The 118908-nt window shown below is 40.6% G+C and overlaps 1 protein-coding gene across 2 annotated transcripts; it reads left to right on the forward strand.

The window, feature by feature from the left end:
• Positions 1–20506: 20506 nt before the first annotated feature.
• Positions 20507–99820, forward strand: PRDM10 (PR/SET domain 10). 2 transcript variants are annotated; one of them, XM_069468696.1, is made up of 22 exons: positions 20507–20549; positions 40051–40237; positions 43218–43382; positions 45103–45162; positions 54347–54569; positions 56321–56562; positions 57984–58187; positions 63334–63406; positions 65420–65537; positions 68022–68151; positions 68667–68909; positions 70469–70480; positions 74269–74616; positions 76562–76717; positions 80193–80372; positions 81330–81440; positions 82410–82610; positions 83294–83608; positions 85225–85365; positions 86511–86685; positions 96765–96868; positions 99393–99820. In XM_069468696.1, the coding sequence occupies exons 2-22, from the start codon at positions 40169–40171 to the stop codon at positions 99594–99596; spliced, it is 3474 nt and encodes a 1157-aa protein (XP_069324797.1). In that variant the 5' UTR covers positions 20507–20549; positions 40051–40168; the 3' UTR covers positions 99597–99820. The 2 variants fall into 2 exon arrangements, with proteins under 2 accessions (XP_069324797.1, XP_069324798.1); XM_069468697.1 differs by lacking the exons at positions 20507–20549; positions 40051–40237; positions 43218–43382; ... (1 more) ...; positions 70469–70480; positions 85225–85365 and having other exon boundaries at positions 54327–54569.
• Positions 99821–118908: the final 19088 nt, after the last annotated feature.

The following is a 118908-nucleotide window of genomic DNA, read 5'->3' on the forward strand; positions in this document are numbered from 1 at the left end:
TCCCTGAAGGTACAAAGGTCCAAGGCCTCTTTGACATCTGGCTGCTATTAATATTGCCAGTGGATAGTTGGAGCTGAGAGCCTTCAAAACTTGAGCTCATTTCTATGCACTTGGCTGTCCTTTGAGAAGGTTAATTTTAAGGAAGAGTAAGATGTGGAAGCCTGCAGTTAAGAAATGAGTGAGGTAACTCACTGGTCAACCGGTGTTGAATAATACTTCTTAATGTTTGAAATGTGTATCATTTCCTTTATCAGAACGGTAAAAGGGAAACAAGGGACGCAGTGAAGGTGCTCTCTGGTTTGGCGAGGACTGGTCATAGACATGGTCCAATGGGTCAGAACGGTGGATGGGAGGCGCACCGGCCCGCGGGGCGCACCCTGGAACACTGGAGACTGAGGCCCGGGTAAGCCCGTCCAGCCGCGCCGAGCCCTGGGGCGCTGTGCCGGGCGGGCCTGCTTTTCGCCGGGGCTCCGCAGCCAGGCCGCTTCGGATGCAAACCGGTGCCCGGCAGGAAGCCGACGGCCGGACGCACGTCCCACCACGCCCCAGGCACGCTTCCCGGAACACTGGACCCCGCGGGCGCGGAGGGACGCGAGCTCGTAAGCCCGGGCGCAGGGCGGCCCCTCTCCGTGGACACCCAGGCAGAGCTGGGCATTTTCCCTCCTCGACCGCGTGCGGGGCTCAGAGCGGGTTCGACCCTGAATGCGGAGAGTCGGCCTTTCTGATTGGCTTAGAGTACAAACGCAGGCGAGCGCCGCCTGAGACCCGCTCTTCGATTGGATTTTATATGAACAGCAGAGCACGAAATAAAGAGGCCTTCAGTCATTGGGCCATTGTGTGAATCTCCTTTTGGCTTCTCTGCTGACTGAATAAGCGTCTCAGGATCTTCGTCATGACTCTTAAATCTGGGCCTGACAGTTCGCCCCTGCGTTTCTCGTCTCTAGGCACGGCATGGGGTTTACGGAGTCTAGCCAATCATATAACGTCAAGATCAGGTTGCCAGGCAGATTATGCTAATAAGGCCCCGCCTTTTGTGCTGCTCCCACTCTGCGGCGGGAAGAACCACCTGGAGGTGGCGGGGGGGGTTTGATTTCTATCACCCCTAGGGAGAGAGGATCGGGGACCCGCTGATCTTCCAGCTCCCCTCACCCAACGTCGTGTAAGTACCGAAAGGATTAAGGGAACCGGATAAGCCAGGGTCCAGAGTACCCCATAGACTGGGAGGGTGTTTCGTCTTTGCTTAGTCCCACCCAAAATGGCGTCCAGCTCTTTCCGCGTCTCAGAGCCCGGCCGGGGCCAACCGACCGCGGACCCGGGTGGGGGGGGGAATTGATGGTGGTGGGGGGGAGAAATCCCGGCGGCACCGCCCGATGGTACAGTCCAGCCGAGGCTGGGACAAGGCACCTCGCTCGGGGTGGGGGGTCAAACCATCTGCACCTTCCAAGGGGAAAGGGGCAAACCTTCCTCCAGGAGGCCCTCCTGGCGCCGCGTTCAGCGATGGCTTCGTCGCCTGCTCGCCCCTGCCTTTCCTTCGCGCAGCCTCCCCTCTGCGACCCCCGAGTGGCTCGCACGCTCGGCCGGCCGCGCGCGCCTCTCCTCCCCTGCCCGCGTTGGTTGGGCCGGGACGGCAGTTGGCGGCCTGCGTGCCGCGGCGGCGGTTGGGCGGCGCTCGGGTGCTCGCGTGCTGGTCTCTGTCGGCTGGGTGCCCTGGGCCGGCACGGGGGGCGGCGGCGCGGCTCGGGCCTCGGCGCTGGTCGGCCACGGGCGGGCAGCGGGTGCGCACGGCGGAGAGTTCTGCCGAGGGGCTCCCAGCTTTGTCTGGTGAGGCCGCGCCGCCCACCTGCTATTGATTGCTGGTTCTGGGCCTGTATTCACAAGTTGGCGTTGCCGGGACGGGGTGGGGGGCGCCGGCAGGGGTGTGGGCATGGCCCGTGTGGGTCCGTCCAGCAAACACCGTGTAGGGGTGGGCCGGGCGGAGGCCTTGCCCCTGTCAACCTGCGCCCGGTGTGCAACCGCAGAGGCGTGACCAGGCCAGGGCGTTTGGACCAGGGTTTTTGGGGTATAGTTGCCCAGCCCATCGTCAACTTTTATTAGGCGTTTTTAAGTCTATAGCTGGATATTAGGAATTCTGAGTAAAATGCAACGGTCACCGTTTGCCCTCCAGGTACACGAACGCAGCACTGTAGAATTTGTGTGCGCCTTTAACCTTGCTGGGTGGATTAGTTGGATTCCAGTCCAGTTTCAATGTATGTGTACACTTTAGCACAAGGAGGGGTAGCTTTGTGCTGTCATCAAGGATTAAACGTGTAATGAGACTCATTTGCCTGTTCAAATCGTGCCCGGCTCATCAGCTCCAAAGTTCTCTTCTTTAAACTCAAATAGTACCTACCTTCATTAAAAACAACAAAATCACTCATGACTCTATTGTGGCCTTTCTTTTTGAACTGTTCCCTGTGTTTTTTTTTAATCACTCCACCATTGCTGTAAGCTGTTTGAAGGCAGGCAGATAAATTATTACAGTGTATCTTTTCGTACTTTCCTACCCACTCCACCACCAGCACCACAGCAACTTCTACTTTGATGAACAATACTTGTTTCTCTAGAATTGAGAAAACAAGATTAAAAAAAAAAAATTTAGGGGCCGGGCGTGGTGGCTCATGCCTGTAATCCTAGCACTCTGGGAGGCCGAGGCGGGAGGATCGCTTGAGGTCAGGAGTTCGAGACCAGCCTGAGCAAGAACAAGACCCCCATCTCTACTAAAAATAGAAAAAATTAGCCAGGTAACTAAAAATAGAAACAAAAATTAGCCAGGCGTGTTGGCAAGCACCTGTAGTCCCAGCTACTCTGGAGGCTGAGGCAGGAGGATCGCTTGAGCGCAGGAGTTTGAGGTTGCTGTGAGCTAGCCTGATGCCACAGCACTCTAGCCCGGGCAACAAAGTGAGACACTGTCTCAAAAAATAAATAAATAAATAAATAAATAAAAATAGGATTGGGTGAGGGCAAAACTGTGTATTCAAAATGATGTATTTAGGAAGTTTACTAGTTTTTTTTTTTTTTTAATAATAAATTGAGGTGAAATCAACATAAATGAACCATTTTAAAGTGAACAACTCAGTGGCACTTTAGTGGAAGGTTTACATTTTTTATTTTGGACCAAGACAATAAATGTGCCTCCTCTTAACTCCATGAGCACCTACTCTTTGCTTTTCCCTATTACTTGCTTTGCAAGGGTGCTAAAGTGCTCTGCTTTTTCAAAGAAGCCATTTTTAGTTTTACTAATGTTTTATAACATCCTCCAGCACATTTTTCCTTTTCTTTTTTTTTTTTTCTTTAAGAGTCAGAGTCTCACTCTGTCCCTGAGGCTGGTGTGCAGTGTTGTGATCACAGTTCATTGCAGCCTAGAACTCCTGGGCTCAAGGAATCCTCTTGCCACAGCCTCCCAAATAGCTGGGACTACAGGCAGGCATCAGCACAGCCAGCTAATTTTTAATTTTTCTGTAGAGATGGCATCTTGCTATGTTGCCCAGGCAGGTCTTAAACTCCTGGGCTGAAGCTGTCCTCCTGCCCCAGCCTCCCAAAGTGCTGGGATTACAGGCGTGAGCCACGGTGCCTGGCCTCCACCACATACTCTGAATGTAATTGAGTATGTATTATAGAAAAGGCAAGGTCCCCGTCTTCGAGGGCCCTGAATGCTTTTTCTTAGAAATTACAGTGATATAAAGGATAGCATGTCAATTCAATATAATCCCAAATTGATTGCCATTGCCTCAATTTCCAATTGCCTAAATTTGTGTTTTCCTTCTAGTTTTAACAATAATGCACCATCATTGTAGAAAACATAGAAAATTTAGAAACAGCATAAAAAGTAAAAAAAAAAAAAAAAAAAAAAACCTAAAGTATGATTACCAGAGATAATCCTTGCTGATATTTTGAAATTTTTTTGTGTGTGTAAGATTTTACAAACTTGGCATCATATTAATAATATTCAATTTAGTATCTAGTGTTTTTAACACATTGACTGCCACACTAGAAAAAAAATTTTTTTTCCCTGGGGCTATGGTGTTTTATTATGAAAATATAATGAAAACTTTGAAAACAAAATGATCGTTTCTAATTTAATGAAAAAAAATTTTTTATTGCTTTCTGTGCATGAGTTATGTGCAACTCACGCTGCGCTAGAATCAATTTTTATACTGCACACCAATTGAGTTGCATGTGACTCACGACATATTTATTGAATTTGTTTTGGAGAATGGAGTCTTCATATGCTTCTCGAGGCCCCAGGGTCAAAGCTAGCATGAGTTAAATACAACTCACATGGCAGTTAATGTGTTAAAAAGTGTAGATGGGGTAAGTGCCCACTAATTCATGAGTGGATAAAGAAAATGTGACACCCCCCCCCCCCCCCCCCCCCCGCCTATGGAGTACTATTCAGCCATAAAAAGGAACAAAATAATGTTTTTTTGCAGCAACTTGGATGGAACTGGAGATCATAATCCTAAGTGAAGTATCTCAGGAATGGAAAAACACACCACCTGTTCTACTAATAAGTGGGAGCTAAACGATGGGTACACAAAGATATGTAAAGGACATTGGAAACCAAGAAGGGGGGAGGGATAAGAACTTACCTATTGGGTACAATGAATGCTATTCTGCTGATTGTTACACTAAAAGCCTTGACTTCAGCATTATACAATGTATCCAGGTAACAAAAACTTTTGTACCCCTTAATAGTTTGGGGAAAAAAAAAAGTGTGGATAGGTGGTAGGTCACAGTGACTCACGCCTGTAATCCCAGCACTCTGGGAGGCTAGGCAGCAGGATCTCTTGAGCCCAGGAGTTCAGGGTTGTGGTGAACTATAATGGCACCACTGCACTCCAACCTGGGTGACAGGGCAAAGACCCTGTCTCTAGGGGAAAAAAAAAGAAAAGTAAATAGTTGCCTAAAGACTTTCCTGGTGATTTGCCACTTTCATTCATTAATTTCTCCCATTATTTGAAGAGGGCATCATGCTGTCCCCTGAACTAAAAGCATTTTACTTTTTAGAAGAACCTAATTGATGGGGATAGGTTTCCGGGTAACAAGCATAATTGATCAAAGAACTGAAAACTACTGAACTATAATTTTGGTTTCCTCAATAATTTTTCATTGTAAGCACCGGTAAACACATGGTGACTACATAATTTCATTTGGTAAAAAGAAGCTATTAAACATCCGTTCGTTGCAGTGTTTGAATTGTTCCGTTTGTTTTAAACTTGAATAGTGATGTACTTTGACCTGTTGCCACTAAAACACATAGTCTTCTCCTCTGCAACCCCACCCCTGGATGCAGGACACCAAGTCCAGGAATTTATTTGTTTTTCACAAGCAGAATTTATTATTATTTTAATTTATCATAAGTATTTTAAAAGATTAACAAAGGAGAATTTGGTCTGGTGTCTAAAAAGAGCCGGTGAGTTAAGAAAAAGGAAATATTTGCAACAACCAAATCTGTGTAGGAATTTGCTCAAATTCTTCTGGGGAGTGGGGTGGGGGAGTAGGGTCAGAGGGGAGCTTTGCTTGCCTATTCTTTTGGTCCACACTGGTGATGATTTTCTCTTCTCTGCTCTGGCGTGAAACTGTTTACATGGTTTAGTTGAATCACTGCTTAAGTGTGTCTGGCCTCTCTCCTTTTTTATTCTTAATTTTTTAATACTAGTTCCAGACTTGTGTGGAACATTCTGAACTGGTATGTCTCCAGTTTATTTCCTACAACTCCTGTGACATTGATACTTCACTATTCTAAAATATTATTTCAGTTCCCCTTCCAAAATCCTTTGGTGCCTTCCCATTGCCCATACCTGTGTAGATTTTAAATTTGTTTGGTTTTAGGAAGCACCTGGTTCTTTTTGGATAATATTGAAATAGTTTAGGGAATAGGGGGTGGTGGTGAGGAAATGGAGAGGGAGGAGGGAGTTTATGGCTAACCCCAGATTATAGTTACAGCAAGATTGCTTAAAATGTGGCAAAAGCAATCTACATAAAATCAATAGTTTAAGAACCCTTCATAAAATCAATACTTTAAGAACACTAAACGTACAGATTGCTAAAAGGTTACTGTCTGCTAAAACAGTCTACTGTTCATTATTCATTTTTTAGCTAAACTCTCATTTATTTCAAACATTAGAATATTGGAGGTAAATGCTGTTCCCCCCCTTTTTTTTTTTTTTTACCTATGTCCTTCATTTTCACTGTCTGACTCTGATGTTGCAATCTACAGCCTCTTTCCTGCTGTGACTGACCTTTGGAAGAGATCAGGTCCCTTAGATCTGTGCTGTGCAGTACTGTAGCCAGTAGCCACATGTGGCTATTGAGCACTTGAAATATGGCTAGTGCTATAAGTGTGAAATATATACACCAGATCTTGAGAGTTAGTGTTAAAAAATATAAAACATCTCAATTTCTAAAATACTGTTTACATGTTGAAATGAGAATATGTTAGGCTGGGTCAAATAAAATGTATTATTATAATTGATTTCACCTGCTTCTACTTTTAAAAAATATATCTATTAGAACAGCAGTCCCCAACCTTTTTGGCACTAGGGACGGGGTTTCATGGAAGACAATTTTTCCACAGATGGGGGTGGGTGGGCACGGTGGAGGAGAGGCGGAGCTCAGGTGGTGATGGGTGGCCCTGTTTCCTAACAGGCCATGGACTGGTACTGGGCCGCTGCCTGGGGGTTGGGGACTACGGTATTAGAACATTTAAAATTGTGTATGAAGCTTGCATCTGTGGCTCCAGTATGTCTATTGAACAGGGTAGCCTTAGTCTGATGGGGTACGGGGTGTTCCCAGGTAGCAATAAGATGTAATGTATTATCTTTCAGTTTCTATACTTTCAATTAATAGATACTGCTAATATATGTGTCTGATTTTTTTTTTAGTGCTAATGATAGCTCTCACAAAAGCATAATTATTCTTTTGAAGAATACCTCAATCTCAAAACCACCTCTAGATAATTGAGTTAACTGTTATTGAATTAATATATTCAGTTAATCATTTGAGCTTAATAAAATGACATCTGTGAGCGCATAAGCCATTAAAAAGAAGTTGAGCTAAGCATAATCAGCTGAATTTTCCCAAACTTGGTCTGCCATTTATACATTGATTTTTATAACTTACCATTTTTCAAAGATTTAAGCAATATTTCTTGGAGAAACTTGAAATTGAGACCATCAGGCTCACATTTTTTTCTCCTGTCATTTAGAAAAAGGCTACAACAGTTTGATTCTAAGGGTAGAACACTTTGGACCAACTCATGGGACAACTGTCCTTTTAAACACAGTTGGAGAATCATAACCTACAGATAAAATCCATATTGTTTTTACCCTGTATTTGAAAACGTTGATAATTTTTCCCTAACCTACTTTTGTTGATACATTTCCTTTTACTACCCTATGTGAAGGTTTAATATGGAGTAATATTTAACAGCATGGGCTCTGGGGGCAGAGGAACCTAGATTCATTGCTCTGCTCAGCTTACTGGCAAGTTACTTAACTTCTCTGTAAGCCTTAGTTTTCTTATTGAATCATTCAACTAGTTTCTTAATTATTTTTTATTTTTATTTTTTTCAGAGGCAGGATTTCAGTCTGTCTCCCAGGCAGTGGTGCTATCATAGCTCACTGTAACCTCGAACTCCTGGGCTGAAGTGATCCTCCCACCTCAGTCTCCTGAGTAGCTGGGACTACGGGCGTGCATCACCATGCCTGGCTAATTTTTTTATTTTTTTTGTAGAGATAGGGTCTTGCTATGTTGCCCAGGCTGGTCTTGATTCTTGGCCTCAAGCGATCCTCATAAGTTGTCCTCCCAAAGTGCTGGGATTACAGTTGTCAGCCACTGCACTGGGCCAGTTTCTTAATTATTAATAGAGATAATAATAGTACCAACCTCATAGATTCCTTATGTGGATGCTTGTTAATAACTAACCACAATAGTATAAATGGCTCAATAACAATGCACACAGTGCTCAACGGCTCAAAAAATTATTTACCTAATTTGGACTCTGTTTTAGTTAAACTGGTGTTACCACTGTTCCTTAAATATTCTAGGTTTTCCCTTCGTTTTTCATTCCTTCATTTCTCAAGTGGAATGTTTGTTCCTCGTTGTTCTCCTCTACCTCCTTTCCTAGTCCTGCCCACCAAAATCCCTTCCATCCTTTCAGAGCAGTGGTTGGAAGACTTTTTCTATGTAAAGGACCAGATAGTAATTATTTTTGGCTTTGTGGGCCATATGGTCTCTGTTGAAACTACTCCTCCCCTCTGCCCTGTAGTGTGAAAGCATGCCTGTGTTCTAAGAAAACTATTTTGGACCCTGAAATTTGAATTACTATAACTTTCATGTGTGACAAAATATTATTTTGAGTCTTTTCGAACTTTTAAAAATGTATAATAAAAACCATTCTTAAAAAAACAGGTGCCAGGCCGCCCATGGGCTATAGTTTGTCAACCCCTGTAGTAGAGCAAGCTGAAACCACACATCCCTTATTGAAGCCTTGTTAACTGTCTTACTCGAAATGGATCTTGTTTGTCCCGCTTTGTAATAATAGTAACATTTACTGAGTGCATACTTCGTATTGCATTGCATTTGTGCTTCTTTCTTGCTTCCTAGACAGATTGTTTTTAGTCCCCCTCATGTAGAATGCAGTACAAGAGTGCCTTTTACTTACTGGATTCTAAAATTTTTTTTTTTTTTTTTTTTTTTTGAGACAGAGTCTCACTTTGTTGCCCAGGCTAGAGTGAGTGCCGTGGCTTCAGCCTAGCTCACAGCAACCTCAAACTCCTGGCCTCAAGCGATCCTCCTGCCTCAGCCTCCCGAGTAGCTGGGACTACAGGCATGCACCACCATGCCCGGCTAATTTTTCTATATATATATTTTTTAGTTGTCCATATAATTTCTTTCTATTTTTAGTAGAGACGGGGTCTCGCTGTTGCTCAGGCTGGTCTCGAACTCCTGACCTTGAGCAATCCACCCGCCTCGGCCTCCCAGAGTGCTAGGATTACAGGCGTGAGCCACCGCGCCCGGCCTCTAAAATGTTTTGAGGAATAACAGACTAAATATAATTATCTTAAGACATTCAGAGTGATTTATAAAGTTTTCCTCCCTCCTCCTCTTTTTCTTTTCTCGAGATTCTCATTGTTATATGCAAATCCTACCATTTTCTTAGCACTGCTAAGAGTCCAATTTATTGGGTGTTATTTTCACTGTTGCCACAAACCATTATTATAAGCAATCGTAATAAAATGTCCTGATAGGGAATAGCTGTAACTGCTTCAACTAATTATTGCTGTGTTTGACTTTGTAAGCATCCTTTTCAAAGCACCTGATTACATTTAATCTTTAACATGTAACATTGACAGAACAGTGTTCAATTTTACAAATGAGAAAAAGGAGACCAAGGTTTTGTGAAGCCTAAGACAGAAGTTTTGTGAATGCAAGAGTTGGGAGAGTGGGTAGGAGCGGGGGCAGGAGGGGCGGGATTGGCGCATGCGCAGTCCCAGGCAGGGGTGCTGATGTTAATGAGGGTTCCTTCCCGTCTCTTCATCATAAATATTCATCTCCTTTATTTTTTTCTCTTGAAATTGATGAATTGAAAATAATTCTGGATTTTAAGTACTTCATCATTTGATAAATGTACGGATCTATGAACAGTAATGTTTCAAACACTTGTTTATGTGACATGCACGTTCTCTCAAGTACCTTAAACCTGTTGAAGTGAGATATTACATAACTACAAAACAGTAATTCTAGAATTAAAAACGAATTATGTAGTAGCAATAGCAATTGCATTTTGGTGAACTTTGCTTCATTTAAAAATTTTAAGAAAGTTTATATTCATATTTACATATATTTATATCACGCTGTAAGTATCTCACCCCAAACAGCTTTTCATACATCATTTTTTTTTTTTTTTTTGAGACAGAGTCTCACTCTGTTGCCCAGGTTAGAGTGCTGTGGCGTCAGCCTAGCTCACAGCAACCTCAAACTCCTGGGCTCAAGCAATCCTCCTGCCTCAGCCTCCCGAGTAGCTGGGACTACAGGCATGCGCCACCATGCCCGGCTAATTTTTTCTCTATGTATTTTTAGTTGTCCAGCTAATTTCTTTGTATTTTTAGTAGAGACGGGGTCTTCCTCTTGCTCAGGCTGATCTCGAACTCCTGAGCTCAAAGGATCCACCTGCCTCAGCCTCCCAGAGTGCTAGGATTACAGGCGTGAGCCACCACGCCCGAATAAAATGTCTTTTAATTGAAAATAAGACCTTTCTGGATACCTTCATGATCGAAAACTTAGCCTATAGTAGTCATAATTTAAATAGTTATTAATATTTGCAGTATACTTTATACCGTCATACTATACTGTGACAGACATTATCCCACTTTATGTTAGCAGTGAGCCTGTGAGTTAGGTAAGATAGGTGGCTTCATTCAAATTATCAAGATAAATTTCCCTTGCCCTCAAAAATCCTTTTTCTATTACTTTGTACTTAGAAAGAACTTTAAGAAATGTTCTGGATAGTAGAAGACAACTCAGAGTGCTAGCCTAGTGATTGCTGGCCTACTCCAGTAGTTTTATTAAGATGGAGTAGTGGAAGACTAGATGTGGGCCTCTAGTACCAGGCACTTGGGAGTAGGATATGAAGGGAATTATTATACTTCAAACCAGTACAGTATCAATTTGCTTCTGAGTCCTGGGTCAGAGTCATGGTTCACACTGTATTTTAACAAAAGACTGTTTTTCAGGAATTGAGGTAGAGTGAACAAGTCATTACACTGTTTTATATTATATAAATAGTGTTAAATTATGAAAATTGTGCTCTAGAATGATTTTCCTCTAAGCAATTTTAATAAGTTAATTTTTTTTTTTACTCAGTTAAAACATTTTAAAGCATAAGGATTTATTGAGGAAATAGCTTACTGCTTAAGATTGTGCCTCTTTATATGTTAACCAGGAGTTTATCCTAACAACTTGGATTTGTGATTTGGTGAGTCACAGTTATTACCTAGAACCATCTGTAAGGAAGGCTTTCTAGCTCCAGAAGACCCAGCTGAAGGTCTGCTTAGTTACTGCAACTGCTAATTCAACAAGAGAGCTTGAGATATGTGGGCCAGATCGCATTGAGTGCAGGGGCAAGGACACACCAGAGCCACCGGTTGCATCTGTACACCTGCCAGCTGTCTTGTGAATGAATGCTACTGTTCAGGAGGGAGCTGGAGGGAGTGTGCTTGGAGCTTTGTGAATCCATCCTCTAGTCAAAAACGTGGATGCTCAATATTACTTGATGAGTCATTTGCAGCAGTCTTTCAGTTTTCAAATGAACCTTATAGATCTATATTTACATTCAAAGCTCATTTGAAATATCCTGGTAGGTGTATGGTACAGATCTGCTAGTTACCATGTGGGGAAGGAAAGCTGGAAAATAAATTCCCTTGCGAGCAGCCTGATAGGCAAGGAAGACCACCCCAGCCTTTTCAAAATTCTAAGACAGACAACCCTCAAGTATATTAGGGAGGCTGGTGAGTTGCATATTTTGAAGAAAGGTATAAGGATGAAGTTTTTGTTTAGCAATGAAAAAGTCTGTTTTTTTAAGGTGGTGGCTTTGGGCATTGAAAGCTTGTATAAGAATATTTAATAGTATTGCTAAGGTGGAGTAAGAATTCAGAACTCTAATTATTGCCATGTGCTTACCAAAGGCAGGTCTTAATTTCATTGTAATCTGTCCCTCATATTGCTTCTAGAATGACTTTTCCAAAAGTGTCACTGCCACGATAAGATTATTTTTCTTTCCATGTTGTGCAAGAGTTAGACATATGTGGCTGGCACCAGGGTCGCCTGGAGCAGTTTATAAACAGATTCCTGCATTTCCCTGCCTCCCTGCATATCCCACAATTGATGGCATCAGAATCTTCAGAGTGAGACCCTAAAGTTTGTTTGTATCTCACTTCTGACTCTGATAAAACCAGTTTATGAATTTTGGGAACTGTAGACTGTACAATAAAGTTTAAATTCTTCCATTTCCACTATGGTCTCTCATAGGCCCATCCTAACTACTTTATGAGGCCTTTCTCTCTCACAGTTATGAATCTCTGAGCATGCCTTCGATTTCTCCTGCCTCTGGAGCTTTTTAGAAGGTTTGCATTGATTTAAGCTCTCATCTTTTTTCTTTTTAAAAATAGCTTTACTGAGATATGATATATATATACCACACAATTCACTCATTTGAAGTATACAATTAAATGAATTCACGTAATTGTGCAACTATCACCATCACCACAATAAATTTTGGAACATTTTTATAACCTCCAGAAGTAACCCTGAACCCCTTAGCTCTATTAATTCTCCCACCTCCTCCCAAGCCCTAGGCAGCCTCTAGTTGATTTTCCGTCTCTATTAATTGGCCTATTCTGCATATTTCATATAAATAGAATCATTCAATGTGTGATCTTTCTGACCAACTTCTTTCACTTAGCATAATGAGTTCAAAGTTCATCCATGTGGTAGCATGTACAGTACTTCGTTCCTTTTTCTGGCCATATAGTATGCCATATATGGATGTACCACATTTTACTTATCCATTCATCAACTGATGAATATTTGGATTGTTTCCATTTTTTAGCTATTATTAATAATACTGCTACGAACATTCATATGCAAGATTTTTAGGGACATATGTTTTTATTTCTCTTGGGTTTATTATGTCTTGGTGGGCAATTGCTGAGTCCTTTGGTAACTATGTTTAGCCTTTTCTGGAATTGACAGACTGTTTTCCAAAGTGCCTGAAGCATTTTACATTCTCACTGGTAGTGTCTGAGTGTTCCCGTTTCTTCACATCCTCCTCAACACTTGTTATTATCTGTTGCTATATCAGAATTTTGAATGAAATTGAAAAGATGAAAATACCGTACAAAAATGAGCATAACAGAAACCAGAATGTCATTTTTTTTTTTTTTTTTTTGGAGACAGAGTGTCACTTTGTTGCCCTGGCTAGAGTGAGTGCCGTGGCGTCAGCCTAGCTCACAGCAACCTCAAACTCCTGGGCTTAAGCGATCCTACTGCCTCAGCCTCCCGAGTAGCTGGGACTACAGGCATGCGCCACTATGCCCGGCTAATTTTTTCTATATATATTTTAGTTGGCCATAATTTCTTTCTATTTTTAGTAGAGACGGGGTCTCGCTCTTGCTCAGGCTGGTCTCGAACTCCTGACCTTGAGCGATCCACCCGCCTCGGCCTCCCAGAGTGCTAGGATTACAGGCGTGAGCCACCGCGCCCGGCCAGAATGTCATTAATAAAGGCAATTTTGTGTAGTTTGTTGACCTGGCATAAAAGCTGTTGCCTATTGTTAGGCTTGGAGCTTTCTAAACAATAAAAGATATAGATTAGGCTGGGTGCGATGGCTCACACCTGTAATCCCAGCACTTTGGGAGGCTGACGTGGGAGGATTGCTTGAGGCCAGGAGTTCGAGACCAACCTGAGCAACATAACGAGACCCCATCTCTACAAAAAAACTAAAAAATTATCTGGGCTTGGTGGCCCAGCTCCTCACTTTAGTCCAGAAGTTTGCGGTTGCAGTGAGCTATGATGACACCACTGCACTCTAGCCTGAGTAACAGAGTGAGACCTTGTGTCAAAAAAAAAAAAAAAGAAATATATATATATATATATATATATAAAAATTGATATTTTGCTGACAATGAGGCCACAAACCTTATGTTCAACTATTAAATATTATTCTGAAGCTGCAATATGCTGCAATTTTGTTAACTGGACAAACCTTTACTATTAGTGGAGACTTTACAATCTGTATAATTTGAATTTCAGGTTTATTCTGCCTACACAATAGCAGACATGAATCTGAGATGTCTATTTTCATTTGGCTATAGTCATTCCTTTTAGACCTGGAAATGAACATGAATTGTTAGGGTGAATTAGTAATTATATTATTAACCACAACAATGAACATTTTTGAATGTTGCCGATGTGCCAGGTATGGGGTTAAGTACTTTCCATAGTTTTTCATTTGTATAGTTTATTTCAGTTATTTCCTAGTTTCACCTTATTATTTCATAGTTCTACCTTAGGGATTGATATTGTTACCATTATATCGATGAGGTAATTACAGCTTGGGAAGTACAGTCACTGGCCCCAGCCATGGAGTGTGTAGCTGATGGCTGAGGAGTTGTATCCAGACCCCTGGCCTCGGTGCTCTGCTGCCTCCCCCAGAGTCAGGCAGCAGTGTTAGAGACGAGGAGGAGGAAGTTTGGTCATCAGGAGGTTACTGGGGGATCATGTTAAGGCACCAGCTATGACATCAGGACCAACTTCGGCCTGCTTCACAAGGGAGCACTGTGTATGTGTGATTTCCAGCTGTCCTCATTGCTATCCTGATCCTCTGCCCCTCCCGTTAACCAAGCAGGAGGCCCTGGGTGGGGAGGGGAAGATCCATATTCTAGTCCCAGAACCGCCCCACCATGCTGCCTTGAGCCTGCTGTTAACCACCATGAGTCCAGCGCCTCTGTGTACACTAGGGGTGGTGATATTAGGAAACTAATCTTGTGGTGATGTTATGGGAATGTCACAAGCTTGCGGATATGAAAATGTTCCGAAACCATATAGTCAAACATCAAGATATACACTTTGGGCTGGGCACAGTGACTCACACCTGTAATCCCAGCACTTTGAGAGGCTGAGGGGGGAGGATCGCTTGAGGCTAGGAGTTTGAGACCAACCTGGGCAACATAATGAGACCCCCTGTCTCTACAAAAATAAAAAAAATTAAAAGAAAAATAGAAAAAAAAGATGTACACCTTCGGATATAAGAATTAGACTTCTCAGAGAATTCCTTTTAATACTATATTTGCCTTACAGTGTATTGTTTGCATTTACAAGAACTGGTTCTAATTTTGTGTAACTTGGGAGCAGCTGAGCTCCATGTACCTTTGTAATTATGTAGTACTAGATGATGTTATCTGTTATTTGCTTTTCCCTCCATAGTGTTTTATTTCTTTCCAGCTCATTAAAGTTTATTATAAATGCTGATATCATATATGTTTGTGTGTGTGTTTGTATATATATGTATATATGCTTAGTTTCTTAACTGTAAAAACAGTTGTATACCATCTTTTTGGTTTTTTTTGGAGATAGGGTCTTGCTCTGTCACCTAAACTGGAGTGCAGTGGTATGATCATAGCTCACTGCAACCTTGGACATCTAGGTTCAGGTGATCCTCCTGCCTCACCCTCCAGAGTAGCTGGGACTATACGCACACTCTATTGGGCCTGACCATATACCATCATTTTGAATGGCAATACATTTTTTTTTTTTTTTTTTTTGAGACAGAGTCTCACGCTGTTGCCTGGGCTCGAGTGCCGTGGTGCCTGCCTAGCTCACAGCAACCTCAAACTCCTGGGCTCAAGTGATCCTTCTGCCTCAGCCTCCCAAGTGGCCTACAGGCATACACCACCATGCCTGGCTAAATTTTTCTGTATATTTTTAGTTGTCCAGCTAATTTCTTTATATTTTTAGTAGAGACGGGGTCTTGCTCTTGCTCAGGCTGGTCTCGAACTCCTGAGCTCAAACGATCCTCCTGCCTTTGGCCTCCCAGAGTGCTAGGATTACAGGCATGAGCCACCACACCCGGCCGCAGTACACTTTTTTATTTGTAAGAATTCATCCTGAGAGAGTTTTGGTGAGTAACAAATTAGCCACATAAGGGAAGAGAAGACTGCACTGCATTCATTTGAGAAGCACTTACAGACAGCCTCCTGAGCCAGGCAGGGTTCTAGGTGCTGAGAACAACTCCCTCATCAAGTTGGGTGAGGTGGACCTGGTGTAGCTGCCTTCCAGTGGGGGGACAGACAGTGCACACAGATTGTGCTCACATAATTGAAGATAAATGCTTTGCAGAGTATGAAAGCAGAGTCATATGAGAGAGGATGATCAGAATGGCCTACGCAGGAAGTAGCATTGACCCTGAGATCTGAATAGTGAGAAGGAGGTAGGCATTTGACAACGTGGTGAAAAAGCGTCGAGGCAGAGCAGACAGCTGTTGCCACAGGCCTGAGGGCTAGGCGAGCCTAGGGAGAGTATAAAGCCCCCAAAGGAAAGGGAGGGCCAGAGAGAGCCGGGGCAGTGTGACTTCTGGAGGTCAAGCGAGCAGAGGAGGTTATGAAGATGTTGCCAGAGAGAAGGGAGGAAAACCAGGGCAGTTTAGTGTTAGGGGATCAAAGAAAGGTTTGACGGAGGGTGTGAATGCCATGGAGAGGTCAAGGAGATGAGAACGTGGAGCGAGCCTTGGTTTTGGCAGTAGACATTTAAAAGGTGTGGTCTTGGAGTGGTGGGGAATCGAACCCCAAGTGAGGGACCAAGAAGGGAAAGTGAGGGGAGGCTGGGAGGTGGCCTGTAGGCAGCTCATCCATGTTTTCAGTGTGTGTGAGAAAGAGCAGACACTGGGGTAGGAGGGGGGAAAGTGGGTTCAAGGGAAGGTTTTGTGTAATGTAAACATTTTATTGAAATAATAATATATGTCTAGAAAAGTACCCGCTTTTTTATTTTAATAAAGATGGGAGATTCTAACGCACGTTTTCTGGTGTGAGTGTTCCTGTAGGGGAGAAGCTGATGCTGCAGAAGGGCCAGGGGTGAGGCCTTGGGGGCCCAGGACGCATGGCCCCAGCACCACTTAAGCGGGGAGGCCAGTCTGTGTTGGACTGGACACTTGCACCCACTGTCAGGGGGCAATGAGTGTGGGTAGGAACAGGCTGTGGGGGGCATGGGGGGGTGGAGTGGGTATCTGCCCAAGGGGTCTGTTTTCTCAATGTGGTGTGAGGCAGCATCCTCAGCTGGGAGTCAGCACCGTGGAGGGAAGTCTGAGAACAGAGGACAGCAATAGCCCTTTTGGAGGGGAGAACCCAAACATAATCAGAGGTAGAGTAGGCTTGGTAGCCAGTATTGAGTGCTCATTTGAGATTGGTGGCCCTGAATTTGAAGTGAGACCAGTCAGTACCCATATAGGATTTTCTCCAGTATAAGTATGGCCCAGAGTTGATGGGAGGCAGCAGGGAGGTAAGAGAGTTCTTAAGAGGGTCATATGATGATAGACTTAGGAATCGAATTCAATACAAATGTTTCTATTGCTTTAATCTTTTGGCTGCCTTGAGGAGTGTGTTCTTACAGTTAAGTATAGCCATACTGAATAAATGGGAATGAGGTTTCTTCAGTTTTGCCCCTTTCAATTTGTATGTTCCATCCTAAACCTTCTCTTATATACACTAACTCTTGAAAGATTAGCTCAGTAGGGGTAAACAATTACAATTTAATATTTTATCAGTATAAAATAGCTTTTTTGATTATAAGTATAGATTAATACTGTTGAGAACTATTCACAAAACATCAAAACTATAAAGATTTGTAAAGTTACTCAAATTCAACTTTCCAGAGATAACCACGGCTAACATTTTGGTGAGTATTCACCAAGGATTTTGGATCAAAATCCCTAAAGACACAACCCCAAAAGCCATAATCCCGAACGCTGAAATCCTGAAAGATCAAAATCTCTAAAATCTAACTCCCAAAGATCAAAATCTCTAACCTCTAAAATCCTGAAAATCACGATCCTGAAAGATTAAAACTCTGAATGTTGAAATCCTGAAAGACAAATTCTGGGGAAGGGATTAGTTTTTTTGTGTGTGTTTTAGATTGTATGCAGGACAGTTATATAATGTTAATTGCATCATATTAGGTGGAACCTTGCTATTTATTAGCATTTGGTGGAAAATTCAGATGAGTGGATTGGCCACGAAATACAGCAGCAATGAAAACTTCAGTTTAAAAATGTGTCATTTGCCTGCGTTGCCTGTTGCTTCCAGATGATGACTCTCCAGGAGCTTTTGATAAATTAAAACTGCATTTGCCTGAGAAGCCAACGAAGTTACTGGCTGGTTCAAAAATAATTATGTGCATGGTAGGATAAGAAGACATTTATGCAACGTTAGTGTTCAGTCACCAGTATTGTTTCCATCAAATCTGTGGTCTGTATATGAGTGCCTGCAGAATGGATTTCTGTGTACCCATGACAACTTAGAAACATGGCACAGAAGATGGGAAAATTTGATAGGTAATGCTCATGTCGGTGTATCTTGAATCATACCAGAATTTCAAAAAGAGCAGCGCCATGTAGAAAATGAATGTGAATGTATTCTCCAAAGAGAGCCATGTCTTAAAAGAAAAAAACAGCTATTCATCGTGCAAGACTTCACAATATAGTTAATGATTGTAAAAGTTGGCCAGCTCTAATGGACTATCTTCGTGCAATTGCCCATGATCCATCTCTGTAATACATTTTTCCATATGTAAAATTTTCTTTTGAGTTTTTTTTCACTATTTTAAATTATCAGCATTATTTTTTTATAATTTGCTATGTTATGTATTTCATCTTCACATCATTTCCAATACTGGAGGTATAAATTGTGTAGAGACTTTTTGAGAGTTCTAATTTGTTTTATGTATTTTTTGCAAATTTTACTCCAGGAAAGTGTGTTATCACAATGTTGGCTTTGTGTGTGAGCATTGGTTCATCTGCTTATAATTGTTAATACTCATGTGACTGTCATTAGTATACCTGAGTGTTTATGCTTGCAAAAAATATGTTGTTATTGCTTATTTTATTGTGTAAAGTGGCTTATGAAGTGTTTTGTTGTGTTTTTATATGTTTCTCAAATAAATCTCCTTTTAAAACTAAATATCTTTTTTTTTTTTGAGACAGAGTCTCATTCTGTTGCCTGGGCTAGAGTGCTGTGGTGTCAGCCTAGCTCACAGCAACCTCAGACTCCTGGGCTCAAGCAATCCTACTGCCTCAGGCTCCTGAGTAGCTGGGACTACGGGCATGTGCCACCATGCCGGGCTAATTTTTTCTATATATATTTTTAGTTGTCCAGCTAATTTCTTTCTATTTTTATTTTTAGTAGAGATGGGGTCTTGCTGTTGCTCAGGCTGGTCTCGAACTCCTGAGCTCAAACGATCCACCTGCCTCGGCCTCCCAGAGTGCTAGGATTACAGGCATGAGCCACTGCACCCGGCCTTTTTTTTTTTTTTTTTTTTTTTTTTTTTTTTGAGACAAGGTCTTGCTCTTTTGCCTGGGCTACAGTGCAGTGACATCATCATAGGTCACTGTAACCTCCAACTCCTGGGCTCAAGTGATCTTCCTGCCTCAGCCTCCCAAGTATCTGGGACTGCAGGCACATGATGCCATGCCCGTCTAATTTTTCTTTTCTTGTAGAGATGGGGTCTCATTATGTTGCTCAGGCTGGTCTCCAACTCCTGGCCTCAAGCAATCCTCCCATCTTGGCCTCCCAAAGTACTGGGATTATAGGTATGAGCCACAGCGTCTGGCCTGTAACTAAATATCTCTTAAAGAATTTCAAAAATGATTTTTTCCGGAATTATATTTTTGGGATTTCAGATGTTAGGGATTTTGATCTTTTGGGATTTCAACATTCAGAATTCTGGCATTCAAGATTATGTCCTTTGGGATTTTGATCAGCTCTCTTCCCTAAGACATTTCTTTATGTATAAATAAATCAATAAGCAAATATACTTATTTAAGATATTTTTTATAAGGGTGAAAAAGAAAATTTTCATCAGTGGGAGAATATTTAAAGCAATGATTGGAACATCTATCATTTTGAAAGCAATATGATTATTCCAAATACTTTCAGCATCTAAAAAGATGTCTATAGATTATTAAGTTAAAGTATGGTTCCATTTCTGCATAAGCATGTGTGTATATAAAGACATTTAGTTTATGTGTGTTTAGTTTGTATATGATAGAACAGTGGAAGGACAAACACTATAATGTCAACAGTGGCTACATCTGGAAAATGGAGTGGGGTGGGAGAGGGTAGCTTTTACTTTTGATTTCAAATAGTTCTGTACTGTCAGAATTTTTTTCCCCCAAATCAGTGGTTTTGTATTTTCACAGATATGTTTGTGCAACCTTCACCATGAGCAATTTTAGAACATTTTCATTAACTCAGAAAGAAACCTTGTACCCTTTAGTTATCTCACCATCTTCCCCCACCTCCCCTGGGCCTAATCAACCACTAATCTACTTTCTGTCTCTGTAGATTTCCCTTTTCCATACTTAAAAATATAACAGGTAGTCCTTTGTAACTGGCGTCTTTCACTTAAGCATAATGTTTTCAAGGTTCAATCACTTTATAGCATGTATCAGTACTTCATTCCTTTTTTATGGTTGAATAGTAAGTATTCTATTGTATGGATATACCACATTTTGTTCATATATTTGTCCATTAATGGACACTTTGGTTGTTTCCACCCTTTGGCTTTTACGAATAATGCTGCTATAAACCTTTGTGTCAAAGGGTTTATATGGATACATGTTTTTAGTTCTCTAGGGCTGTGGTCCCCAACCCCCGGGCCTGGTGTGCATTACTGCCTGAGATCCACCAAATTTTCTTCTGTGAAACTTAGGAACCAGCTGCACAGCAGGAGGTGAGTGGCAGGTGAGTGATTATAGCCGCTACAGCCACTCCCCATCACTTGCTGCTCACATCACCGCCTGAGCTCCAGTACCTGCTCCCTCCATGGAAAAATTGTTTTCCATGAAACCAGTCCCTGGTGTCAAAAAGGTTGGGGACTGCTGCTCTAGCGTATATACACCTAGGAGTGGAATTGCTTGGTCATATGGTAACTCAATGTTTAATCATGTGAGGAACTGCTGGATTATTTTCCAAAGTGGTTATACCACTTTACATTCACATCAGCAGTATAGAAGGGTTCTGATTTTTCCATATCTTTGCCACACTTGTTATTATCTGACTTTCTGATTCATTTGATTCGAGCCATCTTGATGGTTGTGAAGTGGTATCTCACTGTGGCTTTAATTTACATTTCCTTGATGATGATGTTGAACATTTTTTCATGTGCTGTGTGCCATTGATATCTTCCTTGAAAAAATGTTCAGATCCCTTGTTATTTTGTCTTTATGAGTTATTTCTATATTCTAGATATAAATCCCTTATCAGATATATGATTTACAAATATTTTCACTTGGGTTGCCTTTTCACTGTCTTGATGGTATCCTTTGAATAACAAAAGTTTTTAATAATGATGAAGTACAGTTTATCTAATTTTTCTTTTATTGCTCATGCTGTTGGTTTCATATTTAAGAATCCTTTGCCAATTCCGAAGTTATGAAGATTTGCCCCTATGTTTTCTTGTAAGGCTTTTATAGTTTTTCCTCTTATATTTAGGTCTGCGATTCATTTTGAGTTAAATTTTGTATACAGTGTGAGGTGAGGGTCCAACTTAATTCTTTTTAAAAAATTTATTTATTTACTTATTTTTAGAGATGGGGTCTCGCTATGTTGCCTAAGCTAGAGTGCAGTGGCTATTCACAGGCACAATCATAGTGCACTGCAGTCTTGAACTCCTGGCTCAAGTGATCCTCATGCCTCAATCTCCTGAGTAGCTGGAACTACAGACAGGTGTGTGCCATTCACCTGGCTAACTTTATTCTTTTGCTTTTGGAAATTCAGTAGTCCTAGCACCATTTATTGAAAAGACTTTTTATCTTTAATGAATGATCTTGGCACCATTGCCAAAAATCAATTGAGCATAGATATCATGGGTTTATTTCTTGATTCTCAGTTCTATTCCATGGATCTATACGTCTGCCTTTGTGCTAGTACCATACTGTCTTGATTACCATTGCTTTGTAGGAAGTTTTGAAATTGGGAAGTGTGAGTCTTACTTTGTTCTTATTTTTCAGGATTGGGTTTAACTATTCTGGGTCCTTTGCAATTCCATAGAAATTTTAGAATCAGGTCGTCAGTTTCTACAAAGAAATCAGCTAGAATTATCATAGGGATTATACTGAATCTGTGGATCAGTTTGGCTTTGCCATTTTAAAAGGTTAAGTCTTCTGATTCATGGACATGGGATGTTTTATATCATTTATTTATATCTTCTTTAATTTTTTTCAACAATGTTTTGTAGAGTATAAGTTTTATACTTTTTTTTTTTTTTTTTTTTTTTTTTTGAGACAGAGTCTCACTCTGTTGCCCTGGCTAGAGTGAGTGCCGTGGCGTCAGTCTAGCTCACAGCAACCTCAAACTCCTGGGCTTAAGCGATCCTACTGCCTCAGCCTCCCGAGTAGCTGGGACTACAGGCATGTGCCACCATGCCCGGCTAATTTTTTGTATATATATATATATATATTTTAGTTGTCCATATAATTTCTTTCTAATTTTAGTAGAGACGGGGTCTCACTCTTGGTCAGGCTGGTCTCGAACTCCTGACCTCGAGCGATCCACCCGCCTCGGCCTCCCAGAGTGCTAGGATTACAGGCGTGAGCCACCGCGCACGGCCTAGCTTTGGGTTTTTGTAGATGCCCTTTATTAGGTTGAGGAATGTCCCTTCTCCTAGTTTGATGAATGTTTTTTGTCATGACAGGGTGTTCGATTTTGTCAGATGTTTTTTCTGTGAGTAGTGAGATAATCATGTGATTTTTGTTTTTTATTCTATTGAGATGATGTATTACATTAACTGATTTTTAGACATTGAATCAACCTTGCAGTCCTACTGTCAGAATTTTGAAAGTCTATTTGAGAAGTAATCCATGCTCACTGTAAAAAAAAAAAAATCTTATAAAGACTGTAGCCAAAAAGATTATGAGAAAAAGCCCAATTCCTCTTGTTTCTGGAATACTAAATAGCTCAGTCATGTGCAAACTGGGATTGATAATAATTTTATAATAATTATATGAATGGATTTCATCTATGTCCTGCCAACAGTTTTAAGAGAGTATAAATAAAATGATGCATGTATAAGGAATATTTAATTTAATACATTTAATTTCAAAGTTAGTAGAATTGCATTTTATTTTATTTTTGTTATTATTTTTGTTTTGTTTTTAGAGACAGGGTATTGCTCTGTCACCCAGGCTGGAGTGCAGTGGTGTGATTGTAGCTCACTGTAGCCTTGGACTCCTGGGCTCAAGTGATCCTCCTGCCTCAGCCTCCTGAGTAGCTGGGACTACAGATGCACACCACCATGCCCAACTAATTTTTCTTATTATTTCTTTTGTAGAGCTGGGGGTCTCACTGTCTTGCCCAGGATGGTCTTGAACTCCTGGCCCCAAGTGATCCTCCTGCCTCAGCCTCCCAAAATGCTAGGATTATAGGTGTGAGCCACTGCACCCAGCTGAATTACATTTTAATAATACAATATTATTTGATACTGCTTACACTATAAAGCTTTCTCATTGCTTTTGTGTTCCTTGATAAAGAAATGACATATGCAATGGTGCCGGTTGTATCTTGATTAGAAGAGTACTTTGTCATGTCAGATATGCCATATGACAGCAGTGTTTTTCTTACTAGTCTACCCATTGCTGGTGTCTACAAGTTTTCAAATTTTTGATAAACACAGTCATAAAATAGAAGAGAAAATGTTTTTCACAGTCTCATACCTTTGGCATTGCCCTCAGTTTCCTACCAAGGCAGTCAGGTCTTGAGGGGTCAGATCCTGGAGAGAGGGTATGCTTGTTGAAATAAGCTCAGTTTCCTGCATCTGCTTTTCCTTGTGGGGCATTTTCTGATCGTTGGAGTGGGACAAGAGGCTTGAGAAGCTGGTTAGGAGAGGCTGCTGAGAGGCAGAGAAGCCTGCAGAGGTTTAGGTAATCTCATGGGGCTGAAGAGATTAAAAAAAAAAATTAGAGTAGAAAGGTTGCTAAGGCAGTCAGAACATCAGGGACCAGCATCCCAGAGACAAAGAAGTGAGCCTGAAGTCCAGCACTGGTTTCCCCTTGAGGTATTTGCTGACCAAGCTGCATTGGTTAAAAGGCTAAGAAGTCACACAAAACACAGCTGAATAGAAGAGTGGAGGTTTTGGGTAGTTAGTTCTGTTGCTTGGGAGAGAGAAACTGTAGTACAGGGTCTACCCAGGGGGAGGGGCTCTAGGATACACCTCAAAAATCTCCCTTGCAATCTTGGAAGCGCAAACCCTGGAGAAGACCCCGTCTTACAGTCTTAGAGACTGCAGAGGAGCCCAGTGGATTGCAGTGCTCTGCCCTCTGCAGTCTGCCAGAGGCCGGGTGGGATGTGGAGGAAGATAGTGGTTACTCTTGGGAGAGGGCGCCAGGAGGCTTCTGGGTGCTGCTGGTGTTCTGTTCCTTGATCCAGAAGCACTTACTTTGTGGACATCTCTCAAGTCAGACACGTATGATCTGCGCACTGTTTTATAGGCACATGATATATACACTCTGCTGCTTTGAGGTTTCCATGTAGTATCTTGTGAGGGTAGTATAGAGGGCCCCGGACAGATTTCTCTTTGAAATGGCCTTCACATTTTACCAGACAACCAGCCATTCTTTATAAAAAGAAAAGGCAGACATCAAGGTTTATCATCCTTTAGAACTCAGTCATACTGAGTGTTGGCTCCTTTTGAACTCTCACGGATTTTCATGTAGGATTGTCAGGCTGAGACCTCCATCAAGTCTCCTAGCCTGGGTGTTTCTTCTCCTTTAGTGAATGGTAGGAGCTCTTTTGAAGGACTCGATAGGGCCCTGAAGCATCACTAACAAACTATGGAATGGGGTGGGAGGATCAGTCTTTGTTTTTGGTACATGAAAAGTTCTTATCTGAGTTGGGAAAAAAAAGCCCACATTTCTTGGGCTCAGATGGAGAAAGATTTGCTTGCATGCCTCCCTTGAGGCATGAAGAAAGGAGTGCCTCAGCTCTGACTGGAAACCTTGGTCCATAGTCCAAAGCCCTTTGTGCATGAGGAAAGTAGGAGGCATTATTGCCTGGGGTGAGGATTTCTACCTGGGAAGTGGAAGGGCAAAGGTTGTGTAAAGGAAGCGGGAAAGGCAGGCCAAGCTTACGGGTCTGCTGGACAGGCTTAGCTCTTGGGCTTGCTTTTGTCATCTGATGTTTTCTAATCTGGTTTTTTGTTTGTTTGTTTTTAAACCTTAGGTCAATTCTCTTCTGGTTACACAGTATCTTTCTTGATAATGGCTAGAAACCAATCAGGAAAATTGCTTTGGGACACATTACACACTAGTTTTTAAATTGTAATAGATAACCTCAGAGTCACAGTATCAAAAATGCTACTGACTCTGAAATTTATCTGTCATTGTCTGCTCACTCAGTTTCTGGAGGCTTTTTTGGAGTTTTCCCCCAGTGGAATAAAATGATACTGTCTGGAGGAGTCCTCTGCGCTCTGGAGCATTGATTGTTTGCCTTATTGTTCAGTTTGTAACGACTGTCAGATGTGAGTGGCCACAGTGGAAATGCCTGAGCCCCCACCATTGTCATTTCCTCCTCCTTCACCTTTACCTTCGGACTTCTCTGTCTATAGAGAAACGTCCCAAATCCATAATGGTTTAACTAAGAAATAAAACAGTATTATTTGGAACCTAGTCAAAGGCTTATTGGCTTATTCTTTTAAAAAATTTTTGTAGAAATTCCTTATGGAAGCCTGGTATCTCTGCTTGTCTATTAGACTTTCTCAGAAGGCTTCAGTTCCTTAGGCATGTTTCGCCTAACTAAAATGATGGTTTTTTAACTTCCAAGTAGAACGTAAAAGAATATTTTTGCCATATCACTCCACCCTGACTTCTAGGTTTCCAGTAGCTCCTTAGCTGGGGTCAGAGTGGTACAGTAGGAGAGGGCACCGTGCTCTGTCTGGCGCAGGGACCCCAGGCTGGCCCAGGGCAGTGGACAGCTTGCACCACCTCCCTCCCAAGTCACTGCCTCCTCTGTGCGACGCAGAGAACGAGACTGCAGATGAACAGTGGGGTAAAAAGCAAATGAAACAGTGTTTGTGAAGGCACTTGGAAAAAACCTTGCTAGGCAAGGGTAAGGGATTGCTGTTTTTTATAATTACTCATGTCCATTTTTTCTCAGCAGTGCTAATGATTTGTTGTAAATCCTTTTAAAACTGAGAATCATGTGATGGATTATTTGGGCTTCCCCTTCTCAGCAAGAATGGGGAATTTGTGCTGAAATTTGTGTTATTTTGGTATTTGCTCCTTGCTACTTCCTCTGCCAGTTCCTGTTCACCATTTAGAACTAAGTCTGGTATTTTTTTTTTTTCTTCTGAATTCTAAAACTATTTGTTCCAGAAATCAGTTAAATGTAAAATCTCTACTTTTCATTCCAAATGAATGAACATAATAGAAGCTCTTTGTTTTTATTCTCCTTGGTCTAATTTTGTAGCTCTCAGATTTAATGTGACACCTCTCAGTCATGTGGCTGTCAGCAGCTGCTCGGAGTAGAGCATTAGTTTACCGTTCTTCACTGTTATGTGTTTTCTGAATTACATGTTTTCTGAGCATAAGTTTTAAACAACTTCATTGGGTTGTTGTGGGCATTAATTAACTGAATTGGCAAATGTCAACTGCTTAGACCACCGTCTGGTACATGGCAAGCACTCAGCATCTGTGTCAGCTGTCCTCATATCCTGTCCCTATGATTAGCCCTGTACCCACCGTCTTCCACATGGCTGTGCCCAGGGACACAGTGCTAGACCAAAGGCCTGTGTTTGATAGTAGGTTCTAGCGTGGCCAGTGGCATAGGGAGTTTCACAAATCTTGTATAAATACTATGGAGTGAAACCCAAGGTGAATCAGGTCAGGAGTCAGAGATCCAAGAAATAAACCTAGAACTCAGAGTTTATGAGTTAGGAAACCAGGAGGTGGGGAAAGTGAGAAGCAGTTGAAATAGGTCCACAGGGCTGGCTGTGCTGCCTGGGCCTTTAACAGGAAAGGACCCCTCATGGGGGGCCTTTTTTGTAACCCTCTAGTCTCTCTCCTTCCCTTTCTTCCCAAAATCTTAGAGGTACCTTATGTTGAGGTATTATATAAGACCAAATATCATTGCCTTTTCCCCATGACTGTACCTCTAGTACAACTAAATATGACAACTTAGGAAGGGGGACAAGTGTGACTGAGGTTTGATAGAACATTGACAATAATGGCAATCACTGCTATTTATTGTTCACCTACTATGTGCCAGGCATCTTGGAAGGTGCTTGATGTTGTAGCCACCATGCTGTAAGAGAAGCTGATTGGCTTTCAGGATTTCCAGAAGGGGGTGTGTTGGAAACTAGCTCCTTTGACCTGAGCTGGGAAAGATTGCAGTGGTTGTAGGAAGAGAGCAATGTCAATTTCCCTGGGCAGAGGAAGAGGTGGTGGGAGGCAGGGCTTAGCTTGAACATGAGGAGTACCTGCGCCTGGTTGGCTGTTGGTTTATTCATGGTCATGATGGGAAAGGGACCAGTGAAGTCTCATTTCCACCAGAGTAGAGTGGGTTGGCAATTACTACTGGGGCCATCGCCAGCATTTTAAAATTTTAATTGTTTTTTTGTAGTAAAATATACATAAAATTTACCATTTAACCATCTTTAAGTGTACAATTCCGTGGCATAAAGTACATTCACATTGTTGTACTACCATCCATTTCAGAAGTCTTTCATCATCCCGAACAGAAGCTCTGTCCTCATTAAACAATAACTTCTCATTCTCCCATCCCAACCCCTGCTAACCTCTAATCTTTCTGTCTCTGGACTTGCCTATTCCAGTACCTTGTATAAGTGGAGCCATACGATATTTTCCTTTTGTGACTGGATTATCGCACTCAGCATTGTGTCCTCGAGGTTCATCCATGTGGTAGCATGTGCCAAAATTCCCTTCCTTTTTATGGCTGAATAATATTCCAGCATATTTATATACAGCATTTTGTTGATCCATTCATCTGCTAATGGACACTTTTGGCACTTTTAAGAGCAGCACTTTGGAAACTTTATCTGGGTCCCGTTTGTGTCCTCAGGCAGTGAGAGAGTGGGGGGAAGCCTCACAGGTGTACCCCCTACCTGGATTTCATCTCAGGAAATCTTTCTCATGGAAATAATCTTTTAGATTGTTCTACTTTCATTTCTAAATCTTACCCAGGTTGCTCAGAGAAATCTGATTCATTTTTTTCTCTTTCCTTTAGTTCTTCTCTTTTTCTCTCCTTTCTCTCCCCTCACTCTTCTGTCCATTCTGCTTGTCTACATCTTTCTTAGACTTTCCCCCATTCCCTCTCCATTCATTCCTCTTTTCCTCTCCTCTCATTTCCTCCCAATCTTGTTGTTCTCTTCTGGAAATCTCTGTCTCTTTCTCTTCTGTTTCTCCATTACTTTCCTCTCTTCTTTTCCCTTTCATGTGCCCTTCTCTGTCTCTCCTCATTAGTTTCTTCTTGGACTACCATTTTAAATTTGTGTCTCAGAAATGACCCTGATAATTATTTCTTTCGGTTGACACATATCTGTGCTTCCCATATTCTAGATTCTGTTCTAAGCGCTTTGCAAACGTTGTCATTTAATCCTGCTTCCAGCTCTATGAAGCAGATACTATTCTTGTCTCCCTATTGCAGATGGTAGAGTGGAGTCACAGGGAGGTTAGGCAGTTCACACCAGGTCAGCTGTTGGTGAGGTGGAGCCGGGATTGGAACCCAGCTGGCGCTTGAGCCTTGCACGGGGCTTAAGGGCAGAGGGATGTTGTAGTTCAAGGTCAAGTTAAATATAATGAGTCCTTGTCCCACCAGGCTCCAAAATGTTTAGAAGTGCTGTATCCAGAAGTCTCATCTTCACAGGAGTCTTCATCTACATTTTATCTTACACTGTCTAAACATGTGTTTCTTTAAGTACCATGATTTTAAAAAATCATTTAATTGTATCTTAATTATAGAGCTGAAAAGTACTCTGATGAACTTATTTTATAAAGAGTTAACTGATTTGTCTAAATACACTTAGTGTTGTTTTCTAGCTTTGTTTAATCTCTGACATTGTAACAGATGGTTGCTTAGATTTTTATTTCAGCTTAATTAATTTGTTTAACTAAGTTATGAGTAAATATGCTTTTTATTATTCTGGGATTCAAAACAGTGTGTGTAACATAATTTTAAAGGAAATGTACATCCAAAATGTCATGAAATAATTTAAAATCAGCATTTGGAATTTAATCCGTTATCTAAGTTGTCTTTTGTTTTGTCCCCATCCTTGCTGGGAAGGTTCTAGCTTGGTGCCCCTGACCTTGTGGGCTTCCTTGGTTCAGCTATACAGGTCTTCATTCATTGCCAAGTAGCTTAATTTACCATTTTTGGTTCACAGAACTTGAACATTTGCATAGCACTGTTAATATACATTGCTTGATCTTTGCCACTTTTTACCTCGGCAGGCTGCCTAATTTGTTTCTTCCTGTGACACTGATTTTCTCCTTCATTACTCTGCATCAAACTTTTCTTTGATGTATAGTTGTTATTCTGAGGTTTTATTCTTTAATAGGATTAGCTCTAAAATTTTCAAAGTGGGTATTTTGTAATGAGCTAATTTGTATCTAGAGCTTTTATCTTAGACCAAAAGAAAGAAAGAAAGAAAAAAAATAAAGGAAGAGTGAGAGAGAAAGGCCCTAAAAAAATGAAAAACATTTCCTTACCAGGGAAGGCTTGCCTCTTGCTGAGTGACCACCCGTCAGGGGCCTTGTGCCAGTTTTACATCTAGCTCACTGCCCTCTCTGGTTACTGACTTTGCTAGACTATTGTGATGGCTGGTAAAGAACTTTTCTTTGACTTAGGCTACAAAGTGCAACACTGTTTCTGTAACTGAGAAGTCAAGGACAATAAGCGTAAAGAAATAAAAACAAACAAAGCTAAGATAAACAGCTTTATGCGATACCACGAATCTCTTGTTAAAGACTCCTAAATTCTTTACCATGATCAATCCAACGGCCAGAGTGTGGTGTAAGGGTACGAGTACTGGAGGTCTCAGGCTCTGATTCTGATATTGCCTTGTACTTGCTGTGTGACTTGAAGTGATTCATATACTCTCTCTGGTCTTGGCTTTGTCATCTATAAAACAGAAGTTGCTCTAGGTGATCTGTCCTCAAACTATCCTCCCAAAACACTAGTGTTCTGGAGCTAGACCAAGGTATTCTTTCATTTTAATAAAAATAAAGGATAAGTGTTTAAGTTTTCAATCCTACAAAATTTTGTTAACCCTTTGTTGCTATTGCTGCCAATCATTTTAGCCAGCACTAGGATGTGACAAATGAACAAATAGCAAAAAAGCTGGTAGATAACTTGGGAATACCTAATTTTCCTTAACTTAGCAGTTTTAAAAAAAAATAGTAAGGTGAGTTTGGATGTGATTTTTATACAGCTCATTAATGGAGTCATTTTTACTGGAATCATAACACAGTTCAAGTGTTCTTAGTTTATGGGATGAGAAGCAGTGTAGAACAGCAGCTAAGCACGTGGGCTTGGCAGCCAGATGCCCAGGGTCGCATTGCAGCTCCGCTGCTTCCTAGCTCTGTGACCCTGGGCAAGTCCCTTCACCTCTCTCTGTCTTAGTCCATCACCTGTAAGGTGGAGATATCAAGTACCTACTTCATAGGTTACTGTGAGCATTAAGTGAATCAATACATGTGAAGTACTTAGAACATGCCTGGTATATAACAAGGACTACACAAATATGTTAGCTATTGTTATTTTGTGCTGTAAACACATATATTAATATTTCATGGTGCTGTGATGTCAGGGGCCCTGTCATCTGAACATATTTGAGAACCATGTGCCTGGAATTTCTCTTCTAGTTCTGAAATTAGGTTTATTATTCTATGCTATAGAATTGGATTTCCCATAATCTTTCTTTCCCCCCTTTTATGACTCAGGGCCTTAATGAAGATGTGTTTTCTCTCTACATAGACTAAAATTGCTTTTTCTGTGTTACCAAGTGGAATCTAATGTTAAATATGAGTTTAGAAGAGTGCCCTTGCTATTGCTTGACATAAAGGTGTTTTGTGTTAAGTACATTAGTTACAGCTGTTATTTGTTAAATACCTAATATTTTTAGGTTCTTTATTCTTATAGATGAAGAAACTGGAGCTCAGAGAGATTAAACAAATTGCCAGAAGCTGTAAGTGGCAGATCCAAGATTTTAAGCTAGGCTGTCTGACTCCAAAGCCTGCTCTGATGTAAGTATGTGCCACTCCACGTTCTTAGTCCAGTGGCTGTCGTATTTATGGTAACTCATTTAAAGCAAGCCCAAGCATCACTCCTTTAAGAGGAGACTAATTTCTATGTAAGTGTTCCTTAAGAATGCTCTATTTATGCATGGGTCAGCAAAAGTCACCATATAGCTGGTACATACTCATTGAAAGAAAGGTAAAAGATTAAATTTTAAAAAATAAGTAATTACTTGCACATCAGGCCAGAGAGTCTTGGGACCCAGCCACTCCCTGTTTGCCCTAACCCTGTGGGAGGAGTTGTGTGGTAGGAGAGAATGCCCAGCAGCTGGCCAGTCCCCTGGCACTTGGTATCTAAGCCTACCCAGCCTTTCGTGATACCTGAGGTTTTGCACTGCTGGGCAGCGCAGGGCTGGCTGCTGTGTTTCCGTATTGCAGTGTTGTTGGGTGCAGGTGTGTGCAGCAAGACCTCAAGGTAATGTCAGGAAGAGAACAACAAAAAAGTCCGGCCTCCACCTCCCCTTCTGTGGCGCCCATCCCCTTCTGTCTGGGCCGCTTCCTGGGCCCATCCACAGCTCCCTCCACAGCCAGACTGGGACTCAGCCCCCTTCATTTTCTTTCTCACAGTTTTTATGTTCATTTTGCAGGTCTGTCAGTCTCCCTAAAACTTCTTTCGATGGCGTGGCTAGTGTTGGATTTCAGGGAGGAAGCCAGCAGTTTATGCTAGTTAGTTCATAATAAGCCAGAAAAGTTTATCTGTAAGTGCACTGTCTGGAATGTGGTACATTTCTTTCCATATCAGTAACGATGTGTCTGACATAGAATGCCAGGCCAGGGCAGAAACCTCTGTTGATTCTTAATGTTTCTGAGGTTAATAGTGTACCAATAGTCCTATGGCACTTAACCACTATGTATCACAACATTTTAAAATGAAATTGTATTTATAGTTCAACCCGGAATCCCAGGTACTCTTCTACCTTTGAAGACAGATCTGGGCCTCTTCTTCCACCTCTGCCTGCAGGTGATGAAGACAGGCGCTTCCAAGTTCTAAGTCCTGGGGGTGCTCTGGAGTAGTCTGGAGTAGCAGCCTTAGCTGAGAAGGGCCCAGAGACCTTGGGAACGAGGCTGGTGGATGGTGAGAGGGTAGGGCTGTGGGGTGAGCAGCAAGATTGGAACTCAGGCCTCCTGGGAGCGCAGGCAGCGGTGGAGGCTGGCACACGAGGCTGCTGCGTCATCTGCCCAGCCTCAGCGCTGAACTAGCCTGAATAGTAGGGGTTTTTCCTTCCTTCTTACTTCCCCTTACTCTTCATCACTGTCAGTCTTACCATGCAGGTGTCCCCTGGGGTGAACTGGGAGGTGCGCTGTCGTCTCTCCCACTACGTTGTGAATTCCAGAGGATCAGGGTTTTTGCTCACCTTTTATCCCCAGTGCTTGCCATGGACTAAAAAATGTGCTTGATGTTCACCAAGCACTAACAAAATTGCTGCCATTTTTTGAATGTTCGTTATGCCATGTGATGACAAAAGTTGCCATGTTTTATTGAATCTAAGATGTTAATGGTAAGATACACAATTATTTTATATATCAATAAGAGAAAAGAACCCTGCCAATTAAACTCTGACATGGGTGCTTTCTGTCACTTAGAATTTTTATTATATACCTATTGAAAGAGCATTTAGATTTATGTAGATGTTGATTTTTGTCATGTTGCTCTTATGCATACATAAAAGCAAAAAAGATTGTTTAAAGTATTCCTAAGATTTCTTCACTTTAAGGGCCTGATGCTTCAAAATCTCTTTTGACTTAGAGTTCTTGATGTTGGTGGTTTTCCACATAGTATAATTCTCTGCCATCAAGAGTGTTGGTGGTATGGCATTTCTTAAAAGAGGTCATACACCACTGTCTCCAAGAATCTCCTCTTGCTATATTTGAGCACTTATTATATGCTTAGCATCTAATATCTGTTCTGCAAGGTTTTTTTTTTTTTTTTTTTTTAAAGAGACAGGGTCTCACTTTGTCACCCAGGCTGCCAGAGTACAGTGGTGCAATCATAGCTTACAGCATCCTTGAACTCCTGGGCTCAAGTGATCCTCTCCCCTCAGTCTCCTGAGTAGCTGGGACTACAGACATGTGCCACCATGCCTAGATAATTTTAAAATTTGTTGTAGAGACAGGGTCTCCCCCGGCTGGTCTTGAGCTCCTGGCCTCATGCATTCCCCTACCTTGGCCTCACAAAGTGCTGAGACTGTAGGTGTAAGCCACTGGGCCTAGCCCTTTTCTGGAAGTTTTGATCCTGGTGTTTTCTTACGCTGCTTGTGACAGGCCATTCTTTTCTGTGACTCTTAGTAATAACAGCACATTATGCAGCTTCATCCATGTGGGCTGTCTAAAAGACCCAGGACCTCTGAGGGCCGTGGTTGTTATGGTCATTTTCCCAGTGGTGGATATTTGCTTCTCTTATAAAAATTATGCTCCACTACTGTTTCCATGCCTTTCAGTTTTAATACTGAATTATAGTGTAATCTTTTTGAAGACATTTACAATGGCAATTAGGCTCAGTATGTCAACAGTGCACATCCTCAATTGAAGTGAGGTCATGCATGAGTAGGCAGTGACCCTTGGTCCTGACTGCCACCTGGATGGGAGTGACTACAAGATCCACTGGTTATAAAATAGATCCTTATTTCAGAAAAGTTAAAATGTGGGGAAAAAGTACATTATCAACTTGATAAAGTATGTAACAGATCATTAATTTTTTTTTTTTTTTTTTTTTTGAGACAGAGTCTTACTCTGTTGCCTGGGCTAGAGTGCTATGGCACCAGTCCAGCTCACAGTAATCTCAAACTCCTAGGCTCAAGCAATTCTCCTGGCTCAGCCTCCCAAGTAGCTGGGACTACAGGGACTTGGCACCATGCCCAGCTAAGTTTTTCAATTTTTAGTAGAGATGGGGGTCTTGCTCTTCCTCAGGCTGGTCTCGAACTCCTGACCTCGAGTGATCCTCCTGCCTCGGTCTCCCAGAGTGCTAGGATTACAGGCGTGAGCCACCATGCCCACCCCAGATCATTAATTTGTACAATACTATGCAGGGCAGATAATTTCGATTTTCAAATGAGGATACTGAGGGCAAGAGTGTGTGGTTTACTAATGTTGCAACCACTAAGTACAGGGAAGATTTGGGAGCTCAGAACTCAGATTTTGTTTAATTCTAACGCTCACACTTTCCACTGTACAACACTGTTCAGGAAAAAACAACTAGGCTAGAAGCTAAAAGAAGGCAGGGATAACTTTTTCTTTTTTTTTGTACACTGATATTTCTTAAAGACGTAGACCAGTGCCTGGCACATAGGAAGTACTCAATAAATACTAGTTGAATAAAGTCGATCATTAGAGAGCAGATAGAAATGGAAGCATGTCGTTCTGTTCCTAGAAATGACGTCTCTAACTCTTTTTGGACAAGGGGGAGAGGGGGGCAGGTGGGTGGCTCTCCCATTCTCTCAGGTCTGTAGAAGAGGCGAGAAGGTGAGGTGTGGAGGAAGGTCCATCCCTGGTTACCAGAGCCTGTTGCGTCTGCTGGCTGGACAGCGCTGATGTGGCTCCTGGGGTTCTTCCTCCTGTCTCGTATAAATCAAGACCAACAGGGCTCTATAAATTGTGCAGGTAAAAAGGAAATTAATAAAAAAGGAAAATAAACATGACAAACTTTGCTATAAAGGAGGTTTGTGTACCGGGCATGTATTAATAAATTGTTAGGTTTTTAAAGAATATGAGATGTTTTGAAAATTCTGAAGCTCTGTATAGGTTGTCTGTAAAATATGGAAATTGCTGTATTTGAGCACTTACTATATGCTAGGCCTTTTACCTAGCATTGTCTTTTTTTTTTTTTTTTTTTTGAGACAGAGTCTCGCTCTGTTGCCCGGGCTAGAGTGAGTGCCGTGGTGTCCGCCTAGCTCACAGCAACCTCAAACTCCTGGGCTTAAGCAATCCTTCTGCCTCAGCCTCCTGAATAGCTGGGACTACAGGCATGCGCCACCATCCCCGGCTAATTTTTTCTATATATATTTTTAGTTGTCCAGATAATTTCTTTCTATTTTTAGTAGAGACGGGGGTCTCACTCTTGCTCAGGCTGGTCTCGAACTCCTGACCTCGAGCGATCCACCCGCCTCGGCCTCCCAGAGTGCTAGGATTACAGGCGTGAGTCACCGCGCCTGGCCAAGAACGATAATTTCTTTTTTTTTTTTTTTTTTTGTTGAGACAGAGTCTCACTTTGTTGCCCAGGCTAGAGTGAGTGCCGTGGCGTCAGCTTAGCTCACAGCAACCTCAAACTCCTGGGCTTAAGCGATCCTACTGCCTCAGCCTCCCGAGTAGCTGGGACTACAGGCATGCGCCACTATGCCCGGCTAATTTTTTCTAAATAGATTTTTAGGTGTCCATATAATGTCTTTCTATTTTTAGTAGAGACGGGGTCTCGCTCAGGCTGGTCTCGAACTCCTGACCTTGAGCAATCCACCCGCCTCGGCCTCCCAGAGTGCTAGGATTACAGGCGTGAGCCACCGCGCCCGGCCAAGAACGATAATTTCTAACTGGGCATCCTGTATCACTGTTGTGGATTCCAGGCACTTTTGAATTCAAATGTTTTCACCATCTTGAGCTTCTTTATTTGTTAACAATATTCAAAATTTACTGGGAATTGCCATTGTGGGCAGTAATGCACATCCTTATTGCTAAATTTTATTGGCATACTTTCCTGTGTGTGGATTAACTGTTCCATTTTTGCCTCCCATCTGCTAAGTACTTATTTCCTCCCCTTACCCTTTATTCATGTCTTACATAGTTCACTGGTATTTTATGTCATATAATGTCTACTTCATTATTCTGGTAAGATTAGAAAAAAGGTATTTCAATCTGGAATAATTTGCCCTGTCCCTTCCCGTTTCTGCTTACTTTCACCTCTTTGTCTTTTAAATTACATCTTTTCCAAGAAGACACCCCTAAACACCCCTGGTCAGATTAGTTGTCTTCTCTTCTGTCCCCACTGCACGTCATGATGTCTCTAAACCACTCAACAAAAGTTAGCGAGGACCTGCCACATGCCCGCAGTCAACAAAACACATTCCTTGACCTTCAGGAACTTAGAGTTGAGATGGGGAGGCAGACAAGTAGGCAGAAAAATGCAATCTGATTGGATCCCTTTTTTTCAAAGTGATTGTTTATTATGTAATAGGTGTTTTGCTAAGCACCTCACATACATTATTTCACGTCATTCTCTCAATAACCTTATGATCTTCGTTTTACAGAGAAGGAACAGAGGTTTGGAGAACTTCTGTGATTTACCTGAGGTCAGTTAAGTCTCAGAGCTGCTACCCAAATCCAGATCCAGAGCCCAAGTTCCACCACTGTGCCTCTTCTTCTAACTGCTGCCTCTCCATGTCTCAGAGCACTTGTGCTTCTGTGTCTAGTGCCCTCAGACACTAGGTGCAGGAGGTGAGCACCAGCGTTGGAGTTCAGAAACTAATAATGACTTCCTTTTCACCCAGCCACTTTAACTGCTTCAGCATCTTCCCTCAGAGAAGAATGCAAGATGCTAACATATAAAATGCAAGCTACATTGTAAGCAGTGTATGTCCAAAGTTACTCATCACAGTGTCACATATAATAGCAAAAGATTGGAAATAACCTAAGTGTTTATCAATGCAAGCCTGATTAAATAAATTGTGATGTATTCATATAATGAAGTTTTACAGCTGTGAAGAATGAGAAATGTCCATACAGATATGGAACAATATAAAAAGTATGATGTTACATGGAATGAACAAGGTGTAGAAGAAAAGCTACCTAGTATGGAATCTACAGTATGCTTCTGTTTGTGGTTAGAGAGGGAGAGAATTTATGTGCATAAAATATTTTTGGAAGAAAAGACAAGAAATTGATAATATAGGTTGCTTCTGAAGAGTGGCCAGGGGATTCCAGGTAGGGAGACTGTCCACTGTACACCTTTATGCGTCTTTTGAAATTTGAGTTAACTTCATTTACTACCTATTAGAAAAGATATAAATAAAATTAAAATAAGAGAAATGAAAAGCACCTTCCTAGAAATAAAAACAAAGACAAAAAGGTACTCTGGGCTTTGTATGTTTTGTGAGGGCATGGGTCATACCTGCTTGGTCCCTGTAGCATTTCTAGTGCCTAGCATAGTATACACCTGAGCGTTTGTCCAATCAATGAACCAAGCTGGGTGGGGGACCACTTCAAATTCCTGTATAGGAAGGACACAACATCTCTTTTGTGGTATTCATGCTAAAAATACATATCCTGAATCTAACCATGAAGAAACATCAGACAAACTTAAATTGAAGGACATTCTGAAAAATAAGTGGGCTGTGCATTTCAAAAATGTCAAGGTCATAGCAGACCAAGAAAGAGCAGGGAACCGTTTGGCATTGAAGGTGACTGAAGGGTGTGACAGTTGAACATGCTGTGTGTGATACCAGATTGCATCACAGGCCAGGAGAAAAAAATGTTGTTTCTTTGGCTATAAAGGACATTAATTATACAGTTGACAACATTTGGATAAGGTCTGTGAGTTAGGTAATAGTACTGTTTCAATATTTAACTTTCTGATTTTGATACAAGTACTGTGGTTATAAGAAAATGCTCTTGTTTTGGGGAATTAGGCACTTAAGAATTTAGGCATAAAGGGGCATTGTCCCTGCCACTTACTCTCAAATGGTTCAGGTAAAAAAGAGAGAGAGAGAGAAGGAAGAGAAAGAATAATAAAGTAAACATGGTAAAATGTTAACATTTGGGGAATCTGAGTGAAGAAATACAGGAATTCTTTGTACTATTTTTGCAACTTTTCTATCTGAAATTATTTCCAAATGAAAAACTTAAAAAAAAAGCTTCCTACATGGAACATGCTATGATTTTTTTTAAGTGGGGTCTTGCTATGTTGCCCAGGCTGGACTCAAACTCCTGGACTTAAGCAATCCTGGTGCCTCAGCTTCCCAAGTAGCTGGGACTACAGCATGTGCCACCATGCCTGGCTCTGATTTTGTTATTACTGAACCTTTTATGTCCTTCTGTACAGTTTTTTAGTTTTCTTCATATAGATCTTTATGTTATTGGTGACATTTATTCCTAGGTTTCTTAATATTTTTGTTTCTTTAAATAATGGCTTCATTGAGACCTTAAATATCTTTTTATGTATACTTAAATACTACACTGTTCTTTAAAGAAGATATGCTTTTTAAAAAAAAATTTGTTAGGGTATAATTTTCATTTATTTATTTATTTATTTGAGATAGGGTCTCGCTCTGTTGCCCGGACTAGAGTGCCATGGCATCAGCCTAGCTCACAGCAACCTCAAACTCCTGGGCTCAAGCCATCCTTCTGCCTCAGCCTCCCGAGTAGCTGGGACTACAGGCATGCACCACCATGCCTGGCTAATTTTTTCTATATATTTTTAGTTGTCCAGCTAATTTCTTTCTATTTTTAGTAGAGACGGGGTCTCGCTGTTGCTCAGGCTGGTCTCGAACTCCTGAGCTCAAATGATCCTCCCACCTCGGCCTCCCAGAGTGCTAGGATTACAGGCGTGAGCTACCTCGCCCGGCTGGGTATAATTTAAATATGATAAAGTTCATATGTTTTAATTGAACAGTTTGATGACTTTTTACCCATGTGTTCCTCATGTTCCCCACTACCCGAATCCAGATAAAAGATATAGGATAGTCCTATTTCTCCAGAAAGTTCCCTCATGCCCCTTTCTTTATACATTCATGTGTTGGTGGACATGATCAGTGTTTCAAGCACCCTGTGAATGGGGATAAGAAGAGGAAGGTGTATGCAGGGTGAGCGTGTGTGTGTGTGTGTGTGTGTGTGTGTGGTGGGGGTGGTTTCGGGTGGGGTGAGGATGACAGTGTTGGGGCGAAGCAGAAACAGGCACCTCAGTAGCTCAGAAGGTGGATGTGGTCGTCCTGTACTCCAGAGTTAGGTGCAGACATTCAACGTACTTGCCTTCTCTTTCTTTCTTCTTTGGGCCTTATGGTTCAGAGCTTGGAGCATGTGTGATCTAAGAATGTGTTTCTCAGCTTATTTCCATTGGTAATGGAGAAAATTCTGGCTGGATCTTGGCCAGTGGTCTTTCTTGTCTTGCCTTTAGTGGTGTTCTGGCCAGTCCTACCTTTTCTTGTGTATGTGTGCTACTTTAATGGGAGGTCGAGAGGAAGTATATCAGGCATGGCTGCTGCCCTGTTAACACAGCAAATCTCAAGTGACTTTTAAAATATCAACATTTTATCATCATCAAAAGAGATGATTACCTTAAAAAGCCCATTTTGGAAATGAATAAGGCTTTGAGATGTAGATTTTGTGCATGTTGATCTTAGTAAGATTTTTAATTTGGTTGCTAATCACTCCTGTACTGACCAAATAGGAAGTAAACTTTGAATTTGCATTCACCAAATTGTGGCCCAGAAAATTCAGCTCCCTCTGCTTGGCATTTTTTCCCTCATTTTGTGGCTTTTATTATTCTGCTGTTCATTTTGAGTAAAGATTGTATAGGAAGTCAGCGTCTACAAGGAAAGAACTTGGGCTGTGCAGCAATCATACTTGGGTGTGAACCCGTCGCTTATCTGCATTTAACATCTGGGAAACTCATTCTCAGGAGAACAAAGATTACCTTTTAATGAGGATTACATTGTATACACACACACACACACACACACACATATACAACTATATTTATAAAATATATAATGTGTGATATATATATATATATTATATATATGCATACATCCCTAGTGAGTGTTTAGAACATAGCAAGCATAACAAGCATGCAATACATTTTATTATTTTTACAAATAATTTCTTCATTTTTACCTTTTTTGCCCAGGTGTGTTGCCTTTAATGAAGCTTTTTTTTTTTTCTTTTGGTGATTGAAACTGTAATCTATTAAAATGTATTCATCCACTTAAAGTCTTGGTTCCTTTTCTGTCTTTTCTCAGGCATGCTGCAGAGAGACCCTTTTGTCCTTCATGAACACACTTGTGATAGACAGATGACTGTCCTCTACCCCATGCTGCTGTAGGCGCTCCAGACTTGGAGCTGGCCTGTAGGGAAAAGATGGATTCCAAAGATGAAAGCTCACACGTATGGCCGACGTCTGCAGAGCATGAGCAGAATACAGCACAGGTGAAGAGTGGTCTTTTCCAGCCTACTATTGATAGCAGTTTTTCAACTGGACACAGTTTGCTGACAGAAAAGAAATAACAGCTACTGTACAGTCATGAATAGTTGGGAGGGAGCCGACGTGAAGAGCTTGTACACAAGGAATGAGGAATGTTTCAGCACCCTGAATGCCCCATTGACACAGTTCACTGTGAGTTAGAAGAGCTAAAGTACCACCTATAGGCTTCTCCTCCTTGTCTTACCATCTTAATCTGTTTTACTACCCTGCTTTATTTTATGTTATTGGTGCTGAAAACCTCAAATTGTAATTTGTTTCTTTTGTTATCTAGTATAGGGTTTTGATTCTTTGTGTGTAATGAAGTACAAGGTATGTCTATCAAGTGAGTGGGCTTGTAAATTCACAATGAAGACCTTTAAGTGAGGTCCCATTATGAGTCACCAGCTTTGGAGGTTAGTCGCTTATCCAAATGCTGCTGTCATTGATGATCTCTGCCTTCCGAATTGCTACCAGAACTAGCCACGTGTTATTTTGGCTGTTCTTAGTGAAGGCAAATCTCTGCAATTTTGGTATGAATTTGAATTTTGGGATGAGCCAGCTGTCATATGGAGCCATGTTTTATGTGCAACCAAGGTATAAAACTTAAATTTTAAACATTATAATAAATATGCAATTTTTATCTAATTTTTCATTAAATGACATAACCATAATACTATTATCAAAATCCAGAAGTTATAATAACTCTGAAACATTTAAATATGCAAATTTTATTTAATTTAAGCAATGTAGTAAATATTGCAATATAATAGATATTACAATAAATAAAATTGGTCATCTGGTATGATTTAAAAGTCTCAGCCTAATTACTTAAAAAGAAAAAAAAAAAAAAACAGTTCCAGAGATGTTTTCAGCAGAGTAATTGAGAATTCTATTTTGTTTCTCCTGGAAACCATTTTGAAGCTACTTTCATGCACCTATGTGTTTTGGTGTATTTTGTTTATAAACAAAAATGTAGGCTATTAAAAAGCAAAACAAAAGAAAATCTGGTGTGGCACTATGCATGACCAGGGTCCCCATCTGAGGGTAACCGGCCAGCGGGTGGCCACGATCAGGAGCCCCACTGCACCCTTTCTTCTTAGTTGCTTCTGCTCCCAGCCAGGAATTCTGATCTAGCAGAATCTGAGGGATGGAGACCTAGTGGAAAACCTTAGCTCGTCTTTTGGGGAAATATGTTTTCCTTTTTTAAGCACCAAAACTAGGCCGAGGCTTTGATGTTAATGAATAAATCTAAAGTCATAAAATTATTTTACAGCAATTAAAACTGCTCATATATGTCTGAGCCTCATTTTTCCAATATACAAACTGAATTTTCATGGACAAATCAAATTTATGTAGAAGCCAGACTAATCATTTAGTATAAAGGTAGAAGTTTGTTGTATTTCTGTGGTGCTTGATTACATTTGTTCTTTTAGGTTTCTTTCTGGGGATTAAATTAGTTTATATTACCTTTGGGATCTACTATTCCCCACTGGAGAAAACTGACATGAAAAAGTTAGGTTCAAAGCCTAGTCAGTATAAGAGTAAGGATTCCAACCTAAGAGTGCCTGACTTTGATATCAGAATATAAATTATTTCTCTCCCAAATGTGTACTTTGGCCATCTGCTTCCAGACCTTCAATTCAGGTATCAGGCCGTGTGCCAGGCTCAGGCCTTCAAGAATTCAGTCCTCCAAGGCCAGGCTTGATGGCTCACACCTATAATCCTAGCACTTTGGGAGGCTGGGGCAGGAGGATCACTTGAGCCCAGGAGTTCAAGGTTGTAATGAGCTATCATGAGACCACTGCACTCCTGCCTAGGTGACAGAGTGAGACCCTGTCTCCAAAAAAAAAAAAAAAAAAAGAATTTATTCCTCCAAAGCTGACCATTCAGAAAGTATTTTACAAAACATAGTTTCTGCTTTAGTTCTATAGGTCTTGGGAGATAGAAAATTATTTACCCTAGTGACAGCTGAAATAGTTGTTCAGAACCCTTTAAAAGGGCTTTATTAGAATTTTCTGTTTCTTTACCTACCTCACAAGGAAGAATTCTATTAATATTATAGTCATTGATTTAGCAAGCATTTACTGATATGCCTCTAGTATGTCCTTTGTCTTTGAAAGAACTTGTAGGAAAGAAAGTGACCTTATTTTAATGTGTCTGCTGAAAGACACTATTAGTTGTAAAATAGAATTTTTATGATGTGTTGAAAGCAATTGGCTTTTGAATCTTTTTTTTTTTTTTTTTTTTTTGAGACAGAGTCTCACTCTGTTGCCCAGGCTAGAGTGAGTGCCGTGGCGTCAGCCTAGCTCACAGCAACCTCAAACTCCTGGGCTCAAGCAATCCTCCTGTCTCAGCCTCCCGAGTAGCTGGGACTACAGGCATGCACCACCATGCCCGGCTAATTTTTTTCTATATATATTTTTAGCTGTCCATATAATTTCTTTCTATTTTTAGTAGAGATGGGGTCTCGCTCTTGCTCAGGCTGGTCTCGAACTCCTGAGCTCAAACGATCCGCCCACCTCGGCCTCCCAGAGTGCTAGGATTACAGGCGTGAGCCACCGCGCCCGGCCGGCTTTTGAATCTTGACATATTTTTTACCATCACAGAATAATTTGTATTTTGTGTTTTGGTAATGTTGTCAAGCAGGACTCTTCAGTTTCTTTTACAGGATAATTAACAACCCTCTTAGGACTCCCTGAAAAAGTTATCTGCATTGGACATTTGAGGCAAAGGGGAATTTAAGCCAGTTGCCTAACATTAAGCAGTAAATCAATGACAAGGTCCTTGGATCCTGTATCCTAGTCACACTAACTCAGTGTTGATGAAGGTGTATCAATCCCCATTTTTCTTTCATAGGGCTATTTTAGAGATGCAAGTGTGCTTGGCTGGTCATGTACCTTGGTGAGATTGGTTTTGTTCTACATACTTGCCTGCTTCTTGCCCTAGGTGCACTTTGTTCCCGATGCCGGAACTGTGGCTCAGATCGTCTACACCGATGACCAGGTTCGCCCACCCCAGCAGGTGGTGTACACAGCAGATGGTGCCTCCTACACTTCAGTGGATGGTCCAGAGCACACACTGGTGTACATCCATCCTGTGGAAGCTGCACAGGCATGTGAAGGATCATTTATTTATAATTTGTTAATTAATTAATTAATTGCCAGTTACTTATGTTTACTCTCTGCCCATCCTTGTGCGAGGTGCTGATGATGCAGAAGATATGCAGATAAGATTTGTGCTTTCAAGGAACTTATAACCACCTTGGCAGAGGAAGATATGTTTTATTTATTGAAATTTAACGCAATAAGGAATTAGAACATTAGGCTCATGTCAGTTCTTCTTCCTGGTGATTGTTGACTAGGTTATGAATTTGTTACTTCTGCTAAATATCAAGAACCAGGCCAAAATGGCATTTAGTTCCGTGTAGCTTAATCAAAGATAGCTCAGTGAAAACATACAGATTATTTCAGTTAAATGTGTAAGAAAGAGTCCTGCTAGCTTATTAAGTACTGTTTATTAATAACTTACTGATTTGTAGGGCTGTAACAGAAGCTAAGGTGTTTACTGGTAAAAGCTGTACAACTATAGCTGCTTTTATTGCTTTGCCAGTGACTTGGAGTGTTAGTTTCCAAAGGTGTGACACAAATATCCCCCAATGTATGAATGTTAGTTTCTATTGTTAGTGCTTTACAATGTATAAACTATATTTAAATATATGTTTTTAAAAACTAAATTTCATACTTGGAAGTAGAATTCTGGTAATAAAAATGTGCCCTCATTCAATATTTAATCAAGAGGCACAAATCATTCCTAAAAACCTACATGAAGGTGAAATTGCCAAATACTTAGATGGCACTTTTCGAATGCCTTTGCTTAGTTGTAGTCCCCTGCCTATATTAAAATAAGATCATATAGTTTCTGTAAAGAATGTCTATGCCCAACTTTTAGTTTATTATGATGTTACCAAATGTCTGAATTATGATAATTTTTTAATCTCAAATCTAAGAAATCTGACTTTGGCTGAAAATCTTATTTACATTCTTCTGGAATCAAAACTTAACCATAGTTCTTATTCCCATAGATTTGTTAAAGGCCTGGGCAAATTAAAAACTTTTAAAAGCTTTAGAGGAAAGAATTTTCTGGATTAGAGATATTACCCATGGTGCCTTGGCTATAATAGTTTTGAAGATTTTTCTTCTCCAGTTAACTTTGCTGCTTCATGACCCAATTTATTGTGTGTTTATAATGATTAGAGGTTTTTTTTTTTAAATTATGACTTTACTGACTTTATCTAAAAAAAGAACCTATGAAGTGTTAAGTTTAATTTATTTTCCTTCTATTTCCCTCCTGATTATAAATGTGTGTTTGTACTGGAAGGAGTTGTAATCTTTGTGTACATAATACTCTTCTGTATGCCTGTATGTCTCTATCCATTTTCATTTAATCACACGTCTGTTCCTGTGAGCAGTGTCAAGTGCGTACCTGTGTACCCTCATTCATGTCATGTCTTTTTTGTTTCTGTGACATGCCTTTTTAATTAGCTGTGACGTTCAGCCTCAAGAGAGGCTTTGCTTAAGAGTAAAATCATGAAGTATGTTAGCCATTTAGGATGGTCAGCTTACACAATCTCTTTGGAGCCATCTGAATGAAAGGCTTTAGCTAAATGTAAGATTACTATCCTTCTCTTCTTTACTAATGAAGGGTTATTACTAGCTATAATGGGAGTTAACTCTCCCAAGAATTGGTGCTTAGTAGTAGGATAATTTTTCCTGTGTAGGTAGGCTGTCTAAAGATTTGTTGATAATTTGTGTTGGTTTTTTTTTTTGTCTAGACTCTGTTTACAGACCCAGGCCAGGTAGCTTATGTCCAACAGGATGCTACAACTCAGCAGGTAACGAATTGCCTTTTTGCCATTTTGTTGTTTGGAGATGACACTGTGAATGTCACTGTTCCCTGGAGTGCCCCTGTTCCTCTGCACTGTGCCATCATGCCATCTCTGGATATTTGTTTCTTATATACTAGGAATGTTCTACAGCTCCTTTAACAAAAGCAAAGAAAAACATAATATAATCCTAACATATGCCAATCAGTATACACTGGAATAGCCTGGTAATAAAAGTGATTTGTCAGGGACATTTAAAAAATAAGCATATACACAGGATATTGGTTCAAATTCCAAAAAATAATCGTGAATTTTAAAAGTATCCTTTTTTTGAAATTTGGAAATGTTTTTATACTTGTTCTATTTTAAATATTGAAAGAAATTCCTGTTTAAATTACATATAAATTTGGTGGCAACTTTCTCATTCTAGCTTCTGAAAGGTTGAGTTTCTTCTTAGTTTTCTTTGAAAAGATTCCTTTCCCTTTACTCCCATACCCCTATGTCTTGTCTTGTCTTTTCTTTTTTTGAGATAGGGCCTCACTGTGTCCCCCAGGCTGCAGTGGTGTGATTATAGCTCACTGCAGCCTCCAACTCTAGGGCTCAAATGATCCTCCTGGGACTATAGGTGTGCACCACTACACCTGGCTAATTTTTTTTTATTTTTTGTAGAGACAGGGTCTTGCCCTGTTACCCAGGCTGGTCTTTTTTTTTTTTTTTTGAGACAGAGTCTCGCTCTCTTGCCTAGGCTAGAGTGCCGTGGTGTCAGCCTAGCTCACAGCAACCTCACACTCCTGGGCTTAAGCAATCCTACTGCCTCAGCCTCCCGAGTAGCCAGGACTACAGGCATGTGCTACCATGCCCGGCTAATTTTTTCCATATTTATTTTTAGTTGGCCAGATAATTTCTTTCTGTTTTTAGTAGAGACAGGTCTCGCTCTTGCTCAGGCTGGTCTCGAACTCCTGACCTTGAGCAATCCACCCACCTCGGCCTCCCAGAGTGCTAGGATTACAGGTGTGAGCCACCATGCCCGGCCCCCAAGCTCCTGGGCTCAAGCGATCCTCCTGCCTTGGCCTCCCAAAGTGCTAGGATTGTGGACATGAACTACCATGACTGGCCCTTTTACCTCCGTTTCTAATATATGCTATTGGGCTTTGAGGGACTTCTTCCTTATTTTCCGCAAGGGTGTGAAAGTGAAAAGAAGGTACAGAAGCTCAACATTGTCTATTTTACTTACAGGGAATACAAATTCAAATAGGTTTATTTTTATATCAGCTAGTATTTATCTGTACTACTGAGTGCCATACATGATTAATAATTAAATTCTCATTAGGAAGCACTTTCCTTTTTTTAGTTTTTATTTTTTAGTAGATGATTTGTATACTTCCATTTTCAAATTTGAAAAATGAACAGTAATTGTGTCAATATCATCTATTAAATGTAGAGAGTTTTTAGGAGCCTTTGTTATATAAGCTGGGATTGAATTCATTCCTGACTGGCAGTAAACTACAATGTTGTGGGGTCTGTGAACTTGAAGGAGAATTATTATTTTATTTTAATAACTTTTTGTAACCATTAGTTATATTCTTGACCAAAACCAACCTCAATTTTGTGAATATTTATTGATCCCATCGAGCAAGCAATGGATTATTATATTTACATATATTACAGGGTATACTATTATTTATATTCTCTATTATTTTACATGTAGTTATTTCCCCTTTTTTTGCTACTTTAAAAAAACACTATCATAAATATCATGTAAGATTAATTATTTGTCTAGGATAAATTTCCCAAAAAGAAATGGTAGAGACAAAAGATATTCATATTATAAGTTATTTAAGAGCAAATTTTTTTTGTATAAAAGTCAAAAACGATATAAAAGTCAAACATGTTAAATAAAAACCCAGAATCCTAAATTTGAATTGGAATAGCAGTATGAATTTATGATATATTTATTCGCTCTTAACAAACATGTTTTCTAGTTCTGGCCACTGAAGAGGTTCAGTTACATTGATCAATCCAGTACCTGTGAGCATCCCCTGATACCCGGTGTGGTCTTTAAATACAGTTCTCCAGTGAAAGGAATCAGGGCTCCTTGGAGAAATGGCTGATCCTAACTCAGGGGCAGGGAATGTACAAGATGAACTTGGAGCATCTTGTCTTCTCAGAGTGCAAGGGAGCTCTTAAAAACTTCTGTTTTGTCATCCCATGGGAAGATCTCAAGACGGAGCCCGAAGGGGCCAAAATGGAACAATTTGATCTGTAAAAAAGGATAATATCTACAATAGATTGAAGTACTTAAATATATTTAAAATCTACAAGTTTATACTGATATTAAAAGAAATAATTCATTGGTCACCTTTTGAGCATGCCAGGATCTACCACATTATTCTGAAAACTGGAAAATGAAGGGACAAAATCCTGCTTTTCTCCTTGAAGCTACTCAGGTAACCAATTACTTGATGAGGGAAATTTCTTTATTGAAGCATTTCAAATAATAAATAAAGAAGGAATGATTGATTTAGAATATCACCATTTTGCATCCCCTAATGAAATACGGATATAGGCAGTGATCAGCAGCAGCAGCAGTCTGAAACCGTCAGGAAAAAGCTGATGAGGAACTTTGTAATAGATAGGTCAGAGTGTAACAACTTAACCCTCTGACCATTCTTAATATCACTGAAACAGAGAAAGCCTTTCATTACGTGCCTCCTGGCATTGTGTACTTCCCGTTGCATTATGCTGCATGTGAAAGTATTCTTCCCAAAAAGTCGAACCAGAATCTGATTGAGTCTCTAGATTCAACTACCAGCTTATAAAAAGCATGGCAGACAAAATGGAACACAAGAATGCAATTGGCAAAATCCAGCCTGTGGGAAACTCTCTAGAACAAATGGCCTGGTTTCTTTTACAAATAAATTGCAAGGGAAAGGAAGAGGAAGGGGAGCTTATGTATTAAAGGAGACTTCAGGGACAGATCAGTCAGATGCAATCTGTGGACCTTGTGTGGATCCTGATTTAAACAAACCAAATTTATGAGACAATTGAGGAAATGATAACACTAGCTGGATGTCTGGATATTTGATTATATTATAAAATAGTTAACTTTTTTAGGTATGATAATATATGAAATATAAAAGTCACTTTCTTTTAGAGATATACACTGAACTATTTATAGATGAAAATGTATAATGTCTAGGTTTTGCTTCAAAATAATCTAGTGAGGGAGAAAGTGAGTGGGAGATTAGTTCAAATAAGATTGGCTATGAGTTAATAATTGTTGAGCTGAGTGACGGGTAGACGAGGTTTATTATACTATTCTCCCTATTTGATACGTTTAAATTTGTCCTTATAAATGGGAAAATTATTTTGATAATTGAATTTCTAAATGCTTTTCAGATACTGAAAAAATTTATATTCCCATCAACAATATACTATTAATATATGAGAATGCCCATTTCTACACATTCTTGCCACATTGGGGATTTGCATTCTTTTCATATTTTGCCAATCTGATAGGCAAAATTTTGTTTTAATATTAACACATAATTTTAATTAAAGGTTTCATTGCCATTTGCACCTCAAAGGGCCCTTCATCTTTTCCAATCTCCAGGGACAATCTGCTTGTTGCATGTTTCGTTACAGAGGGAAAGGTATACTCAGGTAGCTCCATGAACCCTGGCATTATAATCAGTGTAACTGTTGGCTTAGCATGTTTCTTCATTGCAGTTTTCATTCAACCAATTTTTATTTCTGGCTGTAACACCTCAGTGGCTGTTAGTTTATTCGGTGACCTGGATAAATTTTGGATAGGAAATTGGAGTGAGCATTTAACACAGATGATGGTTGCTTTGCCTTTCTTTCTTTTTTTCTTTAAAGCAAAAAGGTTCCTATTTTCAATTGTTTTTAGTGGTGACAAAATCTGTTAGAAGCCTTTGTCATCCATGTATTTCCTTGTCCTTAAGAAAAGCATCAGTGGTCTCCAGACAGAGAGGCATAGTCTCCTCTTTGTTTTTGAAAATGGACATGTGTGACTCCCCACACGCTGAGAAGAAAACATGCTGCACTGACAATTGGCCTCAGTAGGAATCCAGAAGCATTCTGTTGTGTTTGCTGCTGCCAGTGTAGTTTCATATTTCACTTCTCAGATAAATTGTGTCCTGAAATGCATTATGTACTTTCAGAAATAATTACAGAGAGTGGTATTAAGTGGGAAGGAGAAAGTATACCATAAGTTTAACAAATTCATTTTGCTTTTATTATGCTTTAATTGTACAGGACAAAATGCACAGGATTAAAATAGTTTTGCTTTGTATTCTCTTCCTTGAAGTAAAATAGGCACACATTGCTTACCCATTTACTGCCTGGCTGTGACCTCAGGACCATGTGTGGTACCTTGTTGCTCAGGTAGTCAAGGTGTGGGTGATGTTTACCTCCTCTGTTGCCCTTCTCAGACAGACTGAATTCTGTAGGGGCCATTGTGATGTAGTGGAAAAACCAGTGCTGAGTTAGAATTTAAATTTCACCTCTGCCACTTAGGAGCTATGTGATAACGTTACCTGGCCTCAAAGGAATTTAATATATACCTAGCACTCAGTAAAGGCCAGTTGAATTTGCATTAGTTATTCATTAAGCAAATTTGTAATGCATGTCTACTGTGTGTTAGGACTGTGCTGTCTAGAAATAAACAGTTCTTACCTAGAAATTATCGTCATCAACCCTTTGCGTTCCTTTTCAATGGTAGCATGATTCTGGTATATACTCAACCTCTGCCTTAACATCGATCTTTAAAGATAATGCTGAAGTGTTTAAGCCTGTCCTTTGCTACAGTGCTAGGAGAGTTCCAGCATGGGGGAGGTGAAGGTTGTTGGTATTATTTTGATGTCGGCTTCCTCAGCAGTGGCAAGAAGCCAGCAGTAACCTTGCTGAACTAGAGTTGAACAGCATCTGGTGGGAAAAAAATATATTGCAGTTCCACTAGAATAACTCTGAATTGCTGAATTCATTCTTTCAGTTTGGCTCTGCAGAGGGTTAGGACTTTATGAGGAGTAGAGGTACATAAATGCCTTGTTTTGTTCAATGTGTGATAACATTCATCACTAACACTGGCATAAAATTTAAGTGACTTAGAATAAAAGGCGATATCATAAGCTGTGCTTTGAGATGGGGAGTAGAAATGAAGTCACTTCTTTGCAGGATCTGGTGAGGAGGTCAGGGGGAGGTGGCCAAAGCTGTTGCGTTGGCAGAGTCCCCTGCTCTTGTCCTTGTGGAGTCCTCACCCTCAAAGGGCATTTCATTTTGTTTTTATTGAAGTTGAGGCAGACACAACTGCAAGAATTTTGTCCTCCCATGTAGAACTTTCCAAAAGGTTCTGAGTTACAGAGATGGAATGTCATGCAAAAGTCTTAGTTCTTAGTTAAATGAGTGCATGTTAAAACATGCAGATGCTGTTTGAGGTTTGAGGTAGCTGGTTTTATCTTTCTGGAGCCTGAGTGTTTCAAATGTTGGGCAGTGATTTATTTATTTATTTATTTATTGAGACTGGGTCTCACTCTGTCACTCCGGGTAGAATACAGTGGTGTCATCATAGTTCACTGCAACCTCAAACTGCTGGGCTCAAGTGATCCTCTAGCCTCAGCCTCCAGAGTAGCTGGGACTACAGGTGCACACCACAACACCTGGCTAATTTTTCCATTTTTGGTTTTTAGTAGAGACGGGGTCTCACTCTTGCTCAGGCTGGTCTCTAACTCCTCACCTCAAGTGATTCTCCTGCCTTGGGCTCCCAGAGTGCTAGGACTATAGGTGTGAGCCACCGAGCCCGGGCAGGCAATGATCTTAACCTGCCATAGTGAGTTGAGCACCACCTCAATAAACACATCCAATACTGTTTCTTTATAGAGTTTAAGAAGTTCTTTGATTTAGATGCACAACAGAAAAAGGATGTTTCCGTGACTAGCAGCAAAGAGTTCCTTTAGATGTCTGAAGGGATTGATGTCATTTCCCAAAGGGCCAAATATATATCAACAAATGAATGCCTACTTCATGCTCAGCAGTCTTCCAAAGTTGTAGAGGAAGTATATGATGTCATCTTGGTCCTTAAAGAACTTACAATAGTAATTATCATTAAACTAAGGACTTAAGGCTGGGCATGGTGGCTCACGCCTGTAATCCCAACATTTTGGGAGGCCAAGGTGGGAAGATCATTTGAGGCCAGGAGTTTAAGACCAGCTTGGACAACATAGTGAGACCGTGTCTTTACAAAAATGAAAAAAAAAAAAAAAAAAATTAGCTGGGTATGGGGGTGCGCGCCTCTTGTCCCAGTTGCTTAAGAGGCAGAGGTGGAGCTTACCCAGGAGTTGAAGGTTGCAGTGAGCTATAATCACATCATTGCACTCCAGCCTGGGCAACGGTGTAAGAAGACCTTATCCCTTAAAAAAAAAAAACCCCAAAACTAAGCACTTAACTAAATGCCAGACACTCTACTACTGCCCTTATATACATATTGTTTCACTGAACCCTCACAACATCCTGAAGTGTGTATTACTATGTCCATTTTATAGATAAAGAAACTGAGGTTCAGAGAAGTTTAGTAACTTGCTAAATAGCAGGGTCAGGTTTTACTCTAAATCTTTCTGACTCCAAAGCCCACGGTCCACTCTCCTAGGGTGTAACTAGAGGGGCAGGATGGACCCTGGGAACATGCCTACTTATCACCAACCATATGGTGTGTGGCAATGGATACAAAGTTACAAGGGATAGCTAATGTGTGGGATGTCAGAATGGAGATTCTTTTTTTTTTTTTGAGACACAGTCTCGCTCTGTTGCCCAGGCTAGAGTGCCGTGGCGTCAGCCTAGCTCACAGCAACCTCAGACTCCTGGGCTCAAGCGATCCTATTGCCTCAGCCTACCGAGTAGCTGGGACTACAGGCATGCGCCACCATGCCCGGCTAATTTTTTTCTCTCTATATATAATTTTAGCTGTCCAGCTAATTTCTTTCTATTTTTAGTAGAGAAGGGGTCTCACTCTTGCTCAGGCTGGTCTCGAACTCCTGAGCTCAAAGGATCCACCCACCTTGGCCTCCCAGAGTGCTAGGATTACAGGCATGAGCCACCGCGCCCGGTCTTAGAATGGAGATTCTAAAAGATCTTGGCAGACTGGAAGACCAGATAAAAGTAATAAAATGAAATTTACTGGAAATAAATGCAAAATCTCCTATTAAGTAAAAATCAGATATTTAAGTTTTGAGGAGGGGAAGAAATGGTTTAATAGCACTCTATGAGGGGAAGGAAAGGACTCAGGATTTCAGCTGTCTGCAAGTTCAAGATGGGCCTGCAGTAGAACTGCATCTGTCATAAATGTTATTGCAGTCAGATGCTATATTAATAAAAATATGGAATGTACTGCAGAATAAATGAAGACAAGATGATCAGAGAGCTGGAAGTTTGGCCTTGTGAGAAATGATGGAATGAATAAAAGTGTTTTGGCCTTCAAATATTTGATTCATGTGGCAGAAGGGTTAAACTTATTCTAACTGCCTCGAGGAACGTCCCAGGCCCAGACCAATGAGTAGAAGATCTGGACTCCACAGAAACTGTCATGGAAATTCACACCGAATGGGTACAGTGCACACTATCTGGGAGATGGACACACTGATAACTTTGACTCAAACTGTACAAAAGCAATTCATGTAACCAAAATGTTTGTACCCCCACAATATTCTGAAATAAAAAACAAAACAAAAAAACCACAGTTTGAATCCCAAAGATAGAAAATTTTCAGTCCTTGGCAAGACTGTTGAACATTTCTTTCCAAAAATAGTGACTTAAGGTCAGTAGATCATTCAGTATTCCTGCTTAGTATGGTTGAAATTTGCCAGGAGAAAAAAAAAATATATATATATTTCAAAGTAAATGACACAGAACAAATAAATGCTCATACCTTAAAAAGAAAAAAAAAAGAAAGAAAGAAACTGTCATAGAACCGTTCCAGAATGGCTCAGGCTGCCCTGAGGGTAATGAAATGTGGAAGCAGAGGCCAGTGAGGTCGAGGGGTGAGATTCTGTGGCCCCAGGTGCTGCAGGAGCTCACAGCAGAGGAGAGTCAGGGAAGCCTGAAGGCATCAGGGGGTGGTTCCTGTAGAAACTGGAACATGGTAGCATTTAAAAGGTTGGCCGAAGAAGAACATTCTAGCTGAGGAAAACAACCTATGGAAATGTAAAGAAAAAGGGAGTAGGCATTTGAAAACTGACTTGCTTTATTTATTGACCAGGAAGGGTCCATAGCTTGAACAGGACCTAAGGTGCTGATTGGGCAGGAGAAATGAGATGCCATCAAGGGAATCTAGCTAATCTCTAATCCCACAGCACTTAGGTTGGAGGTAGGAGAACTTTTTAAGGTACCATTTATTTATTGCCAGTATATTTGGTAAGATACCATTAACCCAGTACGTGACCCAAACTGCCTTACTTGCAAGAGACTGACTTCAGCATGATGACACAATAGGCAGCTCATCATCTCTTCATTCTCACTCACAAACCTCGGCCTCTCTGAAGTGTTTAAATGGAGAGCTGTTAGCCATTGGATTTTGCCAACCACATGTAGCAACCAGGTGTTTGGTTTTAACAGTGAAGTGGCCCCTATGTCTTGGCCACCCTGAAGGCAGGAGGGACCTCCCCCTCTCCTTGATTTAGTTCAGATGTGGAGGCTGGTGATACCCCACGCACAGGCCACGAGGCTGTGCAAAGGCCTGTTGCTTACATGCTGAAGTCTCTGGGGAGGCAGGGCACGCCTCTCGAGCGGGTATGAGGCGGCGTGAGTGAGTGAGTGAGCGAGAGAGGAAAGGAGACTGGGATGTATGGCATTTAAGGGGTGGCGTTAGGACACACGCGGCCAGGACCTTGCCAGGTGTCAGTCTCCCACTGGCACCAAATGAGGGAGCACCTGGGCTTGCCTATTAGCCTGCCCCATCAGCCTGCCCAGGTGTGGGCAGATGAGGAAGGGGGTGAGCTAGGCTTAAAAGCTGTGAGCAGTCAGTCATCAAAAATGAAGTTAGACTCCTCCCTACAGACCATAGATGGAAATCATTTTTCTAGGGCCTTGGAGGAAGCTAGTGTGAAGACTAGATTCCACCCAGACCTCTCGCTCTGACTAAAAGCAGACGTCTGCTCACTTTATGCCTTAAACTTTTGTCCAGGCCTCATTACCAGTACACAACCAGGTGCTACCTTCGATCGAGAGTGTGGATGGTTCCGACCCTTTGGCAACGCTGCAGACCCCTATAGGAAGACTGGAGACAAAAGAAGAGGATGAGGATGAGGATGAAGATACTGAGGAAGATGAGGAAGAAGATGGTGAAGACACAGATCTGGATGACTGGGAGCCAGACCCGCCCCGGCCCTTTGACCCGCATGACCTATGTAAGTGGGGGCACCAGGCCCCGCAGAGGGAGCTGTGTGTGCACATAGTGCACGGCCCCGAGTCTTTCCCACGCCCTGCCCCGTGCTGCGTGCTTCTGCCTGCTCTGCTTGCATCATCCTGCTTGGCAGCAGCCCTGGGAGGGAGGCACTGATGCTCTTGTGTGTTTTCCGATTTCACTGATGAGTAAACTGAAGCTCAGAAGAGGTTGGGCAGCCTGCTAGGGGTCACATAGGGATGAGCGGGAGTCTGGGTCTCTCTGATACCAGGGCGTCAGCTACCAAGCCACCATGGTAGGCCTGCCAGTCCTGGACTGTTCAGCCATTTCGGCTTTAACAAGTGCGCTTTGCTGCTCTGCCTCTTTCGTAGTCATCTCTTAAAAGTGCGTGTTGCATCCCAGGTGTGAGTGCTTTCCACAGTCTTAGGAGGTAGCGGCTTTCCCAAGGCCATGCTAGAAAGTGGAGAGTCAGATTCCAGCGCAGGTGGTCCGGTGCACACCTGACTGCCTCTCTGCCGCCTGCCGGAGCCTTTGCTTCCACCTGCCAAATCATTGTTTCTTTCCATTGACTTTCAGGCTCATACAGCAAAGTTCTTACCTCATTTATTTGCATTATTGGGGCTACTAGAGCTCTATGGTCTCGCCCTATTTCTCCTGGACCTTCTGTGTGCAGGTGGTGAAACCTGTCTGCTTCGGCCCAGCGTTCAGTTCCGCATCTAAACCTGATCCAACAGAGAACTTCCTTGTTTGGTTTTTCCTTGAATTCATAAGTTTTCAAGGCATCTCCTAAGCCAAATGCACAGAAAATCACTTCATCTTATAAATATTAATACAAAGTAGCTCTCTATTATTTGAGAGTTGAAGAAATTGAAAACAACTATTTCCTAAACCAGCTCACCCACCACACAGCCAAAGTAGGGTAAAACGTGGTTGGTTAATTAAATTTGTTAAGGGTCATGAGTGTGATCTCTCTGTGGTCCAGTCACGTTCCTCTGTTGTGTGGCTCTATGTGTCCAGTTCTGGCAGTTAACGTATAGCTGGGTGCTCTTGGCAAAGGGGTAAATGTGGCTGGATTGGTGTGAACCAAGTACTCTCGGAATGAGCTAAAAATACATGTCCTGTCAGGGATGGGCTGATTGTGTTATCCAAGTGCATGAAGTATAGCGTTCTAAATTCATTCATTTTAGCATTATCATCAGACAGTGGTTTCCACTGAACTCTTAAACCATACAGCAGTTTTTCTGTTTGAGTTAGACATGTTGAGATAATGAGGCTTCTAAAACTTCCTTTGAGGAAATTGATTCAACAGTGTTGTCAAGGTTTTCCCCCCCCAACAGCTTTACTGAGATATAATTTACATACTATAAAATTCACCTATTTTTTTCCTCATCAGATTTTGCAGCACTTGGCCTAATAAGCTCTTCTTTTTTCTTCTCAGACATGTTGTAATTGATTTGTAAATTTTGTGGCTACTATTTGAATTACTATCCAGCAGATTTGAAATAAATCATAGCCTGCATATTATTTTTGGCAGGCATAAGCAAATTCTTCCTGATTTTAGAGGAAAATTACAGGATTTTTATTGGTCTGTGAAAGCTAATGTATTACAAATGAATGGGTAGTACCATTGCAGGAGTTAATTGAGTTTTGGCCTGAAAACTTAGATTCAGGGATTTTTCCAGTCCCGATTTTTTACCTGAGATCAAGTCATACTGAGGAATTTGACTTTTCTTCAAGACTTTCTTTCTTTTGTAGGGTGTGAGGAGTGTAATAACGCACATTCTTCAGTGTGCCCAAAGCATGGCCCCTTGCATCCGATCCCCAACCGGCCTGTGCTCACTCGAGCGAGAGCAAGTCTCCCTCTGGTGCTCTACATAGACAGGTTCCTTGGAGGAGTGTTCTCCAAGAGGCGCATTCCCAAGCGCACCCAGTTCGGCCCTGTGGAGGGACCCCTCGTCAGAGGGTCCGAGCTGAAAGACTGTTATATTCATCTAAAGGTAATTTATGCTTTGTCCTTGTTCACCCTTGTTCCTTTAACAGTTTTCAGGAGCACTCAATTTTCTACCGAGTCTCTTATTTCAATTTCATGGCTGTTTGCTAGTATTTTTCTTTCTATGCTTAATTTGTTTTAAGTGGAAACTTTTTCTCTCTCACCAATAAAATGGAGACTGCAGTTTTAGTTTATGAATAATTCTGAGAGCTGTAGTTCTTAGGGGCTGTAATAGTTTGTTAGGGCTACCATAATAAAGTACCACAGACTGGGAGGCTTAAACACCAGAAATATATTTTTGCACGGTTCTGAAGACTGGAAGTCTGAGATCAAGGTGTTGGTAGGGTTGGTTTCTTCTGCAGTCTCTTTCCTTGGCTTGCAGACGGCCACTGTTTCGATGCATCCTCACCAGTGTCTTTCCTCTGTGCCTGTTCATGTCCACGTCCTAATCTCTTCTTAGAAGGACCAGTCATATTGGATTAGGGCTCACCCTAATGACCTCATTTTAACTTAGTTACCCTTTTAAAAGCCCTGTCTCCAAATGCAGTCACATTCTGAGGTACTGGGGTTAGGACTTCAACATGAATTTGAGGGAGAGACACAATTCAGCCCATACCAGGGCTTTGACAGCCTTTTTCTTTCTTTTTTTGAAAAATAACTTTGGAATACAAAGAGAATTATGTAGATTTATGTAATCTGCTACGTGCTGGTAACGTTTGCAGGAAAACCGCTTTTCAATTTTGTAACAAGTCTGTGCTGTCAAACCTTCCATTAAAGAATATTCTTCATCAAACAGTGAAGTATTTATATCAGTCTCTGTTCTTTACATCTGGTGCTTTCGCTTCCATCCAGCCTGCTCTGCCAGCCACTTGCACAGCCACTCCAAGAACCGAGTGGCTCAGAACTAAGAGAGGGGAGTGGAGGGGGAAATATTTGGGATGTGTTTTTTGACAAGTCAGCTGCTGTCATGGAGCTGTTTTCTTTGGTGAGTGCTGAAGATCTCCAAGCAAGAGTATTACTTTCTATAGAGAAATACCTATCTCTGAGCTGCACATTATAAAGGAATGCAGTTGAATCCCAAAAGGAAGCAAGCTGTGATGAACTGAAGAGTATTTTGCTTGTACTTCCTGGCTTATTTATAGTATTTTTTGGGTCATGTTTTGTGAAATACTAATAAAGCCATGCAATTAGATTGTTAACATTTAGATTTTACCAGGTAATTCTCCTACAGGTGAGGCTTCAGAAAGTATCTTTTCTCTTTTACACTGGGCAAGTCACAATTTCAGTATCTTTCTAGATACAAAGGGAAGAATCAGGATGTATGGTTAATTTAAGGAGCAATATTTTGTATATTATGACATTAATGCATATCATTGATGGTTTTGTTTGTTTTTGTGGTGTGGCTTTTTACTTTTTCTTTGGTTACAGGTTTCTCTTGATAAAGGGGACAGAAAAGACAGGGATTTGCATGAAGACCTATGGTTTGAATTGTCAGATGAGACCCTTTGTAACTGGATGATGTTTGTACGTCCAGCCCAGAATCACCTGGAGCAGAACCTGGTGGCTTACCAGTATGGCCACCATGTGTATTATACAACGATAAAGAATGTGGAGCCCAAGCAGGAACTGAAGGTACAGTGCTGGATCCATGGTGCTGTTTGCAAACAAGAATGATTGTTGAGGGCTTTTTCTAATTTTTTTTTCCCCTAAAGTGGGATTGTTATAAAAATGGTCCTTTCCTGGTAATTTACTTACTTATTGAGTAGCTACTATGTACTATACACCTGAAATAATTCTGTAAACAAAATAGAATGAAAAGTATAGGGCTTTTGTGCTTATCAAAGGGCCCACGTGAAAGCATTAGGCCAGGGGCAAGGAAGTAGTTATTTTGGGGAGCAGACTTGTACAGATGCTCCTCAACTTACGATGGGGTTACATCCCAATAAACCCATGGTAAGTTGAAAATGTTTTAAGTAAAAAAAATGCCTTTAATACACCTAACCTACTGAACATTAGAGCTAGCCTAGCCTACCCTAAACGTGCTCAGGACCTTTACATTACCATACAGCTGGGCAAGATCATCTAACATAAGGACTATTTTATAGTAAAGTGTTGAATATCATGTAATTTATTGAATATGTACTGAAAGTGAAATAGAGAGTGGTTGTGTGGTGCTCAAAGTATAGTTTCTATTGTGTTTGCACCATTGTAAAGTAAAAATATTGTAAGTCTAATCATGGTAAGTTGGGGACCATCTGTATTTGTGATGGAGTGATTAAAGATGTTATCACTTAATGTCATTTACATACTCTAAAGAAGAGTTAGTTGGGAAACAGAAGGTTTTTTAAAATGGAATTTAGATGTATGGGTAAGATTATTTTCTTTATCTGAATACTTTATTCAAAGAATTCTATGTGATGACTTCTGATTTTAGAAATATATTTTTGGGGGATAACACTGGAATTTGTCTAAATATTAACTCTTGATGACATAATAAAATTTCTGCTATGATTATAAGTGAAAATTCCTTTTAAAGTTTATATTAGGAACATGGCCATAAGAGGGGGTCAAAATACTCTTTAGCTTCCTGGTATACATGAAAAATAGGTGAGAAATGATTATATCAGTAGGTGAACACTGAATTGCATGGTGCCTCAATGTGGAAAAAGTTAGAAATTGATACCTCATTAGAAGGAAAACAAAATCCTAGATTTTGTTAAAAAGCTACAGAAAACCTCTGTGTTTGAAACCCTCAGTCAACTAGATAACCCATAAGCCCAGAAGAAAACATGTAAAAGGAGATTCATATCTCACACCATTTATCCCAATAAATTCTTTTTTTTTCTTTTTTGTTTTTTTTTTTTGAGACAGAGTGTCGCTTTGTTGCCCAGGCTAGAGTGAGTGCCGTGGCGTCAGCCTAGCTCACAGCAACCTCAAATTCCTGGGCTTAAGTGATCCTACTGCCTCAGCCTCCCAAGTAGCTGGGACTATAGGCATGTGCCACCATGCCCGGCTAATTTTTTTTCTATATATATTTTAGTTGGCCAGATAATTTCTTTCTATTTTTAGTAGAGACGGGGGTCTCACTCTTGCTCAGGCTGGTCTCGAACTCCTGACCTTGAGCGATCCACCCGCCTCGGCCTCCCAGAGTGCTAGGATTACAGGCGTGAGCCACCGCGCCCGGCCCCAATAAATTCTTGATAAGAAAAAAACTGCAGCGAATACTTCTTAACTGTGGAGGGGATATTTTCTCCTTTAAACCAATAGAGAGAACTGTAGAGGTAAAGATGGACAGAAACAATTAAATAAGAATATAGGCCGGGCGTGGTGGCTCACGCCTGTAATCCTAGCACTCTGGGAGGCCGAGGTGGGTGGATCGCTCAAGGTCAGGAGTTCGAGACCAGCCTGAGCAAGAGCGAGACCCCGTCTCTACTAAAAATAGAAAGAAATTATCTGGCCAACTAAAATATATATAGAAAAAATTAGCCGGGCATGGTGGCGCATGCCTGTAGTGCCAGCTACTCGGGAGGCTGAGGCAGTAGGATCGCTTGAGCCCAGGAGTTTGAGGTTGCTGTGAGCTAGGCTGATGCCACGGCACTCACTCTAGCCCGGGCAACAGAGCGAGACTCTGTCTTGAAAAAAAAAAAAGGAATATAATAGTTTAGCATCATGAACAACTGAAACAAGAGAATAGGGGAAATATTTGTAATACACATTAAAAGATTTAAATATGAAAACAGAGAGTTGCGCACTTCCAACCTCACTGCACCCAGATGGAGAAATAAACAAATGCCAGGAATAGACTTTATCTGGAGAAGGAAACAAATAGTAAAAAAAAGTTAAAAAATTTTTTGTAACGTTAATAATTTAAAAATCTCTCAAAATAACTATGAGCTGCTATTTTTGTTAAATTAACAACAATGGATACAGTAAAATGAATGTGAGGGCTTTAAAAAATAGAGATAATAATTACAGAATTGCATTATTTTGTAAAATATTTCTGGAGATATATAGTGAAAATGTTCTTGGCCGAGTAAACCAAATCCTTGAAAGTTACTCTGAGTAAATAGTTATAAACAAAGATAGAACTAGATACATTAGAATTTGGTAATACCATATTTCACTAACTCTAAGACATCAATGATTTTAAGATGCAACTATTGTTTTATGCACCCTTAAGAAAGGAAATGTTGCCAGTTAAATTAAATTATAGCATTTAAAAAAAAATCAACAAAATTGTTACTTTATATTTATTGAAGGAGCTATTTTAGACTTATTTGGACATAATTTAAAAATTACGTCACACGTGCACATACATAAAAAGGGCACACTTAGGCAAAATAAATTGGTTGAGTTATAAACTGCTTTGTGTGCAGTCTCTTTTTTCTTCTTTTCCCTCCCAAATCGCGGTTTTACCTCCGCAAGGATGTTTGTGCCTTTCTGTATGCTGTCATCTTCTGTGCCTTCAAGAGTGTTGATGCTGCTGCAATAGTTTTAAAATCAGTGCCCCACTGTTGCTTCTCGGGTGTTTCCCCAAGCCACTGATGGCCTTTCTGCAAGTTCTGATTCTGTGCTTTCCCATTTGACTGAATTCATCTGTGTCTTTTTCCTCAATTGAATCGTATCCTTGGTAGTTAAGTGGTTTTTGATCAAGTCAGTGGGAAGTTTCTGACAATTCGCCTTAATGAGAGGCCCTGCAGGCCACACACCAGCCTTGCTTTGCTTTGAAATTCCTTTTGTTTATTCTGAGAGAAATGGCAATTTGTTTTGGCCTTCATTTGCCTTACTTGGCAAGTGTTATCAACTCACGGAGTCCCAGGGGGCTCATAACTGAATGAGGTGAGACTGGTACAAAGAACTTGGTCAGGTTTGTGCAGGACCAATGAGCAAGTAGTGAGAGCTACATCATGGCAGTGATTGTAGGATGTCATAGAGTCTGAGACACATTCTGATTTCTGAAATGTTAAAAATATCCACCCCCCCAAAAAAATCCTGGAATTGATTGATTAGAGTAGAATTTGTAACAGTAAAATAATAAACTGCCTTTTAAAAGTCCAAACACTGACATAGTTAAGTAAATTATGGAATACAGACTCTATAGAATATTATTCCACTGTTAAAAAATGAAGTCTCTATAAATATTTCCATATATTTAAAATAATGTTCCATAAAATTATATATGATCAGTTCATTTAGTGATTGATCTATTGAACTCCTGCTATGTTTCAGACACTAGGAAAAGACAGACTGGCTCTCTATGTTCAGGGAACTTGTATTCTAGAGGGGAAATGGACAGAAAGATATAAACAAATAATATCACAGAGGGATAAGTGCCATGAAGGAAACAGAGGGTACAGAAAGAGCAGGTGACAGGAAAGGGACCGGTTTAGGGTTTAGATGTGATGGTTAGGGGAAGCCTTGCTGCCAAGCACTGTGGAACAAGAAGGGCCAATGCAGCAGAGGGCTGGGATGGTGGTGGGTGGAGGAGCCCAGTGTTCCTGGGGGTGAAACAGCAGGGGTGAAGGCATGGGGTAGGAAAGCACCAGCATGTTTGAGCACTTGGAAGTGGACCCTTGGCTGAATGGTGGGTAATGGAGCATGGCAAGGACTGAGGTCAGGGAGGCATGGAGCCCTTTGGAGACCATCATGGAGCATTTCAGGTTTATCATGAAATGGGAAGCCATTGCCTGCACGACAAGATCTGATTGTGTGTATTTTTACTGGTATATGTTAGTTGTACACATTTTTGGGGTACATGTGATATTTTGATACCTATATATGATGTATAATGATCAAATCAGGGTAATTGGGATTTAAGGAGAGCACTCTGGCTCCTGTGTAGATTGCAAGAAAAGGGAGCAGGAGAGGCTAGTTAGAAGACCAGGTGGTAGTCTAGGCAAGTGATGGTGCTGGCATGCATCTGGGCAGCAGGAGCAGAGATGAACATCCGAGGAAGCAGCAGTCCTTGCTAAAGGATGGTAGAAACAAAGACACCTTTTAGGTGGAAGGTATTTACTGAGATGAGGAAGATAGACAGGGGTGGGTGTGTGAGTTGGGAGGCATCGAGAATTCCATTCTGGACATGTTAAGTTTGAGCTGTTTGTGAGACATCCAAAATATCCAGTTGAAATCACTTAGAACAGAGAAGGAAGGTCTGGAATGGAAATCTTAATTTGGGAATAATTAGCATAGAGTTGTTTGGAAATGGATGTGATCACCTGAGGGTAAAATAAGAGGTCCTTGGACTTGGACTAAGCTTTTGAGGAACACTAATATTTAGAAGTTAGGGAGAGGAAGAGAACTAGATAAGGAGAGTGAGCAGAAACAGCCCGTGGGTTGGGAGGGAGGAAAAGACTCAGGAGAGCGTGGTAGCGTTTGAAATAGTCATTGGTGATCCCAGTAAGAGCTCTTTGGTGGCAGCCACTAATGATTACAACTGTGTAAAAACCTGTGTTTAAATGTAGATTAAAACATCAGATGAGGCCGTTTATGTAGATGAAGAGAATTTGTGATGTAATTCTTGTGAAGTTATTAAAATAGCAAAAACAGTTTTCTAAAGAGGAAAAAGAAAACATGCAGTGCGTCTCGGCAAACGAACTTCCTGACTGATGATCTGCTGGGAGGGTATAGCAGGGGAAGACTCACAGCATGATTTTTTTTTTTTAATGGGCTGTGGAAAAGCCTGAATTGTTTCATGTAAGCAGGAGAAAGAATTTAAGCATGCAAAGAACATCTGGTAATGTTCCTTCGTTCTTGATGATATACTTGGTTCTTGCAGGTGTGGTATGCTGCATCCTATGCTGAGTTCGTGAACCAGAAAATTCATGACATTTCTGAGGAAGAAAGGAAAGGTGGTTGGGCTTTTATATTTTCTATATGAATTCTAAATTGTGTATATTACATCTTGATGGAACCTCTAAATTTTGTATCTCAATATATTTCAGAAGATATTCCAGTAAGTTTTTTAGAGCTATACATCTCCATCTAATTCTAGGATCAAATTACAATAACACATTAACACTTCGTTCATGGATGCTGGAAAATAGTATTTAATATAATGAAAACCCCCAAATACCAAATTAGAACCTAGATCAGAGGATGATTCCTATCTAGATTTAATCATCTCTGAGGACAGAGCAAGGCAGGCATTGACATTGTTTTTAATGTAAATGTTACTGCAGTATAATCTGCATATAGAAAGGTACAGAAATCATAAGTATACAGCTTGATGGATTTTCACAAAGTGAACACACCTTTGTAAACTGTACTCAGATCAAGACAGAACATAACTAGTACCCCAGAAGTTCCTTTTGCTTTCTAATTCTTACTCCCAGTGTAATTACTCTTCTGACTTCCAATACCACACACAAGATGTACTTGTAACAGAATTGTACATAAACAGAATTATATGATATGTACATTTTTTGTGTCTGGGCATCTTTTTCTCAACATGATATTTGTGAGATTCATTCACATATTTGTGTATAAGTGTGATTTGTTCATTCTCATTATTGATATTCTATTGTATTAATGTATAAAAAGTCATTTCTCCATTTTACTGTACATTTTGTTATGCAGTACAATTCTGACACTAACTCCCCAGGGTTTGGTCAAATTTCACAGGTTAAATTTCACAGTCTTCTGCAGGCTTCACTCCCTTCAGACACCAGCTGCAAACCCTGCGGTTCCCAAGCCACATACACTTCTGACCAGCTAGCTGCAATTTAGGGGGTTCCCAGTAGCCCCTCGGGTTCAATTATTCACTAGAATGACTCACAAAAATCAGAAAAGTGCTATACTTAACAATTACAGTTTTTTATAAAGGATAACATCAGTAGCAGCCCAGTGAAGAGATGTATGTGGTGAGGTCTGGGATGGTCCCAAGAAGCTTCCATGTCCTCAGGAGTTGTCACCATCTTGACACATTGATGTATGATTACCAACCATGGAAGCTCACCTAAGCTTTGGTGTCTAGAGTTTTTATTGAGGCATCATTATATAGGCATGACTGATTGAATCATTGACCAGGGGATTGAACTCAACCACCAGCTCCTGCTCCTCTTCCCCTGCCCTCCTGGGAGGTGAGGCTGATGTGGCCTGCCTCAGAGCCCCAGCCTTTTAATCACATGGTTGGGCTTTTTGGCAAAGCCTGCCTTACCCTGAGTCATCTCATTAGAATAAACTTGAGTATGGTGAAGGGCCCACCATGAGTAAAAAGACACTCATAATTCTTGGGAAATTCCAGTGATTTAGATACAACCTCCTGGCATCCAGGGACAAAAGCCATACAACAAGATTGTTTCCAGTTTTTGGCTATTTTGAAGAGTGTCACTATACCCATTCTTACACATGTTTTAGTGAACACGTGTGCACATTTCTATTGGGTTGTTGGATCATGGTGTATGCATATATTCAGATTTATTAGATACTTATGAACATTTTGCTAAAGTAATTATACTGGACATTGACTTTCAAGTCATTTGTGGTAAAATATACCCTCAGATTATGAAACTCGGGTCTGAATCACTAGGTTATCTGAATATAGATTTCCTTTGTAGTGTTTTCTGTCTTTCCAGTGTGGTGAGGGGTGTGTGTGTGTATTTAGGGGTGGGAGAGAGTGGTATGAAGGCATTTGTTCCTTTGATGTCTTGCATAAATGTATCAGAAAATAAGATCCTAAAAACCAACTCTTTGTGAAATTTTAACCTTTGATTTTTATGACAAAGCAGTAATGCAAATAGCAGATACTGTCTAATTGTGAACTATTAGGTTCCAGTGAGATGAGAGTGGTGGGAATAGCAGGGCTCTGAGTTTTATTGGTGTCTATTGATCATCAGCCTTTATGATTTCTCTCCTGTGACTAGTTCTTCGAGAGCAAGAGAAGAATTGGCCCTGCTATGAATGTAACCGCCGATTTATAAGCTCGGAGCAGTTGCAACAGCATCTTAATTCTCATGATGAGAAACTGGATGTGTTTAGCAGGTATAGATGAGGGGAAGGGTTCACAGACGTAGTTTATAAAGGTTCAGAATCATTTCTGTATTAATTTCCCATAAACTAATGAGTGTTTCCACGTGTGTTTGTGTGCATCAGTATGTGTGTAAACAGGTAACTGGATGGGCTGCTGAGGGACATGTCTTACCTGTCACTTCTTTTCTTTCCTGCATTTCACTTACCGTCTATCCCTTTTCCAGCATAACCCATACCAAGCAATGGGAGATCCTTTCACCTTAGTTAAATCTCCTTTAACTAGAGATTTTGAAATAGGGCTTTCTGAGATAGTATGTATCTTTAAAATAATCTGCATCTCTGATTTTCAGATTTTTTTCAGCAGTATGATTCCTTTATCAAACTAAATCATACATTTAATTCCACTGTATAAAAAAGATAGATGAGGGGAGAATCGTAAAGGATGGGGTAGACAGGGGCCAGATCAGGTAGGGCCTTAGGGGTAATGGTAAGAAATTTGGATTTTATTCTAAAAGATTACTCTGGATAAAAATAATACCAGGTTAGTTTAGAAGTAAAACTGAAGACAGGGAGTCCAGTTAAAAGTTATTGCAACAGGTCAGGTGAGCCATGAGGGTTGTTTGCAATAGGGTAGTACCAATGGGACAGATACAGGATTGCCGACTTTTATAGGGTTTGGAAAGAGAGGAGACAGTGTGGGATGGCAGCTAGATAAGTGGGAAAGTGAATGTTCTAGGGAAGTACCATACTTGCCTGCAACATTAGTGCCCATTTGAGGTTCATGGTCATGGAAAGAGAGTGAGACCACTAGCATGGCTGGGTGTTGTCCTCCAGCTTCATTCAGCTGCAGGAGTACTGGTGCAGAGCAGGCTGGGAATTGGACTCCACAGAGTCATGGCTTTGCCAAGTGCATGCAGCACACAGTGAGAATAACGGAGCCGCAGTGGGGATGGGAATTGAGAGCGTGTACAAGGGAGTGATCACAGTGGATGACCTTGGAGTTTATACCATGCAAGAAGAGGAGAGAAAGCATCAAGGGGATGTAGGACTGCACATAAGTGACAGAAGGATTGGACTGGAGATTCTAGTGACGTTGAAGGGTTGTTGATCTGAATACGAGAGGAAGCGAGCTGGGGAGCCAGGATAGTGTCAGAGGGGGCTGTGCATGGAATGAGGGCCATGAGAGATTACGCAGGTGATAGGATCTGGATATGACCACAGGAGTAAATGTCGTGGGATGGGGTGGGGTGGACTCAGTGAAATTTAAGTCACTCCTGGGTATTCCTAAAACTCTGTTCATGGCTCTATTATAGCACTTTTTATATTACATTGTGGTTTTTGCTTTATCGCTTGCTGCCTCTACTAAACCTCTAAGGGTAAAATCTGTCTCATATAACTTGATGTCTTTAGAGCCTAGCACAGTGCATGATACATAGTAGATAAAACGTCAGATAGACAGCTGTTAAAAGAAAGTTTAGACAATTAGGAAAATTTGAACTTTGACAAGCTAGAATACTCAGCAACTATCAGGTGTTTTTTAGGCATGAGAATGGTATTATGGTCATATATAGAGAGTCCTTATGATTTAGAGATACATACTGAAATATTTACAGATGAAATAATATCGGGATTTCCTTCAAAATTGTCTAATGGGTGTGTGTGTGGGGAAGAGGTGGGGATATCGATGGAATAATATTGGCTGTGAGTTTATCGATATTGTAATTGGGTTGTGGGTACAGTGGGCTCATCACACCATTCTCCACATTTGCCTAGGGTCAGAATTTGTCATCAGAGAGATTCTTTTAAAAGTTCCTGGCAATAATATATAATATTTGTTAAATTGTTGAATAGATGAGTGGAAGAATAAAGCATGATCTGATTAATATTATACACTACTTCCCCCATGCACATCTTCTAAAAGAAGTTTTCGTGACATACTTTCTGGGTCTCTTTTACTAAGGAATTTTTGTATGTTAGAAGTCCATTAAAGGGGATAAAATTTAATTGGTGTTTACAAGGTATGTTATAGAACAGCTAAATTAGAAATTTGTTCTGACCTTTTGGAAGCTTATAGTAAAACAAGAAAGTTCTTTGAATTTAGCGACATTTCTTGGAAGGAATATGAGGTGAGGCCAGAGGAAGAGAGAAAACGTGGAATCTTGTCTCAGATGACATCTCCTGGGAACACACTCCAAGAGGTAGCATGTTCTGTCCTGTCTGCATTTCTCACATCATTTCAGAAACAAAATGTTGTCAGTGCTTTGAATTTTTATGTATTCAGAATAATTTAAGACATCTTTCAGCTGTGGAGAAGGCAAAGAGTAGACATTCAGAAGGTGTATATTAGCAAAACAATCTTTTCCATTAGAGAAGAGGCTCAGGGAAGTAACAAAGTGAGAGGAGATCACAATCCGGGAACAGTCAGGATCCTTCAGGGCACTGTTTGCTGTGGGTGTTATGTAACCGTGGTGATTCGTAACCCGGTCTCGTTCCCAGAACAAGAGGCAGAGGACGAGGACGCGGCAAGAGGCGCTTCGGCCCAGGTCGCCGGCCAGGGCGGCCTCCGAAATTTATCCGCCTGGAAATAACCAGTGAAAATGGGGAAAAGAGTGACGATGGGACACAGGTACAGTGGACGGGACAGAGCCCTCTTAGAGGCCACGGAGGACTCACCAGGTCCCTTCCTAGACTTCAAAACAAAGGCCTTCCACATGTTTATGGTCCTTTCCTATCAGAGTTTTGCTGCCTGTTAAAGTGTGATGGGAGGACAGCAAAAAAGAATGTATTTTCAAGTGTTACTTCCAACAAAAACCCAACTTGCTGCCCTAAAGATTTGAAATTGACCAGAGGTACTCGGGGTGGACTCTGTTTAATTTGTTTAAACAGTTAAAGTTACTAATATTCCAGAAAAGTCATATCACCGTCTTTTCCTGGCTAAGTGGTCTGGAATATCTCATAGTTTTTGCATTCTGTGCATAGTTACCTAATTAACTTTCCCAGAGGGGGAGGATATTTTTTCTGAGCATTATGAATCTAGTCATTCAGAAATAAGCAGCAATTCTAAATCTGAGCTGACAGTCTCCTTCCAGCACTGATCTCTGTCTAGGTAGGATAATAATCCCAGGTTATTGCAAATTGCAGGACTTACTACATTTTCCCACAAAGGAGCAGTTTGATGAGGCTGAACCAGCTACTCTGAACGGGTTGGATCAACCGGAACAGACCGCTATCCCAATCCCTCCGCTGCCACAGGAAACCCAGTCTTCCCTGGAGCATGAACCAGAAACTCACACCCTGCACCTGCAGCCCCAGCACGAAGAGAGCGTGGGGCCCGCCCCGAGCACGCTGACGGCGGATGACATGCGCAGAGCCAAGCGCATCCGGGTAGGTGGGGAGAGCCTGCCCCTTTCGCGCTGCCTGCGGGTCTTCCTCCCGCCAGCCAGCGTTGCGGTGCTGTGTCCAACCTGTTCACCACCCACTTCGAAATCTTGCATTTGGCCTATCACGTGCTCGGTCCCCTTATTTTTGGAAGAAAGTATAAATGTCTGTGTCCTGTGGCAGGCTGGCGTGGCTGGTCCTAGATTCTATCGATTTGGTAATAACACAGAAGCCTGGATTTTGGCAGCTCCTGTACTAAGTATCATTAAAGTAGGATAGCTGTCTGCATCCCTAAGTTCATGGGTTGGAAATGAAGAAATGAATATATGTAATTGTAATAATTATATTTTAAACAGACTAATCTGTGCCTAATCATAGCTCTCAAATTAATTTTGGGTAACTAAATTTGCTTATGTACAGTTTCCAAGGGGAGACTGGCGAATGCCATCACCCATCAATGCAAAGGGACCTGTGTCCAAGTTGGTACGGGAGGTGTAATCCACACACTTGGGACAACTTGAGCTAAAGCTCGAGGTTTGGAGACCAGTTAATGTCTCACTCGTGTGACCTAGGTCTTGGCTTCAGACCCTGTGGCTGCAGGGCTTCGGTGACTTCCCATTTAGATGTGTTTTCTCTTATTATTTCACAAACAGCATTTGAGTCTGAGTTAGTGTGTGGAATCTGTGGGATAAGTGTTTGTGCTGACAAAAAAAACAATGACTTAACCCTGTGTTTGTGGCAGCTGAGCACATAAATACTTTTATTGGTACTTTACATGCAGATGAAAGACTTTTTGTGTAACTTCTCGGATGATATGATTTCTATATGCATGATCATTTTAGCTTATGTTTCTTTTGGATGTCTTATTTGCCTATAGGCTAGAAGGGACCTTGAAAAATAGTCTAGTCCATACCTTCATGTAAAAATACATTTAAACATTTATAGCTGTATGATAGCTTTGAAGGACTCTTCAAACTCTGAGGCTAAACAGCCTTTATGAGGGCCTTATAACTGAAACAAATACAACTTTTGACTCAATATATATAATTTCAAAAGGATATGTAAACCTATAGACATACAGGCTAGAAAGGAAAAAAAGCTATGAATTAATATCTTCCCATCTATCATTCTACTTTATTTCCCAGTCTGTACTTCCTTCTCTTGCCCAATTACTGTCTTTTTTGTTTTGGCCATTCTGATTTTTTACTAAGTCCAGAGAAATGCTTGCAGATTTGAAGGAAAAAACTGAAGCCCACATGTATAGCGAAGTTGTGGGGGTACAAGCATAGTCTAGCTATAATTGTATTTGTATTCTTGAACTACTTGGGTTACTGGTTTCGGTACAAGGTTCCTTATGTCAAAGCCAAAGCTGCGTGTATGTATGTGGCTTTTGGAAGTCAGTCTTATTTGAGCTATTTTGTTTTTTCCTTTCACACATTCTAAAAAGTAGGGCTATGTATTTTTTCATCTTTTCTATCCAGATTGGTAATGACCAACTGAAGGGAAGTCTTCCAATCCAATTGGTAATGTAACTATTTTTCTCTCCTCTAATGCTGCCTGCTCAGTTGGAGCTGCAGGTAGGTTTGTTTCCTGTGTTTCACGTAACAGAATGTCACTTAAGTGTTTGCCTGACCTGCTGTTCTTTGCAACCTGTACTTACTAAATCCTGGTGGAAACTACAATTTGGTTGCTACAATAAATGCAAATTAATGAGTAATGATAATTTATTTGCAAATAGATCAATGAGTAAATTGTGGGCTGCTGATTGCTCATATACAAAATGAAGGGTAGGACTAAGTGATCTCCAAGGTCCCTTCCAGCACTAAAACCATTTGAATGACTTATGCAGTGGTATTGAATTCTAATTGTATATTCACACTGTGCTAGGTACACAATAGAATTTTCACTTGAGCTCTGTCCTCTAGGAGCTTACAGTCTACATAAGGAGTCAACACTAAGGTAGTTTATAGTTAAGCGTTAAATGTAAAAAGATAGCTTATAATTGCTATAGGAAGTTGGAAGAGTGAAAGGCCAAAGAAAGATGGAGGAGTCAGGATAATTCATAGATGAGGTGAGACTAACACTGAAAGAGAGACAGGAGGAAGGTAGACTGTTCCAGAGAACGGTAGCCATAGGATCAGAGGCCCAGACATAGGGATGTGCTTGGTATGCTTATGGGATACTAACTTGGCTCTAGGATGGGCTTCCTGTGAAAGGATAGTGAGGAGTGAGGTGTGTTGGGCAGAGCTAGCCCACCAAAGGCTTTGAAAGCTGGGCAGAGGCCGGGCGCGGTGGCTCACGCCTGTAATCCTAGCACTCTGGGAGGCCGAGGCGGGTGGATCACTCGAGGTCAGGAGTTCAAGACCAGCCTGAGCAAGAGCGAGACCCCTTCTCTACTAAAAATAGAAAGAAATTATATAGACAACTAAAAATATATACAGAAAAAATTAGCCGGGCATGGTGGTGCATGCCTGTAGTCCCAGCTACTCAGAAGGCTGAGGTAGGAGGATTGCTTGAGCCCAGGAGTTTGAGGTTGCTGTGAGCGAGGCTGATGCCATGGCACTCTAGCCCGGGCAACAGAGTGAGACGCTGTCTCAAAAAAGAAAAAAAAAAAAAGAAAGCTGGGCAGAAAATTGACCAAAGAAAAGTTATTAAGAATAACCCCAAACCAACCAACAAACATGATTGTTTGATTTCTTTTTAGTGTCAGGATCAAAATAGTATGAAAATTGATCAATAATATGGCTTCCTTTTGCTATTAATACCAAACTTTAGAAACATTTTATAGTCTTTGTCTTCAAAGAATCTGTCATATCAGAATTTATTGCACCATGAATTGAATCCCAAATCACAGAATTTAGCAGCGATACTATTTTGGTATCCCTAGAGTAGCTAATGTATGGTGTGGTTGACTGGAAGACCTATAATGGATCTATGTGATCCCTTCACTTTTTTTCATGATTTCTTCTAGAAATGTGTACTAGCTGTGGCTCTGAGCTACAGAAGCTACCTTAGGGTAGAAATGGCCTGCAAGTAGGTCAAGGGGTGGGAACAGCTTCAGTGCTTTTACTACCCTGTAATATGAAGATCACATTAGTATCATTAGATCAGAGAAAGACAATGTAGTTCTTAGGTACTTAGACAACGTTCAGGGCTCCATGGAAATTGAAAAGATGATAAGGTTTGTCAACAGAACTAGGAAAGTGGAGCCAGGTGGCTGCTCAGTTTAAATCAAGTTTCTGAAGGGACTCATGCTAATCAGAAATGACAGAAGACTGATTAGCAAAGTGGACCAAAACAAAACCAAGTTCTGGATTTGGCACCCGAGGAGAAATGGAGTCCTCAGCAGGGCCAAAATCAATTCCTGTGTGTTGTGTCTATCCTTGGATACTTTGCGGAACTTGGATAAAAGACATAATTCATACATGGCAAAAGTGCTCTGAATCTTGCACCGCTAAACCCCAGAAAAGCATCTATTTATCTGCAATATTTCTATAAAATTTTGAAAGTAGACAAAATAGTAACAGCTTTTATGTAAAGTAAGTACCTGTCCAGATAGACTAAAAAGATGAGGTGACTGCTAAGCAGTGTGAGGAGGTGAAAGCAAGCTCTGTGGCTGAGTTGAAAACAGATCTATTCTTAAAGATCTCAGCAGATGCTGTAGAAAAGATCCTGAGATAATATGTCTTGAATTTCGTATGAAATATATTTCATTAATTCTCAAACAATTATTGAACGCTTCTTATGAGCTAAGCAGTTTATTAAGGGATCTAGATACAAAAGAGAATAAAATATTACGTACCCCCTGAAGCAGCCCAGTCAACCTGGGAAGACAACAGAATTGCTGTTTATCTACTCAAGATAGATGAGTAGGTAGCATCTAAAAATCTCACTCCTAGCACTGTTAGACAAGCCCTGAGAGACATTTTCCATTGTATAGTAACTGTGTTCAGAAATTTCACTAAATAAAAACTAATTATTTTGCTTTTCTCCCAAATGATTATTTCACATTAAATTTAGTTTAGAAGTTGCTGCTTATCAGTAATTTGGAATTGAGTTTAAGTGTTGTTCACTATACTTTTTTCATTGCACAAATAATGCATTAAGATCTCCGTTAAATCCTTTTTACTGCCCCCTTATAGCTATTAATACATAGGCACACCTATTCACAGATACATGTTTTGAGGGATTTTCCCCCTCATAGGTCCCTAGAGCTTTCTTTCAGTGTTTTGAGGAACTTATGAATGAGTCTTCATTATAGCATAACTAAAATACTGACTTTGTATTCTCTGTGTGAAAGGTGATCTCGTTGATCTGCTCTCAGCAGAGCATGAGTTGTTTTTCCAGCAGTAGTGATGGATTTGCACTGAGTATCCATATTCTCTCACTTGGATTCCCCATAACAATTGCATGAATTTACAAGATGGCTAATCAGCATTAGAAGTGTAATCTGTGCCTGGAAACAAAAAGCAAAATTGCCTGGACTAGGCAGGGAACAAAGCAATATGCTTAACTTTGTTAGCATGACATTCTAACCAGTAGAACTAACTAGCTGCGCTAAGACCTTGTCCTCTGCATTTTCTAAGCAGGAAGTCATGACAATGCTTATTTTCCACTTATGATATATGCTCATGTCTCATGTTTCGTGAACAAACTCATTCATATAAATCTGAATCTTTTATTTCCCTTTCAGTTCTTTCTCCTAAATTGAGATTTATAATTCACATAGCATGAAATTCACCGTTTTAAAATGGTTTTTAGAATAGTCCCAAATCTGTGCAGCCATCAACACTATCTAATTCCAGAACATTTCATCATCCCCAAAAGAAACCCCTTATCCCTTTCCTCCTTCACCTTGCCCCTGGCAAGGACTACCCTTCTGTTCTTTTTATTACATTTTTTTGCTAAGCATTTTAATCAAGCTTCAAATTCTTTTTCTCAAGGACTTGAACAAGTAACATTTGGCTGACTCGCTCCAAGCTCATTCATGCATGTGTGACTTACCCCACATATTTTCTTCCAAATCTTTAATTTTTATCCTATTCCACTCTGGGGTTTGTTTTATTGTACACGTCTTCTATTGGGCACACTTTCTTGAATGTTACTTAAAACCTTTCAAAAGAAAACACACATTCATAGACATAAAACACAAAATAGGTTTGTTTTTTCAAGATGAGCTTTGGGGATGGCTTCATTTTCAGTGTCTTCACCAGAAAAATCTTCTTTCAACTGTGTGTGTCCTAGAGTTTAACGTCTCTGGGAAGTCTGTGATTGCAGAGATCATCCTCTCTTTCTCTATAAGAGTACGATCCACTTGCGCTCTTAATTTCCTCACTAAATAATCACGTCTGTGTATGTCTTTCAGAATGCAGCTCTTCAGCATCTGTTTATTCGGAAGTCCTTCCGGCCTTTTAAATGTTTGCAGTGTGGGAAGGCCTTCCGTGAAAAGGACAAACTGGACCAACACTTGCGCTTCCATGGGCGGGAGGGGAACTGCCCATTGACCTGTGATCTGTGTAACAAGGGCTTCATCAGCAGCGCGTCTTTGGAGAGCCATATGAAGCTCCATTCCGACCAGAAGACTTACTCTTGCATTTTTTGCCCAGAATCCTTTGACCGCCTTGATTTGTTGAAAGATCATGTGGCCATTCATATAAATGATGGCTACTTCACCTGCCCAACTTGTAAGAAACGGTTCCCAGATTTTATCCAGGTGAGTGTATACCACTGAGATTCCTGTCTGCTTCCTTCTTATGGTAAAAGAAACTTCGATTTTTGGAAAACTGAGACTGCCTAGCACCTGCATTTTCATCCTTTCTTTGAAACAACTTTACAATTGAGAACAATATTTCTTCAAACTACTTTGATAAGCAAAAGATATTTATAACCCTTAATTGTCCAGATCAGACAGTGGCATTTAAATATTTAATGCCATATAATATAAAAATTTTTATATTAGAGTAATAAACACCCAGATCTGTTGTAATTTTTAAAAAGTCTTTCTTAATCCTTGTCAATATCCATTACTCATAAAATATAGAGAGTCTGTAGAAGACATACTCCCATTTCCTGGGCTGGAAGTATCCCCTCCTTACCACTGTGGTTTCATGTCTTGCTTTACTGAGGCCATGGAGTTTGGCAGGAAATAGAAGAAAGAGTTGGTTTATAATGTACTTTTATATCAAGCACCGACTATCTCCTTGTAGTTTATTCTTTGTTGGAGCAAATGGGTGAAAATAAATTTCAGAATATTCATGATTTCATTTGGACTTCAAGTGATAATATTTTTCTGTGCTAGTCAGTGAATAATTAAATATCTTGTAAAAGTACTCTTTTTTTAAAAAATTACCAAAGTAAAAGGAGACTAGGACTTAATCGTTGTTCTGCTAGTATTGAGGTCTTGGAAATTTTCTCATTTTACACAATTAGAAGGGTTACTTTAAGGCAGAACTTAATGGCCATAGAAACTCTAAAAATAATGAAGCAAGCTGTCTTATAGGAATAGGTTTTTTTTTTTTTTCTTCTTCTTAGAGAGTCTTGCTCTGTTGCCCAGGCTGATCTCCATCTCCTGGCCTCAAGTGATCCTCCTGTCTCAGCTGCCCAAAGTGCTGAGATTACAGGTGTGAGCTTCCACGCCTGGCCAGGAATAGTTTGATATGACTCACTGCTTAGCTTCCACCCACAGCTCTTCTTCACTGGATATATATGGCTAAGACAGTTCAGAAGCAATATTCCTTTATTTAAGTTATCTAAAAGTAAGGAGAATAAGTCCCAATTAAGGAGAAATGACGCCAACATTGTATCACTCATAAATGGGTAATGGTTTCTGTATCATCTAATTCATGTTTTTAATTCTTCAGAACCTGATTTTATAGGAAGATGTAAAGAATCAATTACTAAAAGGCGCTAAATTGATTTTATACATAATACATGATTTTATACATAATTTTATACATTGCCACACTAGAAAAAAAATTTTTTCCTTGGGGCCATGGTGTTTTGTTACGAAAATAGAATAAAAACTTTGAAAACAAAACAATCCTTTCTAATTTAATGAAAAATTTGTTATTTTTTGTTTTCTGCACATGAGTTATATACAACTTGAAAAATAGTTCACAAGGCTCAAGGTACAGAGACTTGAGTTACATATGCTTCATGAGGCCCCGGGCTCAAAACTAGCATGAGTTAAATACAACTCACATGGCAGTTAATGTGTTAAAGACAGAGAAAAATGAGAAAGAATTATTTTTTGTATTTCTATACACCATTTTTATCAAGATTCATTTAAACCCAAAGGAACTCTTTTTTTTTAATTTATGAAATAATTTCAGATGGAATTCTTGCATTTGATCTTTAAAAAAAAAAGAGCTTCATGTGATCAGGGCTTTGACTAAGAAAGCACTCTTTCTTCCACTCTTCAACTCATCTGGGAGGTTAGGATTTCTTAGGCGTTCTGGCTGCTTGTTTTGTTTCTTTGTGATAGGGACAGTTTGTGTTATAGAGGCCAATTATCACATCTGATTTGATTCCTCGGGGTAGGTTGATGAAAACCCATGGTAATGCATTGGGCTCCCCCTAGTGTTTGATAAGCTGTCTTTGGCCATTTCCTCTGGTGCCCGGAGTCCCCTGATGAGTTTTCCTGTGGATTTTACTGCTAGGTGAAAAAACACGTGCGCAGCTTCCACTCAGAAAAGATCTACCAGTGCACAGAGTGTGACAAGGCCTTCTGCCGCCCCGACAAACTGCGACTCCACATGCTCCGGCATTCGGACCGCAAAGACTTCCTGTGCTCCACCTGCGGGAAACAATTTAAGGTATGACACCAATGCTCAGCCTGAGGTGGTTCTCACGGTCACTGGAATTATGGCAAGCTAAGGGTAAGTGCCTGTTCATTTCATCAGTTTATCACCCACCTCTGAAAAACTGGACTTGAGATGCTCTTTGGGCCCCTGTTGGATTTAGGTGTAAAATTACCTAGCTTTATTTCTCAATTAAAATCCTCAGAGTAGTAATGCATCTCCTAAAAGAATCCAAATATATAATGACTAGTAGAACTAAATTGCTATTGAAAATCCTAAGAGACCAATACATTTACTTACCATCCAAATCAAGAGATTTTTTTTACTGAGTACCTATTAAGTACTAGAACAAGTAATTGTTCTAATAGAGGTGGGAAGTCAGAAGGCTTAGGCTACTTTGGAGAATGTTAATGACTTCAAAGATTAAAATAAAAAATAATAAGTGTCAGTAACCTGCCTGGAATTTAGAAGCAGCCAAGCAAAACTTTGCAGGAGACTCAGAGTTAACAGTTAAAGAAATAAATAAATGTGAAAATAGTGAAATATTCTTCATTGGGATATCGGACGAGTCTGCAAAAGTGTCACTGAGAGACACTCTACTGAATATGGTTGTAGGTCATACTGTCTTAGAAACTGGAAAAGAATCAGAAGTGGATTCAGGAAGGGAAAATTCAGGGTGTATTTGTATAGAATACAAAGAACTAAAATATGAGAAATAGAATTTTCAAAGCTTAAGTTTTATAGTAAGTGTTTTATAGAATATAATCTCAATGATTTTCTGTATATAGTAACACATTTAGAACTCTGTAGAGAACTCCAATGTGAAAAATATAAATGGATCTGGGTTTTTTTCTGTTTTTAAATTTGTTTTTTTTTTCCCCTGTTTTTTTGAAACAGGGTCTCACTCTGTTGCCTCAGCTAGAGTGCAGGCATCATCATAACTCACTGCAACCTCAAACCCCTAGACTGGAGTGATCCTCCTGCCTCAGCCCCTTGAGCAGCTGGGGCTACAGGCTCGCACCACCATGCATGGCTAATTTTTCTATTTTTTTGTAGAAATACGGGGTCACCCTGTTGCCCAGGCTGGTCTCGAACTCCTGACGTAGAGCAATCCTCCCACCCTGGCCTCCTAAAGTGCTAGGATTATAAGCGTGAGCCACCACCCCTGGCCTAAATTTTTTTTTTTTTTTTTAGAGATTTATGTCAAAAAGGATTCCTGTCTTGTAATGCTGTTTGGCTATCTGTCCTATCCAGTCAACATTTTTTGATTTTTCATTTTGTGCCAGATATCATTTTAACACCCAGGAATATTTTTAAAAATCTTTCTCCTTCTTTTTTCTCTTTGCATTGCAGTTGCTCTCCCTCCTTCCTACCCCTGGCTTGAAATAATCTTTCAAACTCTCATATCATTTCACCTGGCTGATGTCACCTCACATGGGGCCATTTCTTGATCCCTGGATTAAGTGCTTCTCCTATAAATTCCCACAGGGCCTCTGGTGACCCTGTCATAGCACTTAGGTATTGCAGTTGCCTACCCTGCTAACTGAGCCCCATGAGGGCGGCACTAAAGGCAGGACCTTCTGACTTTAAGGAGCTCACACTTTGATGGGGAAATTAGACATGTACATTAAGAAATGATTATTGACACTGTAATAGAGAAAAGAATAAAGTGCTGTGAGAGTGATGAGCTCTGATTTGGTGTGTAGGGGAGACTTCATATATAAGGCGACACCTTTGAATTCACGCAAGTGTGGGGAAGAGTTTGCCAGCTAGAGAAAGGGAGAGATGAGGAATGAGGGAGGGATAAAGGCATTCCGAGCAGAGGGAGCAGCAGGGACAGAGGTGCTGCCATGTTCACGGATGGTGAGGTGAGTGGGTGGAGGGTGTGGGCAGAAGGCAGTGGAAAGAGGAAGCCGGGAAAGTAGGTTAAACCAGCATGTTATGCCGAGTAATCAGACTTACGGTGAAGTGAGCCATGGGTGTTTTAAAGTGGCCCTAAATGCAAGCAGAGGCAGTGAGCGTGAAGAAGAGGACCCATGTTCAAGACTGATGTGCGAGGGAGGACTGACAGGACCTTGTGTCTTCATGAACGGGTGAAGGGCGGACAGTGAGGAATAGAGATTTGTGGCTTGAGAGGCTAGATGTTTGGGAACACTGCCGATACTGAGGAGCTCAACCGAGGCAGGAGGAGGGAGAGTGGAGAGATAATGAGTTTGGTTTTGAGAGTATTAGGATAGGAAGGCCTTGTAGAGATTTGGCATCCAATAAACTTGGCTGTCACTGCATGTGTGGCACGGTGTGGTATTAGCATTAGGCTTTGGGATTTATGTAAGGGTTCAGTTAAGGTAAATTGGTCAGTTTAAAGGGAATAAATGGGTGAAATTAGTGAATGCTGATGCTTAGGAAAAGGTGGAAATGCAACAGAACATTATCATTGTATCTGCACTAAAGAGAAATAGTGTTATTTAGGGCAGTGTTCTTAATCCAGATTTTACTGTAGACTAAGAAACTCTGGATATCTCATCCTGGCCTTTCCGGGAATGAGGGTGGATGTGGATAGGAAGAAAGAGCAGTTCGGTCATGTCCATTGTAGCAGAAGAGGCAGGTAGGTGAGGAGTGCCTAGCATTGGAACTTGGCATTTAGCATGATACTTGGTAGGCACTGAAGGAATATTTGTTGAATAAATTGTGCTGAAAAATGAAGAGGTTAAAAAAAAGTCCCTGTACCAAAAGGTGGGAAAAACTGGGCTTGTAGAAAGCTTCACAATCTTTACATGACTAATCACAGTTTAATCATATGTCCCAGAGTAGAGAGCCTCATTGGATTAGGGAGTTGACACTTTTTGAATTTGTTTTTATTCAGGTTGGGCTCTGCCTAATTTTCTGTCCATGGAAAATGTCACATCAACATATATAATATCACTAGATCATTAAACTAGGAGCTGGGCCCTAGGCCCCCATGCTCCATCCACAGTGGACAGTGTTATTGTTTACTTGAACTTCTAAATCCACAAGGTGAGAGATTCTAAATCCATAAGATGAGAGATTCTTACTTAACTTCGTTTGGGATTTAGAAGACTGTCATTATGGTTGTAGAAACGTGTAGGAATCGAGTAGACATATGGCTTTTTAAATCTAATATTACCTGTCTTTCATTATCAATTTGTCTTGTAGTTTGATATTAAATTTATTCCATGTACCCTTGAACACCTCTACATAAATACAAAGCCTTTCTTCTCAAAAGTCAGTATGTATCTCTTAATATTTAACAGTCGTCTCAAACCAAGGCTCGTTGGAATGCACTTCTTGCTGTGACCAGAGTAACTCCCTGTCACTTTCACATGCCCTTGTATGTCCCGGTGCTCCAATAACTCAAACCCCTCTTGGTAGTTTGTGGTTAACTGCTAATTTGTATTGATTTTTTAATTACTTCAATTAAAAATTTTCTACCCCCATGCCTACCCCCTTTTCAAAAATTCTCTCCAAATAGCGAAAAGACAAACTACGGGAACACATGCAAAGAATGCACAATCCCGAGAGGGAGGCCAAGAAAGCCGACCGCATCAGCCGCTCTAAGACGTTCAAGCCTCGCATCACGTCCACAGACTACGACAGCTTCACGTTCAAATGCCGCCTGTGCATGATGGGCTTCCGGCGACGCGGCATGCTGGTCAGTGCCGAGCGGCTGCAGACTCCTCAGTCTTCCAAAGCCACCTAATTTCTGTAGACAATGACTTTTGTATTGTATTCTGTACTAAGTTATACTTGGCAACAGGTTTTGTCAATGACTAAGGGAAGAAACAGAGGCACACAATCCCCAATTTGGACTTCTCTTCTTTCCACTCTCCCCTAGTCCTCCCTTGCCACTCTCCGGTAACTTCTTGGAAGAGATCTTTTTCTACCACTTTCATTACTAGTTTTATTTTTCTTTATGCTTCTCCACCTCTTTGCTCTGTCTTATTTTATTTCCCTCTTCTCTTTTGTGTTCCTGAATATATTTTGTGGTGGGGTCTTTGCCTTCTCCCACACTGTTCCCCTTTAATGCCCCCCTTTTCCAGATAGTGAACATAATAGAAGGAAGGTTTCCATCAAAGCAGGGTGTGTGGACCCAGGTGAGCCCTAACATCAGATGGGACAGCCAGTTCTCTGCTCTCAACTCACTTTGACCTTATTACAGTTGCAGAATATATTTTTGCTAGGAGCTGAAAAGTCATAGAGCAATATTTAAAATTTAGAACCTTAGTTTGTATCTCATTAAATGTACTTAGTATGGCTCAGGCATTAAATAATGGAAGACAGGTTTGCATCAGAAGAATCCACCAAAGAAATTCGTGCTAGTATAATTTTCCTTTTTCCAACAGCTGTTCTTTCAGCCAAAGACCGTCGATGGGGTTCATGGTGACCCAATTCACCTTTAACTCTTTACTGAATTACTGTTAACTCCTGTTCCCAGTGACTGAATGCTTTGGCGATAGGTCTGGTGATGCTGGTCCTGGCCAAATGCGTCACTGTTTTGGGGCGCTGCTTCAGAGAATTCCAGCTTCTAGCAGTCATTATCAGAGGTATTTGTTAGCTTCTGTTTATAATAGGGCCTCTTTTTCTCATTTGTTTTTTGTTTTTACTTTAGGTAAATCACTTATCAAAGAGACATCCGGACATGAAGATAGAAGAGGTGCCAGAGTTAACTCTACCCATCATAAAACCCAACCGTGATTACTTTTGTCAGTATTGTGACAAGGTAAAAGGAAAATGTGTATGTTGGTATGCCACTGTGGAAGCCCTCCTTACAGGAAATTTGTCTGCATTTATAAATATATACTAGAATGTTGCAGTTACTCTTAGCAAATGGTTGCCTGTCTCTCAGTAGTTTCCCATTCAGATAAGAAAGGACTAGAAATGCAGCCTCATTCTAAGTCAGTCTTTTTTTCTTAAGAATTAGTTGACTTTGTTTTTCTTATTGTCCCTTCTCTTTGTGATTTTTGTTCCACAAGAAAAGACTTGTTACCAAGTGCTTGGTATATGAATGGATTTCAAATTCCTAAGCTCTAAAATGAGAGTGTTTATCATATTACTTGTTAAATGTATGGTAGACTTTGAGTTTCCAGAAGATCGAGATGAGTTGTGAAAAAGTTTTGGGATGGAGTACTCTACTTGTACTATTCCATTCTTTATTTTTGTGCAGTTGCAAAAAAGACAGAAAAAGAATATACGTTTGTTTCATTGTAATGTTGTTTGCTTATATAATGCAGCTATGTCAGCTTAAAAGTTAAGAAACATTTTTTAAACATAGATTCCCCACTGGAGGCAATAGTTGCTATTAAAGTCGCCATTTGGAAGATCCTTTGGCTCTTAGTCCTCAGCTACATACACATGTGAGGGCTTTCATGGGCTGAAGGACAAATTGGCTTAAAAACAATTCTCTTTCTATGTCTGAGTATCTGCCTTTTAAACTTTAGGGTGAAGGGTATTTTGTTACAGTGACTGTCTAAGATATATAAATTTAAGGAAGATGCCTAGCATATCTACATTATGTTATTTTATTATAATTTATAGTATATCCTATCCTTTAATAATCTTTTGTTACATTTTATTTTGGACTACATAAATATTTTTTCTCATTTTCTTCTGATGGAACTGTTAGATAGTTTGCTTTAAGCAAGAAAGTGGAACTGTATATTGCTTTCGTGGCAAACATGTGAATTTGCAGGTTTATAAAAGTGCCAGCAAGCGTAAAGCCCATATTCTGAAGAACCATCCGGGAGCTGAGCTTCCACCAAGCATTCGGAAACTCCGTCCCGCCGGTCCTGGAGAGCCAGACCCCATGCTGAGCACCCACACCCAGCTGACGGGCACCATCGCCACCCCGCCCGTCTGCTGCCCCCACTGCTCCAAGCAGTATAGCAGCAAGGTAAGGGGCGGATTTCTGACCGAATCTGAGGTCAAAACTGCTATGTAAGGAATCACTTGAAGGAAGATCGCTTCTCAACTAGACTCCTGGGTGGCTCCTTCTGAATTAAGGGGGACTAAAAGAGATGGTATCCTAGTCCTCGTAAACAGGGACCATAGCAAAGAAAGGGAAGAGAATACTGTGGGCCTCCCCCAGAATTAGTGCCATCGAATAGCCTGAGTGGTCGGCTGCGTTCCTTTTCCCGTGGCCTGCTGAGGGAATATTTGAATATTCATGTTTGAATATTCTCATGTTTGAATATTCTACGCTCATGGTTTATGAGCTCAGGCTTACAGAAGCACTACATCAGAGCTCAAATGATAGTTTCGAAGAAGGGGTCATTTTTGCTGGGGGGATTGTGCTTGATTGCTGCAGGTATTGGTGAGGGCGGAGGATGCTGTGAGGTGCCTGGACCTTTCCTGATGCTGTAGGGTCAGGGGAGTTTGTGCTTCCCTCCAGCCCTCTTTTCTTCCCTTTTGTAGCTTTGTGCCATTTTAGTGCAGCCATAGAATCAGTGTTGCTCTGATTTTTGTTTAAAGGCTCAGGATAAAAAACTTTAGGAAACTTTGGAGGGTTTGCATATGAGAAAATTTGAAAATAACCAATTCTAGTTATTATTTTTTGTTTTTGCCTTAATTTTTCAGACCAAGATGGTCCAACACATTCGAAAGAAGCATCCAGAGTATGCCCAGCTCCCCAACACCATACATACACCGTTGACAACAGCTGTCATCAGTGCTGCCCCAGCAGTTTTAACCACAGACAGTGCCACCGGAGAGACTGTGGTGACGACAGACCTGCTTACCCAAGCAATGACAGAACTGTCCCAGACCTTAACGACAGATTACCGAACGCCACAAGGGGACTACCAGAGAATTCAGTATATCCCCGTGTCGCAGTCTGCGTCTAGTCTCCAGCAGCCTCAGCACATACAGCTTCAAGTGGTGCAGGTGGCCCCGGTACTGCATGACATTTATTTTTCTTTATCTCTATGAAGGCTATGTTGCCATTAGCCATTATGGTAGCTGGAATCAAAAGTACCCTATTCTCAGAGCTAAAGCTGGAGCTAGGCTCTACAGAACGTACTTCTGCATGGATGTTCTGAGTCTTGGACATTTGTAAACTGCATCTCCACCCTACCCCTCCCCAGGCTGATGAGGCCTCTGGGTTTAGCAGCATAAGAGATTTCTGTCTAGGCTGGGTGCGGTGGCTCACACCTGTAATCCCAGCACTTTGGGAGGCCGAGGCAGAAGGATCATTTGAGGCCAGGAGTTCAAGACCAGCCTGGGCTACATAGTGAGAACCTGTCTCTACAAACAGTAAAAAAAAATTAGCTTGGCATATAGTTATGCATGCCTGTACTTCTAGCTACTCAGGAGGCTGAGGCAGGAGGATCACTTGAGCCAAGAGTTTGAGGCCTTAGTGAGCTGTGATTACACCACTGTGTTCTAGCCCAGATGACAGAGTGAAACCCTGTCTCTAAAAAAAAAAAAAAAAAGAGAGAGAGATGGGAGATTTTAGGCTGCAGTGTATACAGTCAGCCTGTGCTGTTGCAGGACAGTACTCAAGGTGCCTCTTTCTGAGCCTATTCTGAATCCTTATCCTTTAGCACCTAGGTTTGCTACCTGGTAATGAGTCAGTTTGATAAATCCCTACCTGGGCATTGAATTACTTATATCAGTGAGAGGTTGTAAAGAATACTTTTGATTCAATCCTGAATATCAGTCAGTACCTTTTTAGTGTAGAGGTATAGCTGTGTTCCTTCTACCAGGTAATGAATAACTCATTCTTACTGATTAAGAAGCTAAATAAGGGCGTCCTCCCAGAACTGATGTTTCATTTAATTATACTCAAGGCAGAAAGGAACAAACTTGTTTGAATCATTTGGTCTCTGAAAATTTAAAACTAACACAGGAGCAGGAAATTGGAAGTTGCCACTTACTGACTTTTATCTCTCTCTCTCTTTTTTTTTTTTTTTTTTTTTAGGGGAGGGTGCTTAACTTTAGGTTTTTGGAGGAATCTATGAGGCCCTGAAGTTGCTCTGGACAAAGGGCCTGCACTTTAGCTAGATTTTCAAAGATATCTGTGATACATAAAAGGTTAGAAACTGCCCTTCTGGTGGGTTAATAGTGACAAACTAAAAGCAAATTCTCTTCCATTTCTTGTAACTGATAAAGGGTAGGTAATTAAATTTAATTGAAATTTTTGATTCCTGCCAACTTCTCATTCAGTGTATCGTCAGGAACTGTATTCCCTCTGTCTCCTTTTCCAGAATTTAATAGCATTAGCAGCTTATGTTTTAGAAGCATAATTCTTCTTCTTTTCCTTCCTCCTCTTCCTCTTCCTCTTCCTTCTACAAGCAGACTATTAAATGCTAAAGAAGCATAATTCTTCAAACTATCTTTTTCTTTCCTCTTGGCTGCAGTGTGGGCTGCCTAGGAATACAGTATTGAATCTGAAGTGCCTTCTATTTCTGTTAGGATATTGTTTTTAACTGAACTTTTCCTCTGGAAGAATTTCCCTTAACCTCATTCAATGTGTATTTGGTTTCTGGGCCTGTTTTCCCTCCCTCCAGGCCACTTCCCCCCACCAGTCCCAGCAGTCCACTGTGGACGTCGGCCAGCTCCACGACCCTCAGGCCTATGCCCAGCACGCCATCCAAGTGCAGCACATCCAGGTCAGCGAGCCCCCTGCCTCCACCCCGCCATCATCCCAGGTACACTTCTCCATGGACTGTTCAGAGAAGTTAATATGGCCTCAGGGACTATGAGAGTTAATAAGAGTGAAGACATTATCTTCAGACCTAGTCTCCTCGACTATTGAGATATCATTATTTTTGGACCTTAATTAAAGAGTCTTACCTTTGCCTCCAGTTTTTATATTGGTATTGTAGACACACTTACATTAAGTTATTAGCTTTGCCTGTCTAAATGGAGCCCTGTGATAGATATCCTAGAAATAACACTGGCCTTTGCTTCCCATTCTGAATGCAATTGCTAAGTTGCTTCTCTGATTTGGAACAGTGGCTTTGTGGAGTATTATTGTGTATTGTATTACTGTGTTTGTATGATTGAGTCTGTTATTGAAATATGTAGACAAGTTATGGGAGTTCAGAGAAGGAGAGATTATGTTTAGCAGGGAATTTCTGTAGAAGTAGTAGTCTTTGAATTACGTCTTGAAGGAGGAGTACAATTCAGGGAAGGCATTGTGATCTGAGTAAGCTCACATTATAAGTAAAGACACAGATGGGAAATTGTGGTATGTTTATAGAAAACTGAGATACTCTGTTTAGATTACTAACAGGAAATGATGTTTGGAAGAAAGTTGGAAAGGTAGTTTGGAGCTGGACTGTGGAGGGCCTTGCATGGCAGGCTGGGGAGCATGGGCCTTACCTGTTGTCAGGAGTAAGCCTCTTCACCAGGTGGCTGCATGTGCACCTGTGCTGAACTCCGCGAACTGGGTAGGATTATCCAGCGCACATTGATGGAAATCATGACTTCTGGTTCTATTTCAATTTGTGTTCCAGAGCAGCTTTGTAATGTAGGCAAGTTATTTCACTTCTCAATTTTTTTAACCTTATGTAATGTAGGTAATTATACTTTCTTTCATTTCTCTTTCTAACAAGTTTATTAAAATTAATTTTGGGGTACTTTTATAGATAATCCTTTGAAAACAAATTAGAGTTCATAGTTATGCTTACATTTCATTAATTCTATTCTTATTTAAAATGTTATTTTAATAGCAGTGATACTTTCAGTGTTATAATTCATACTAGTCTGATTTAGTTCCTTGATTTGTTTGTGAGTCTTAACTATTTTGGAATTTCACAATTCTCTGCTCTTGCTTTTTCTTTCTGCCTAGGTAGCTGGGCAGCCCTTGAGCCCCTCTGCCCAGCAGTCTCAGCAGGGCCTCAGCCCCTCCCACATACAAGGCAGTTCTTCCACACAAGGGCAGGCTCTGCAACCGCAGCAGCAGCAGAACTCCTCCGTACAGCACACATACCTACCCAATGCTTGGAACTCCTTCCGTGGCTACTGTAAGTAAAAGAAAGGGGACAATGCTGTCTAGGTCATGGGTGAGGGATCTCCAGCCCTGTGTCATAATTTCCTCAGCTTTATGATAGATTATTGGATTAAAGTATCAATTGGCCATTTTCTACACTCTGCGGTGCATGTACTTGAATGAGTTTCATGACAAAATTCAAGGCAGTACTCTGATTTCAGAGAGCCACCCTGATATGACATTTTCTGAAACATTGGGTATATTGCTGGATGAAGTGTAGGTAGGTAACTTAAATAGTAGAATAGATGGATATAGGATATGTTGATGGTAATGATTCATCCCTTCCACCAATATTTATTGAATGCATATATATCAATTACTGTACTAAACCCTGGCTATACCAAGATTAATATTGACATTAATATCAGTAACACTACACAATGATGATGTTAGCCAGCTTTCATTAAGCTCTCACTACATGCCAGGAATGATTTGAAACTGTACACATTACATTCAGTATTCTTAACAATCTATGAGGTAAGTATAGTTGTTATTTGTATTTTATAGATAAAGCAATTTTGACACACTAACTTGTCCAAGAGACGTAGCTAGTAAATGGAGGATTGGCACCCAGGCAGTCTAGCTCCAGAGTTTATACTGTAAACCACTCCACTGTGCTGTCTTTCCTCCAAAGATAGTCTTTGGTTCAAAGAGATCACAATCTAATGGAGGAGATAGGGAGATGAGTAGTTGATTCCAAAGCTCTGAGATTAGCACTGCAGAAGCAGTAAGAGGCTGGCTGCCAGAGGTCAGAGTAGGTGAACATCTTGGTGAGGATGATAGCTTTGGGTGTGGGCTGGGAAGCATGAGACATTTATCATTAAAGATGTGGAAGGAACAGGAATAGAGTCTATGTCATAGTTAGACTTCAGTGGTAGCAACTAGGAGGAATAGGGGCTGAGAAGGGAGAAGGTCAGTGTTGATCTTTCTCCTACTGTTGATCTCTTTTTTTGGGCCTGTCTCTGTCATGATTGACTCTTGGCTGTGTTACATAGATTCACTGTGGAGTCAGGCTCAAGCTCTACCATCTAGTTGTTTTTACAATCTATTCTCTTAAACCTTGGTGGTCACAATGAGGGCTGAGTCTAGTTTCCAGTCGGGGAAGGTCTCTCACTCCAGTAAATACTGGTAGAATCCAGGTAAACAGATTGACCTTTATACTCTAATTCTTGTGAAAGAAAGTGGAGTGATGCAGATACCCATAGTAATAACAGTAGCAGTTATCATTCTAACCTGGAGAAAAGCTTCCGGGACTGAAATTTTTTATTAGGAAAAAAGGCAAAAATATATGAAAGTAGGGAGAATAGTACAATGAACCCCCTGTACCCATTATCCAGCTTCAACAATTACCAGCTCATGCCCAACCTTGTCTCTATGCCCCCATCATAAAGAGCCATCATATCACTTCATCTATAAATATTTTAGTTTGTCTCTCTAAAAGAAAGATTATCTTTAAAAACACAATTCTACATGTTGTCACAGCACGACATTATCACACCTAAAAAGAAATGACAATAATTCTTTAATACCCTCAAATAGACTTCAAATACCTGGTGTTCATATTTCCATGATCGTCTCAGAAACTTATCTTTAGTAGTTGGTTTGTTCATATTGAATTCCAAATATAGGCCATACATTGCAGTTGATTATGTCTTTTGAATTTCTTTCAATACATGTATTTACTTTCTCTTAAGTTGCAATTTCTACATTGAGAAAACTGGGTCTTTGTCCTGTTGAGTTTCCCACATTTTGGATTTTGCCAGTGGCATCCCCATGTTACCATTTAACCTGCTTTCTTCTGTCCCTTTTGTTTCCTGTAGACTGGCAATTAGATCTAGAAGCTTAATCAGGTTCAGTTTTTTCAACCCAAGATACTTCGTGGTGTGTGTACTTCCACCAGTAGACTCATAATGTCCGGTGTCTTTCTTTTGGTGATGTTAAGAGCCATTGATGTTTATTCCTTAGCTCTATTATTTCATTAGGGTTTGCAAAGTTGTGATATTCTGATTCTGTAATTTTTATTCATTAATTAGCTAGAAAACTGTTCTAAAGAAAAAATTGTACTTTAACTACTAGTTGGTCTGAGGTACAGTTTGTACAGGACAGGTAGGAGAAGTGCTTTAAATACCTGATTCATTTTCTGTATTTGCCAGTTTTCAACAAAATGAGTTGGTTTTGTAGTGTTATCGAGTGTGATCTGTGAGGCGTGTGTATATGTCTGTCTTAGTGTTGCTCTGTACTCACGGGTTTCAACACATGACATGTTTCAGCCTGTTGCAGTTGTTATCCTTATTGATGCTCAGATTATCCTATCTGTGGCTAGTAGGAGCCTCTTCAGACTGGCTCCTGCATCTTTCCCATGTGGCCCTTTACCCTTTTGCGCGTCTTGTATGCTGATAAGACATGATATTCCATGCTTGTCTTATACATTTTCTGCCCAGGTCTGGAATCAGCCATTTTTCCAAGAAACTCTGATTCCTTTTAGTAGGATATATTATTTAGAGATTATTAATAGGACACTAGGTTGAACTTTGTTTTTAATTTGCTTTAATAACACTGATGGTGAAATAAAATCCAAATTGGATTAAATTGTGATTGCTAGCCAACTGTGGGTACATTTTGAATACAAAAGATAAAAATATTGAGGAAGGCAAGATGGCGGAATGGTGGTGACCTCCTGGATTCGTGCTCCCGGAGTGGAAGGCATGGGTCTCGGACTGCCACAACGCTAGAGGTTCACTCCCCCACAAGAGCGGCGGTGTGAATCCACAGAGAATCAGCGTGGGACAGAGAGAGAGCGAGAAAGGACTGAGGTGATCCAGAAATAAATCGTGAAAATCTGGAGAGTGCGGGATAGTCAATAGAGCTAAGGGAGCGCAGGACGGCTGTACCCACCTCACCAGAGAGTGGGGTGGGTTCAGCCCCACAGGAAAGCATCTTGTTCCCCTTCTGACCTCCACACCCACTCAGTTGGGGATCTGCCTGAAGTTGGTGCAGAATCGCCGCAGGAGACGTGGGCTCTGCAGAGAGGAGACATGGGCGGGAGGCATTTTGGACCCTGGAGCGCTGTGCGCAGCCGAGGTGCCTAGCAACTGTCTCCTATACGCGGGCAGCAGGGCTGCTTCAGTCCGGCTCTAGCAGACGCTGAACTGCCTCGTTTAGGCGGGCGGTTGGATTCTCCCGGTCCCGGCTCCTCTGGCCCCTGCTGGTCCCTGAGCGTTCAAGCCCAGAGACAGTGATCTGCAGACAGGCGGCCGCCATTGTCGGGTTTCACAGCCTAAACGCTGCGGAGCGATTGGGTACCGGGCAGCTCCCTGGGCGACTCCCTTCCCTAGTCCAGGGACCGTGACTAGGAGCTCAGCCTTTGTGTGAACACTGAGTGGTTCCCCAGTCTGGAGAGAGTGGAGCATGGACCTTGCGGACATTGGGGCGGGGCGGACCATTGCCCGCAGGAACTGCAGCGGCTGGGGCGCTGGGCGAACGAGGGCGCCGCTCCCCTCCCCCTATCCACTGTCTTTCTGGCAGAGAGAGACGGAAACCACCTGGGGAGAGGAAGAGGAGCAGCCCCCCCAGTGGAGGTAGCAAAATCCTGAACAACACGCGAAGGGCTCCCCCTAGCGACAGAGGAGGCAGCTTACCTGGCGCTCATGGCGTGCCCCTATCCAGACTAAAGCTGAAAGAAGGGATCTTAAGGATTCATCCAGATGGGAAGGGCTCAGCGAAAGAACTCTGGGAGTATAAAGAATCAAGCTGAAACCTTGCCCTCAAAGAGGATTACTAGTTCTCCACCAATTAACACAAACCAGATTCCAAATAGCAACATGTCACAGGAAGAATTTCAAACATGGATCATAAATACACTGAACATTATGCAAGAAAAAATGGATAATCAACACAAAGAAACCACAAAAAAGATCCAGGACTTGGAAGAAAAATTCACCAAAGAAATTGAAATACTGAAGAAAAATCAAACTGAACTCCTGGAAATGAAGAATTTATTCAAGGAGCTACAAAACACAGTGGAAAGTCTCAAGAGCAGGGTAGATCAAACAGAAGAAAGAATCTCAGAGATTGGAGATAACACTTTCCAATTAAATAAGACAGTCACAGAGTTAGAGCAAAGAAACAAGGGAAACGACCAGAGTCTACAAGAAATGTGGGATTATGTGAAGAAACCTAACGTGAGAGTTATCGGCATTCCTGAGGGTGAAGAAGACAATAAGCAAGGGTTGAATAAACTATTTGAAGATATAATTGAGGAAAATTTCCCAGGCCTTGCCAAATCTCTAGATATACAGGTTCAAGAAGCTCAAAGAACCCCCGGGAGATTCATACCAAATAGGAAGACACCACGTCATTTAGTCATCAGACTGACCAAAATATCCACTAAAGAGGACCTTCTTTGAGCTGTAAGGAGAAAGAAACAAGTAACATACAAAGGAAAGTCCATCCGAATCACGCCAGATTTCTCACCTGAAACCTTACAAGCAAGAAGAGATTGGGGCCCCATTCTCACTCTTCTGAAACAGAATAATGCCCAGCCTAGAATCCTGTACCCAGCTAAGCTCAGTTTTATATATGAAGGTGAAATTAAGACATTCTCAGATAAACAAAAACTCAGGGAATTCACCAAGACAAGACCAGCTCTCCAAGGAGTACTCAAAACAGAGTTACACATGTGCCAGTTACACATGGCACAAGAAGGACCCTCGAATGTAACACTAATCAAGAGATAAATATAAAAACCCAGTTATCATAATGGCTCAAGAGAGAAAACAGATCAATGAAATTCAACCCAACACGTGGAACAGCAATCTGTCTCACTTATCAGTTCTCTCAATAAATGTGAATGGATTGAATTTCCCACTCAAGAAACATAGACTGGCCCAATGGATAAAAAAATATAAGCCAAGTATTTGCTGTCTTCAGGAAACTCATCTAACCTTCAAGGATGCGTTTAGACTGAAAATAAAAGGGTGGAAATCAATATTCCAAGCAAATGGAACCCAAAAGAAAGCTGGCGTGGCGGTTCTAATCTCCAATAACGTAGTTTTTAAATCAACAAAAGTAAAGAAAGACAAAGATGGTTACTATATACTGGCGAAGGGTACAATTCAACAAGAAGACATAACTATATTTAATATATATGCACCCAACCTAGGTGCACCCAGATTCATAAAGCAAACCCTACTTGATCTGAACCAAATGATAGATAACAATACTGTAATAGCTGGAGACTTTAACACCCCACTGACAGTACAGGACAGATCCTCTAAACAGAAAATAAACAAAGACATAATGGACTTAAATAGAATGCTAGAACAAATGGGCCTGACTGACATCTACAGGACATTCTACCCAAAAACCACTGAATATACTTTTGCTGATGAATATACGTCATCAGCTCATGGGACATTCTCCAAGATTGACCATATCTTAGGACGTTAAGCATGTCTTAAAAAATTTAAAAATATAGAAATTATACCATGCATCTTCTCAGATCACAGTGGAATAAAAGTAACAATGAACCCTAACAGAAATCCTCACTTCTACTCAAAGTCATGGAAGCTAAATAACCTTCTCCTGAACAATCATTTTATAAATGAAGAAATCAAGTCGGAAATCAAAAGACTCTTTGAATTAAACAACAAAGGAGATACAACTTATCAAAATCTGTGAGACACAGCTAAAGCAGTCCTGAGAGGAAAATTTATTTCCATAAATGCCTATACCAAAAAGACAGAAAACTTACAAATAGACAATCTAATGAATAGACTCAAAGAGCTGGAGAAGGAAGAACAGACCAATCCCAAACCCAGCAGAAGGAGAGAAATTATTAAGATTAAATCAGAACTAAATGAAAAGGACAACAATCAAACCATAAGGGAGATTAATAAAACCAGAAGTTGGTTCTTTGAAAAAATAAACAAAATTGACACACCTCTGGCTAGACTAACCAAGAGCAGAAAAGAAAAATCTCTTATAACCTCCATCAGGAACACGAAAGGAGTAATCACGACTGATGCCACAGAGATACATGATATCATCTATGAATTCTACAAAAATCTTTATGCACACAAATTAGAAAACCTGGAGGAAATGGACAAATTCTTAGAAACACACAGCCTTCCCAGGCTCAACTAGGAAGAAATAGAATTCCTGAATAGACCGATATCTAGATCTGAAATCGAAACAGCAATAAAAAACCTTCCCAAAAAGAAAAGCCCTGGACCAGATGGGTTCACACCTGAATTCTACCATACCTACAAAGAAGAACTGGTGCCCATCCTACATAAACTATTCTCCAATATAGAGAAGGATGGGATTCTCCCCAACACTTTTTACCAAGCCAACATAATCCTGATACCAAAACCAGGAAAGGATGCAACTAAAACAGAGAACTATAGACCAATTTCTCTTATGAATATAGATGTAAATATTCTCAATAAAATTCTAGCAAATTGAATCCAAGTGCTTATCAAAAAAATAATCCATCACGACCAAGTGGGCTTCATCCCAGAGATGCAGGGATGGTTTAACATACGCAAATCTATAAATGTAATTCATCACATAAATAGAAGCAAAAATAAAGATCATATGATCCTCTCAATAGATGCAGAAAAAGCATTCGACAAAATTCAACACCCTTTTATGATAAGAACACTTAACAAAATAGGCATAGACGGGGCCTATCTAAAAATGATACAAGCCATATATGACAAACCCACAGCCAACATCATACTGAATGGGGAAAAACTAAAAGCATTCCCACTTAGAACTGGAACCAGACAAGGCTGCCCACTGTCCCCATTACTTTTCAACATAGTATTGGAAGTCCTTGCAAGAGCTATCAGGCAAGAGAGCAGAATCAAGGGAGTCCAAATAGGGACAGAAGAGATCAAACTCTCACTCTTTGCTGATGATATGATGTTATATCTAGAAAACCCCAAGGTTTCAACCAAGAGACTCCTGGAATTGATCAATGAATTCAGTAAAGTCTCAGGATACAAAATCAATACACACAAATCAGAGGCATTCATATACGCCAATAACAGCCAAACAGAGAACCAAATTAAGGACTCAATACCCTTCAAAATAGCAACAAAGAAAATAAAATACCTAGGAATATATTTAACTAAGGAGGTAAAGGACCTCTATAGGGAGAACTATGAAACACTGAGGAAGGAAATCGCAGAACATGTAAATAGATGGAAAACCATACCATGCTCATGGATCGGTAGAATCAACATTGTTAAAATGTCTATACTGCCCAAAGTTATCTACAGATTCAATGCAATCCCTATTAAATTACCAACATCTTTTTTCACAGACATAGAAAAAATAATTTTACACTTTGTATGGAACCAGAGAAGACCCCATTTAGCAAAAGCAATCTTAAACAACAAAAACAAAATGAGAGGTATTAATTTGCCAGACTTCAAACTATACTACAAGGCTGTGGTTCTTAAAACAGCCTGGTACTGGCACAAGTGCAGGGACACAGACCAGTGGAACAGAACAGAAAATCCAAACATAAAACCATCCTCATATAGCCATCTAATCTTTGACAAAGCAGACAAAAACATACTCTGGGGAAAAGATTCCTTATTTAATAAATGGTGCTGGGAAAACTGGATATCCACATGTAGAAGACTAAAACAGGACACACAGCTCTCACCCCTCACAAAAATCAAATCACGGTGTTAACAGACTTAAACCTTAGGTCAGAAACTATTAGAATTCTAGAAGAAAACGTAGGAAAGACTCTTACAGACATTGGCCTAGGCAAAGAATTTATGAAGAAGACCCCTAAGGCAATTACAGCAACAACAAAAATAAATAAATGGGACCTGATAAAATTAAAAAGCTTCTGCACAGCCAAAGAAACAGTCACGAGAGTAAACAGACAACCTACAGAATGGGAAAAAATTTTCGCATACTACACATCAGATAAAGGACTGATAACAAGAATCTATTTAGGGCCGGGCGCGGTGGCTCACGCCTGTAATCCTAGCACTCTGGGAGGCCGAGGCGGGTGGATTGCTCAAGGTCAGGAGTTCGAGACCAGCCTGAGCGAGACCCCGTCTCTACTAAAAATAGAAAGACATTATATGGACAACTAAAAATCTATATAGAAAAAATTAGCCGGGCATAGTGGCGCATGCCTGTAGTCCCAGCTACTCGGGAGGCTGAGGCAGTAGGATCGCTTAAGCCGAGGAGTCTGAGGTTGCTGTGAGCTAAGCTGACGCCACGGCACTCACTCTAGCCTGGGCAACAAAGTGAGACTCTGTCTCAACAAAAAAAAAAAAAAAAAAAAAGAATCTATTTAGAACTCAGGAAAATCAGTAAGAAAAAATCGAACAACCCTATCAAAAAGTGGGCAAAGGACATGAATAGAAATTTTTCAAAAGAAGATATAAAAATGGCCGGGCGCGGTGGCTCACGCCTGTAATCCTAGCACTCTGGGAGGCCGAGGCGGGTGGATCGCTCAAGGTCAGGAGTTCGAGACCAGCCTGAGCAAGAGCGAGACCCCGTCTCTACTAAAAATACAAAAAAATTATATGGACAACTAAAAATATATATATAGAAAAATTAGCCGGGCATAGTGGCACATGCCTGTAGTCCCAGCTACTCAGGAGGCTGAGGCAGGAGGATCGCTTGAGCCCAGGAGTTTGAGGTTGCTGTGAGCTAGGCTGACGCCACGGCACTCACTCTAGCCTGGGCAACAAAGTGAGACTCTGTCTCAAAAAAAAAAAAAAAAAAAAAGAAGAAGATATAAAAATGGCTAACAAACATATGAAAAAGTGTTCAACATCTCTAATCATCAGGGAAATGCAAATCAAAACCACAATGAGATATCACTTAACTTCAGTGAGAACGGCCTTTATCAAAAAGTCCCAAAACTATACATGTTGGCATGGGTGTGGAGAGATAGGTACACTCATACACTGCTGGTGGGACTGTAAACTAGTGCAGCCCCTGTGGAAAGCAATGTGGAGATACCTTAAACAGATTCAAGTAGACCTACCATTCGATCCAGCAATCCCATTATTGGGCATCTACCCAGAAGAACAAAAGTCATTCTATAAAAAAGACACCTGCACCCGAATGTTTATAGCAGCACAATTCACAATCGCAAAGATGTGGAAACAACCCAAATGCCCATCGATTCATGAATGGATTAGCAAAATGTGGTATATGTATACCATGGAATATTACTCAGCTATTAGAAATAATGGCGATATGGCATCTCTTTGGTTCTCCTGGAGAGAGCTGGAACCCATTCTGTTAAGTGAAGTATCCCAAGAATGGAAAAATAAGCACCACATGTACTCACCAGCAAACTGGTTTCCCTGAGTGGACATTTGGGAATAACACCAATTGGGTATCGGACAGAGGTCCGGGCTGGGTGGAAGGGATGGGTGTATACCTACTTGTTGAGTGCGATGTGCACTGCCTGGGAAATGGACACGCTTGAAGTTCTGACTGGGGGGGATGGGCTGGGGGGAGGGTAGGGGTGCACACCTACATGATGAGTGTGATGTGCACTGTCTAGGGAATGGACACAACTGAAGCTCAGACTCAGGGGGATGGGGAGGCATGGGCAATGTATATAGCCTGATCTTTTGTACCCCCATAATGAGCTGAAACACAAACAAAAAATAAAAAATAAAAAAAATTATTAGGCAAAGAAAACAAAACATAAAAAGATAAAAATATTGAGCTAAAAGGCAAATCTTTGTAATTTATTTCAAAGTTTTAAAAAAACCATTGCATATTTATCTTTATGGATATTCAGAAGCCACATTTGAGGGTGGATGCATTGATTGTCTCTGATACTTGGTGGCTGTGTACTAGCTTCTTCTCATAAGATCAGTTCTTTTCAGAGATACTTTTGCTATCAAGAAATCACATCACTGTAGGACTCTCACAGCAGGCAACTCCATGGAAAATTTCTCAGTGGGGAATGTGTCCACTAGTGTTAGGTATTTGTTTTTAGAACTTGTATTTAAATCTGAGACCACTGAAGTATGGATATTTCCTGTTTTTCAGCATCTGAGATTCAAATGATGACACTTCCCCCCGGTCAGTTTGTGATTACAGATAGTGGTGTGGCAACTCCAGTTACTACTGGCCAAGTGAAGGCGGTGACTCCGGTAAGCTGTGTTGCTCCGTCGGGTTTTTCCTATCCATCCTGTGGTGCTATATTATAACCCTTATTGCTATTTATTTTTTAATGATTGGTTTACTCTGTTTTCTCACAATAGATGAATTCCTTGAAAGCTGAGTCTTGGTCTTTATCACTTTATCTTCAGTGCCCTGCCTAGGAGGCTAGGATATGGCACATGCTCAATAAATGTCGATTTAATTGATAACTATAATGATTCTAGATCCATCGCTGTAAGCACCTTTTTAAATGCTTCTTGGAGAGAGTACAAGTCTTCAAGGCTATTGGTCCTCAACTGGATTGGGAGAGAATAATATAATGAATCAATTACAGAGCTATTTTAAACAACTCACCCACCCCAAGGTGAAAAACATTGCCATAAGTTCTCTTGTTATATTTAAGTTGGGCAGATACAGTGTTGCTTGTATCTACTACCTCTGTTTTTATCTTCACTGGTTTGTCCTGGCCTATCTCTAAGTATTAGAAGACAGAGTACATAAATTTGAATTTAGAAAAATACTCTTGTATGAGTAAGTTTTGGAGGTCTAATGTACAGCATGGTGACTATAGTTAATAAAAATCGATTGTATACTTGAAATTGTTAAGAGAGTCGATCCTAAGTGTTCTCACTACAAAAAAATGGTAAGTTTGTGAGGTGATGGATATGTTAATTAGATTGATTTAATCATTTCACAATATATGTATGCATATATCAAAACGTCATGTTGTATACTATACATATATATAATTTTTACTTGTTAATTTTAAGTAAAGTTGGAAGAAAAATAAAGAAAAATACTCTTAAGTGGCTAGGGATATTGGGATGTTACCAAGGGAAGACCGACTATTTTCCAGGAGGTCTCAGAGTGTACCAGGGCAATCTGGTGGCCTCAAAAACCTGATTTTTGGCTAGGCCTGGTGGCTCATGCCTATAATCCTAGCACTCTGGGAGGCTGAGGTGGGAGGATTGCTTGAGGCAGGAATTCGAGACCAGCCTCAGCAAGAGCGAGGCCCTGTCTCTACTAAAAATAGAAAAAAATTAGTTGGGCAACTAAAAATAGAAAAATTAGTTGGGCATGTTGGTGCAGGCCTGTAGTCCCAGCTATTCGGGAGGCTAAGGCAGAAGGATCGCTTGAGCCTAGGAGTTTAAGGTTGCTATAAGGGAGGCTGACGCCACTGCATTCTAGCCAGGGCAACAGAGTGAGACTCTCTGTCTCAAAACAAAAAACGAAAAAACTCACAAAACCTGATTTTTTAAAAAAGCATACTGAGAGTTCACCCATTTCTCAGCATGCAAGGTCACATTAGGAGAGATTTATAAATCCAGAGTAATGCTACCAATTGTCAGTGAAAGTAATAAGTAACGTAAAATAGCATTATCACATTGGTATGACTAGGGAATTTTTTGCTCCCGGTAGGATCCATTAATTGACTTTTACCTTTCTCTGGCCACGAACTCATTCAAGAACCTAATTATAGTCAAGGATGTTTCCCTGCCCTAGCCGTGATATACATACACATGAATTTAATGTACACTTTTGGAAGTTCATGGACCCTAGGTTGAGAACAGTCCCCTTCCCACTAAAGGAAGCCCCACATAGGAAATCAGAAAGTTGCTTGGCGGGTGTGGACTCAGAACACGTGGCCCTTGGTGAATCAAATGGGTGTTTGGCATTGGCTTTTTCTCTGGGCAATGCTTGGAAAGGCTACTGTGACTTCTTTTTTCCTCTGCCTCTTCGCTGACCAGTGCTCCTCTGACTGACACATTCTTTCTTTAAAAACGTTAACAAAATAGCCAGCCACAGGTCTGTGAATAAGTTTCCATGATCAGAGGAAAAATGAGAAAAAATAAAAATGCTGTGTAAGTTTTCATAAACCTAAATTTATTTAATGTAAGGGATTTTATTCTAAGATTGTGTTGCTCTTATGCTCTTGAGTGTTAAAATGCCTATTTGATGGTAGCATATTTTAAATGATCTTACTTGGCAAAATAGAATTTGGGGGCCATTTGTTATTTTTAATTTTGCTGGTCTTTGAAATTCTGAAGTCCAGGAACCACTGATCTCAACTACCTTTCTTAGGGGCCATTCTGCCCCTTTAAGGAGACTTTAAATATCTCTTCTTTGATCCATTCTATATTATTCTTAAGATGTAATTGACAGATAGCAGTCTTTTCTGAATTTCTAAATTCTTAGGAGCAGTATAATGGCACATGTTTTCTTTGCCACGTATGTTACCACCATGATGCATTTTTCTGTATCTGAAGTGCTTCACTATATCATTTGGTAAAACAGCTAAGGTGCTCCCTTGTGGTGCTGACCTTTGCAGTCAGTTGGCGTGACTGATCCATGATCCAGCCTCTCTAAAGGCCCTAGGTGAAGCATCTATCATAGATTCCTATTTTGAGGTCCCCTTATGAAATTTCTTGGCGTGTTCCCTCCTCTTCTCCCCCAGTAGCTCCACATTCCCTTTTAGACCCCATGTTTTTAAAGACCTTTTTCTTCCCACTATAGGGTCATTATGTGTTATCAGAAAGTCAGCCAGAACTGGAGGAAAAGCAAACATCTGCCCTCTCCGGTGGAGTCCAGGTTCAACCATCTACACATAGTGACTCCTTGGACTCCCAGACCACCAGCCAACCACAGACCACACAGTACATCATTACCACCACCACCAACGGGAATGGAAGCAGTGAAGTGCATATTACTAAACCGTAACTTTCGTCCTTGAGCTAGAATCAAGCAGTCACATCATGTCTTTTCTCATTCATAAATCTGAAAGCTTATAACACTTAGAACACTTTTTTAAGATTTATTATTCACTCAAGAGTTTGGAAACCACAGTTTTGGCACTCATACATACATTGGGGTTTATTTTGCCAAGGTCATCTTTACCAAATTGACTCCTCAGACCCTAAAGGTTTTTGCCATGGAATGGAGATCTTTCAGGGGAAAGTAGATTTCAAGATGGAGAAAATTTACCTTGCTCTTGAGTTGTTTTTTTAACACATTGATAAGCCTTACTTTTCCTTTGTGGAAATATTAGGTGGCATATTGTATTCATACCAAAGGTGGAGGAAGGATGTGCCAAGTCCATGGTTACTGGACTTTTAATTCCAAGCCATGACACCGAAAGAGAAGGGACATTTTATGGGTGTGTATTAGGTCAGAACTGCTTTATCTTGTGAGTTTGAGTTTTTAATAATTTAACAAAGGGATACTATTGAATAAGAAAATAAAAATGATGAAACAAAAATTTGACAGTGTTGTTCTGAAGGAAAAACTGTCATCTAAATTTTTCTTATTGCTGATTTTTTTTTTAAACTTTCCTATTTTGGAAAGCTATTGTTGGGCTGTTAGTAGTGCTTTCCACAGATGCTGGTCCTCAGCAGATTAGATCAGAACTTCATGTTCTGATAGTTCTTACTTTATTACTCCATAAAGGTGAACTCCCTGAAAGAGAAAAGATTACTTGATGTCAGCAGAATTTAAATCCCTACATTAAAGCTTTACCTCCTAATCTCTGGTTGTGGTTGTATTAAGAAAGAGATACAAGTACTAAGAAAAATTTATTAACCCTCCTCCCCCCCAACACATACACACAAATAGAGAGAGAGAGAGATGGAAAATACTGAAATCTTGTCCTGTCCTGCAGCATCCACTTAACCATTCATTGATAAAGGATGAATTCCTTGCTCTTACCATATATACATTTAACTCTTGCTCACAGTGTTCAGTGTATTTTAATATTTTTAATACTGTCTTAAAATGAACATTCTTTAAAGTTGGATGGAAAGGTGGCCTTTCTTATTTCTTAACATTTTTAACTTTAAACATATTGTAACCTATGTGGATCTTTTTATAAGATAAGCAACTTCACACTTAGGGGAAAAATAAAAATGTGGGGACCATTTATAATATTTAAAGGTAATTGGAAGGAATCTGGAAGAAATCTAATCTTTATGAATATTATGCTGTTAGTTGGGAGAGGAAGAAAAATTTGTCTTGATGATAGTTTTTCTTATATGTGTTCCTGTCTGGGAGTCTTGTTTGCTATGAATTCAATGGGGAAAATTTCCTTCTTTTTACCTTACATTCCAATTATACACATAAAACATTTAAAAAATCAGCATGTATTTTAACAACTTTTTGTGACATGCTAACACATTTTTAGAATAATTATTGCATAGTAGAATTTATCACTCCAGAACAGAAACGCGTAACTTCTTTTCAAATGAAATTAACTAATTTATTTTATTTCTATTTCTTGGTAAAAACAGGTTTTATAAATTAAGAAGTAAAGTAGCTTCTTTATGTTAAAGATAACTATCTGAAAAGTAAACAATTCTGTTGAAATAACTTTACTAATATGTATATTTTGCACTTTGAGACCTCATTGATACAGTTATCTTAGAACTTTTAGGTGCTAAAAGAACTTCAGAAAGTTACTCCATAAATGTGTGCAAACTGAAAACAGACTGTGTATCTTTGGCGACAAAGAGGTAATGTCAATGTTTTCAACAGAAAATATTGACTTTGAGTCAAAATACAGTTTCGGCTTCCCACAGTGCCACGATACGATCATTGTAAACATCCTGTTGTCCATTCTGGAGAGACTTGCTGGGTGAAGAATATTAGAGTTTATACCACAGGTCCTGTTTTAGTTTTTAGAACTTAAATTTGGCCCTGTTGGGTTCTTTTAATTTGAAGCGGTAAGGTATCTCCCCTCCCCTCAGGAATAAACTTATTGAAAAGTTGAAAACTATCACTGAATGGAATGTTCATTTTATGCCAGTTATTTCAAGTTTTAAAATACACAGAAGAAAATATTGTGGAAGTACCTCTTTGTCTTCCCCTTCAAAGGGTTTTCTTTTTCTCCTTTTTTGGTCTGTATATGAAATAAAGACGCTAAAACTAATTTGTATATTATCAACCAGAGATGCGAGTGGCAGGTAAGCCAAGTGACACGGCTCTAAGATCAGGTGTTCTGCACATTCATTCCAAGGTGATGGATTTTCAAAAGTGGTTGGGTTTGAGCAAATGGCAGATTATAAGCCATCTGAAGGCCCAGTTTGGGAAACCTGTGTGTAGCCAACGTTTATATTGTGTCCTTTCTCAAGACACACTGACACTGTAGACTTCATTCAGTGCGGTGTGAGTATTTGGAGTAGGTTGGACATAGATTTTATGTTTTTATTGTTTGATTTATACCCTCAGAAATAGACATTTCATCATGTAAAATTCCTGTTTTCTGGAAAAACCTATTGTTTTGATCTTCTTGAATTGTTTTCTGACTTGGAATTATCCTTTCAAAAAAGAGTTTTTAAGAGTTAAGATATTTAGGTCTAAAAGGCACTTCATGAGATGCTACAGCTGACCCACTGGTTGAACATGTCAACCCCATCCCATTATTTAAATGTGAACATTTATTGTACATTCAGTGAGTTATAGTGTTAATAGTCTTGTGCTACCCAGCAGGTGTAAAAATTAATAAATATTTTTTTTTAATAAACTTGTTTCTTGTTTGTATGTGTGAAGCTACAAGAGTTATTGAGCTGGTTAAATGTTTTTCTTTCAAATATTACAACTTCTGATTTCCAATCTGACATGTAGCTTGGAAGTTTCCTCTCCATCCTAACAATAAGTAAAAGCTGAAAAAAACTGAAAAATCAACTCTTCTTTAGATCTGTCAGAGAGGTGAGCTCACAGGACAAACTTCTGCCCCCACAACTGGAGAGACAGACAAGGGAATACAGAGAATCACAACTTACAGAACAGAAACCCACAAGCAAAACCCACGGGCAGAAACCTCTGCAAGAACCAGTGCCAGAGCAGGGAAACCTGAACTGTAACTGGCAAATGGCTGCAGGCTCAGTGCGGGCACGTCTGAGAGACAAAAGCTGCGGAGGACCCACATTTGTGTGTTTAACCCTTAGGAGCTCAGCCAGGTTCTTATAGTGAATATCGGAGAAAAATCTCCTCATGCTTCCAGCAGCAGAAGGGGAAAAGGAACCATTTTGAAGTACGTGAGAGCATTCTATTCTTCCTAATGAGATCTGTCTTCAGGAAAAACTACTTAACCAATGCCTAACCTGCTGAAGTTCTAGAAGAGCCTCACTGACCTAGAGGAAGGGAAATACCCAACCCCAGCCCACTCTAGCCATCCTGTCCCACCTAAGGGAGAAGCACTTGTGAAGTTCACAGTCCAGGGGCACAGGCTCACTAGAGAACTGAGACCTACTATAGGACTATAGAATGCTTCCTCTGCCCCCACACCTTACCACTATGTTACTAAAGGCCTACTTACAGTAATTCTTTTTACCTGGAACGTCATGTCCAGCTATGAAGAAAAAATTACAAGGCATACTAAGAGGCAAAAGACAAAGTTCGAAGAAAGAGAGCAAACATCAGACCCACATTTAGATATGGCAGTGCAAGGTATGGTGGCTCATGCCTGTAATCCCAGCACTTTGGGAGGCCATGGTGAGAGGATCACTTGAGCTCAGGAGTTTGAGACCAGCCTGGGCAACATAGTGAGACCCTTTCCCTACAAAAGACAAAAAATTAGCCGGGTGTGGTGGCAAGTGCCTACAGTCCTAGCTACTCTGGAGGCTGAGGCATGAGGATCACTTGAGCCAAGGAGTTTGAGGTTACAGTGAGCTATGATGATGCCACTGCATTGTAACCAGGCAACAGAGTGAAACCCTATCTCAAACAAACAAAACCAAGAAATACTTATGGCAGGGATTTTGGAATTCACAGACTGGGAATTTAAAACAACTGTGATTAACATGAAAAAGGCTTTAATAGAGAAATTAGACAACAAGCAAGAACAAATGAACAATGTAAGTAGAGAGATGGAAATTCTAAGAAAACAAATGCTAGAGATCAAAAATACTATAACAGAAATGAAGAGTAGTTTGATAAGTTTATTAATAGACTAGACATCTGAGGAAAGAATCTCTGAGCTTCAGGATATCTCAATATATCTCAAAACTGAAAGACAAATAGAAAACAAACTGGGCAGCAGGGGGGAAACCAGGACAGAATATCAAAGAACTGTGAGACAATGAAACAAGGTGTAAATATGCACAATGGGAGTACCAGGAGACAAAAGAGAAAAAGGAACAGAAAAAATATTTGAAACAATGGTAATTTTCCCAAATTAATATCAGGCATGAAACCACAGATCCAGGAAGCTCAGAGGACAAAGAGGATAAATGCAAAAAAACCAACCAAACACACACACACACACACAAATGCCAAAAACCAATTAACAAAAAAAAAAAAAATCTGATTTTCTTGAGAAACCATGAATACAAGGAAAGAATGGAGTGAAATATTTAAAGGGTTGAGAGAGAGAAAAAAAATGACCAACCTAGAATGCTATACCTCGTGAAATTATCTTTCAAAAGTGAAGGGGAAGAGAAGACTTTACCAACAAACAAAACTGAGGGAATTTGTTGTCTATAAACCTGCTTTGCAAGCAGGTCTTGTTAAAATGTTAAAAGAAATTTTTCAGAGGAGGAAAATAAGTCAGAACCCCAGAAAGAACACCAGAGAATGAATAATTGAAAGTAAAAGAAAAGCCTTTTTTTTTTTTTTTTTTGAGACAGAGTCTCGCTCTGTTGCCCGGGCTAGAGTGAGTGCCATGGCATCAGCCTAGCTCACAGCAACCTCAAACTCCTGGGCTTAAGCGATCCTACTGCCTCAGCCTCCTGAGTAGCTGGGACTACAGGCATGCGCCACCATGCCCGGCTAATTTTTTCTGTATATATTTTTAGTTGGCTAGATAATTTCTTTCTATTTTTAGTAGAGATGAGGTCTCGCTCTTGCTCAGGCTGGTCTCAAACTCCTGACCTTGAGTGATCCACCCACCTTGGCCTCCCAGAGTGCTAGGATTACAGGCGTGAGCCACGGCACCCAGCCAAGCCTTAATTTTTAATTGATGTAACACATGACAGTTCAAAATAATAGTAATGATATATTTCATTATATATACTAATGTATGTATATAGATATTTATGTGTGAGTAAAGTGAATGACAGCAGTGATACAAGGGATGGGAGGGAGGAATCAGGATTATTATTATAAGATATGCACATGGAACTTCTGGATAAACGTGAGGTTCCTAGAGGGTGGAATGCCTAGGGAGGGCATGGAAGCTCCATACCCCTTCCTCCATTAAAAAAAAAAAAAAAAGATATACACACTATCAATGAAGTGGGATAGTGTTATGGGAAAATGTACCTGGATTAATTGCAAATGTATATTGCAAACTCTAGAGCAACCATTAAAAAAGTAAAAAAAAATCACCGATATGCTAAGAAAGGAAAGAAAATGGAATCATATGAAATGTTCAATTAAAACCACAAAAGATAGAAAATGAGTGGAAAATGAAAATAGGAGCATAGAACAAGGGTGATACATAGAAAATATTAATAGATATTCATCCAAATATATCAGTAATCACTTAATATCAATGGTCCAAATGTACCAGTTAAAAGAGAGATTGTCAGAATGGAGCAAGAAACAAAACCCAATTATATGTTGTCTACAAGAAACCCATTTTAAGTATAAAGACTTATAGATTCAAAATAAATGGTTGGAGAAAGATATACCATGCTAACACTAATCAAAGAAAGTGGGAGTTGGAGAGATCAAAGATGGCAGAGTGGTGGTGACGGCCTGAATCTGCGCTCCCGGGGAGGAAGGCATCGATCCGGACCTGCCACAACGCTAGAAGACCGCTCCCACACAGGAACAGCGGTGTGAATCCACGGAGAATCAGCGTGGGACAAACAGAGCGAGTGAGGTCTGAGGTGAACGAAAATTGGGAACGCGGGACAGACACTAGCCAGCGGAGCGCGGGTCGGATACACCCGCCCCCAGCCGGGGTGGGTGCAGCCTCTGGGGAAAGCGGCTAGCCCTCCGCTCCCAATTGAACAGAGCCCTGACCCAGGCCAGCGCAGAATCACTGAGGGATACGTGGCGCATTGGAGACAGGAGGCTTTTTTTGAGAAATTACCTTAGAACCTGGGGGATCTCAGCTGAGACAGCGCTTGGCGAGGAGGGACGGATCTGCCCCAGGGCAGAAAAACACAAAAGACTCCTGGACAGCAAATAGCGTTGTACCCCGTGCTGCCTTTTTCGGCAGTTCTCCAGCCGGTCACCCCCGGTGCGTGTCCTTGCTGGCCAGCCCCTGGGCAGTGGCGGTCTCTGCCTGCCGGGGAGCTGGTCCCCTCCAGCCCCGGAGCTTGACAGGCGCCATCTTGAAAGCGAGAGCGAAACGGCTCGGGAGCCAAAAAGTGCCCAGCGGCTCTTTCTGCCGGTGCTGCCTTTTTCGGCAGTTCTCCAGCCGGTCACCCCCGGTGCGTGTCCTTGCTGGCCAGCCCCTGGGCAGTGGCGGTCTCTGCCTGCCGGGGAGCCGGTCCCCTCCAGCCCCAGAGCTTGGCAGGCGCCATCTTGAAAGCGAGAGCGAAACGGCTCGGGAGCCAAAAAGTGCCCAGCGGCTCTTTCTGCCCGTGCTGACTTTTTCGGCAGTTCTCCAGCCGGTCACCCCCGGTGCGCGTCCTTGCTGGCCAGCCCCTGGGCAGTGGCGGTCTCTGCCTGCCGGGGAGCCGGTCCCCTCCAGCCCCGGAGCTCGGCAGGCGCCATCTTGAAAGCGAAGGCAAAACCGCTCGGGAGCCAAAAAGTGCCCAGCGGCTCTTTCTGCCCGTGCTGCCTTTTTCGGCGGTTCTCCAGCCGGTGACCCCCTGGTGCGCGTTCTTGCTCGCCAGCCCCCGGGCAGTGGTGGTCTCTGCCTGCCGAGGAGCCGGTCTCCTCCAGCCCCGGAGCTCTGCAGGCGCCATCTTGAAAGCGAGGGCGAAACCGCTCGGGAGCCATAAAGTGCCGAGCGGCTCTCTCTGCCCGACGCCCTCCGCTGGTCTCTGAACCAACGCCAGGAGTGCGGGATATGCCGGGGCCGCGCTCGGGGTGAAGGGGCAGAGCTGCGCTAAGGCAAAAAAAAAAACAACACGAACAAGAAGAATAGGCTCGCCGAACTGTATATTTTATTCTTGGTAAATTTCTTCTGGGTTTTGTTTGTTTGTGTTTGTGTTTGTTTTTGTTTTTGTTTGGGTTTTTTCTTTTTTTCCTCTCCTTTTCTTTTCTTTTTCTTTTTTTTTCCGGCGGCGGACAGCCTCAGCGGGCACCTTTGCCCTCTGGGCCTCTGGCTGCCGCGCCTTTTTGAGCGCGGAGGTTGGATCCCCACCACCCTCGGAGCTGTGCGGGCGCGCAGACGTCATCTTGAAATCCACTGCAAAACCACCCGGGACCCAGCCGGGCGGGCGTGAAGGGGCGGAGCTGTGCTAAGGCGTAAAAACAAAAACATCTAATGGCCGCTCCGGACCCAGCCGAGCGGAAGTGAAGGGGCAGAGCTGTGCTAAGGCGTAAAACAAACAAACAAACAAAAAAACATTGAGTCGCTGAATTATATACTTCAGATTTGTGTATCTTTCTGTCTTGCGGTGTGGTGAAGTGCTATGTAGTTTGTTTTTGTTCATTTTTGTTGGCGTTTTTGGTGTTTTTTGGTTTGGCTTTTTGCGTTTCTTTTCTTTTTTTTTTTTTTTCTTTTTTTTTTCTTTTTTCTCTTTTTCTTTCTTTCTTTTTCTTCTTTTTTTTCTTTTCTCTTTCGTTTTCTCCTCTTTCTTTTCTTTCTTTCCTTTTCCTTTTTCTTTCTTTTTTTTTTTTTTTTCTCTTCTCTTTCTCCTCTCTTTTCGCCTTCTAACTGGGGACCCACGGTGAGCTTCGGAACGGGCCAGGTCCCTGGCTCGGGTACATACCGGATCCTGAGTAGTCACCCCCAGGGCCGGAGATCTGCGGGCACGCAATTGCCACTCTAGGGCCCACAGCCAAGTCACTGCGGAGCAATAGGGTACCAAGAGGCTCCCCGGACGGCCCTCTCCCCTGGTCCACGGACCTTATATAGGATCCCTGCCCAAGTGTAAACACTGAATACTTCTCCAGAAGCGAGAGTGTGGAACCTGATCCCTGGGGACATTGGGCCAAGACAGACTTTTGCCCGTGGGAGCTACAGCAACTGGGGCGCTGAGCAAGCAAAGTCACCGTCCTCTCCCCATAGCTAGTATCTTGCCGGCAGATAGAGTCAGAAACCTCCCCTATAGAGGAAGAACCAAAGGGAAACAAACAAACAAACAAACAAAGAGAATTTTGGTCTACTATTAGTGTGGACCCTGCCTGCCTTCTGAAAGACCACAACACAGTGTCCTAACTCACCAAAGCGGTCCTGGATCACTCCAATCCTCTAGGATTGGACCCATCGGAAGCAGTCCCCCAACGGAAACAGAAAAATCTCTGAACAATACACAACAGTCTCCCCCTCTTGCCAAAAGAAGCAACATACCTAGACTGTTTCACAGCCTAAGAATAGAGCACAAAGAGTCCTGTTAACCAGACTAAACCTATAAGTAAAGATCCATCGACAAATCTAGATGGGAAGGACCCAGCGAAAAAACACGGAGAGCAAAAAGAATCAAATGGAAAGCTCATCCCCAAAGAGAAATACCAGCTCCCAACCATTTGACACAAACCAGACTCAAAACACCAACATGTCACAGGAAGAATTCCAATTATGGATTATAAACAAGCTGAATAATATACAAGAATCAATGGATAAACAACACAAGGAAAACACAAAAAAAATACAGGATCTGGAGGAAAAATTCACTAAAGAAATTGAAATATTGAAGAAAAACCAAACTGAACTCCTAGAAGTGAAGAATTCACTCAGAGAGCTACAAAACACTGTGGAAAGTCTCAAGAGCAGGGTAGATCAAACAGAGGAAAGAATCTCAGAAATTGAAGATAACTCCTTCCAACTAAATAAGTCAGTCACAGAGATAGATCGAAAAAGTAAGAGAAATGATCTGAGTCTTCAAGAAATGTGGGATTATGTGGAGAAACCTAACTTGAGAGTTATTGGCATTCCTGAGGGTGAAGAAGATAACAAGCAAGGGTTGGACAAGCTATTTGAAGACATAATCGAGGAAAATTTTCCAGGCCTTGCCAATACTCTAGACATACAGATTCAAGAAGCTCAAAGGACCCCTGGGAGATTCATAGCAAATAGGAAAACACCACGCCACGTAGTCATCAGGCTGACCAAAATATCCACTAAAGAGTCACTTCTCCGAGCTGTAGGGAGAAAGAAACAAGTAACTTACAAAGGAAAACCCATCAGAATTACGCCAGATTTCTCAGCTGAAACCTTACAAGCAAGAAGAGGTTGGGGCCCCATTTTCACGCTTCTGAAACAGAATAATGCCCAGCCTAGAATCTTGTACCCAGCTAAGCTAAGTTTTCTATACGAAGGAGAAATCAAGACATTCTCAGATAAACAAAGATTGAGGGAATTCACCAAGACAAGACCAGCCCTCCAAGAAGTACTCAAAAGAGAATTATACACGGATCAGCACAAGAAAGATCCACGAATGTAAAACTACTCAAGAGCTAAAGATGAAATTCCAGATACCACAATGGCCCAGGAGAGAAAACATCACAATGAAGTTCTACCCAACAAGTTGAACAAAAAACTGTCTCACCTATCAATTTTCTCAATAAATGTGAATGGCTTGAACTCCCCACTCAAGAGACATAGACTGGCCCAATGGATAAAAAAATACAATCCAAGTATCTGCTGTCTTCAAGAAACTCACCTAACCTGCAAAGATGCATTTAGACTGAAAATAAAAGGATGGAAATCGATATTTCAAGCAAATGGTAACCAAAAGAAAGCTGGTGTGGCAATCTTAATTTCCAATAACTTAGCTTTCAAACCAACAAAAATAATAAAAGACAAAGATGGCTACTATATACTGATTAAAGGCACAATTCATCAAGAAGCCATGACTATACTCAATATATATGCACCCAACCTAGGTGCACCTAGATTCATAAAGCAAACCCTACTAGATCTCAACCAAATGATAGATAACAATACTGTAATAGCTGGAGACTTTAACACCCCACTGACAGTACAGGACAGATCCTCTAAACAGAAAATAAACAAAGACATAATGGACCTCAATAGAATGCTAGAACAAATGGGCATGGCTGACATCTATAGGACATTCTACCCAAAGTCCACAGCATATACATTCTTCTCATCAGCTCACGGGACATTCTCTAAGATTGACCATGTCCTAGGACATAAATCATGTCTTCAAAAATTCAAAAAAATAGAAATTATACCATGCATCTTCTCAGATCACAGCGGAATAAAAGTAACAATGATCACAAACAGAAACCCTCACTCTTACTCAAAGTCATGGAAGCTAAATAACCTTCTCCTGAATAATTATTCTATAAAAGAAGAAATCAAGATGGAAATCAAAAATTTCTTTGAATTAAATGACAATGGAGATACAACTTATCAAAATCTATGGGATGCAGCTAAAGCAGTCCTGAGAGGAAAATTCATATCCATAAATGCCTATATCAAAAAGACAGAAAACATGCAAATAGACAACCTAACGAATAGACTCAAAGAACTGGAGAAAGAAGAACAGAACGATCCCAAACCCAGCAGAAGGCGAGAAATTACTAAGATCAAATCAGAACTAAATGAAAAGGACAACAAAGAAACTATAAGGGAAATTAATAAAACAAAAAGTTGGTTCTTTGAAAAGATAAACAAAATAGACACACCTCTGGCTAGACTAACCAAGAGCACAAAAGTAAAATCTCTAATAACCTCCATTAGGAACATGAAAGGAGAAATCACAACCGATGCTACAGAGATACAAGATATCATCTATGAATTCTACAAAAATCTTTATGCACACAAACTGGAGAACGTGGAGGAAATGGACAAATTTTTAGAAACACATAGTCTTCCCAGGCTCAACCAGGAAGAAATAGAGTACCTGAACAGACCAATATCAAGAACTGAAATCGAAACAGCAATAAAAAACCTTCCCAAAAAGAAAAGCCCTGGTCCAGATGGGTTCACACCTGAATTTTACCATACATACAAAGAAGAACTGGTGCCCATCCTACATAAACTATTCTCCAATATTGAGAAGGATGGAGTTCTCCCTAACACGTTCTACCAAGCCAATATAACATTAATACCAAAACCTGGAAAGGACACAACAAAAATAGAGAACTACAGACCAATTTCCCTCATGAATATAGATGCAAAAATTTTCAATAAAATACTAGCAAATCGAATCCAAGTACTTATCAAAAAAGTAATCCACCACGACCAAGTGGGCTTCATCCCCGAGATGCAGGGGTGGTTCAACATACGTAAATCTATAAATGTAATTCACCACATAAATAGAAGCAAAAACAAAAACCATATGATACTCTCATTAGATGCAGAAAAAGCATTTGACAAAATTCAACACCCTTTTATGATAAAAACGCTTAACAAAATAGGCATTGATGGAACCTACCTAAAAATGATACAAGCCATATATGACAAACCCACAGCCAACATCATACTGAATGGGGAAAAACTGAAAGCACTCCCACTTAGAACTGGAACCAGACAGGGCTGCCCGTTGTCTCCATTACTTTTCAACATAGTATTGGAAGTCCTTGCGAGAGCTATCAGGCAAGAGAGCAGAATCAAGGGAGTCCAAATAGGGAAGGAAGAGATCAAACTCTCACTTTTTGCTGATGATATGATATTATATCTGGAAAACCCCCAGGATTCAACCAAGAGACTCCTGGAATTGATTAACGAATACAGCAAAGTCTCAGGCTACAAAATTAATATACACAAATCAGAGGCATTTATATATGCCAATAACAGTCAATCGGAAAACCAAATTAAAGACTCAATACCCTTCAAAATAGCAACAAAGAAAATAAAATATCTAGGTATATACCTAACTAAAGAGGTAAAGGACCTCTATAAGGAAAACTATGAAACACTGAGAAAAGAAATAGCAGAACTTGCAAATAGATGGAAAAATATACCATGCTCGTGGATCGGAAGAATCAACATTGTTAAAATGTCTATACTACCCAAAGTGATCTACAGATTCAATGCAATCCCTATTAAATTACCAACATCATTCTTTACAGACATAGAGAAAATAATTATACACTTTGTATGGAATCAAAGAAGACCCCGTATAGCAAAAGCAATTTTAAGCAACAAAAACAAAATGGGAGGTATTAATTTGCCAGACCTCAAACTATACTACAAGGCCGTGGTTCTTAAAACAGCCTGGTATTGGCACAAGTGCAGGCACAGACCAGTGGAACACAACAGAAAATCCAAATATAGAACCATCCTCATATAGTCACCTAATTTTCGACAAAGCGGGAAAGAATATACTCTGGGGACAAGAATCCCTATTCAACAAATGGTGCTGGGAGAATTGGTTAGCCACTTGTAGAAGACTGAAACAGGACCCACAGCTTTCACCTCTCACAAAAATCAAATCACGGTGGATAACAGACTTAAACCTTAGGCGTGATACAATCAGAATTCTAGAAGAAAATGTAGGAAAGACTCTTACAGACATTGGCCTAGGCAAAGAATTTATGAAGAAGACCCCCAAGGCAATCACAGCAGCAACAAAAATAAATGAATGGGACATGATTAAATTAAAAAGCTTCTGCACAGCCAAAGAAACAGTCCAGAGAATAAACAGACCACCTACAGAATGGGAAAAAATTTTTGCATACTACACATCAGATAAAGGACTGATAACAAGAATCTATTTAGAACTCAGGAAAATCAGCAAGAAAAAATCAAGCAACCCTATCAAAAAGTGGGCAAAGGACATGAATAGAAATTTTTCAAAAGAAGATATAAAAATGGCTAACAAACATATGAAAAAGTGTTCAACATCTCTAATCATCAGGGAAATGCAAATCAAAACCACAATGAGATATCACTTAACCCCAGTGAGAATGGCCTTTATCAAAAAAACCCAAAACAACACATGTTGGCGTGGGTGTGGAGAGACAGGAACACTAATACACTGCTGGTGGGACTGCAAACTAGTGCAACCCCTGTGGAAAGCATTATGGAGGTATCTTAAACAGATTCAAGTAGACCTGCCATTTGACCCAGGAATCCCATTACTGGGCATATACCCAAAGGAAAAAAGGTCATTCTGTAACAAAGGCACGTGTACCCAAATGTTTATAGCAGCACAATTCACAATAGCAAAGATGTGGAAACAACCCAAATGCCCATCAATACATGATTGGATTAGTAAACTGTGGTATATGTATACCATGGAATACTACTCAGCTATAAGGAATGATGAAGATACAACATCTCTATGGTTCTCCTGGAGAGAGTTGGAACCCATTATATTAAGTGAAGTATCCCAAGAATGGAAAAACAAGCATCACATGTACTCACCAGAAAATTGGTTTCCTTGATCATCACCTAAATACAAATCTGGAAACGACACCAATTGGACATCAGACTGAGGTGGGGGGTGGGGGAGGGGATGGGGGTATGCCTACACAATGAGTGCATTGCGCACCGTTTGGGGAGTGGTAACATTTGAAGGTGCTGACTCGGGAAAGGGGGGGTGGGGAAAAAATATGAAACTATTGTTTTTAACTTGCACTGTTCACTTAATAATTTATCATGAATATTTCCCATATTATTTCATATCATTGTACAAGAAATAATGTATACATTATGAGGACATACTGTATCTAACAAGATATACTGTTAGACTCTTTGATTCTGTAAAATTAAATAAAAAAAAAAAATTTAAACAACAACAACAAAAAAAAAAAAAAAAAAGAAAGTGGGAGTTGCCACATTAATTTCAGACAGAACAGACTTTAGAGCAAGGAAAGTTATCAGGGATAAAGAGGGGCATTACATAACAATAAAGGAGTCAGTTCTTCAAGAAGACATAATGACCCTTAATATGTATACACCTAAGAACAGAGGATCAAAACATAAGGTAAAAACTGATACTAATAGAAGTGCAAGGAGAAACAGATGAATCCACTATTATAGTTGGAGACCAATACCCCTATATCAGAAATGTACAGATTAAGCAGGCAGCAAATCAGTAAGGACATAATTGAGCTCAACGACACCACAGATAAACTCATCTGCAGACTACTTCATCTAATAACAGGTGGGTACATATTCTTATCAAGAATATGCGATGTTTACCAAGATAAAGCACATTTTGGGCCATAAAACACTTTAACAAACTTAAAAGAATAGGAATCATACAATGTTTGCTCTCACACCACAGTGGAATTAAACCAAAAATAACAAAGACAGCTAGAAAAATCTCAAAATACTTGGTGATTGAGCATACTTCTATATAATACATGGGTGAAAGAAGAAATCTCATGAGAAATTTAGAAATATTTTGAACTAAATGAGAATGAAATGTACACATTTGTGGGATGCAGTGCTTAGAGGGAAATTATATCATTGAATACATATATTAGAAAAGCACAATCTAAAATTAATCATTTGAACTTTTACCTTGGGAAACTAGAAAAAGAAGGGCAAGTTAAATTCAAAATAAATAGAAAAAAGCTAAAAATTAGAGCAGAAATCAATGAAATTGAAAACAGAAGATCAATAGAAAAGAAACTGGCCAGGTGTGGTGGCTCATGCCTGTAATTCCAGCACTTTGCAGGGCTGAGGTAGGAGGGTTGCTTGAGGCCAGGAATTTGAGACCAGCCTGGCCAACATAGCAAGACCTCCACTCCACAAAACTTTTTAAAGATTGGCCAGGTATGGTGGAGCATGCCTGTAGTCCTAGCTATTTGGGAGGCTGAGGCGGGAGGACTGGTTGAGCCCAGGAGTTTGAGGCTACAGTGAACTATGATCATACTACTGCACTCCACCTTGAGCGACAGAGTAAGACCCTGTCTCAAAAAACAAAAACCAAAAAACAATAAAACCAAAATCTGCTTTGAATAGAGCAGTAAAATTGATAAGCCTCTAGCCAGGCTAAGAAAAAAAGAGAAAAGATTCAAATTACTAACATCAGAAATGAAAGAGGGGACATCCCTACAGATCCCATGGATATTAAAAGGATAACAAAAGAATATTATGAATAACTATATGCACACAAATTTGATAACCTAAATGAAATGGACCAATTTTTTAAAACACACAGTCTGCGAAAACTTGTAGGTGAAGAAATAGGCAATCTGAACAGGCCTATATCTATTAAATAAATTGAAACAATAATGACTAACCTTCCACAACAGAAAGTACCAGGCCAGATAGGTTCACTGGTGAATTCTACCAAACACTTAAGGAAGAAATTATACCAATTCTCTGCAATCTCCAGAAGATAGAAGCAGTGGGAATGCTTCTTAACTCATTCTGAGGGCAGCATCACTAAAATAGGAAAAGCAGAGAAAGATATTTAAAAAAAATCGCTAATCTATATATCTCATGAACATAGATGCAAAAATCCTCAATAAAATATTATCAAACCAAATCCAACAATGTATAAAAGAATTATACACCACAACCTAGTGGAATTTATCCTATTATACAAGGCTAGTTCAACATTTGAAAACAATTTGTAATCCATCATATAAACAGGCTAAGAAGAAATGCCACATGATCATATCAATAGAGGCAGGAAAAACATTCGACAAAATCCAACATCCATTCATTTTTTTTTTTTTTTTTTTTTGAGACAGAGTCTCACTCTGTTGCCCAGGCTAGAATGAGTGCCATGGCGTCAGCCTAGCTCACAGCAACCTCAAACTCCTGAGCTCAAGCGATCCTCCTGTCTCAGCCTCCCGAGTAGCTGGAACTACAGGCATGCACCACCATGCCCGGCTAATTTTTTCTATATATATATATTTTTAGCTGTCCATATCATTTCTTTCTATTTTTTTTTTAGTAGAGATGGAGTCTCGCTCTTGCTCAGGCTGGTCTCGAACTCCTGAGCTCAAACGATCTGCCCACCTCGGCCTCCCAGAGTGCTAGGATTACAGGCGTGAGCCACCGCGCCCGGCCCAACATCCATTCATGATAAAAATTCTCAGTAAACTAGGAATAGAGGGGAACTTCTCAACTTGATAAAGAATATCCACAAAAATCCTATAGCAAACATACTTAGTGATGAGAAACTCAAAGATTTCCCACTAAGATCAGGAACAAGGCAAGATGTCTCCTCTCACTGCTGCTTTTCAATATCGTACTGGAAGTCCTAGCTAACACAGTAAGACAGCAGAAGGAAATAACAGGTATATAGATTGGCAAGGAAGATCTAAAACTCTGTGTTCGCAGATGGCAAGATTATCTATGCAGAAAATTCAAAAGAATCAACAAAAAGCTGGAACTAATCAGCAATTATAGCAAGTTTGCAGGCTATAAGGTTAACATACAAAAGTCAGTCATGGCCCGGAGCAGTGGCCTATAGTCTAGCTACTTGGGAGGCTGAGGGGAGAGGGTCGCTTGAGCTTAGGAGTTTCAGGTGACCATAGCTATAATCATGCCACTACATTCCAGCCTGGGCAATAGAGTGAGACCCCATCTCTAAAAAAAAGGAAAAGAAAAAAAAAGGTCAATCATGTTCCTATATACTGGCAATGAACAAATAGAAACTGAAATGAAAAACACAATACCATTTACATTAGCATGCCCCAAAATGAAATACTTTGGTATAAGTCTAATAAAATATCCATAAGATCTATATGAAGAAAACTATAACACTTTGAAAGAGATCAATGAAGAACTAAATAAATGGAGAAAGTATTTCATGTTTGTGGATAGGAAGACTTAACATTGTCCAGATGTCAGTTCTTTCCAACTTGATGCATAGATTCAATGCACTCAATCAAAATTCCAGCAAGTTATTTTGTGGATATCAACATACTGATTCTGGAGTTTATATGGAAAGGCGAAAGACCTGGAATAGGCAACACAATTTTAAAGCAGAACTAAGTTGGAGGACTGACACTGCCTGACTTCAAGACTTAATACAAGGTACGGTAATCAAGAGAGTGTGGATTGGTGAAAGAATAGATGAGTAGAATAATGAAATAGTATAGAGAACACAGAAATAGACCCACATAAATATAGTATAGATCTATACTGATAGTATATAAATACAGTATAGATTTACACTATATTAAATAGACAATATAGATCTATACTATATTAAAGAGATACTTGACAAAGGAATGAAGGCAATAAAATGTCAAAAAGATTGTCTTTTCAAGAAATAGTGCTGAACACTTGGACATCCATATACAAAAAATGAATATAGACACAGACCGTATACCCTTCATAAAAAGTAACTCAAGGCCAGGCGCGGTGCCTCATGCCTATAATCCTGTCACTTTGGGAGGCTGAGGCAGGAGGTTCGCTTGAGGCCAGGAGTTTGAGACCAGCCTGGGCAATAGTGATACCTCCATCTCTACAAAAAATGAAAATAAAAAATTAGCCGAATGTGGACATGGTGGCACACGCCTGTAGTCCCAGCTACTTGGGAGGCTAAGGTAGGAAGATCTGCTTGAGCCCAGGAGTTTGAGGTTGCAGTGAGCTATGATGATGCCATTGCACTCTAGCTTGGGCAACAGAGGAAGACCCTGTCTCAAAAAGAAAAGAAAACAAACAAAAACCAAAAAGTAACTCAAAATAGATTACAGACCTCAATGTAAAACACAGAACTATAAAACTAGAAGATAACAGGGGAAAATCTAGATGACCTTGGATTTGGTGATGACTTTTTAGATGCAACACCAACAGCATGATCTATGAAGAAATAACTGATAATCTGGACTTCATTAAAATTAAAAATTCCTGCTCTAAGAGAGAAACTGTCTAGAGGATGAAAAGATAGGCTACAGACTGGGAGAAAATATTTGCAAAAGACATATCTGATAAAGGACTGTTATCCAAAATATGCAAAGAATACTTAATAAGAAAACAAACAACCCTATTAAAAAATGGGCCAAAGTCCTTAACAGACACCTCACCAAGGAATATATATAGATCACAAATAAGCATATGAAAAAGTGCTCCATATCTTATGTCAGCAGGAAAATGCAAACTAAAATAACGTAAAATACCACTACAGACTATTGGAATGGCCAAAATCCAGAATACTGACAACACCAAATGCTCGCGAGGATGTGGAGCAATAGGAACACTCATTCATTGCTGGTGGGAATGCAAAATGGCACAGCTACTTTGGAAAGCAGTTTGGCAGTTGGTTTTATTCATAATTGTCATAACTCGGAAGCAATCAGGATGCCCTTCTTTAAGTAAATAGACAAAACTGTGGTATATCCAAACAATGGGATATTTTTCAGCACTAAAAAGAAATGAGCTATCAAGCCATGAAAAGACATGCAACAAACTTAAATGCATATTACTAAATGAAAGAAGCTAATGTGAAAAGGCTACATACTGTGTAATTCCGTACTGTATATATTATAATGTATAACAACATTTCAGAAAAGGCAAAGCTATGGAGACAATAAAAAGATCAGTGGTTGCCAGGGGAGGAGGAGAGGGAAGGATGAATAGCTCAGATGATTTTTAAGTAAGTGAAACTACTCTGTGTTATACTGTAATGGTGGATAATGATGTGTCAATGTACGTTCAATTGTAAGAAATGTACTACCTCTGGTGGAGGATTTTGATAACGGGGGAGGGTATTTGAGAAATCTCTGATCTTCCTGGTCAATTTTGTTGTGAACCTAAAATTGCTCTACAAAACGATGTCTATTAAAAAAAATTATATTTTACACTGTTTTGACCCTTTTGCTCTCTCCCGTCTGGTGACAGCGCCAAGGTAAGGGAAATATTGACAGTAACTTTGGAATGATGTTCCACTGCCACTTACACTTACTTGGTAGTTTGCAATTCAAGAACCTCTCAACGATGTAACAGGAACTAAGGGCATCCATGGAACAGAGTAGAGGAACAAAGGTTAGGCTTTGTTTGAAAACCACTATTTTCCAACAAGGGAGGAACGTTAGCTTGGCCGGCCGGCTTCGCTGACATTTCCATGCAGCGGAGAATACTGAAGATAGT

The sequence above is a fragment of the Eulemur rufifrons genome, chromosome 6 (assembly GCF_041146395.1).
Source record: "Eulemur rufifrons isolate Redbay chromosome 6, OSU_ERuf_1, whole genome shotgun sequence".
NCBI lineage: Eukaryota > Metazoa > Chordata > Mammalia > Primates > Lemuridae > Eulemur > Eulemur rufifrons.

Bases quoted from the DNA above. Each gene is read 5' to 3' on its own strand.
- PRDM10 (XM_069468696.1), top strand. From the start codon at position 40,169: ATGGATTCCAAAGATGAAAGCTCACACGTATGGCCGACGTCTGCAGAG. The intron at 56,563-57,983 runs GTAATTTATGCT...CTTTGGTTACAG, and splicing joins ACTGTTATATTCATCTAAAG to GTTTCTCTTGATAAAGGGGA. The intron at 85,366-86,510 runs GTACACTTCTCC...CTTTCTGCCTAG, and splicing joins CCACCCCGCCATCATCCCAG to GTAGCTGGGCAGCCCTTGAG.